Consider the following 105,345-nt stretch of genomic DNA (forward strand, 5'->3'; position numbering starts at 1 on the left):
TATGACCATCCTTTTCCTTCCCCCCTCCTGCTGATTTACAGTGATTTGTGGCCACAGGTCTGGTGGAGGCAATATTGCCCTGGCTTCTTTACGTACCGGGCAATTGATTTACCAATCATTTTCATTAAGGCCGATGGAAACAAAAACAAGAAAAGGGGAGATCGCAGTGTATGACAGCTGAGCTGCAGCCTCTGAGGCCGTGAGCCTATTTGGTTGCGCGGGGCAACAGTCAGATAATGGATGACGAGGCCTCTTGGAGCCAGCCGTTCCATTAGGTTTTGTTAATGCGGTCAGAGGAGGTTGGCGTGGCTCATCCGCCTTCATATCCACTTTCAGAGACGCTCACTCATGCTGGCCAGTGGATTCACCCTATCTTTCCCTCTTTTCTGCTCTCTCCATTGTCTTGCTTTCTACTGTTCACTTCTTCTCGTGTCTTACAGTACATCCTTGTGTTCGTCTCTCTTTCTGTCTTTCTCCCTTTTCTCCATGAATCTTGGGAGGGTTTGAGTGGATCCATTTTGTGTTGCTGCTTTAGATTAGTTGGTGGTTTTCTTACAGTATCATCACAGTTATTGCACAAGGGTGAAGGGTACATATTGTCTCTGAATTTCCCTCGCCGAGGGATTTGCGGTTGATTCACACTTTTGCAATACAGAATTTGTAGACGCTCATTTTTTAAAATGTGTGTGCTTTTCGAATGCTGCGCAAGCATGTCGCTGCAGCGTGTGTGGCAAACTGGGAACTCAAGGCTTGTGAAAGAAGTGTGTCATGACTGACTGTGAGTACTGTGTGAACTGTACATTTAGTGGGGGGAACAGAGAGAAACTCTTGAATGAAGACATGTGTGTATGTGTGTGTGCGTATATGTGGCAATCACCTTCTGCATGATGCTGGGAATGTAAGCATCATGACGGGAGAGGATCTTGTCTAATGCTTTCCTGTCTTTCTTTTTAAGGACAACGTGTTGTCTTTTACTGTTGGCTACATACCAGCTAGGCAAATAAAATGTTCTTTTACCTTTTATATGCAGTAAATTATAGACGCAACGTTTGTTTTGTTTTTTTTGTTTTTTGGCCATTTGGGGGCAGCAGAACAAGCTGTAAACACAACACTAACATATTATGACCATATACAGTTATTATGGCAAATGTGTTAGCAAACAACTGCCTATTGACATATCTAGCAGACACAGAGCAACATTAGCATTCATTTGGCCACTTGACACATGTTAGTCCAATATTCACTCTCCTTTAGCTCTGTTTTTGGTCTCAATCAAATTCTGTGTGAAATATCTGACACTTTAGCTGCTAAAAGTTTCAGTTCAAAGATGCTAAAGTCCTCAGTGCAGCGAAAGGGGAATTGCAGAGTTGAGGGATAACTCTCTGGTTCATCACTATGAGCCAACCCATTAACTTTACATATACTGTAGTCATTTGATCAGTTGATAATATAGAAATATTGACTAGTGCAGCTTTAAGTCTATATCAGGCAGGTAAAACATGCAAAGGCACCAAATAATGACGTTGTTTTGAAACATATTAAGGCTGCTGTCTGTTTATATTGAAGGTGTTTGTTGATTCATATTGGTGATAATTTATTCTAAAAGTTTCCCCCATCCCTACAAAAGTGATGTTTCCACTTTGAGCCTATGTTGCCTGACCTTCCCCTCATCGTTCCTTCACAGTCTCGTGTCTTTGCATCCCCACCAGAGCGACCCTGATTTCTCCTAGACCGAGTAGGGCCTTGCGTTCCTCGCCTATACCTCCCTGTCATGTTTTCATCCGCCCGGCTGGTGCATCACAATGGACGCCTGTGCCTGCCGAGCTCCCTCTGACCTTCTCCCTCACCCAGCCGCTCCCTCTCTCCCTCTCTCTGTCCTCCAGCTGAGCGGGAAGCTGCCTCTCTGCCAGCCTAATAAATACAAAAACAAATTGCAGCAGGTTAGAAGTATGCAGCGTGGGCCGGAGCTGTTAATGTAATGAACTTGGCTTCATGGAAATACGAGGCAATTAAACTCCCACGGTGCCTCCCTCTGGCCCAGACAGGCAGACTGGAGGGGGGGTGTTAGGACACCCTGGGTGGAGAGAGAGAGACAGAGAGAGAGAGCAGGGAGCTAAGAGAGAGAGGGAGAAAGAGGAATGGGGGGTTGACGGAGAGAATAGAGCCATTTAGCAGGCCCACAGGAGAAGGAAGTGTGCTGACTGTGATTGAGCTTAAACACCAATTAGTCATGAGGCCGCCTAGTCCGGAGGTCAGGTCGGGCCTACGGGAGCACTGTCCGACCATCGCTCACCCTCCTGTTGTTTGTTTTGGTTGTTTGCCGGCCTGATTGCTGACTGATTGCCAGCCAGGTTTAAGTTGTTCAGATGGCGAGAGAGAAACAAGAATCAAGACAGGGATCCGTGTCGTGTATGTTCACATAGTTAGAACTCAATGTCTGATCATGTGTTATTATTACAGTAGGATGTTTCTCCTCCGAGCAAACAGACTTAATTGTTATCATTTGTCTTCTTCCGTCTTTACCATGCTACTTCCATTACTATCCTTCTTGCTGTCTCGACCTGTATATAAAAAAGAGTTGGGCAAGAAATATTTAGCATTTTACAGTGAAAACTAACAACATTTGCAGTGTTTTTCATCCTAATGTCATCATTTTAAGGAATAGTTTGAAATTATAGCTGAAATTTGCTTTCCTGCTTCATATTGATAGATGGTATTGATAATTATGAAGCTGGAGCCAGCAGCTAGTTAGCTTAGCTTAGCATAAAAGCTAGAAACAGGGGGAAACAGCTAGCCTGGCTCTGTCCAAGGCAATAAAATACACTTACCATTTTACAAGAGGTTATGAGGTGCAGTGACTTCTTGGAGTCTTAATGTCAAACGTGCACTAGTCTGGTACATAGCTCCCTGTAAAGCCACAAATTGCTGTCTTTACTCCTCACTTTTTGCACGGATTAAACAAATGAGACTTTTCCACTCTTAGTGTTGAGCTAAGCTAACCAGTTGCTAGTTCCAGCTTCATATTGATCAATACCATCGACCAATATGAAGCAAGACAGCAAATGAGCGTATTTTCCCAAAATATCAAACTATTGGTTCAGAGCTAATCGGGAGTGACTTTTAAAGAAAGCAGTCATTATTCAGATTCACAGATACTTATGAACTAATCATTACCTAATGATTCACCATTCCATTCAGAGTTATTCAGGAACTACTCGACGATTCATTAATTATCAGGTTGTTCCTGATTCGTTCCCCTCTCGTTCCTTAGTAACTACTCACATTTTTGCGTTTTACCAACTATTGTAACATGTTTTTGACTAACAAACCTACAAACTCAGGACAGGATGACAGAGTTACTCCTCAGATCCACTCAACAGAACTCAGATCAAGAGCCACAATCAAACGTGAGATGTTGATCTGCTTCAATCAGGGCGACCTGATCCCCGGATTTTTACCACATCTGGTTTGTAATTGGCCGTGCTGCCGTAAGGATGATACAGACGGTTGAGCCGACTGTTGGAGGCTTTCTTCCATCCAGCCAGCTGGAGGAGGTTTATGAGGAAATATCTGCCAGGAAACCCATCACAGCATGGCTGTTACAGCATTGTATCTACCTCCTGAGCCACACTGCCTTAGTTATTCTATATCATTCTTTCTTTTCCTCGTGGATTCATTGTTTGTTATGAATAGAAATATTGGCGGGCGTTTGCCAGATGCACAAGATTGAGGGAGGAAGGAGGAGGGGGGACATAATTGAAATTCTAGTGAACCTTCAGGAAGTAATCTGGACCACGGCGCACAGAAGAGCGGGAATGGTTTCCGTCTGCTTCTGTTTGGACTTGGACGCTGAGATTTGTGTGAAATGAGACTTTCTTGCCCACATGGCTCACACTCTTTCTCTTTCTCTCTCTGTGGATATCTCAGTACTGACCCGCAGCTTATCGATCTAGCTGCATACACGATATCAGCATGGGGCGTTAACCTGATCTCTCCACACAAACACAAAACATCTGTGCTGCTGATTCTCATAAAGCCAACTGACCACCTGCATTCACGATAGCAAAGAGGCTCTTTGGTTTGAAGGAGCTCAAAATCTGCTGGCTTTGAAGCTACCAGGAAGCCCCTTCTCTCACTCAGCACAGATAACGCTCGGGCCTTAACCCAAACTCACATCCATCTGCTTGCTGCACACAGGAAATGAAGAAAACGTGATGAAATGAGTGAGGAAAGCAAAGAGTGTGAAGTTCAAACAGTAAAACCAGAGCTGATCTGGTGTGTGCATGAAGTTTGTGCCAGCTGTGGACTGAATGATGAGTTATTTTCTATATAACGCCACAATATATCTGCAGTATATGAACATTTTCTGAAGTGTTAATGCTATGACTGAACAGACAAAACTGAAAATGTTGCTTCTATTCAGGGATACAAGGATAAAAGTAACTGGTGCGTTTTGCTGAAATCAACTCAAAACCCCTCTGTCTTTTAAGTTAAGTTCCTTCTTTTTTTATTTTTGAAAACGTCACCACACATTAAGAAGTTGAGTTGTGATACGAAGAACCCTCTGTACACTTTTAGGTTCAATGCAAGTATTCAATGATAATGACAAAGCTTTCAGTAACTAGACATTCATCAGGAGAAATGTTTCTTAATATTTCTATTTCAAAACTTAATGACATCCAAAAGATCATACATGTGCTTTGTCATGTAGGTACATGTGGGAAATGCCGTCCACAACTGTAGTTCCCAAGGTTCAAATACATAGGAAACTCCACAAATATTGTACAACACATCACAAAAACTAAAGGATAAATCAATACAGAAAGTAATCAGGAAATCAAATTAATTAAAAATACATGTAGAGGAATAAAGTGGAGGAAATAATACACAAACGTAAAGCTGTCATAAAGTGCAACCCTCAAACACATCAATAAACTCCATCTTTTCTTTCTGTCTTCTATTTAAAGGGGTCATATTATGTTGTTAACCTCATTTTTAACATTGCATGTATCGCGGGGTGCATGAAGAACATTGGACTCTCACTGCGGTGAACTCTTTGTTTTAACATATTGATGCCATTATGTTACAGAAGTGAATTGGCACGCCTTCAGACAACACGGCCATGAAATGAAGAGCCAGACCAGTCGGAGCAGTGAGGAAGCGTTTGGAGATTATTTTTTTCAATTTTGGTTTCCCAAAAGATGAAAGCACTGGACAACAGTGGGAGAACTGCTTTCTCAACCAAGACTAATTTATTATTATCAATTTAACAGTTGCAACCTTTCAACCTAAATGTAACTATACATTGCTGAAATGTTTATCTGTAATAAATGAATTGTGATGCATTTTAATTCGTTTTTTTTTTTTTTGCTTTAAAATTGTCTCATAAGCCCACATTTTTATTTTCTACTATCTTTATAAAGACGGCCGTGCAGTCCTTCAGTTTTAATTCAAATATTTAAAATCTACTGACATCACAAACAACTATAATCGCACATTAACATTCTTCCTCTACTAGATTATTACTACACAATATGTCATGATAGGAGCTACTATGTAATCTCATCCAAATCATAATGTGTGATGATAATCATCTTGCCTTTGGGAAAGCTGTGAGCTGTGTTTTAAAGTACAATGCAGGGCGATGGTGATGCTCCTCTCTCCTTATGGCTGAATCCCAGATGAGGATGTGTTGAGGACCTGACAGGAGCCGATTCATCATCCCTCACAGGTCATCCATCACCAGCAGCAGGCAGAGGCTGGGTGACAGCCCAGGAGCGTATGGGGAGCACTCTGCTCCAAGTGCCCCACTGGGTGCTCAGCCCAACATGTGCTCCAGAGAGCTTCCTCTAGTGCAGTGCAGTGATTAGTTCAGCCTGGGCAATGTCCACGTGTTGAAGTGATAGATTAAGAAAAACAGAAAATAGGCAGGGGTTACAGGATATCTATTAATGTCATCACACCAGCACAAAGTCTGAATCCAGAGTGAGAGAAATGAATCATACAGTTAGGTTTTATATGATTCGGTTTCAGTTTGTGCTTTGATTGTCTAACTTTACAAACTTTTGATCTCACAAGATGAGAAGAAAATATGTTTGAAGTGTTGGAAAAGGCCTCAGGTGAGGAGCAAGAGTTCTGGTTTATGTTTCAGTGGCAGGAAGCAGCTTGCTTTGCAAATATATCAGGCCACCACTGGAATTCAATTAAGTATTAGTATTAGTCACATGGTCTTCCTCTGATATTATTCATCATCATATTTTTTGCCTATTAAATATTCAATAATGTTTTCCAGTCGTGGATTTCTTCTTAGAAGCTACGCTCTCAAAGAGTCTACAGCCATGCAAGCAGCTCAGTGAGGCTCTAGTTAAGCACAGTGGTGCTTTGAGCTAAATGCTAATGTCATAATGACAATGTTAACAAGCTGATGTTTAGCAGGTATAATGTTTACCCGGTTCACCATCTGAGTTTGGCATGTTAGCATGCCACTGATGGGAATGCCATTAGTTTAGCAGGTATTTGGTCATAAGCCAAAGTATTGGAAGAATTTTGACCTGAAGATGGTGCAAAATTTCATGGCAATCCATCAAATACTGGTTGAGTATTTCAGACCAAAGTGGTGGACCGACTGACTGACAGATTCATGCTGCTGCCATGGCTAAAAAAGTCTGGTAATGAATACAAGTACACAAGCCCTTTACGTTTTTAGGAGCAGTATCTGTGTAACATGTATATGTACATGTATACATCTGTGCATGTGTTTTACATCTTGTTTGTGTATATATATACTGTATGTGTGTGTCCCTGTCGTCCTGCCCTGCCACCTGTCTGGCCGGCTGCTGCGTCCCTTCCTTTGATACAGCACGGTGGTGTGTCATCCAGATGTGGAGGCAGAGGAGCGAAGAGTTCAGTTAGTCCCTGAGGATTTTCCCACTGAGCCCCTTGCACAGGCAGGGCCGCTGGGAAGAGCCATACAGCCGACATGTGTGTGTCTTTTCTTGCCTGCCACTCCTCATCCTCTCCACCATTGTCGTACGACTCTCTGTTTTTTAACTCCACTTCAACTTTCTAGCTACTCCTTCATCTTACCAGCTGCTTCTTTCCTTCTTCTCTTCCGTCCTTCTTCGTCTCCCTTTGGCCTTTGTCCTCTTTAATTCCCAACTGCAACATCCTCAGTGGGATGTAGTTATCACATAAAGATCTACTGTACTGGATTAAGGGCATTAAAACCTCTGGGATTCTCTCCTGTGGTTAATTTGCTTCACCTCACTGTCTCTGTGTGTGTTTCTTTGTTTGTGTCCTGATTTGAAGTTTAATTTTATATTTTTATGCCCCTTTTTCAATCGCTACTTTTTACTGTTGTAGCAGGAAAAGCTCAGGTTTAATTAATAACATTCATATTGCCCAGGGCCCTGGTATTGTGCATGCTGGCTCACTGTCATGACTCACTGAGTCACTAAAATGTAACTGAGCCATTGTTTGTGTTATTAGTTTCACCTGTGATTCTCCTGCTATGAAAAATCAAAATGTCTGTTGTGGAAAAAAGCCGATTGAATGAAGAAAATGGTCTCATAAAATAATTTAAAAGAGGGTGTGTAATCCATCACATTAGACGGAGTGAAGTGAGTGCATTGAAAAGGAACACATGTGGCTGTGCAGTTTGTCATAAGCCGAGCTACAGACGACCTTCTGCTTGAGAAGTATGGGAAAGAGAAGAGTGAGAACTCTAACAGAGCGCCCTCCAGGCAGCATGCATCACACACAATCCCTCTCTTTAACAGCTTACAGCAAGAAGTCCATGAGCTTTAGGGAACATATGTGTCTATTTTGACTCCAAAAAGTCGTTTAGCATGCCTGTGTGAGTGTGCATATGTGTGTGTTGACTTGTTTTTGAGTTGCTTTTTCTCACTATGTCTGGCTAACAATTGAGGGCAGCTGCAGGGAGGGTGCTTGAACTGAAGGGTCACTGACGTTACTGATACAACGAAAAGGTGCAGTGCTGTACAAACTGGACCTACTGTACAACATAACGCTATAGCTATATGATCTTCAAGCTCTGTCTCTGCCAGGCTTGAAGTGCCCTTGAGCAGCAAACTGAATCAAGCATTCGCCTCTGCTGGATGAAAAAATATATCTTTAAGGCTGTACAACCGCACTCACACGGAGGCTGAGACGCAGATGTAGAGATGAGCGCATGAATTACAAAGAATTGGGTGTGATCTAAATTTTGTTGTTGCTAAACATCCGAAAACTCTCTTTCATCAGTTTATGTTTTTTCATGTGCGGCCATGCTGCTGCGCTGTGTGAAGAGGCGAGCTCTGGTTCGGTCTGGAAACAGGATGTGGGCAGGAGAACTGGGCATCTGCCACATGCCATGGAGCCTCTAGAGCTCATTTGCATAGGTTATGTGTGTGTGTGTGTGTGTGTGTGTGTGTGTTTGTACAAGTGTTTGGTTTGTAGCTGGGTGTCCAATGAAATCCTTGTGTCTGTATGTGTGTCTGCATGGTTGTCTATTGTCAGTCTGTGCGTGCGTATACTTGCAAATGTTGGGTTCATGTCCCCTGTTTAGTGAAATGCTTGTATATAAGTGTGTGTGTGTGTGTGTGTGTGTGTGTGTCTGTGTTTGTTCCCTCCCCCATTTCTTGCGTAGGCTTCTTTTCCCGGCACAGCACCATGCATGGCATCCCCGCTGGCACTGTCTTCAGCCCACCCTGGAAAAGTCAAAGACAGCCAGCCAGGCTGTCTGTCTCTGTCTGTCTGTCATCGGCCTCACCTCTCGATCTTTCCGCTCTGGCAGTGTGTGGTTCAATATCAAAACATGAAGATGGTCAGGACAGGCGCTAGATGCAAAAAAAATATTTACCTTAACAAGTGAATAAATCTTGCTGTATTGCTAGCGTCATATTTATTTTAACAAAAACAACTGTTTAGCAGTGCCTCTAAAATAAATACTTGATTACAGAACTGTAATTTGACTTGAGACTTGGTTTGACACGACTTAAGACTTGGCCCTGTCCCAAAAGACATAACAACAGCTCTGCTTCAATGTCATTCCAACAATTTTCCTAAAGCAAAATTACCTTTAAAAAGGCAGAACCCTCCTCCAGTATAAGGATGATGACGCCACTTAATTCAAGTCACACTGGAAACAAGAAAATTAAATTGTTTGGCACAATGTCTCTTGTGTCCTGATATACAGAAGTATTGTATTGTATATAGAAGTATCATCGCATGCAGTGAAATCCCTCTGCTCTGTGTTTTGTTGAATGTTTAGTTTTAGTCACTGAAAATGAGGGTATGATCCCAGTCGGTCACCCTGTCTCTCTGCTTTATTCTGGCTCAGTCTGCTGGAAAGTCTGAATGCTTCAGGCTAGTTTAAACAAACAAATAAGCCCAGAGGGAAAATATGAGAAACTCAGGCAAACATCAGCACCTTGGCCTGAGCAACGAGCACCAATCGCTGCCTTGAAAGATGGCTTGTTTTGTGTTGAGATGGCATTGCCTATATGATCCATGATTAATGTTGTCGTGCCACGTCTGTTTTCTTCCTGTGAAGCTTTTCTCTCATAAGTGCTGATTAATTTTCTCAGTTTGCAGTCAGGTTTTATTTGCTCGGGGTTTGAGATATCCACCTCTGAGATTCCTGCATCCACACAAATACAATGCATTTTTATTTGTGGTGCTCAAAACACTGAGAATTACATTTACATCTCTTTTCAGCAATAGTGTTCCCTTTGCTCTGGATATTTGCAGAACGAACTGACAGTTTTCATAGTGACCATTTCTTTCAGCGTGGCTCCTGATCTCTGAATCACTGCCCAACAGATTTGTTCAGCAATTTAAATAGTTCAGATGTTTTTAAATAATTCTGATGTTTTAAGTCGTTCAGGTGTTTTTAAATAGTTCTGGTGTTTTTAAGTCGTTCAGGTGTTTTTAAATAGTTCTGGTGTTTTTAAGTCGTTCAGGTGTTTTTAAATAGTTCTGGTGTTTTTAAGTCGTTCAGGTGTTTTTAAATAGTTCTGGTGTTGCACATTGAAGCCTGTTTCCCTGGTTGGAAAAACAACTGAGCCAATAAGAGATTTGTTGGCAGGATTAAGAATCTGACAGAAATACAATAATAAGAAATATCTTACTCTTAAACTGGCATATTTCTTCATTTCACATTAAAAGTTTAGTTAGCTGCTCTTAGCAAACACCACAGAGGCTTCCATGTCCTCTGAAAATGAAATTCAGTGGGATAAATATGTCACTTAATTGTTTAGAGAAAAATAACAACCCTCAACATAAAGAAAAAAGAAAATAAACATCTTGTCAGACAGATTAGTGAAATGAAATGGCAATTCAGTCTGATCAAACTACATTTTTGGTATAACATAATTTCAGTGAAAACTGTTCACAGTGAGATGTGTGGGCCATCCAAGCTGTCCAGGATTTTGTTTCTGGAAAGATGCTTTTGAATTGTTAAATGTAATTGTGTGGAAAACAAGCCCAACCTCAATCATCACCCATGAAGTTGTCACAGAGAAGTTTTCAGCAAACAGTTGCTTATTTACACATCCAGCAGGCAGGGAGCAACATTAACATTCATTAGGAGTTGTGATCGTGTCCACCACATGAATATAAGTTCAATAATCACTTTCCTTTTAGCTCTGCTTTTGGTCTCCACCAACTCCTGAGAAAATGATCTGGCTCTTTAGCTGCTAAATGCTCCACTATGTTCACCAGCTAGTTGCTAACTTTGCCTGTCTGCTTGCTAACTTTGCCTGGACAGGTAGCGTACGGTGGGTTTTTAGAGCTTTTTTTTTGCTAAAAACAGCTGCCTGCTGCTGCTGGAAATGGGATTGATGAGAGCAGTGAGAGTGAACCAACACAGTTAAGACTGTAAAACAAAAACAATGAGCTGAAAGACGCTGAAACACTGACAGTAACTGCACATTGTCATTTGATCCATTGTTACTGTAATATAAAAAATATGAATTAATGCAGCTCTAAACACCAAATTCCATTCATCCCATTGCATTGAGCAGAAATCTCAGACGGATATCTTAAAACCTGTGCAAATTAAACCTACACTATCTGCATGGCTAGGTCCCTTTACAGGTAAGTGAGAAAATGCTGTATGTGTTTTTGTGATGTGGGGTGCCTGTCACACCCAGGCCATTTGTTCTGGAGAGACTCCATGCATCAGTAGCCTCGATTCTCTGCTGTTAGCTCAGAAACGTAGAAAACCCAGCCTGTAAAAAGACACCAATGTCTAATTTTGTGCAGTGCAATGATAGATCGCACTGATAAAGTAGCTGTGAGTTATGAGACGGACAGACGGCTCCAAGAACATTGCAGGGGCTGCAGTTCTCGTCCCCTAAACTGCTTTTGTAAGATATTATCTAACTTCAAAGAGAATACAAGAGTTTAATGAATGAATGTTATTTCTGGACATGTAATACTCTTTGAAATACAGTCTAATCTTAGCTGCTGCCCTCTAATCATCTTAGATTTACAGCAGGGAGCAGTTGGAGCCACTGGCGGCCATGTCTCTACCTCGGAGGGACATCATTAGGACGTCCCTGCTGCTGCAAGTGTGTTTTTTAACTTGTTGTTCACATAATCTGCTGCGCATTAATGACATTAACATCTACTTTTTGACATAGTGGTGTCATTTCACCCAGGCTGACTTTTTGAACAGCTTGTATGAGGGTTCAGCATAGTTTTTACAGACACTTCAGCAGGACTGCTTTGGACTCACTGTTGTGGGGATAAAATCCGTGACTTTGTACTTACTCTCTCCGCTGGGCCTCCTGTCACTCTCCAGTGTCAGACTTAAAAGGCCAAGTCCAAAACTGCTGCATCGTGCCTGCTGAAGAAACACTGTCACCCCTCCACTGGCTTTGTTGACAGAGTGATTTACTGGGTTGAACATATTGATGTCTGTGCTTTTGAGACTTGAGTGGATGTGACTTGTAACTTCCTAACATTGATTTTTATATATTTCTGTGCTTTTAACCTTGCTGTAAGATACATATGACTGCTTATTTTTGGTTTCATAAAATTGACTTTGGCTTACATTTGACTATTTGCTAAAACACTAAAACACCTCCCATGAACACAGATTGTCCAATCAAAGCTTAGCAACTGTAACTAGGTGCGGCAGACCTGACAAGCTTTGGATTTCTCCACAGGTGTGCATGAAGCTGTAGGCACAGCGATATACAGTATTTGGTTTGTGTGTTTTTTAGGCTTTCCAAAACCAAAAACACAAGAGCAAAAGTATAAAGAATTAATTAATCTGTGTGTTTATCTGCTGTAACATAAACTGAAATCATTAGCGTGTCTGGCTAACTAGCTTACAGTAGTAATCAAGCGTTACCTCCGAGGCCAAAGACCTCATCATTGACTAACCACATTAGTCTGTGAGGTCACAGGTTACATTAAATTAAAAAGTCCCATTCAAGATCAGCACATCCAGTGTAGAAGCAGATCCTGGATGCTACTATATCAGAGTGTAGGCTAACGTTAGCAGCTCTGTCCTGAGCTTACAAGTTTACAATCCAGCAACCCCACTCAGTGTTACAGAGATTGTGTTATGTTTGCCAAACACATTAGTTCTCACTCAATAAGCCTTTTCTCTGGTTACTTTTTCATTTTAAAAATGAAAGCATACTGTTTGAAAATACGCACAACATGTAGACCTATGTTACGCATCGAAACAGGGTTATGTTAGAGCATAAAAATAGTCTGATCTTACGTATTTCTAGCTTGTTCTACACAGCAATACAAGAAAACAATCTTTATTTTCAGGTCTTCTACATGGATCTTCAACTGATGAGGATGCTGAATATTTGCTCAGGGCCTGTTAGCTTTAGCCTCAGTGTTTTAACATGATATCATGTGTGTAGCACATAAAGCACATTTATGACCCCTTTTACAGAGTTCTCGTTTTATGAGTCAGGGTGAAACAGTACGAAGTCAGCCAGAGATGACGTTTTCAACCAACTCATGGAGGCATCCGTAGCTTAATTAATGATTAATTAAGTCATTTCACCAGACAAAACTGACGTTCACTGGCCAGAAATGAGAAGCCTGCTTTTGTCTGCCTCTGTCTTACATCAGGGATCCACTGTTTCAAAAATAACTGAGAATTTCGAATCTGCCACCGTTGTTATTGTAAACTGCATATCTGCCGAGCAAGAACAGAAGACTTGACAGGTGTAGCAAAAGCAATGAAGGAAGGCCAATTTCTATCATGATATATTGTGATAATATGCTTCTGGGTATGTTATTATGGTCATCAACTAAATGGTTAAATGTGTTTTCTGCACATTGTTGTTTCATTGATTCCAAGTACATATCTCCTGCAGGGGCACAGTAGACCATTAGTCCTGTAATGGCGGGTAAACATTTGAGACAATCACAAGGCAAACACAGAAATACAATCGATGCCTCTCAGCCTCCAGTAATATGATCCTGCACCTGGACTCCTTCAAAGTACCTCAGCACCTCCGTGAAAGAGCAAAAACAGAGACAGTGTCCCTTTAAGGGATAACTCACAGAGGAAGAAGAAAAGCTGCAAAGAAGGAAGGTGTGTATGTGTACGTGTACATGTCAAACTGATAGACACATGGGAGAGAGACAGAGAAAGAGAGAGAGAGAAGGGGGAAAGAGAGATAAGGAGAAAGAGAGACAAAGACAGAGAGACACAACATTGCATTAGGCACTAAGAGCCATTCCTCGCTCGCTAAAGGCTAATGCAATTGCCACAATAAGAGTGTCTCAGCGGAGGCTGTAAAAAAAACTAGAGAGGGGAATGAAAGAGGAGAGGAAGGGAGGGAGGGAGGGAAGGAGGGAAGAAAGGAGGGAGGGATAGAGAGGAGGGAGGAGGGAGGGAAGAAGGAGAACTGGCAGCTCTGCCTCTAGACTCTCATATGGACAGTGGATCTCTTGGGACAACTGGTTGAAAGTCTCTCTCTGTCTCTACTGTTAGTCCTGGCTGTGTGTGAGTGGCTGAGTGGGCTGTTGCTCTGCTGTGTCTCCAGAGTGATTTATCAGGTTTGCAGGGAGGAGACAGAGGGGGAGAGGGGGGGAGACAACTCTGGTAGCAGGGCAGGCGCAGTTACCAGCCTGCTGGCTGGGTGTGTTAACTCCACATCTGACCTCTATGGGAACAGAGCAGCCTCCGCTCCTCTCCTCCCCTCCTGGCAGACTGTGGGAACAAGGGGGACAGATCTTCATTTTTACCCCCCTCTCTCCTTCTTGCTGGGCTGTCGAGCTCTGGGAAGCGGCCCTGTACTGAGCAGGACATGACAAGACAGGACAGTTTTGGCAGACCTCGGCGGGAGACCTGGGCTCTGAGGATTGCACTGCAGACTGATTCTTGGATCTGAAATGGCACAGTTGGCAAAGTCACGCTGTCAGTCGGGCAGCCATGCAGTTGTGTCGTCAGTCATTAGCCGGTCAGATGGTTAGTTAGTCAGCCAGTAAATTGGTCAGTGGGGTCCTCCCTACGGGGTCAACTCTTCCACTTGTGCATATCCTCGTCTGAACTCTGAGGTGACTCAGACTTCCCGAGTAGCAAAAACGGACCTGTGGGCATGGTGAGTGGCAAACACCCCTCTCTGTCTCTCACATGCTTTTTCACACACATTTTTTTCCTTTGACTCTTTTCCTTCTGAGGGTGTCGTGTTCCTTTTCCAAATTGTATTAGTTTTGCTCTGTTGTGTGCCTCTGTTTATTCTTTCATCCTTTTTTCCCCCTTTGGCAGCTGACTTGTCACCAACACAACACAAGACAACAGATATGATCAAAGCTTCGGTCTGATGTTATGGAGTTGTCATAGTCTAGCTTTGATCATTTGGTGATGGCACTCGGGAAGACAGCGCGCGTGTTTGTATGACAAACAAGTACTTGATTTTACAGCCGTCATGGGCTCAGCAAAGATATTTCACATGAGGGGGTTTAATCTTGTTTATGGGGTTCGAATGAAAAATAAATTCTTTATTTACTCAAGGCTACTTTGGAGCGTAACTAACATAGTGGATTTTGTTCTGCCAAATCAATAAAAACTTTATAAAAGTTGAATAAACCTGTATTTGATTTTGATCTCTGTGAAAAGGAAAACAGATAATATAATAACACACACACACACACCTGCATGACTCTTGGCTGCTGTACCAGCACTTTTTCTCAGCAAACTCATGACTGTGGGGGGTTTTGCAGAACGCCATAATCTCAACAGTGTTTGGAAAAGGAGTTTGATTTGATAAACTAACCCTAAAGTCAAGTGCACAGAACATTTTTGGACAAATAGTTTAAATATTTGAGCGCGCTCCAAGGCTTTATCTGGGTCTACTAAATCAGCGGAGTTGTTCCCATGTGTAAGAGACATGTTACACAAGGGCAAGGCTAATGCTTTTAGAGAGGTTTTATTCTTGTGGATGTACAGAGTTTATATCAAATGCAGCAGTATAGATGAGAAAATAATGTCACTGTAAAGGACTCCTGCTTAGAGTTGCATTTAGTTGGTTTGGTATTAACACAAATAATGATAATTGTTTAATGTAACTCGTAATGCTAAACAGACCAGCGACAATTAAAACACAACTCTGCAGCTGTATTCATATTTTTGCTGCATTAGATCTTAACTAAAAGACAGGCTGTCGAAAAGGGTGAACTTTTATCAAGAGAAGGACCCAAATGATTCTCCTGCTTGAGTTGGTCAACCAAAGCTAACATGCACACAATGAATACTGCGAATGAATAATGGACTTGTATGTGTCGGGTGGGCAGAAATAAGGCATGTTGCTTTGTGTCTGCTAGAAGAAGGTAATTAATGCAAACAAGTCAGTCATAACTTAATAATAATGTTATGTTAACGCTGTATTTCTGTTCGTTTTTTCGGGAGTCTTTCTGCCCCCTTGTGGTCAAATATCAGGTAATTCAGCTTTAAATCTAAACTCAGCTTCAGAATAGGCCAAACGCTCCATGCTCACTGTCTGCGGCAGATGTTGACATGGGCGTTGTCTCGAGAACAATGAACAGATGTTTGTTATTTGGATTTGGCTGCTAATTTTGCTGTCATCGATAAGAGTTAATGTGTCTCTGTGTGAGTGGATGTCTGTGTATGTGTGTGTGTGTGTGTGTGTGTGTGTTCTCCCGCATGAGGTGCACCTGTGTGTCTCTACAGCAGTTTAATGAGTGTGTCGGCGTTCTGTGTGCAGCCACATGGCCTTCTCCTCTCTCATGGTTTCCCTGCACTTTGTGTGTTCGCTGGTTCCTCTCAGATCAACTGTGGAGTGTTTAAGTGCACAGGACAGCATGGTTTCCCTCAGCTCTTTCAGCCCGGCCATGCGTCCACCACAGAGAATTTCTGTCTGAGCCGAGGCAATTACAGCACACATCCAAAGCCATCTTAGCCAGGAACCAAATGAAGGAGCCTTTGATAGGCCCCGACTGATGCATATTTACTTTTTACGACCCACCAAGTAGTAAACAGCTTGCCTTGTTGGCGCTGGAGCAAGACTTTAAATACAGGCCTGTTCACACACAAACACACACATAAACACACACGCACATGCATGTACACAAATAGACAAAAACTTTTCAAGAAATCAAGAGAAGTCTTCAGCCAGTGAACCTCCACAGAAATATCCACGACTAAGTGACACCGCCAGCTCGATTTGTTTGCCAGTCACTGATTTCATAATCAGGTTTGTCGAGCTATGCCTGGCTGTTTTTTTTGTTTTTTAATTCGGAGCTGCAGACAAAGCAGCAGCAGCAGTAGCCTCCAATTGAAGCCATGTGTGGTGGAAAAACAGGCCTCAGTTTGTGGAGAGTTTGCATGCTTGGAGTGGGAGGGAGCCTGCCGGTTACAGAGGTCACAATCCGAACACGCCAACTCCTCTTGGCCTTCTCACACGCCATGCTGACGGAGGCATCTCAACAGTCAGTCAGGAATCCCTCCCAAGCTTCCTTCACTGCCTCCTTACCTTTATCTGAAGTTAAAAAAGGATGTATCGCCAGATTCTGCTGCAGCTTTCACCTGCTGTTTCTGAATTTTTAGTTTGCAACTTTTAAGGGACAACATTCAGAATAATGCAGATCAAATAAAGGCAAGAAGGAAGGGACTCCCAGTGAGCTTTTGTTCTTATAGGTGGCGTGAAACTGCTAGAACGCTGTGTTCAGGGTGTGCCACAAATAAAAGAAAGCGGTTGGTTTAGTTGAGTTTGGTATGAGACTGTATAATAGTTAGCTCTACTAATAGCATCACTGATGCATCCCAGTGTCCTCAGATAAACCCAGAAGTCCGATGCTGTTCTGTCTGAGTTTATTTCCTCCACCACTCACACACTCTCACACACTCATACTGCATGTGTCATCTCTGTTATCTTTCATATTTGTACCTTCTTTTGTGCGTCACTTTCTTTGTCCTTCTCACTCTGTACTACACCTCCCTGTGTTCTCAGGTTCCTTCTGAGAGTCTTTCCCTTCTAGTCCAAATGTTATCAGCGTAGCCACACAGCTATTAGCTAATAGCTGAGATAGCTACTGCTATCAGATTCAGAGGTAGCCTATGCCAGGTTTTAATGCAGCTGTGCCATTTCCCCTCATGCAATATAATGGATCATGTTCCTGTCAGCGCAGAGGCACAGATCATTATTTAATTTCTCCATTGTTCTCCATTGTTCTCCAAGAGGTGAGTCAGCGCCTCTATAAAGATAACGTTCAAATGATTTAGTATCAAGTACTTTTTGACATAAAATCTGTTTAGTCTCATATGTCTCATTGTTATGGTTTTCATTTCTAAGAAAAGGTTGGTAATGATTGATTTTGCATGAAATTACATCCCCACCAAATTGCATTAATGCTATGCAAAGTGGATTATTGTTAATGGGACATGAGAAAAAGCTCCCGCTTGATGCCTTTTCCCTTCATCAGTCACATGTGAGGGCTGGTTTATCGGGACTGAGTGATCTAATGAGCTAAATAATGAAGCTCAGACCCAACAAGCACTGGTAATGCCTTTTTAATGCTCATGGGGTCTTTAGTTACCTACAATGGTGTGATTGGTTGAGACAGGGGCCTCATGTTTTATCTCTGATCAATTCTTCCACTATGTATGTATAATATCTCTGTATGCTCGAAATGAACAGGTTCATATGATGCATCTGCAACCGTATCAATTCATGCTGCCCCGGGGTGAATTTGCACCCACTCTCTGTCTTTTTGTTAGCTTTATATGCAATCGTGCCACCTCTAAAATTCACTTCATGTTTTGTCTGAACACACGATAAGAGAGAGGTTGAAATTCTGCCTGCTTTCTCTATAGTTGTCTAAGAATAAATCACCTGTCTAGCAATTGTTAAGTGGACATGAATATTGGATTGTCAGTTTCAGATGCTGTTCGATGATCCTTCAAGCACTTCACTTGAAGCATACTGACCCCTTTACAGTTTTGCTTTGAAGGGTTAAATCTTTGAGCCCGCTCCCTAAAAGCAGCTTCACATTTCAGAAGAGCTTTGCACACTTTACAGACTAAAACAGCACGACTAAACAAGGCTTTTCTAATGCAGTTAGACTCTCTTTCTCACACATTCTCACATACTTATATTTCTCTCCGTCTCTTGTTTCTCCTTCTCCCTCTCAACACTTTGTCTGTGTTTTGTGAGAGCAGTGTGACAAATCACAGTGGCACTGATGTGTGAGATGCAGGGTGACGTCAGCGCTGCACGGCTGGGTTCAGATGTGCATGTTACGCCTGCGGTCACCGCCACATATATCACGACATCTTCTGTGTAAACACTGCCAAGAGCATGAATTACATGAGAAACTGCTTTTCAACAAATGGCGTCTCTTTGTCACCTTTAAAAGAAAAGGTAGGGAGTCATTGCAACACAAAGAAAGTTAGATATTGGTGTATGTTCATGTGTACATAAGTGTTGCCATTGTTTTTGTGAAGTTGAACAGGCTGCCTCTTCGCGTTTTTAGGTAACCAAATGCCACTTGAGCTCAGTATTATTTCCACTCTCCTTCGGCCTTTTGCCCAACAAGCAGTTCCTCCAGGCTGCGTGAATGAGGTCATTTTGTTCGGCTGAAAGTGCAAACTTCGCACTTTCTAAATGTGGTGACTTGTTCACACCTTCAGCCTTGTGTACAATAATAAGTTCCATCAGGCTATGAATCATGTTCATATGGACTCACGCAAACTGGAGACATTATGCTTTCACAAACCACAAACAAATGACAACGAGAGTCAAGTTCAGTTGCTATGGACGTATGGAAATCATGTACAGCTGAACACTTATAGTTGCGGTTCACTTTTTTACATTATTCTTCAAGCTGCCGTGGATTATTTATCTCCTGTAGGGCTGAAACAATGACAGGAAATGAATCTGCAACTATTTTCATAATCAGTTGATGAATGTCATGGTAACAACATCAACTACGATTAATGAATATCTTTGTGTTTTGGACTGTTGGTCGGTTAAAAAATACATTTGAATACGTCATGTTTGGCTCTGTGAAATTATAATGGGCATTTTTTAAACTATTTTCTTCGTCAAGATTAATTTATGATCAAAATAATTATTAGTTAAACATTTAAATTTTCATCATTACCACATGTACCTCTGTATGCCACCCTGTAATTCACCCTGCTCGCCAAAAATATGTCAAATCATCTCACCATTCATTTAAACCTGACAATAATGTCACCGATCAATTATTACCCATATCGAGCTTTCACACCCAGCAAACAAACAGTGACTCACAGACATGTCAGAGGGCAGGACCACTCCCTTTAATTCATTCACACTCTCGCCATTTTCTTCTTTTCTTTCACACTCAACACACTACAACTCATGCATGCAAACGACACACACACACAAACACACACACACACACACAGAGGCAATCCCTCATTCCATTTTCCTACAACTGTTCAGTGAAGCACAACTTTACGTTCCACATCTCACAACCTAGACGAACATATTTATTCATGATTCCTGTGCAGGGAGGGGCGGCCTGTTAATGCTGCTTGACAGGACAGACGTTTCTCTGTCTGGAAGGATTCTTCACGCCTTCGTTAGGTTGTACAACATGTACTGTGGCTCTGCACATAAACACCAGGGCACTTTATAAAATGATGCACAGATGCCATTGAGATCCTGTCAGCGGATATTGTAATGTTTTTTATGTACCTGCAAGTGCAGACAAGAGCAGAGCTTTGACTTCTAAAGACAGGTCTTGTGAATTTTCTTTGTAATTATCAGGATTTCAAAATGCACTGATGATAGTGCTTTCAGATGGGAGCTGTACTCCTGCAGCGTTGATTATAGACAGATCTCTTAAGTCTGTCTGGACCTCACTGGAATTGGCACACAAGTTGTTACTGTGATGTGTTTGTCAATCGTTGGCATGTACACTATAATAAATAATAAATTAGACAAAAAAGCACAACTAGTTTATCATTTTGGGAAATACACTACATTTGCTTTCTGGCAGACAGATGAGAGGATCGCTACTGGTTGTCTGTTAAATATACAGTAAGGCTACATCCAGCTGCCAGTTAGCTTAGCTTAGCACAAAGACTGGAAACCAGGGTGAAAAGCTAGCCTGGGTCTGTCAAGGTAACAAGATCTACTACGTTATATCTTGTTTTTTAAATTTTACAAAACCCAAAGAGCAAAATGACAATTCACTGTTTTACAAGTTTTTTAAATTGTAGTTCTTGGCTCTTAGCAGTTCTCAGTCAACCAGAGGAGACTGGCCTCAAGTCCCAAAATGAAAGAAAACAGTCTCAAGTTGCATGAGAACAGATCTCAATACTCAGCAATTTTGACAGATTTTAATATTTCCTAAAAAAATTCTTGTTGTGATAGAAGAAACTCCAGATATGGAGTCATTTTGACTCTCAAGTCAAGAGACGCCGATGAAAAACAATCAAGGAGAGAGAATCAAGGTTGAGACTCGGCCCTAACCTCCTCCTCACCGCTCAACAATCCTGTCATTATTCCTTCCCCACCAGGGTGGGCTGGGAATTTTCCCTGCAAAACAGCACAAACAACAATAACAAAAGATAATAATACACGGTGAAGTCCCAATTTTTCAAGAAGGAAGTTGTAAAAAAAAGAGATCGAGTTTGTTTTTTCTATGTCTCCCTTTATGGACCCACCCAGGAACATCAAGCCGTCTACAATAGGAAAACAAATCAAACACACCGCTTTGACCTGAATCCAACTTGTTTAACAGGAAACAAAGACAAAACAGAACCCCGTCCATTTATCATAGTTTGCTTATTATTTCCAAAACGAGACACAGATCTCCTTATGGTACACGTTCTGCTTGGCTGACATTTTATAGTGAGAGTATTGATATCCACCAGGCAGTTTGCGTTGCCCTCGCCATTTCAAACAAACACTGTTTTCCTTTTTGCTCCTGAGTTGCTTTAAACAAACTGACCAGGTAGCTGGCTCTGCATGTTCCAACTAGACTCCACATCTGCTGCATCCTGCTGATCTGTGCAGCGAGAGAAGTCTGCAGAGTCATTCTTCACGTCCCACAAATTTAATATATTTAGTTACAGAGATAAACGGTATCATCTTTCATCCGAGTGGGTTTGAAGTGCATCGTAGATTATCATCAGATCAGTTTGAGTTCTAATGTAAAGGTTTTGTCCCGATCTCTCTGGCGAGTAATGTACCCCGCATCTCTCTTTTCCCCTTTCTTTCAGGTCGCAGGTGCTCCACAGCTGCTGTGGACGAGGCATCTGGAGCCCAGGAGGATGCTGGAGACGATACAGAGGGCAGAGAAGGGCAGAGAGGTGCAGAGTGGATTCACTCTCTGCCCCCCGGCTGTGGTGGGGAGGGTTCCTGGCACCGTGATTTGATGCACAAAGAGAAACAAAAATCACATTGCCAGGGATTTCCACTCTTTCACAGCTCAGCAGGTGACCGCGTTATATTTCCACAGTGGGATGCTTTTGTGTGGTCTTATTGACTGGATGTTGCTATGGAGTCAAAGGAATAAATATTGGAGAGGTTAGACGGATATTGTCTTCTACTCTCTCAATGGACTTCAAGAGGTTAACTTGTGGAGTCAGTTTCTCACAAACAAAAAACTGCAAAAGAACACGCGTAAATACTGTCTGAATGCATTTAAGGCTGCAGTTAAATGTGCAGCTGTCTGAAATTTGAACTGTCTTCACTATACTCCCCTTTCAGCCAGGAAGTCGATGTAAACGCATATGAGAGCCATACAGCTCTACATGATAGAACAAAGTTTTGGAGGCAGATCACGTTTTGGCTCTCGGAACAAGGAGACGATTTTGATGCTTAAAATGAATGCTAAGATCCTCCACTGGCAGCACACTCTGAAACACAATCCGAATGTTGAAGGCGAAGCAAACCTCAACGCCATCAGCATTGCAAGCTTTGAAACCCGCCAAACTTTACCACTGAGCAGTCACGTAAAGGTCTGCGTGAGTCTCTGTTCCCTCAAAAGCCAGCCACCCACTTGCTAAAGGCACAGAGCTTAGCTAATTGGTGAGCATTGATCCCTGCTATGTGTTGTTCACAGTGGCTAAGTTCAGTGCCTGAGGTGAAATAGTTGATTCGACGGAGGGGATTTGTTCCAGTGAATGGAAAGAACTTGATGATCTCGGATATGAAGAAAGGAGGAGGGAGGAGGAGAGGAGTGACGAGAGATTAGGTGAAGAGGGAGGGAGGAGAAGACAGAAAAGGTCCCACGTAGGAGCTGTTTAGGGTTAAATGTGCTGCTGCAGACCAAATGCAGGTCTTGATTGTGCAATACGGTCCAGAGGTGAGACAAGATATACCGTTTTATTTTTACAATGTTTGCCTGAAGCAACAACTGTCTTACTTTTACCTTTTGCATCTGGCAAGGATCATGCATACCAAATACATTTGAAAGTGCTTCAGTGAGACAGATTGACCCAGGTTTAATGTGGACTTAAAAATGTTGTATTGCGATTTTAGGAATGTGTTGCTAAATGTCAGGCCCGTCTGGGCATGCCCAGTTCAGGTCCAACTGAGTTTGCTCAGGACTGGTGTGCCAGTATTTTGGTGCCACACCGCAGCCTGGACTCATGTGTTGGAGAAGAAATCTGCGTACACCTCATTTGCCATTTGATTGTCAAATCATAGTTTAGCAGCCATAACCAGGCACAGCAGGCCTGTAAAAAATTGAATTTCTCCACAAGTGGTGTGCATGGGCCTGCAGTCAGAGAGATACTCACAATTTAAAGAGTTTGGAGATTTGTGTCTTTTTATAGCTTTTTTAAAACCAAAAACACAAGAGCAAAAGTGTTTGGAACGGATTAAACAGTGCGTTTATCTGCTCTAATACAAGTGACGGTTGTTAGTATGTCTGGCTAACTAGCATATTATGTCCAACCAAGGAGTACATCATTAACGAAAAACATTAGTCTGTAGAGTTGTTATCATGTGACATGATAATGTGACATGTAACAACAGAAAGCTTGAATGGTATATTCACTTTAACACTTCAGTAGAGATTGTCTATTTGTTATCACTGTTCTTACGGTGCATGTTGGATATTTTATAAGCCCTTTTGTTGGATTTAAAAAAAACACCTCTGTATTAGCATGCAGATTGCACACTGCATTGTCAAACGGAGCCATATCCGGGCTGTGCCCTCCCGTGCCTACTGAACTGGTATCAGTGTTTTATGTGAAAACTGGCTCAGTTCAGCAGGAACAGGAGTGGAGCCTACTAACTAGCAGGATCAATGCTCCATGTTACCTCCCCAACTGCCTCTGAGCATGCAGCAAGACAGCCCAGCCCAGATTCAACGTTTCTTTTGCAGTGCTCTGGTATGTAGTTGACCACACCCACCACAGAGCGGTGTGGAGTGTTAGCCTTGAGTCATTGGCCCTGCTGAAAATCAAACCCAAGCCCTCCAACCTGTCAGACGACGGCACTGAACCCTGAAGTCTATTCAAGGCGGTGCAGATGACTGTCCCTTTCTTTGCTAAAATATGAATGTTTCATAAGCAGATTTACCATTTTTTGCTTGATAGGTAAGCTCTGGTGGCCTGAGCCGCTGTTACATACTGATGCAGTCGATCTTGTTGTTCTGCTCAGCCTTCATGTTTAAATTCAGCATTCTTCCCTTGAAAAGGCTGCAAACACGTCTCTCACTATTCGCCTGTGTCTCTCTCTTTTTTTCTGTCTTTCTGTGCTGTCAAAGGACAGGCTGAGACTGGAGTTCATTGTCAGGTAATCCCAGTGAAATGTCTGCTATGCCTGTATAATTGATGTCACCCAGCAGTCCACATTATCAATGATTGGGAATGTGTGCAATGCTGCTTCCTCCCCACTCGCCAGCCACCAAAGGAAAAGTGCTTCATCTTGAAGATTTCATACCCATGGAATAATGAAAGCTCATTAGCGAGCATGATGAATCTGCTCTTATCCAGCGACTCCACTGATCGTGGTTGGCACCATAAAATTATATTTCTGTTACTTTGAGTTTCTGCGGATAAATGTTCCATTCAAACCTTGAGGAGATCACGCAGAGAAATGTTAGAAAGTTGTTTTTTCATCGTGGCAGCGGTGTGATATTGACTTCAGGGCATTGTTTCAGCCAAGTCGTACCACTGACAAGTTAGCTATGATTTGTGTAAGCATTAAATTTAACTGAATATGGAAGACAATGGTGCATGAAGTGCATTATTCTAAATGTCAGTAAGTTTCTAATTACTTTCAACCATTTGGAGCATGATTTATTTTGATGTTACAGGTGCAACCAATGTTTCATTCCATTACTAATCCAGCCACAATTTAATGTAATAAAGTTTCAATGAGCCTGAGAAAGAATTCTAGCATTGTTTTTTATTCAAGATGATATCATTTATCCCGAGGAGGGAAACATGTTGCAGCAGGAAAGAACGAAAGAAAGAAGTTGGAGAGAAAGAATAAAAAAGGTAATCAAAAAGGCATGACGCAACGAAAGATTGAAATGAGGATAAATGATAATAAATGTGTGATTATCTCTGTGGTGTTGACAAATTATGGAGTTGCCATGACTTTACTGGTCAGGGTCAAAGCCACCATTGAGGAGGTCATGAGGTCAATTTGGGGGTTTTAGGAACCAGGGGGGAGTTTATATTTGTCATTGGGGGATATTTTACAGGATTATTACAGTATTTTTCAGACTAAATACACTCAATCTTGACTGCTTTTAGGTCTATGAATAAAGGATTCATTATTTCTATTTGGAGAGTCACTGCCCAGCAAAAAATAGATTTTTATTTTGAATTTTTAGGTAAACCTAACATTGTCTCCTCATATAATTTTGTCAGACTCATAATTAATTGTCTTTTCCGCTCCACACATTGTTCTTCCTTGTCAAAACCTGGCGCCTACATTACCCACAATGCACCTTGATGGCTGGCAGTTCGGTGGGACTTTGTGTGTGTTATGCTAGTAGCGACTCATGTAGCCTCCAGCCCCTAGCCTCAAGCAGAGATGAGGAGCGAACTCCACACCCCAAGATTTTGTTCATTTTCAAACTGAAGTGACACTTCATCATCAATTTATCAGTCTTTGCCACAAAAGGCTTTATACAGCTTTTTTGTCTTGTGCAGAAGTTCTCCCATAGACCTGTAAACAGACTTTGATGTGTGAAATCAGTGCTGTTCCCCTTGAATGATTAAATGTTTGGTTATGGGTTGAGGTAATTATTCTACTTCTCAGGCTAAATAAACCATTGAAAAACTCACTGGATTGTCTGAAAAATGCATCGTCAAAGAGGCTGAAAACAGGACTTTTTGGCTCATGTTGAAGCAGACGATTTCCAGTAAAATGCAAAAGGTCACAGGTTCAACTTTCTATTTGAGTTACACCTGTTACACCCAGTTGCAGGCTGCCGGTTTCATACATCGTAATCAAAAGCATGACAATACACATTCTCGATTTCACATTGACACAGCCAGAGACGGGTACTTTTTTGCTATGTCAATTTCCCTTTCATCTTCAGGCCTCAAAGCCTGACCAGATTTCATGATGTGGCTGCTTTATTGAGCCTGATCTGCTTTTGTTGCCCCCGCCGCCATTCAATCAGCATCCGTGTGGTTCTGGCCCATGGCTGTGAGCTTGGCTGAGTAATTTGGTTTAGAGCTGAGCGGGAACATCTGTTCTACAAAGCTTCAGCTCCTTCCATTCCTCAGGCCTCATGGAAAAAAACAAGGCCAGCGGTGGGGCCGCTGCTGCAGCACAGGACCTCCAAACCTGCGAGTCACAAATTCGAGGCCAAATCCTCTCAAGCATAATCTCAGCAATGACAGAAGAAGAGTGACGGGCCTTCAAAATGCAAGGTTCAAATGTGCAAAGTGGTGTAGGATTTATAGTTGGGCTGACAGTGATAGAGAATGTGCTTTATTGATTTCATATGTACAGTAGGAGGTTTTAAACTTCGAGACAAAGTGTTTCATTCAGTCAGATGACTCATGGAATAGATTTATTATGTGAATACAGACTATGTACAGTTGAGACATTCATCTTTTCAGTGTTATTAGTATTATTTAGTCAGTCAAGAAATGTCCAAATCCAATTCAAGCTGGGATTTATTAAATACTGCATGGAGCTGGAGCTTAGCTTAGCACAGAACTGCTAAGCTAAGCTAAACAAGGGGAAATCTTGCTTGTTTAATCTGTACAAAAACATGAATGTAAAAATGACTTGTGGTTTTACGGTGAGTTATGTGCTGGACTATATCTTGGTTGGGTGCAGTGATTTACTGTGAGGTTGCACAGCCTGCTCTGTAACTGACATTTCTGTAACATAATAATAAGTAAATAGATACAAAATATGTTTGTTCATGCTAGCAGCATGGATCTGGGGATGGTAATGTCACTCTGTTGCTAAAGATTGAAATATGTCACTACTGGATGTATGTAAGAGGTTTTGATACCATGAACCGTGATCTCCCCAGTGCAAATCTCTGTTGCATCTTTCCCCCGTCATTTCCTGTCATCTCTTCACTATCATTCTCTAATAAAGGCAGAAAATGCCCAAAGAATAATTGAAAAAAAATAACAACTATTGGGTATATTGGCATGAAATTTTGCACAGACATTCATAGTCTCCTGAGGATGGAGCCTACTGACTTCATGTTCAATCAACCTCAGCTTTACCTTGTGTTCAGTGCTAATGTTAGCATGCTAACTAAGATGGTGAACATAGTAAAGCATGTTAGCATATTGATGTAAGCATTCAGCTCAAAGCACCGCTGTTCTTAAATACAATCTCACAGAGAGCCACTAGCCTTGGCTGTAGAGTCTTAGCCTTGTTTCTAAATGAGTCCCCTGCTGAGCCCCTCTCTAAGAAAACCTGCATCCGCACTTAAGAAACTTTTGGAAACTGAAGCCGAATCATCACCCTTGGAACATCTTTCACAACACAATTAGTTAAGTGGTCACGGTGCTCAGCCAAAGCACAGCAAGAATGAGAGAGGGGATTAAGAAAAGAGAGAAAACATGCTCACATACAGTCCCAAGGTTGAGTGCAAAGTCACTGCAGATGGCCGACATCCAGCCCCTCAAGAGAAAACTTGTTGTCTTTGATGTCTTCTAAACTAACAATTAAAGAGGAATGAAAAAGAAAGCACTTTTGGTAATGTTTCATCTTGTTGGAAGTTATTTATTTATTTATTTATTCTTAACTGTGTTAAAAAACAGTTAATAACAGAATTAGTGTTGACAGTGTGTCTGCCTCCATCATTTTATAACTCATAACTTCTGGCCTGGTCTCATTGTATCTGCTGTCCCACTATCTAGAATCTGATAAAAAGGAAACAGCTGCGCCCATTGATGGTGTTTTAAGAGCCTTTGCTCCTCCACATGTGCCCACACACCATCAGAGTAAATCTCTCCAGAACAGGCTCTTCTGTGTACGTCTGAGCTACGATGCTAAGATGCAGAGAAAAAACAATGCAGAGCGAAGACAGCGTGGCAGTGCATTCCCCTTTAATTAAAAAACAACTAAACAGAACTCGTCTTGCCCTGTTCTCTCATCCTTCCTCATTCCTCTTGAGCTGTTCTCTTGCAACTGTGTATCTTCAGTTTAGAGACCCACTGTGTTCATGTGGAATAACATAGACATGTTTGGTATGTGCTTATGCACAACTACAGAGACATGCATTCATTTGAATTATAAACAAACAGTACAGAAATCCTAAATCAGGTCCACCAGCACCAGAGAAGAAGCGAACGTTGTTCTCCGGCCTTCTCTGACAAGATTCCTCAGCCAGGTGCAGTCGACAGAAACAGACACGTGAAGAAGAAAAGGGTCTCGTATGCAAATGTTTGATTGGTTCGTGTGGACATTCAGCGAGTACGCCCTTCCTGGTCTTTTGTTCTCCTTGTTGCAAGAGCATGATGTCAGCTGCCCAAAGGAAAATGGCAAACACATTGATTGATTGGGTATAATTGCAACCACAACATCGGATATTTGCACAGCCATTATTGATGTCTGCATGTTCAATGGGACGCTGTAAGGTAGCCAAATAAAATGGATGTTTTCTTGGGGAGTTTTACTCAGGGAGCAGGTCCGCTGGGTTAAATAAAGACAGGGTTTCCTGATGCTGCCAGTTTATGAAATCATCCTGTGTGTGAATGAGAAAGACCAGATAACGACTGCCTGACCCAGCGGACACCTGGCTGTTACTGTCTGCTTCATATCACTGTGGGAACACATTTACGGTAGTACACACATGCACAAGCACATGCACACAGCAACACACATGCTGACATGTGGTTAGGTATACACACATAAAACATAAACACCTGCACTTTGCATACATGTTCGCTTAAACACACTCAAACAAAGCTCTATTGTGTTTTCTCCTGCCCTGTAAAATGTAAGAAAACAGCTGCTGTGTGCCAAATTATGAAAAATTAATGGTCATAAAAGATATGAGGTCCATTACTGTGCAGTCGTTTTTAAGAAACTTGCAACATCCCCATTATATTATCCATTAAACAGAAACAATGCAAGTCATTATTTTTCAGCTCCATATACAAACTGCTGTTGAAAAAGACAGCATGGTTACAGATCAAGCAAATGTTTTTATGTAACAAAAACAATCTGACAGTTAAATCGTCTCCCACTGGGTTATCTCTAATATTCTCACATGTTTTTGCTCCACTTTTCTGTGAGCTTTAAGTACAGAAGAAATCAGACCAAAATATCACAGGCTCTCTCTCTTTTACAGTTTTCCATTCCCATGTGACCTGCATGTATGTGTGACAACATGGCAGCAACACAGGAATGATAATCTATCCCCCATCATCTATGATAATACATTCCTGTAATTTCAGACATTTATTACATTGTGGGAGTGTTTTTTCTTTCCACCGCCCCATACATTTTCTGTCATTTGTGTCAGTGTAGTGAGCTGCGTGTCTAAACTCTGATTTCTTGTTAGTATGGTGTCACTCACAGTTACAGTGCTTATATACTGTGCATTTTGTTCATACCTTCTTTTTGGCTACTGTCTGGATTGAAGAGTTACAGAGTGTCCTTCCATTTCTGGCCTCTAAGGATAATTTTTTTCTGCAACTTCGGCTGTGCTGTTGCAGCAAGGTTTTCTCATAATAGATTCAAGTGGTTTGTGATCACTCTTTCCACAATTACTTCACAGCCATAGACACAATGCTGGAAACATTTGTGTCCAAACAAAATACCTTATAGTTTCTTCAATCTGAGTGTAGTTGATTTTACAGTGAGTGACTGTGCTTATTCCATATTTGAATGCATCCTGTAGTCTGAGCTGAGGTGAAAGTGAGCTAAGACTGGACCTGGTTCTCATGAGATCACTTCTTTCATTTTTTTCTGAATGCATCATCATGTTGTAAATCCCCAAACAAACTCAGTAGACTCTTTCAAGAGCTGATGTAAGAGGCTTTTATGATGAGAGGCTGGGAGAATTTTAAACCTTTGTGGTTGTTGTCCTGTGTGGCTGCTTGGGATCCATCTTCCTCAACCGTGAATATTGAGACAAAGAAGTTCACCTTTGTTGTGCTGTATGTTGCTTTTTTTCAGGTAGAAGGAGCAAAACCGAGGTGGACGTGGGTTAAAGGATTTTTGGGGCCCAAAGACGGACAAAAGGGCCCTTGAATATCCCACAGATTAAGAAATGCATGATGTCAAAGCCTATTGTGTAGCCCTAGACATCGACACATCCACATGTGTGTAAAACAACACATACACTTACTTGAGAGGATTGTGCACGATTATTAAAAGTGGTGCATTTAGCCATATTTGGGCAAAAAAGTAAGTAAATGATATGTATGTTTGTAAGAAACTTTATAACTGCTGTAAAAACATGTTTGTGTCCACCCTGAAAGAGCTGCACAAAAAGCTACAAACCACCCCTTCAAGTTTTCATGGGTTGTGTTTGATACTCAGAAGAGGTTTTGAGTGGCGTATCCCTTAAATTAATAGCTGTGATTGTCAGCGATGCCACGTGGCGACTATGGTAAAGCTGTCAGTCCTGTATCTCAGCAATTGAAACTAGAATAATCTTGCTATGGGGAAGCCCTGGTAGCTCACCGTCTAGAGCGCGTACCATAGAGGCCGTGTCCTTACCGCAGCGGCCTGGATTCGATTCCAGCCCAGACCCTTTGCTGCACGTCATCCACCCTCTCTCTCTCCAAGCTGTCACTCTCAAATAAAGGCAATATCTTTAAAAGAATAATCTTATTATAACTCAGGGGAATGAAAAAAAAAATTGACCCAGGATATAAAAAAGTTTTTAACACTTTTTCCAGGCTGTAATGTTACATAGAGTCTTTGTGCAGCACACGTGCCATCGAGTTGTCGCAGTGCTGATGGCAACGTATCACACTCTCCCCCGTGCAGTTTCTCTGTGCCTCACCCGCTGCCTTCCCCTCTCCTCAGACAGTACATCGTTAGCTGTCTGCTGAACACCTGGAGGCAAAGCCAGCGAGGTAATTATTGAGGGCATAGCCACGTCTGCACGCAACCATCATTAACCCATTGTACCTCATTTAGAGCAGAGAAAAGGCCTTGTTGTTGTAAGGGGAGAAGGAGAGAGAGAGAGAGCAGCGTGGATTGGTGATCAGCCCCTGACATGTCAAATATGATACAACAAATGTCTCTGAGCTGAGAGCTAATAAAGCCTGGAATTTGCCGTTGCTTTTTCATCAGGCACAGGACCTGGAGCTGTGCCAGGACCTAGGATGAGGGAGGCTTATCCCCTACTTTTAACCATAAAGATGCAGGAATTCATGAGAGGGGAACTCACACAAATACACACACACACACACACACACACACGCACACAACCAGCAATGACTTGTTTGCTTCCCCAGCCACAAAAAACAGGAAAAGATTTTGAGGAGAGCCGGCCTCAGAAATCCTTACTTCTAAGAAAAACCTCATAAATGACTGCAGAGAGCGGATTTAGAGTGTGTGTGTTTATGGGTATGTTTCTTCATGAGTTTGTGCACATGTACCTACACAATGTATGTGTGGGCCTGTAGGTTATGCATGTACATTTGCAATTGAGTGTGTATTAATACATGCTGAATTTCAAGTTGCTTCACTGTCACATGCACATGATGAATAATAAATGTGTGTGTCTGTATATTTGAATGTATGCTTTTCCTGCTGTTATGCCACTGCACCTCAGCTGCTGTGTGGGCAGCCGTTTCAGGTAAAAGGATGTAAGCAAACTTTCTTCTTTTCTCACCTCAACGCCTCATTTCCTTCTTTCAGTCGTCACTGACGAGCCTGTGCAGCTCACACACGTCATGAACAGGAATCCCTGCGTGGCAGGCTGCCAGGATAGTGGAACATCTCATTATTGATAAGCAAGTGAACAGTTTTTAAAGTTAAGATGACTTGCCATTATATTTTGTTTGCTATTTCAGTTGTTGATTTGTTTGCACAAAACGGGATCAAGCTGAATATTGTTAGTAACTGCTGCAGTGTAAATTCTTCTTTTATTGTTCTTTCTGAAAGTCCTGTATGTTATGTCTTATGTATGAGAGATTGAGAGCATGTTTGTTATGTTGTTTAATGAGATATTTAGCTGTTTTATATTTGTTAAAATGACAAAGTGCTGATTACAGTATACTAGCTAGAACAGTAGTAGGTACAGAAAAGTCCAGCATCATGTTTGAGCTTTTAAAAAATCCCTCTATGAGAAATACACTTCCTGGGGAGGCGAATGGAACAAAGGTTAACTTTAATGGGATGGGGCTTCAGCACTGTGGTCTACAGGGACACTTTAAGGCATTTAGAACAATATTCTGCAAATTCTGGCTGAGAAAAAAGGATTCGGGATATTTTCACCATCTTGCCATCTTGCTTTATCTCTTTTATTGTCAGCATGGGTGTGTGAACATGACTCATACACTCACACACATACACGTACACAACAACCACACAGACTCTTATCAGCAGATTGATCTGTCAGCTGTAATTGGTAAAAGTCAACCATTTCAGCCACAACGTGTTACAGTGTAATGCATCAATCATTTACAGAATGTCCGCTGACATGTGATTATTTTAACGGTTTTCAAATGGGTTTGACTTTTACACTAAAATAAAATGTATGTAATGTATGTAATAAAATGCATGAGAGATTTGGTGCTACATGAACATCTTCAACCTTTAAACAGCATACAGTATTGACTCGACTCACGGCTAGTGAGACTGCACCTTCTTCTTCCGATCTATTGCAGTGACTGTTTCATGAAATAAGAGTGAAACTGCACACTTTGCATACTCTTGGTGTTTGTTTTGTGAAAGTACTTTTACACAATCGCACATCAAGACAAAACAAGTTGTTCCAGTTTGCTGTAGCAGAAGTAAGGTACGGTAGCCTGTATAACTTACAGGTGCATATTATCCGCTAAACCTTCTCTATCTACCCTGCCAGACTGTCATAATGAATTTATCAATTAGCCCTGGCTGTGTGTGCCCTTGGGGCTGCAATCCCAGCCCTCACCTCCTCTGTACTGAACTCCAATCAGTCATCCTGTCAGAAAAGCATGGAGGGGAGAGCAGCCAGGAAAAGGCCTTTTGAGGAGTCTGTTAGGTCTTACAAAGAAGACAAGCCTTTAAAACTAAACTTTAAGTTTTTACAGTCACATGAGTGTTTTGCAAAGCCTGCATTAAACTGATGAGTGAACAACGATCTTGTTTATGGCAGAGATTAAATTATGTCATCATCTGGTAAGATATGTAAACATTTAGAAAAACTATTAAGCATTTGTGCTGAGGTTACTGTAACGTATATATTTTCAGGCTGGGAGAATCTAAAGCACCTTGAATCATCTGATCCATCCGCAGGAGCCGGTAAAGGTGTCGATCATGTGTCTCCCTCTAGAGGAAAGCAGAGGTAATATACTTACTGAAAACAGCATGCACTCATATATAAAGCAAAATAAACTTTATTCATATTTTCATCAGTTGTCTGTATACAGTAAAACATGGCTTACACAAAATGTTACAATACAATGCAATACATGTATATACATATTTCTCCACTGTGCACTTGGTGCATTTCCATGTGAACTATTATGCAGGTAATACTTCTTGTAAATAATCTGTCTTAATATACATAAACATTTTTGACTGGGTAATAGCAACAAGTAGGCTACAGTGCAACAACAGATCAAGTGAATGTCTTGTAATGCAAAAAAAACTCCTGGCTTTTGTGATATTATTGCAAACTCAAGGATAACTTCATATTTTTAACAGGTTTTCTGACAGTGCATAATCATCAGTGCAAATACCTGCAGGCAAAGCATTCAACATTCAAACCAAAACTCAGAGGAAACGGTTAGATGTGTATCAGTGCACACAGGTCTTGTTTGCTTGGGAGGGGAGTGCATTGTGGTTTAACCACTTGAAACTGACAGGCAGCTGGTGGTGGAGCTCAGCCTATATTTTTTGGGTGCCCTGCGAGGCTTGTTAGGAGTTGATGGTGGGGAAGCCACGCTCAGATTCCTGATCTTATTAAAACTGTTCCTCAGACTGTCCCTCCTACTCTCGGAGGTGCTGCTGGTCTCCTTGGATGTGAATGTGTCTGGGTGACAGAGGCCAGACCTCAGGCAGCAGCAGCACAGCAGCTCAGCGATAGCCTTCCTCATCTCACTGCTGCCCAGGGCGTAGATGATGGGGTTCAGGCCGGAGTTGAGGACAGCCAGGGAGATGCAAAAGTCAGCGCTGAACAGCAGTGCACACTGGCGGGAGACACAAAAGAAATCCACCAGTAACAGCAAGAACAGTGGCCCCCAGCAGATCATAAAGACCCCAACAATGGTGATCACAGTTTTAAGCAGAGCCAAGGAGCGCTTGCGACTGCGCTGGGGGCCCAGCTGTGTACTCTTGTGTACGTGGCAGTAGATGGCACCATAGATCACGCCAATAGCCAGGAGGATGAGGAAGAAGATGATGAGGGAGAAAAAGATGTATGTCTTGGAGTAGAGAGGGAGGAGGGTGGAGCATCCATCCAGGCTGCACACACAGTTCCAGCCCAGCAAGGGGAGGAAGCCAATCACCAGCGCCAAAACCCAGCAGAGTGCAACCAAGCCATAGATCCTGTAGGTCTTCCCGGCTGACTTCTGAGGCAGTGGCTTCATCATAGTGGTGTAACGCTCCACAGCAATCAGCAACAAACTGAATATGGATGCCGCCAGGGCCACAAACAGCATTCCTTCCCTGAAGAGCCACAGAGCAGGGGTGAGGCGAAACGTCTGGCTGCCTGACAAACAGATGTTGACCACATAGGCAGCACCGGTGAGAAGGTCACTGAGTGTGATGTTGGCAATGCAGACGTAAACCCAACGACGGCTGTGGCGAATGCGGGAGATGACGGCCACCAGCACCAGGAGATTCTCCAGGATGATGAAAATGCTGAAGAAGAGGAAGAGGGCCACGGAGACACTGATGTGGCTCTGGGTGTTTGAGATGGTCCTGTTCTGCAGGCGGCCGGTGTGGTTATAATGCCGCAGGATCACATGGCTGATCCCAGAGGCTGTAGGGGTGTCGTTTAATATGGCGGTGTTGCTGGGGTAACTGGGTAAGTGGTACAAGTCGGGGCATGAGGAGGAGGAAGTGAGGGAGGCGAAGACAGTCATAGTGACGGCTGGACTGGTCAAGATCAAGGCTGTGGGTGGGAACAGGCTGAACCGAGCTGGTACGAGCTGCACGGGAATTAGTGTGAAACTCCTGTGATCAAACAGGCTATCGTCACACTCTAACCACTGGAGCTCTGCCTATGCACAACACACACCTGAGAAGACGAAAGAAGAAGAAATAAGAACAATTTCAATACTGCATCTATGCAAAAATAAACAAAAACTCTCAGCTCTCATGAGTTCCTCAATATGGTGCTTCAATCAATTTAAAGGCATAATTTAAATGCCTCCCTCATGTGCCACAACACTCCACCTAGCTGTGGTTAACACAGGATGACTGAGCAACGGCACAGGGCATTTAAATCACCAAGCGAAGGAAACACACACATTGTTTCTTACAAGAATGCTGGAAAATTCTTTCTTGCATAAAAAATTATAATAATAAAATAATAAATTACTGCATAAAAATAAATGATTGCAAAAGCATCAGTTAAGTTTTTTCTTTTGTTCTCCTGCAACTCTCTTCAGTGACATCAATCAAAATCAATTAATCAAAAATGACTAAAATAATATTAAACTTTTTTTTTCCAATGTTCATATTGTTTTAAATAAAAACTGAGCAAAGACTTTAAAAAGACATACATTTTTTCACATCAAGTACTGCATGCTGCACCCCAAGAGTTAAGTGGAAATTCTGAAATCTGTTTAAAAATGTAAATATTTTGCATTGCATTCTTGTAGCCTTATATTTCCATTACAGGTAATTATCATAGCTGTAGAGTGAAGTGAATGCTGTGCAGTGGAGAGTACTTACTCTGGCTGTTGGAAGTTGGAAGTGATGCTGAATGTGTGAGTAGACAGCGCAGTTGCAGCTGACTACAGATTTTTTTTGCAGCAAATTTTTTATGGGGAAGTAAGTCAAAGAAGGTTAGGTAGAAACGCACCACACCCAAACCCAAAACACACACACACGCGCACTCACACTTGATATGCAACAGAGAGATTGCAGTCACTTTTGTTCCATCACTTTGTAAGGAGACAAAGCAACAGTGAGAATTTCACAGTTGCGTACAATTATAAAATTTTACAGTCAAAGGAGTCAAAATTGTCAAAAAGTATCTTCCGTCTATTTCACAAAATCTATTTTATTCCAACTGGTATTTAACAATTTTCCACCACTTTTCTGGTGCATCAAGAGCATCAGGTTGCAGATGCAGATGCAGATTTTACTACAACATGGCATCAAATCCTGTTGCTCAAGCTGTCCTATGATAACTCAGATACGGGAAAGACTCTTTCAAAACACGTGCTGCACTAAGCCAGTTGTAAATGTTTTGTAAAGTAACATGACTCAATATTTTTAAGGATATGTGGCAAGAATCTCACTTGCACTTACAAGACCATGGCACCCAGCCATAGTATTACTACAAAAGCCTGAAATTAGAATATATTTTTCTCAATATTTCTCAGAAAGTACGAGAAAAACAGGAACCCCCAATCAGATGGAAATGTGCCCCTCCCTGCAGATAGAGGGTTTCATACGTCTCATCGCACAGCTGTGGTTGTTGGTTTGGGTAGACAGGTCACAGTCACACTGTTCACTTAATGCTGGCACAGCATGCATGGCACACTTGACAAACCTCCAACCATGCACCAGCAGACCATAACCACATGCCAAAGAACAGGCAGTGGCATTGATGCCATGACCGCTTTCAAATCAACCATAAACACACAATATACTGAGAACCAGCATACAAGGCATCTTGCAAGCTCCAGAAAGTGATGCCAGACCCCAAAATCTAGAAACCACTTTGCAAATATGAGCAAAGCCAGAACTCGTGGCTGAACACTTTTGCCCTTCATAGTTGAGTTTTCAAAGAGCTATGATTATATATTTCAAGCTTTCAACAAAGTGGGCTCTAGTTGTATCAGTGCACTGTAATTATAATTCATCAAATGCTTCAAAAGCATGCTAAAAAAGGTCAAATTAAGCCTTTGAGAAACTATAACTATAATCATACAAATGGGCCAAATGATTCTCTAAGAAAATATTATTTTTGTTGTTTTATGTTGTTATTTTAGTAATAATAAAAATTGCAAGTGGCTATTATTTGTCATCTTCCATCTATTTCCATCACAAATATGTGGTTTTACTCGACAGTTCTCCAGTTTGAATGGTTTCTCCATTCAAGAGCAAGAAAGGAGGAGAGAGGGCGTGTAAAGACAGAAACAATACAAATGTGATATAACTTGGAGAGACTTGACCTACATTGTGGGTCAAGTGTAACAGTAATGAGGCATAAAATTCATGGGCCTTCCCCGTGAAATCAAAGTAGCTAATTTCTAACACAACTTCTCTTTTTCAGTCCTGAGACATAAAAAAAGAAAAACCCCATACATGCATCAATAAATATATATAATATAGTAAAATAATGAACACAGGATAGATGTTCTTTTGTTGATACTGTGGCGAGCCTGTAATTGTAAATGAAATGAGGAAAAAGAAAAACACATACACAACAAGCTATCGTAACCTGAGGTGTTAACAACACCCACGACTGTTGAAAACGCCCTTACTCTGAAAATATAACTTCAAACAGCACTGTAACCACAAAGTGCGTATTCTAAACCACAAGTGTGTGTGTGTGTGTGTGTGTGTGTGTGTGTGTGTGTGTGTGTGTGTGTGTGTGTGCTTGCGCGTGCGTGTTTTTTTAACTGATGAACAGAAGCAGACCTGTAGAGTTTACTGTAGTGGCTCTAAACAAGACTGGCTGAAGCCTATGGGCTGGAGCCATTCTCAGCTGACATTGACGGAGAGGAAGGGTACACCCTGGACAGGTTATCGCAGGGCTGACACATAGAGACAGACAAACCATTCACGCAAACTCACACCTACGGACAATATAGAATCATCAATTAGGGGGGAGGCCGGAGTACCCAGAGAAAACCCACACATGCACGGGGAGAACATGCAAACTCCACACAGAAGAGCCCCAGCCCCCACAACACTATATGACCAGTAATGTTTGATCAATCATGAAAATCATTGAAAAATACATTTCAATCCTGTCATAGGGTAAAGATTTCTTTATCTTTGCTAAATTACTTCCCCTGTTTTTAACATCAGACTATTATGAATTGTGGGTATTGTATTACCTCAAACAAATTCTGTAGCATCGCATACTTACAGAAAATAGCATAAAGCAATCACAAAATCTGTGAGGGCCTTGCTAATGTCACTGTGAGCCCTCACAGACCAGTCATGAACACATGTAGAGTTTTCTTGGTGTCAGCATTTAGTGAGTATTACAGAGACTTCATCTTTAGGCACTCCCATATTTGCCTTTGTGTTCAGCTTTGATAGTTGCTGCTTAGGTCCAAGCACATGGAGGACCTGACCTGAAATTGAGCTACAGCAAAATAAGCTCGAGTCATCATTACGACAAAGTTTCTGATCTCATAGTTGAACATTTTTTCAGCTTTGAAAAGCTGTCAATTTGATACTCAACATATGCAAAATGCAAATGTGGTGTGATGTACTTTGGCGTCTTTTTTTAAATAGACGCAAAAGAGGGAAGTTTCTATTGTCTAACATTAAAAGATAAAACAAGACAACAGAAAGTTGCCACTGTACTGCTGTCTGTGGGTTGTGCTTTTTGCCACACAATAATATCACAACAACAGGAACCTTTGACGAGTGACTGAAAACAACTTATGCTTACTTCACTGATTATGGTGTGATCAGACATGCAGCATTTCACTTCTATAACATCGTTGGACCAATGATGGACAGTAAAAAACCCATCAAAATCAATGCAGCAGAATGAATTCAGAATTGTATTACACGCATTCTTCTTCACTCACTCACTTGAGGTAATTCCTCAAGACCTGTAAACAGACTTTGATGTGTAAAATTAGTGGAGTTCCCTTTTAAAGTTTGCAGCATGTTTCTGTTCAATGTAATCCAAAGTTCTTTAGTCATTTAATGCTGCATTTAGTCATTCTTTTACCTCTTGGGGGCAGAATAAGTCCACAACAAGCTGAGAGACACAGTCCTGACATGTAAGCCCAGGGGTGGACCAACATTTTGCACAGAGAGCCAACAGTCTGCAGGTTTTCATTGCAACCATAGTTTCCACCAACTCATTAGCACTCTTTTAAGTAGGGGAAGATCTAATGCTGAGGGTACCAGTTGCAGACTGTTGGTTCTTGTGAAGTTGTTATGGTTTACATACAAGCAAACAATTGCCTGCTTATACATCCACTGCACCACCAACCCTTTCACATTACACACAGCCACTTGATTCATTGTTGATATGAAAAAATATTGATTGGTGGAGTGTTAAACACTTATGGAAACCACCTCCCTTCCTGTTGTGGGTCTTTGACGTCAACTTACATTGTGTGTTGTGGTCAAACAACTACAAATAACAGAACTCTGTGATGCAACGATGATGGAAACAGTTAAAACTGGTTGTGTAAAAAATCTGATGGCAATTATGTACAATTTGTTGGAGAAATGGCTTGATGGTGGAACTAGACCCAAAGAGCCTGAGAGAAGAAAAATATTAATTCAAAATCTCATGGCTGTGAGTTTAGTGGTCACAACATCAGAGTTTTTTATTGTGGTGACACCATCTGGCCAATTGGTGCAATTTATGAAGCAATCTATATCAAACAAATGTGTTTGCTTGACTTGCATACTGACTTGCATGGTGTCGAGCAGTCAACATCTGGTGGCCACAAAGCAGTATCGCAGTCATTTTCCTGTCAAGAATAAAACATGCAGCATCACTGTGAGACTGCTGGATGATGCTCACTGAAATCATTAAATGATGTTTGCCTTTTTAGAATTGTACTTGTACATGGATGACAGTCAGAACTTGTAACAGATTGGAACAAATCACAGATTACAATTTTTTGTCAATTGAATTGTAAATCCCAATTTCACCTCTGTATTTTAAACTGTTGGTTTTGCATTTAACACACTGAATTCCATTATAACAAGTCACTCCATGATTGCATTTTGATGAAGGTCCTCTACACTTTTAAAAACACATCTATGCAGTGAGCTAAACATTTCCAAGACAGGCTGAAGGCAGTGGTTGGTGTTTGAACTTTCCACTGGAAGCAATTAGATGGCACTAACCATACCATGAAATTTTTTTTACAGATAAATTAGTACAGTAATTAAGAAACTGGATTTACATAAGTATACACTATCTGACAAAGTAGGTCCATTGTCTCTCATGCCAGGAAGAAACAAAATATCACTGGTGAAAAATCAACATTAAGTCCCCATAGAGCGTACAAAATACTAATTAATGTAGTAAAAATGCACATAGAGTCCAAAAGAGTAAAATACATAGGCCATATAGTTGGCCAAGCACTAATGTAACGGTCACTGTAGTTGTAGTAGCAACACATTAGCCTCAGACAACTAGTGTTAGTGGCAGTAAAATGATCACAGAAAAACTAAATGAATATGTCACAAATCAACAATCATAAAACAGCTATAATTAAAAAAAAACCTACATATAATGCTGCAATTAGGGCTTAAGATAAGATAAAAGATAACCTGCTTGGTCACAGATTTGACACAATGGTGGATGTAACAATGTCCGTTTAATTGCAATAGAACCCTACCTGTGGTTGTTGCTATAGCAACAGAATGTTCAACTGAAACTAACTGCTGGTGAGATGAGATTCTTCACCTTAAATAATAAAAACACATGACTGTGTGCATCACCTGAGTTGGTAACGTTAGTGTAGAACTCTGACGCCAAAGCCTTTGTGCCGCCGTGTAGTACCACCGCCGTAATCCTGCAGAGGGCGCTGTTCTTTAATAAATGTCCCTGAGCAACAGGGTGCCTTCATTGTATAGAATCTGGCTTGTGCCTTTTTCCTCAACTTTTTTTTCACCGCTCAGACTGCTGCTGTTATTTAGGCAAGAGAAAGGAAGTAGCGACAGGCTAGCTGGTTAGCCGGTCTGAAACCACACAGTCTGTCAGGAAAGGCTGGACTTTTGAGCCTATTTTATTTCAGAGACTGCTCTTCTTTATTTAACAAAACGTTAAGCGTGTAAGAGGGCTACGGTTATTTGTCGGTGCGTTGTATTTTTTCTCCACCCCGGATTCAAACCTTCAAACTGACTCAACTGGGAGCTTTGTCTGTCTGGGACTCCTCCGTTGTTAGCCTGGCTGGTAACGCACAAGTCAGTCTTGGTTTAATCAAAGGAGAAAGCAAACCACAAACCGAAAAGCTGCGACTGGGTTATCATTTATTTTCTCACCAGTTGGTCGAGTTACGAGGAATGCAATTAAGGATTACACCCAGACAATGAGAAAAACAGCCGGGAAAGGTACGTTAAATAACGTTACTGTTTGCTTGTACACTTCGCTTTATACGACCGTGTTCTTTAAAGCAAAAGCTTAAATGGGAAAGTGATGAGTTAATCGAAATATTTTGATTTATTATAGTCGAGGAATATGTGTTTAATTTGTATGGCTGCCAGGCACTGCATTGACAGAGCTGTTATAGGAAGTTATTGTGAAGTAGCTCAGTGAATATCCCCGCCTCGTAACGTTAACCCTTTTAACCGTTCTCCACTGAAGGTAGTTTTTAACGTCCCGTTTCAATACAAAATGGAGCTAGCTTACTTGCTAACTTTCACAGCCCTCCTGGCTGACTGTAATGATAATAGTTGATAACAGCTTGTCGCCTGTTTGGTCAGTGCCACAGTAGTGTGTGAATGAGCTGAGAATGCAGGCTGACTTGTTGCAGTGCAATGTCCCCAGGCCTGGTTGATAATGTGACTAACCTACATGTCAGTGGGTTGTTGTTTTGTTGGAGTCAACATGGCTCACTTGGATTTCAGAAAAAGCTCCAGTGTTGAGGTTTTCGTTTGCAGACTCTTGAGTGAGTCTTTTGACATAAATCCAACCAGAATAGTCTAGAAGGGGGCAACTACAATTTATCCAAATCACCCGTGTATCCTAACTGTTATTATGTGCCCTCCATGGGGCACAGTTTACACAGACTACAGCCATGATTGCCAGTGATAGGTGTAGTCGTATAATACAACAATATTGAAGGTACATATCTATTTAGAGCTGGGAGATATATTGATACAATATTGTTATTGTGATATGGGATAAGTGTGTGTATATATCTATATCTATATCTATATATATATAGATATAGATATATACAACTTCATTGCAGCTAACAACTTTCTAAATTTAATTGAATGTATGGCTGAGTAATATCAGCAGTTACTTACTTTTCCTATCATTGCACACTAATATTAATATCACCCACCCCTGGTTTACATTTGTAATCATGTGAAACTACAGTCACCTTATCAATTTAGAGCTCAACAATTAGGACCGGAGATATTGTTGAAATCATGATATTGATATGGATGTTTTCCAATGTTGATTAATATTACGTCATGGCACATTTATTCTGAAACAAATATAAAATAATCACACTGGTGTGATCATTCTCTAGCTGGTTCTTCCATACAGTAGCACATTGGCCAAACCCTAACAAAATCTTCCACACAAGCTACAGGTCCAAGCACTCGCTACGTGACTAACGTCTGGGTGGTGGAAAAAAGTAATCATACATAGGAACACTAAAATTAGGTACATATGCACTTCACTTGGATGTTCCTCTCCCTCTCTGTTTCCCTCTTTCCATTTCTCTGATTTACTTTGTTCTGAACACTTGTGCTCTTCCAGTGGCCTAACTAGCATGTCATTTCCTCATGGTGAAATAATGTATTTAGACTTCCCTCTGTCACAGGAGCAGCTTAACAAGCCACATGTTGGCCCAGGCCTTCATGAAATAATGTGTCAGACGAGAGTGGAAAATTATAAATATTTACCTGTTGGAGGGTTTGGTCATGTACAGCAAATATACTTTGACCCTGCAAAACAAGTAGGTGGGGGATCAACCTGTAGTGGGTGGAATTAACCTATCCTATTTCACTTTATTTTAAGTTCAGTTTGAGTGTAGTTTTCTGAGCAAATGACTGTGTTAAACTATAAGTATTTATTTTATTTATTATTATTATTATATGCTTTTAGTTTAATTTCTCTTCTGATTATAATCGATAAGAACATTGACATTGTCATTTCTTTACCACAAATGGATAAATAATTATACAAATAACCACAACAAAACAGTCATCAGATGTTTTTGGATTCAAAAAAAGTACACCACAGTTTATCGTTGAACTACAAAGCTTCTGCATGGGATATAAATGCAAGTGACATCTCATTAAAAAGACATCTCATTAAAGAGTGCAACCAGACAGCCTTTAAATGAAGTCTTCAAGACCAAAGTCTGGAAGTGACATTGAACAGACTGTATATTTTATTTGTAGATTTAATTTATACAACATATTTGACCTTGCATGTCTATTATTTATACTGAAATTTTCATAGTCAATAATAGAGCTCTTGCGTATAACCTTTATGAGCATCATGGAATCATTCTGTTGAAACACTGTATGTAACGTAATCAATGACAGTAAAGATCATTTGACTAAAAAATTGACCACCTTCTACAGGAGGTGTGTGAATGTGTGGTGGGTGTGTGTGAAGCACCACTGGTGTTGTAGGGCCTGCCAACTACACTGTGCTGTGGATCAAGCGTCAGCATATTCAATCCAATCAAGGTCCCCATCTGTCAAATTCAAAATCTAATTAACATCCCAATCCCTTAGAGAAAGCTTAAGAGTCAAATCTCCATTTATTAAAATGCTTCCTGTCTCTCAATTTCAATTCTAGTAACTATTTAGAAATCTAAAAGGGAAGAGATGTGAATTTAGATATTATTCAGATATGAACACATAATGCTTTCTAAACATGTACGAATGGTATCTGAACTGGAGCTGTAATATAAAGCTAATTTTTTCCACTTAATAAACCTGTCCCAATATCTTCAAATTATTGCAAACCAATTTTATTCCATACCTCCTTACAGTGCTTCTAAAAACTCAGGCAATCCACAGAACAGCTCTCTGCCATCTTTGAAAGAAAAGGGCCATGTGGCCCCCCTGCTAATGGTGGGTACTCTGCAAACCCCACTGCAGAGCTGACAGTGGTTGAGGGCAAGAAGGGGGTGGGGGAAGGAAGACCAATTACATCTCCTGCTCAGCCTTGAGTTGTAATTGGTCTACACATCCTGGCGGATGCAATTGTGTGAAACTGCGGATGAAAAGATAATTGCCTCAATCATAGCTGTGCCAACATTTCTCAGAGGAGAGATTCAAGGGTTTCCTCAGACTCAGCTTTCATATTCAGCCTTTTATTAAATTTTTTTCAACCACTAAATCTTACCTTGTGTGTTATTAAATATTAATTTCCTCGCAGATAACACTATAAGTCAGTCTTATCTCAGCCAAGCTTTGTGTGTTTTAACAGTCTACAGAGCGGTTGGTTTTATCTGTAGAGGGAGTGTCCTGCTTATTGTCCTATGCCAGTGTTTTTAGTAAATGTAGGTCTGTAGCTGGTTTGGATCATCAACCTGAACCACATTAGGGGAACTTAAGCTGTTTCCTAATACGACGCTTATCAAGCAAGCTGCTCTTTGCTGTCACACCACAACCGCAGCCAGCAAGATAGTTTATAAAATGTACAATGTTTTTAAAGGCAACAATGATGAAGTGGTGGGCGAAGAATGGTGATGAAATTGCATTGGCTTATTTTTGCACAGATGTTGCGTTTTAGTAAAATGTAACTTCGTGGAGGTTTCAATAGATCTGTCAACGCGTCTGTCTAGTGTCTATCTTATCTCGTGTGTTTTCAGGGTCAAATGTGTTGGTGGTTTCTAGAATTAACCTACTTGGAAGCTATTTTGTTTCTCACAACTGTTTGATGAATCATGATCAGTGTGGGAAATAAGGTGAAATTGGTGGCTGTAGAAAAAGCTGTATGTCGTCTATGCCGACCACACTGGCATTTTAGTCTGGTTTCAGCCTACTGTTGATGTATATGTGTAAAACTTGCAGATTGTGCAAGGTTGGCTGACTTTCTCCTATTTCAAATGATTATGAAAACACAAAATATAGGTGCCTCATTGTGTTTTTGTCTGTTTGCCTAGTTTGTGTACTGTAACCCTGCTCATATCAGTTAAGTATTAGGCTGTTCTTGGGTTCCTCTTTTTATGTTTTGCCTCAGAATCTGACTAATTTAGGTCTCTGACAGAACGAGGACAGAAGAACAGGTCGAGCTATGGTTTGCTGTCGCAGCAGAGTTATTTCTAATGGGTCCCTTAGCAGCATGCGTCTTCTCTATGTGCAGCTGATGTACTGGGCCAAGGTGATGTAGGCTACCTGTGGAATGACGCAGACACCTGCAGTCCCATGGTTCTGCAGAACAGCCTCAGTAGGTTGGATAGACCAGATAGCTCAACTATCTTCATGTGCAACACACTTTGTATCACCGGATCAATGGTATATATTCTTATATAAGTGAATTGATCCAACAGATTATTGTTTAAAGTAATATTTTTTTGTGTGGACTAAAGGAGAAAGAAGCATAGTGGAATGAACACACATGACATGTTGAGAAGTGAGTGTTGACTAAGTGTCAATTTGTTTGCTACTACATGAGATATACTGAAGGGCGTATTGCCGAAGGGGCTGGCAAGAAGGTCAGACATGTAGAGGCTTGTGTTTCTATTACCTGTGTGCTCATCAGGAAGGTGTCTCTGTCAGTCTGTTTCTTACACTGCTGCTCAAGAACACTAGGACAGGCTGGGTTAGGTGTCATTCTGTCTTTTGTAAACCCGTTGGCTGGTTCAGCTGCTAGTATTATAACTTCAGGGGAGCAGAATCTTATGTCACTCAGCCGTTGAAAGAGCTTCATCTCCATATCTTCTCATCTCAGACGAAGACAGCTGATTTGAATAGGCTGTGATGGGTAAAACCTGGATGATTCCCATCAGTGTGACCTGTTCACTCAGTAAAGCAAGTTGGGTAGGTGTATGAAGACAGAGAAAGGGAGGAGTGGAAAGAAGGAGGTCAGAAAGGAGAAGTGGGACACCCATATGTATGCACATGTATGCATATCTATGCATATGTGTGTGTTTTTGTGTGCATACAGTGTGTCAGTGCTTAGTGCAATAATGTGACAGGAATGCTCCAGGGTCCGGCTTTCTGTGGCGAAAGACAGGAGAAAAAAATAGCCTTGCGTTTTGCAGAAGGCTGCTAACCGAACTGCAGTGTGGATTTGCAGTGACCTGTATTTTTGTACAGACTGGACCAGATGGAGAGTGTAAGCAAAAGAAAGTTAGTGAGTGAGCATGGCAGTTTGTGTGAGTGGAGAAGGGGAGGTAAAAGGGAGGGAGAGTGGTGAGGTTTTAAAGTCATCAATTCCTCAAACTCCTTGGTAACTTGGCCCTTTCAATGTGGCAAGTTGAATTTATGGGCTTTATAAATAGACCCAGCTGTAATGATAGGGTATAAGTGAGGAAAAGGCAGACCAACTGTTTAGGGATGGCCTACTTACAGTGCATTTATTTGTTGTGCCTTAGTCTTCACTCAGCCATCATTGCAGGGTCCAAACACATCAAGTCAAGATGATTGGGATCAAAGCTTGATTATGATTATACCGAATCTGTCTGTTTAGATTCTGATTATAAGCACAGATATAAGCCAAGCAAAGGTTTTAATCAAAATATACAACTCAAGAAGTTTCCACAGTGAAGTGAAAAATGGTCTGTCATCGTCATGGAAGACATATTTTAACCACTTTCAGGCAGCCTGAGCACTCTGATTTCATATGCCATTTAGGTTAAAATCTACATGTGACATCATTATTGTTATTCTTTTCTGTTTAGTAACCATCCATAATGTTTACATTACCTGGCTTTCATCACTTTCAAATGTATGGATGTAGAGTTAGAGATACCAATAATAACCCAGTTTTATCAGTTATGCTACACGTAGCTCAGCAGCCCTGCTTTTTTGACTCTTTAACTGTTCATGTTGAAGGGATAGTCATACTTTTATGACAGGAGGTGGTATGGTTTACTCTTTGTTAGTGATTTTGATGCATGGGCTTTAGCTCCGGCAGTGACTCCTGTGGTTGGAGATCTCCCAGTGAGAGCCTGTAACTTGTCAGCCAAAACTGAGCAGCAGCCACACAGGGCCACCAAACAAAAACATTACAGCTACAAAAACAGACAAAACAGTTCATCTGTCCACAATAGATTATGACATCTTTTGAGTCCACCGTTTGTTTCTCAACATACTGCTTTGTTTGTTGAAGTGTAGCATGTTCCACTCATCAGTGTCACTACTGGCCAACGCATGCAACCTTTTGCCAAAAAATTAAATCCAATCTGTGCTTGTATCTCAGATTTCAAGTTTTATATATCGAGTTGAAGCCTTTCTGTCACTCACTCCCTGCCCCCTCAGCTGCAGTGGTCACCCTCAGGAAGGAGACTGTTGTATGTGTGTGTGTGTGTGTGTGTGTGTGGATACTGATTGACTGACTAGTTGATGGCTGTGGTGAGTGCTGTAACCTCCCCCTCCATCCTCTCTGCGGTCACTGATCCTGTCCCTTGGCTCTGGATTATGGGCAGAGAGAGGGCACACCCCGAGGCTCCATTTGCTGTTACTGTGCACCGTTGTCCACCTCTGAGTGTGTCAAAATTGGATCATTAGCCATAGCTAATGAGGGCCAGGCAGATAAACTGTCTTGACTATATGTATCATTATTATTTACCTAAATGTCTAACTTAATGACATCAGTTTTTCCTACAGTTGTCAGAAACTGACAGAAACTAGCCATAACTATAGAAGAAGTTGACAGTAACAAGCCATAAGAGCATTTTCCTCCAACAAGTCAAAACAACCATCATCAGCCTTATCTCACCTGCTTTATCTTTCATTATAGTCAAAACCACAGAAGTCACACGATTGCCATGTATAACTGACTGTGAATTCCTGAATTTGTATAAGTAGTTTGGTTTGTTTTAGTACACATAAAGCATTACAGTATAGTTTTGTACATTCTGAACAACATGAGCTCCTGCTTATATGATGGCGATAAACATGCACATTGCGTGATGACTATGTAATTATCAGGGAAATCAAAGTTCAAGCTATATTTATCACTCTATTTGTATGTATTTATAAAAACAACCTGCATTTGCATCTCCCACACACATTGTGGAGATGGAAACAGAGGAGGAAAGATATTTAAGAATGAACTTGAACTCCTAAGATTCTATAAAGGGAATGAAACAGTACATAACCTAATACTAAGGCCATCAAAATCCTCTTTTAAAGGCGTAAGTATATTGGCACAAATTGGGTTGGGCTTTACATCTTGGTTTAAGAGTTATGGAGTCGAAGGAAATAGACTCTAACGTCATTCCTTACTCACTCCTTTTGAAATGAATTGAGGAAAAAATGAATAATCTCAGCCAGGCAAGGCGGTAGAGTTGACAAACCATTCCCATTATATGCCAGGGCAGAAGCAAACCAGTGTGTTACAGAGGACAGTGATGGAGGTGGCACAGTGTTGAACTAGAAAGTCCACATAGCACCACATGGAGCGCATGATGTTTATCATTGTAATTAGTTCTATGTGTGTAACTAAGTTAGTTTAAGTGTGAACATATCCATTGACATAACCTAGAAATTATTAGATTTGGATTACTATGTGGCTTGATCTTTGGAAAACAAAGCAATGTATGTGAACTACCGTACAGTAACATGTTAATACAAGGCATGTATTTTAAGACATTTTTAGCACTTTGTGTTCAGCATTAGGGTTGAACTCTGTTCCAGTCTCCTAACTACAGCTCAGTTTTACCACTGGATGCCTTAAGGGCTGTGGAGAGTGACAAGAGAAGAAGTGAAAGAGAAAAAGCAAAGCACAGAAGTGTCCGGACAAGGGAGGCACAGATGGGGGGAAAGAGATGGAAATAAAGAGACAAGCTGAGGGTAGAAGGAGAGAGAGATGGAGCAGGAACAGTAGACCTTGGCTGTGTTCTCTGCATTGGCTTCGCTCTGCTCTGTTCTGTTTGTTTTTGCTCTATTTTTACTGTGCAGTCTGACTCTGGTCACTGATGAATGACTCCATATGTAAATTACATTTCATCTGACAGAAATCCTTCAGGATGTCTGGCCCAGGTGGAAAGGCAGGGGGGGGGGGGGGGGGGGGGGACTTTCTGTCCAGTCCACTTCTGCTAAAACAATGTAGATGGATAGATTTAGAAAAAGGTCGCCCCAGGCCCGAATAATAGAACCACATTACCCTTTCTAAGATGCTTATCATCCACACGTTGGTTTGTGAATCTGCCAGGCCACCCAAACATCATCAGGACACACCACAGGGAAGATGTTTTCAATAGATTATACTAGCTGCACCACATATAATCTACTGTATGCTAGAATGTCTGAGATTATGCTTTTTTCCCCGTTTGTTACTCCCCTCCATGACACATCCTTCATTACAAGCTCTTTCTTTTTAACCCTCTTGCAGCTTTTTGACCCACTTTCAAGTTCAAACTGAGGTCAAGGCATGTATAAAATGTAAAATGAGTAATCTTACTAACATTGAGGTGTTTCCCAATTGGTAGAGCATGAATTTGGTACTGCTTTGAGCCACCCACACTAGCAGAAAGAGAAGAGGCTTTAGTGTGTGTTAGCTAGGTTAAATCTCAGTTTCTTCCTGCTACCTGTGATGCATGCTTACAAACGGAAGGGGTTTTGAGATCAAGATTTTGGCATTTTACCCTGTCTGAACTTTCTTTTCTAAGGAATAAAGAAAAGTGTTTGTGTGTGTGTGTGTGTGTGGCATGTATAACCAGGGGCAGGGGTAAGGGATTTTAAATGAGTACGAACTTGGTGCAGTGCAGTGACTATTCTGGTACTACAATGGAGTCATGTGTTTGGGAAGTGTTTTTAGAGCAGGGTAGCCCCCATGAGTGAGCGTGTACAATAATCCCGTCTGTCTGCCTCCTTCCCTTCGCTTCCTTTTCTCCTCTTCCTGATTTCTGCCTGCAGCTGCCCCACATCTCCAGACGACATAATGTATGTTTGTGCGTGTGGTTTGTCCCGCTGAACGGGAAGGAAGTGTTTCCGTAACTGGAGACCATCCTGAGCAGCCGCTGTTTACCTAATATCAAGTGCACCTGAATCAAATAAACACGTTGTGCAAATATTAGCATTTATTTAGATAAATGATCTTCTTGATGCTTCATGCTGAAACATTTTTAGAGTAATTGCATATACAGTATGGGGGGACAATAACATGAAGATCTGCTCAATGCGACCCAGCCTATTAATCATTCTTATGAGCTCAGGCAAAAATGAAAAATCAACCCTTGGCCACATGATAACAACTTCTTTGCAAATGTCAGCACTCCACCAATTAAATCCTTTCCAACTTTAAAAGCCAGTTCATCTCAACTAGTAACTAAAACTATATTTCGTTATTTTTGTTGGAAGTAGTACTTTTTACTCCTTCCAACACCTTACTATCTGTTGGAAAGGTTTAACCTGACAACAGGCTTCATTTTGCTAGAGCTGTAAATAACGCTGATTTTTTGTAAACGATTAAGTTAATCATTTGGCTTATAAAACAACAGGAAATTGTGAAGAAATCCCATTACAATCTCCCGAAACCCCAAGGTGATACCCCAAAGATATTTAATTTACTGCCACAGAACACTAATGACAACAGCAAATATTCCCATTTGAGAAAGTGGAACCAGTGGAGTTTTTGTATTTTTTCTTTAGAATGACATAAATGATTAATTGAATATCAAAAATCATTTCAGCTCTAAATTTGGGGGAAAAAAGTTCCCTAAGGTCATTCAGTTTCCTGACGAACTATCTGCACAGACTACTTTTTGCTGGCTATTACAGAAATTGTTGAAGATTATATTATTGCCACCAACATTGACAAAGGAGTTAGACCAACAGCTCTGACACATTCTGAATTGAAGAGTTTTACAAAAATAGAATTTATTGGAGGGTTACATTGTATTGTACTGGTGTTTATATTATTTTGACCACCTCCTGGATGTATAACACACCAGTGCCCTGCTACATGTCATCATTGTACTGTAGTTGTCCACCGCTGCTCAAAACTAGTCTATTAGTCCAACATGGCTGAGATGACTGGTCCGGAAAGCTCTCCGGAATCTCCTGTCACCACCAACCAGTGTGGAACCCCGAAACAGCCAATCAGACTCAGCAGAGCCTTCTGGGTTGCATTAAGTCAGACATACTATGGCCTCGCTGGTCTGGTGTATTTCATGTGGACGCTGCTGCTTTGGATCTAGAGTTTCAGCTCATCACACTGATTGAAAACATAAATGTATCTACACATCTTGGTTGCTATGCATCATCTCATACCAGTATTATCCTCTAGATGAAAGAACCTTGGGATGTCTGTGCAAGGCAGATGTTCAAGGCTGGGATATTATTTGGGAAGGATTTGCATTTATATTTGCATGTGAGCCTCACTGTGCTCTGTTGTTCCACTCTGCAACACGTTTTGAGTGGTTTGATTAAATACAAAGCATTTATAATATTTTGTGCTTCATTCAAGTCTGACAAATCCTTTCTACTCACTGGGGCTTGCTCTCAGGTCTGATTGACTGGACTAGTAGAGGGGCATTATGTGTAAAACAAAAACACTAGGACATGTTTTTTTTTTTTATAGCAAGCAGAGTTCCCTCAACACTGAGCTTCTCCTCCGCTCTCCTCTACTCAGTGTGGCTTGGCATGTGGACTGAGTTAAAGCAGCAGTGCCAAATGTTAGGCGCTGGGGAGCAGAAGGCGGTGACCAGTGGGGGTTGAAGGGAGGGTATTGAAGGGTAGCGCTGGGGGAGACAGTGGTATGACAAGGGGGGGGGGGGTTAGTTAAGGAAGCAGTTGAAAACGCAGCAGTACAGCTGAGGCAGCCGGGTAGCAAGACACAGGGGAGGGGTGTAAGGCTGTACCCAGGCCTCTTGGATTACTGACCTGCTGTGAAATGTACATAAAGTAAGAGTTCATAAAGCTGTGGCTAAAACTAATGTCAGATTGCCTCAAGCAACAGCAGAACAGTCCAACATGTGGAGCCCTGGGAGGAGTAATAGAGCCATGATTTCAGGTTGTTTTAAAGTAGGTTATCCAGTGTGTTTGCAGCCAGCCCCAGCTGTTGATGTTTACCCCTCTCGCTTGACTTGGAATGATCTGTGTGAGGGTCATACCTACCTCCGAGGGATGTCACATGAACAGCAGCCCGCTTCAGTTTGTCAATACATGACTCAGACACATGATATTGGGAGTGTCAGATCAATGGAGTGCACTCAGACGACCGTGTTATAATTGATCAGCATTGTCCATCACAGTGGTAAGTTACTGTGACAGAGAGTTGGCTAGCTTGAGTTCAGTTATGGCTTGACAAAAACATGCGACCATTGTGATGGGGGAGATATCAAATGGTGTTGTTTATCACTCTCAAAGACTTTTGGCAGTTTGGCTTAAATGTATCATCTGTGATGTCTTTCTCTGCGCTCCATACTACTTTTCTAGCAGCTAGCTTACTTGTGGCAGAGAAGAGGATTTTGACCATGAGCTTGGGCTCCATACTGAATGAGAAGGGCAATATCAACAAGTCAAAGACTGGATCCCTGCGGCTCCTCTCTCCTTTATCCTCTTCTTTAGACGGAGGCAGCAGATGCTGCTCAGCTCTGGTTTTATTGTTCATGGTCGGCCGGGCTGGGAACTGACTTAAAGACGGGGGGAGGAGATGAGCTTTTAGTGTCCTTTTTCTTCCTTTTCCTTCACTCGCCTAGTTCTCTCCTTATTTGCGTATGTCTTAGTGAGCCCAGTTGGTGTATGCTGGATGAGTTAATTCCCTGATTGAGGTTTTGGTCCCATTTTAAACAAAAGGCTGCATCTTTGAATCGACCACATGGCTCTAGTGGGAGGGCTCTGAACCATTCACAGCCATTCTGGGAGCATCTGCACTTCTTATAGAGCTTGATTTACCACCACTCAGCAGCAACAGGAGCAATCTCTCTCTCTCTCTCCCTCTCTGTGTCACACATTTCTTGAGTGCATTTATGAATCCCCGAGAGAACACACACACACACACACACACACACACACACACACACACACACACACACACAAGCCAAAAGCCATGGGGAGCACACGCAAACAGACACACACACAGAGTGAATCTGTACTTCCCTTGCTTCTGTCTCTCATTGTGCCCAGAGGACAATGCAGCCTGCTTTGGCAAAGAGCCAGCTCCTCTCATCTCCATTAGGTCATGCAGACAGAGTTGTAGTGGTGATGGATACTTCAGTGACCCTAGCTCCACTTTCCCTGGGGAGAGGAAAGGATCCTGGTCTACAGAGTTACAGCCAGCCACACAGACGAACCCTGGGAGGGATGTACTTGGACCTGGGGATTTTGAAATGTTTGAAATTCAGTGTAAAACAAAATGATTACATTTAACTTTAGCACAGATGTTCAATTGGTTAACCTGCTCAACCCCACAAAGCCTTCGGCGGGACCATCATTACAAGCACATGTTTTTGGAACATGCACAGTTTAAATCCACAGAGCTTTATTTAAATTCTAGTCAAGGTCTCAAGATTTCCAAAGATATCAGGATTATAAAAACGTTAGCGAATGGATTTGAACAGTTCATTAATTAAAAAGAAATGGCTTCAACAAAGCCTTGGAACAAGTTATATAGGACACAATATGATTGTGATATTGTCCAAAAGTGTGGAAAAAATGTATCTTATGTTGAAACTACCTGAGAAGGAGGAATATTGATTACAGCATTGAGGTGGTTAGTGTCTTTTCTGTCCGTCCATCATCTTGTCAGGCATGTCGTTTTTTTTGAGTGAAAATGTGATTTCCCTGACGCATCCCTTATTACTACATAGTCACATTCACTCGTCTCTACAATTACACCTAACTTGCTCGTCCTTTTTGAATCAGATCCAGAAATGTCTCATTTACAGCACTCATGATGGGGAATGTTAGCTTTGCATTTACTCATCAGGGCTGGGTCCTGCAGAACAAGGTTGAAGGGATTCCTGTTGCTTTTTTTTTCTATAGTTATATTTCCATGGTAATATTTTCAATTAAATTAAAAGTGTTGTTGATGTTGGAATAGCTCTTCCAAAGACTCTTCATAGCTCTGAGCTCTGAATGACCCCTCTTCATCCCCTTGCTTTTTTTTGCCTTATGTTGTAGTATGTTGTTTGTGTTACCCTATGACTTGGTAACACGAAATATTTTTTACAATACAGGGAGCCTCCTGACTCTGGCTCTATTGGCACAATTTATTCTTGATACCTTTGACATGTTTTTATTGAAAATATTTGCATTAATTGATCTGTGAAGGATTTCTCATTAATCGTTAGCATTAATCACAGGGTGGTTCAATCCCCCGGCTCCCCTTGTCTTGTCCTTGAGTAAGACGCTGTAGTAGTATATGTACTATTTATAATATATATATATATATTAAGATTGGATGGATTTAATCTGCTGATTATTTTCTCCAATAAATAATGAATCACTTGTTAGTTTTACAAGTAGGTAAATATATCATCATTATCATCATCATCTAATCATTTAAGGGTATTTGTTAAGTATTTTTTAAATACATTTTCAGGCCAAATAGAATAATTACATGTCAAGATCTAAAGATGGTGTACTTCACTATTTGTGGAAATCAATCACTCAAACTTCTAGTTTGCTTTACAGTTTTTGAAAAGATCATAATGTCTGACCCTTAAGTTCAAATACAAGTCTTCTGGGTCCCCTAACTGCTGTCATTGTCAGTTACGTCCATGATAGGAGCTGCTCATAGCCCTGACTCATGGGATTTATAGGATGTCCTCCTGTGACGCTGAAGAGGAATGTTGGGAGTCACCATATCTTTGGTCTTCCTTGAGCTTCCTTTTCGTTCACCTTTTTGTGTATGTGTGAGTGTGAGGCATACAGCCAGGGAGAGACGGGAGGAGTGAGAACGAGAGTTAACATGGAGAAATACAGTCTTAATACAGTATTCCAGCGGAAGTTCATCGACCCTCTATGTGTCACTGGGTTATTCACTTCCTGCCACATCATAGAGTCAGCTGGTGGTGTCTCAGCACTGACTGGCTGCTCTGTTTATACAGTCTCAGTCTCTCTCTCTCTCTCTCTCTCTATTTAATTATTTATATATATATATATATATATATATATATATATATATTATATATATATATATACGTGTGTGTGTGTGTGTGTGCATATACACACACACACACACACACACACACACCCTCACACATCTCTAAGTGACATCATAAACACTACAACAAACGGGCCATATAAAGGCAAAATATTTCTCTTTTCTCTCTCTCCACTAATTGGCACTCAAGACTTACTACTGCTCCTCCTCTTCTTTCTTCTTTGAGTAGAGCTTTTCACGGTTTCTTTGAAGGTGGGTGAAGAAGACAGCAGGAGTAGGAGTTGGGGGAAAGTGACTAAGACCCGGTTGGCTTATTTCACTTCTGCCATTGACAGTCAAACGACTCCCGCTCTTTCTGCCAACTTCAGTTGTAATGAAGTTGGAAGAGTGCTTGTTTTATGCAGCAGTTTGTTTTTCCCTTTCCATTTTGGCAGAGTAGATTATTTACAGTTCCTCATTCTTCATGTGTGCATGCATGCAACACACTTTTGTTCAGTGATTTTGTACAGCCTTTCTCTTTTAAAATTGTGCTTGTCACAATTATAGCATATAAAACAGACCATAACTTTCAGTGTTAACAGCACAGCTCAGTGAAATATTTACCCCCAGTTGACTGTCTCTAATGGTTCCCCTGTGACAGAGGATTGAAAATCAGTGCAGCAGTCCAGACATGAACATGTGTACTCTAAGAAAATTAAATTTAATAAGAGCTTAATCTGTAAATTTAATAAAAAAAACAAAAAAAACAACTAAAAAGTCTTATTTTTCATTAAGTGGTGTTACTGGCTGTTAAATTGATTGTAAGTAACATTTCTTTGTGTAGGCCAATCTTTATTTATCTTCTTATCTTGATGTAATATACAGTGGAATTCATTTACTGCAAGCCTGTTCTCCTTGACTGTATAATGAGGGGTTAGGTGGGATGAGGTTAGTGAGTCCATTGGGGACGAATGGTACCGCCTTTGAAAAAGAAAAAAAAAAAGTCTGGTTTAAGGAGCTTGTTAGTTGTTAATGCCTCGTCCTGCCCACCGTAAGCAGTTAAAGAGCCCCTCTCTACTCTCAGCTGTAGTCCTGTGCTCTAGCATCTTCCCATCAACCCTCAGTAAGCAGCTAAAGTGCCAGGCTAAGCCCACGCAAAGCAGACAACCCCAGGTCTTATCTAAGGAATGCTGGGCATCCTTGCAGAGGATCTCCTCCACAGGGAGGAAGCTGTTTTATCTCAAAGCCTCTGTCTCCTTTGATTGTCCCCAGGGACCTCTCTCTTTTCTGTCTCACTTTTAGATGTTTTCCTTTCTCTCTCTCTTTGCTCAATTTTCTCTCTGTCACTACCTCTTTTTTTTTTTTTTTTCTTTGAAGGATTTTTTTTCTCTGCACAAACTGAGATTAAATGGTTTACGTCTTACACACAGATACTGCCGCTCTATGTTTGCTCTTTTGAAACTAGTTGAGAGAGCAGCTCAGGAGTTAAAGTGACAGATTTAAACCAGACAGAGCCCATGATGGAGGATAATGATGATGCTGTCTTTTGTGGTCTCTGTAGTTTTGCATGCCTTGGCATTTTACAGGCTTGCATGTTTTTGGGACTGTGGTCAGCGAGCCTGGCAAAGGCACAAGCTCATGAGTCTCATGTTGCTCTATTTTTCCTTTAATTCTCCACTGTGACCTAAATGATTCCAGAGTTGGCTCTGGTAAGATATCTTTGTCGTTGCAGTTTTTTACATTATCGTATGTAGTAATCTTTGTTAAACAACAGATTCCTATTATTGCTTTTTATTATTATGTACAAAGAGAAACGTAAACAGATAATGTTCATGCTTCATAGAGGCAAAAACAAAATGGTATCTGAAACTTGAACAATGCAAAAGGATCAATTTAAGTAACTCCAGATATATTGGTTAAATATACCCAACCAGTTACTAGCGGCACAGTGGGGTTTGGTTTGGTTTGGTTTGGTATCTCTTGTTGGTTAAGCAGAGATGTTAATTCCTTCTTAAGTTACAGACTGTTGGATGAGATTGTGATTATTCTTTTATCGACAAAAGTTCACATGGTCAAACATTAGAGGAGGAGACAAAACATTGTTATTATCATTGCCACCATTATGCAACTAGATATATTGGCACATGGCTGAAATGAGTCATCCTCCTATCTGAGCTAAACAGCTAATTTGTTAAATGGCTACTAGTAGATTGTCTGTGTGTATTATTCAAGATAACTCCACAGAACTTATGAGCACAATTGGTTATATCCGTCATCGGAAGATTTCAGTGAAAACAAACCTTATAATGGAGGAATGGAGAACTTGATTTCATAATGCATGCAAACATCTGTGAGAGCCTATTTTCCCTTTTTTGGGGCATATCATATAACTCTAACATTTCTTATTTTTCAGGTTTAGAAAATAAACTGTCTCTGTTTGAATGATAAAAGTGATAAACTGTAGGACTCAGTGCTTATAGGACTCGACCCAGGATCAGGTTACCAAAGCAGTGCAGTCTGCCTGCCATACAGTGATTTAAACCAGGTTCCTGTTTCCCTAAGGGGGACTTACAGTTTACATAGCACGCATTACTGATGCAAAGCCACGCTACATGATCCATCATTAGACCAAACTTTACCCAGCTGCTGTCTGTGTGATTCACACTCATACATCACTATTATACATACATTTTTGTTACAGAAAACTTTAACCTGGATCATATTCCTTTGGCTGAATGCTAGACTACTTTAAAGTGTTGCCTTTAAATGAATCAGTAATGTTGGCCAGGCTTTTTGTTCAACGCTGATGATGTAAAGCTGATATAAAGCTGTCAACATGTTAGTCTGGTAAAGTAACCACAGCATCTGACGCTGTCAGTAATTTGGGGTAACATGGACTTGCAGTTGTGTGGAGAAATATGATTGTACTATGATTTCAGTGCTAATTACAGAGAAGCTTTAGCCCTACTGATTTTACACTGACACTAACTACTGTACAGTAGATGGTGGTGAAGAAAACTGCTACTCATACATGGATGAACCCAACTGTTGTCTTTCTCCTCCTATGCTCAGGTTGCAGATAACCATGTGTCTATGGAAAAGTTATGTATTGGTATTTAAGGTTTAGTTTTCTTTGCAAGAAACAAGAACACAAGACCATTTCTCCCAAATGTGAGATGTTGCTAGAAGCCAGTCATGTGATTCATCAGTAAGAAATTTGAATTTATTGTGGTTCAGTTCATAAAGACCCTGATACATCTTCAAGGCAGCTTCATCTCGTTCAGGAAATCAGTGATATCCGTTAGGACTGCACAAACCTCTACTTTGTTCTCAGTTAATGGTATGCTAAGGGCTCTATGATGTTGTAAGACCTTTGGTGTTGAGACCTTGCCAGACAGAGAAAATTGAGTTATCTGTGAATGGGGAGTTGAGTTGAGTTGCTGTCTCCAAGTTCTATGTCATACATCACTGTAGGTGTCTTGTCTATGAGAGTGAATAATATGCAGTCATTATACCATTTGTGGTTTACCCCAAATGTTTTCTGTTGTTGTGTCTTGGTTCCTATCAGTGAGCGGAAGGATTCAATTTCTGTGCAGCATCTGCAGCTGCAACTTACGGTTAAGTTTCAGGGGCAAAGCTATTTACATGTGATGTGATAACAATAAACTACAGTGGTATTAAATTTTAGTCACCGCCACCACTGATGCACATATCTGAGCCCTGTACCCAGGCTCATGTGCTTTGTAGAGTAGTAGAAATATTCTTGTCTTTGTTTTGTTGAAATGGAAGTACAGTTCAGTTTTGTTTGACCTACTCTGATGACTGAAGTGTATTTTGAAAAACCACAAACTGGAAACTAGTTCCACTCACTGTATTTATCAATTAGCTTTCTCTCTGTCTAATATAATCAAAATATCTTGAAGTTTGCCTTAATCGTTCATCACATATTGTGTTGCTACCTTTTCCAGAATAGTTTTGCTTCATATGTTGATTTTTACTCACTTTTCTCCTCTGGGCACTTTTTTTTGCATCTGCTGAAAAAAGAGCTATTTTAGAAGTTTAAAGTTCCCTCTTTACTTAACTGAAGATTGAAATGTTCACTTGGGAAAGACAATGTCTGTTCTGACTCTTATGTTCTTCAACCAACATATTGGTATATACTGTAAGTAGCCCTTGCAGCCATTTGATAGTTTATGAAGAAATAATATTTGGCCTACAAGCCTATTTTGTGTAGGTAATCAGTCAGCCTGTTCTGCAGCCAAAGTGGGCCTGTGGGCAGACATCCCTTGATGAAGTTTTTCAAGAGTGAATTGACTGATTGTGACTAACCTGTATCCTTCTACATAAAAATAATACAGCCGTTTGAGCATGTAGAGTTGTTTACTGGTGACAGTCATGTGATTATGGCCTAGCATAGTAAAACTTTTTAGTGTAGCTGTTAGCACTTAACACTTATCTTGGCTGTTAAACACACTTTTACTGTCTACAGGATTTCTCACCTGATTTTCTTTTCTGATATTTCATTGAACATTTCAGTGGTGGTGATTGATAAACATTTGGTATAAGGGAATAGAATTTTTTTCAAAAACAAACTAACAACAACTCAGTACCATATACAGAATATTTGCATAATTGGTCTAGGAAACCACACACAGCATTCATCTAGTCACCAGAGCATAGAAGTAGGCCTATTTAACAATGGTGTTGTACGTGAAGAAAACAATCCCCCCAGGTCAATTATCTTCATGCCAAACTGCACTTAATTCCTAAAACATTCTGTGGTTTCTCCCATTTTCTTACAAAAAGATGAGTTCTCCCACCAATACAGTATCTCAATCTCTCTAAAGTGATAACATTAGATACCAAAGATTTCCACAATTGAACAGAGACAAAGAACTTTGTCATTATAGCCTTTCTAGCCAACATTAAGAGAAACTGAACTGTTTCTTTGAGTGGGAATAGCATTTTTCATGTTTGGGGTACTTTGCTTACTGTAGTCTACTGAGTTTTAACATATTTTTATGATAAACCAGTGATTACAAAGAAACTTGATAGGACACAGGCCTCACAAATGATCTGTTGCTAATTTATAAGGCCTGTATCCTATCAAACTGTTACGGTTACTTGTATGGGCCTCTTTTCTAATCTAAGACACACCACTGTAGCAGAGTTGCATTATTTCCACAGTGTAAGATTCACAGGGTCAAATACCAAGGATGAGCTTCCCATGTGGTTTGACACTTTGGTGGAAGTTTGCATTTTGCTCAGAGCTGTAATGACACATTGTTTAGGCTGTTAGAAAGCTGAAATGGTTTATATTGGAAACAAAAGCTCACTATCTAGGCTATCTTACTCTGTTTCTACTGGCATTACACAAGTGCTGAGTGTTTATAAGATAGCTAATTGTTGGCTTGAGAATCAATCTTCTCTCTTTCATCCCAAATGTTGTAACTACAAAGGTTTCTGCCGTTGCCTCGGAAAGCCTCCTTTTGTTGTGGTCCAATGTTAGTATGGAAAATTATCAGGCACCGTTATCAGTGTGGATGAAAATAATTGTCACTGATCAATCAACCTGTCATTTTCAGGTGCTGTGTGGTGAGAGGGAAGCAGTGGGTGCGGCATGCTGAGGCCACTCCCCCTGGCTCAGGATGAGTGTCAGAGATGGCGCTGCCACCATGGCAACGAATGCAGGTGGAGGAGAAGGGGGAGGTGGGCTAGCTAGCCCTAACGATCATGACGGCCGCTCATACCTGCTCCAGATCTACCCACGGTTGGCTGCCCAGTCCACCACCTGCTGCAACCTTAGGTGAGTGTGCCACTGTATTACAGCTAGAAAATGTATAGGTAGCATAAAATGTTGTTAGTAGTTAGGTTTTTTTGTATTTAACAAGTAGAGGATCGACCATAACCCAACATGGATTAAACTTAGTAATTACTTTTATCTACTCATCAGGGTGCAGAAGGATGCAACAGCAGCCTCAGTGATCTCAGACGCTGCCACGGCACTGGGGCTGGACCCTGGCCGCAAGTATGTGCTGGCAGAGGTGAAGGAATGTGGCGGGGAAGAGTGGGTGCTAGAGGCCGGAGACCTACCAGCACAGAGGTTTCTGCTGTGGCCTCGGAAAGCCCAGGAGCAACACCCTCAGAGCCTTGGCTTTTACTTCTTACTACAGGTAGAGTTGACAGCACACAGTTCACTGTGCAGTCAGACTGAATGTGGATGTGGACCACTGAGTCCTCCCTCTGTCTGACTTTTGCATTGTGCTTCCTTCTGCTCTCTCTTCCTCTTTGTTGACAAGTAGTCAACCTAGATAACAAATTACACACTAATGATGGAAAAATATAACAAAAAAGCAGGTAAATTAGAAAAAATGTTTCCTAATATCTGTTCACCCCTCTCAGCACAATATAATAAGAACAGGAGCACCTGTGAGCTCGATGCCAATTTTTTCAGTTTCAGGACTAAACTGTTAAGGTAATTCATTTTTAATATTTCTTTTTATTTTCCTTTCCCCTATCCAGGAGAGGAACCATGATGGCTCTATCCATTATGTCCACCTCCCTGCTTTGTCTAAGGAGCAGGAGGCACAGCGGCTTGCTGCCAGGGGCTTCCTTCCCCCTCCACAGGACGACTTTGCAGACCTCTGCAACCTCCCCGTCCTCAATGAGGACAGCATATTAAACAACCTGCGCACACGCTTTTACAAGAAAAAGATCTACACCTATGCAGGCAGCATCCTCATCGCCATCAACCCCTTCAAGTTTCTGCCCATCTACAACCCTAAGTATGTCAAGATGTACGAGAACCACCAGCTGGGCAAACTGGAGCCTCATATTTTTGCTATCGCAGATGTGGCCTACTATGCTATGCTCAGGAAGAGGGTCAACCAGTGCATCGTCATCTCTGGGGAAAGTGGCTCAGGCAAGACCCAGAGTACCAACTTCCTGATCCACTGTCTGACTGCACTCAGTCAGAAGGGCTATGCCAGCGGGGTGGAGAGGACCATACTGGGAGCTGGACCGGTGCTGGAGGTAAGAAGTAGAAGGATTGGATTTTTTTTGTCTGCTCCACCATTCTCTTTGGTTGACAAACAGCTCATGTTGAGTTTTTTTCCTTTTAAAAAAAATAGAGATAACTCGTAAACTATTATAATGTCTTTCCTAGACAAAGCTTAGTGACCTGCTCTGGTTTTGGAAGAGGGTTAATGCTTCTGAAGAGATGAGAGATGGGATAAAGTCTGTGTATTCTGTCTATGACAAAAGAAAGATTGAAAGACTCTCAATTGTGTTAGTGAAACAGGTGAGTCTGTTAGTTCCCCATTCACTCTCGTCTGTCTGTCTCATCAGTCACATGGAAGTCATTTCATATCACAAATGATATGCTATAGCAATTCACACATTTGTTTTCTGCACTGGCTTCAGTCAGGTGTGAAGTACATTGCTCTTTTCATTAAGTCATATCCAACAATGACTGAGCTTCCTCAAAAGTGACTCATCATGTTGCTATGGCATGCAAAAGTACACACACACACACACACACACACACATAGACAGAAGATGCAAAATACACTGAGTTATATTTTAAGATTATTTTATGGGACAATGATTATCTCTAGTTCGGTGTTTTTTAATGATAAAACATCCCATGAAAGTATCAGATCCCATGCAGCACTGAGCAAATGCATTTTCAGGCTGCAACTCAATTGAACTTTTGTGCGTGGGCTGCGTTAATGACACATATGTTAGTCTGTGTGCAGTGTAAAAGACTTTAACATAAAGACTATGGTCTACCCAGAAAGAAGAAATGAAAAATAGAATGGGAAGTTGCTTTATTAACCCTTCATGTGGCCCCTTATCTTTTGAAAATGCTGTGGGAATCTAGACAAGATAGGGCTGTTTGTTGGTTTCTTGTTGTTGATTCTTAGTTTTGAGCAAACACTGATGTTTCTGATCATGTTTGAAATGCAAGTGCTAATCTAGTCTCTTTTGGTTACTGATTGTGTAGCATCATGGGTTCTATTTTTGACTATAAGAATATGAACAACTGGTATTTCTGTGTTGCCGTTTTGGTCAGGTGACTGAGCTTCCTGCTTTCTGCTCTCTGAGAAACTAGATGCTTGTACTGACTTGCTCTCTCCAACTACTGACATGACAGAATAATCTGAAACTACAGCCAAACTGATACAAACAGCTTTATGTTACTGATTTTGATAGCTAGAGGGAGAATATCTATTAATAAATCATGAAAACTTGATAAATGATTTTTACATGATACTATTTCTTATCACTGCAGTGTTTAATATTTGGCCAGCTGGTTGATAATAATGGTGCACAGTGTTCAGGCCTGACTCTGTCTCTATGTCCATATGACTCAGTTGAACAGACTGTTGGTCAGTCTGTCTGTCCAGTGGGAGAGTGTCTCTCTTGCTAAGTTGTCTGATTTACTAGAGTGAGCACCAGAATACACATATTTCCTCACTCATGCATTCATATTGAAAATGCATATTTTCAGATTGTTGGTGAACTAAATCAAGATATACTTATTTATTGACTTTTATATGCTCTGTTCTGTCAGCAGTTTTAACTTGAGCGTGTGTGTTTTTTCAGTCATCTATTAAAAGGAACTTTGTATGCTAACAGGGATTTAGAAACTGATACTGTATGGGGTGTCACCAGTGAGGGAAGGCTTCTGTCTGTAAGGCCACTCAGGGTATCTTTAACTGCAGACAGTTAAATAACCAGGGCTCATTGCAAACTACAGCTCTCTGTGCTTGGCACATACACATACAAATACATGCTGACAAGCAGACATCTGTTAGCTTTTACATTGTTTAACAAAAAAAATGGTTGCATCATGAAAGGTAAGTTATTACACAGAATTGTTTTTGCTTGAGTTCAATCCCTGCGCTACGTGGCAAAGAACAGAGTTGACTTCATTTTGTTTATTTTTCATCCATGTAATGAGAAACGGGGTCTCCTCCACTTTCACATATGGAAGAATTTACCTCTGGTTAGACCTCAAGCAGGGTTATTATTGAGAAGTAATTTTCAGCATTCACATCACTCCCACTCTCATGCTCTTATAAGCACTGGTTCATTGTGACTGTCATCTCACACTGTACTCTGCAGTATAGGCCTCCATCACTGGAAGTTAACTCCACTTCTAATGTATATTTGCAACACTGTGGACTGTTGGACTGCCCTGCTGTGCTGGCTCTGCTGAAATAACCATAATGTTGTGTACGTGTGTGAGTGTGTGTGGTGCACTGAGTGGCATGAAAGTGTGTGACCCCAGGTCATATTATGGTTGAGAGTGCTTCCTGTCAGCGATGTAATCTGGATGTATGTTTGTGATTTGAGATATATTGAAGCACTAGAGATGAAAAAATATAAAATTAAGTGCTGCCTGGGGCTGCAGAGTAAATATCAGACTGGGAAGCCCCCTATCTCTGCACAATCACCTGAATACCATGTAGACAAAAAGCAGAACTCCCAGTACTTCAGTTTCAGTTTAATAGCCCTCCTTGGTGTGGGGAACTAATTACTCTCAGTCCTGATCTAGAAGTAAATCTTGTCTACATATTTTTCTGTTTTATTTCGCAGTTTCTGTTTTGGGCTAAAAATAGACCTTTTAGCCAGAAAAACTATATGTGGAATGTGGTTTCAAAGTACAAAACGCTGAAAAGTGAAAACCGCCTGATCTGTGAAAATAAGTTCATTGGAACTCACAATGCTGAAGTATGGAACAGAGAGAATTGGCCACAAGCTATTGGCTTGAGCCTTACTAGCAATAATAGAGGGTGGGCAGCCACAGTAACTTGCAGACACAGTGTATCCATCCATCACCTGTCAAGTCTTTGCCGTCTCCAGACCCTCTGACTCAGTACCAGAGCCTTCACTCACAGAACTGCTGCTGCTTTCAGATGCATTTGAATAACTGCAGTGTTGGTCCCTTGATGTGTGTCAGTCTGTCAGAGCCTTTGGTTCCGGACGGCTGATTGAGGGAAGGGGGGGGGGGGGGTGCAGTGATTTTCCCCTCCATCAGCAGAGTTCTGGTCCCTTTGGCAGACACATTGCCACTCTGCTGTTCGCTCCCAGAATGCAGTGTGTTAGTGTGTGTGTGTGTGTGTGTGTGTGTGTGTGTGTGTGTGTGTGTGTGTGTGTGTGTGTGTGTGTGTGTTAGACCAGTTCAGAGCTGTGGTTGCAGGGGCAGACAGAGAGACGGGTTCGGTCGTAGCTGGCCTGGTCAGTAGAGGAAGTGGAGGTTGGATTCCATCTGCTATTGAACAGCTGTACATTTTCCCCTGGCAACATTATTGCATCTAAATTTGCATTTTACCCAGAAAAGTTAAAGTATAAGCGGAGGCAGTTGCTTTTAATGTTTTTCCACACTATAACACAAACCCTCTTAGTTTATGTGAGGAGATTCTGTTTTGACAACACCCGGCAGCTTTTGCAGCACGGTCATAAGATGGCTGACATGAAACAAAAGTCACTTTACAGAGGAAGCAATAACTCCTCCTGAAATTACGTTCCCTGCAGTTTCTCTCCACACAAATAGGCTACCTCCTTCCTGACAAGTTCCAGTCAAGCCATTACATATGGAGTGTAGAATGCTATTTTTAGATACGTTTACCAAAATGGAGGAATTTTTTCTTTGACAAAGGGATTTTATTTGTTTCTTTTTTTTTGTCCTGGAAGCTGATCAGGTTACAGGGGTGGAAAATGTGTGTGTGTGCATTCTGTGCATTTGTGTGTGTGTATCCTCAAGCTATAGGGAAGGGCTCCAGGCCCGGGTCACACATTTTGAAGAGATGAGATCATCGTTTGTGGTGCTGGACTCACTGTGCTGTGTTGCTGGCAGATGGATAGGCCCCAACCTGAAACCATGTGGGAAAGCTGCTGTTCTACTTTACTTCATTGTACCACTTCTTTCTATTCTTTATTCTATTCTTTCAATTTCCTTCCTTTGTCTTGAAGATAATGCAGGTAAAGAAGAGATTGTCCTTAATACTTTCTGCCGTTTGAACAAATAAGGCCTCTACCTGCAGAACAGCTCACCAGCTCTAAATTAGTATTTCACTTGTGAACTGGTCCAACTGGTTGATCCTCTGCTACGTGGTTCTTTTGGTGTCTCTGTTTTCTTTTGCCCGGGCTCTGAAGCCTATTTATTCTTAATGTCAACAGGGCCCTCCTCTGTTGCAGAGAGTTGGCTGACACATGGCAGGCAATATATTGTTTTGTGTTAATTGTAGGGAAGTACGGATTAAGTTTTTCTTGTCCCAGTGTATTTATCAGAAGACTGTTAAACTGATATTCCTTTATGTTTAAAAAAAATGGTTTTAAATATACTAGATTTAATAATCTACATGGAGCTCCATCCATGCTCTTAAAAGGTAAGATTCGGCAAGTTGACATCTCTGTAATTGCTGAGGTTAAGAAAATCTTAGGACCTAATAATGGAGTTACAGGCCTGAAAAGGTTGAACAATGCTGCTCTAGCACTCTGAATAGTATTCATTTCATCATCATCAAAGTAGTGTATTATCGGTCAAATAGTTTGTCCAAAGATCAAAATGGACTCTCAATAATACCTATTTCTAATGTGAAAAAAATCTGTTTTGATCAGAAGTCTCCTGACAACACCGGGGTTTCTTGCTCATACATAAACATAAAAAGCTTTTGAGCTTTTGATGTAGCTTTTGATGTAAAATATGATGTAAGTCGTAACCTTTTTGATTCTCCCATTCAGTCAGTGACATTATTGATACAGTTGGTGAGGGGAAAATCATCTCCAGACCAGTCCTAGTTGTTAAGTAAGTCCTCAGCCTCCTCCATGCCACTCTGTCTCGCAACTTCAGACAGGAAGTTCCTATCATCCGGAACCCTTTTTAACAGGAAGCAGCTACGACACGGGAAGTAACTGCAGTAGTTCTCTCTGCCATTAGCTCAGGGCCTTGAGGGGTGTGGATATACCAAAGTATTGTATTGTTGTTCAGGAAGTGTAGAGGAGTAGCTGGCCACTCTGTCTGCTGATCCATTGTTTATCTCTTAGTTATGGGTTGCACCTCTTTATTCCTCAGCTATATTTGGTCCAGCTGGGTGGCATAGTGTATGAGTCTGGGAAAAGCTGGCATTACTGAGTTTAAGTCACTGCGTCATGCTTACGTGTCATTCATTTCATACACACACATATACAGTGTACAAGGCCTTACTGTAATCATACCATTACACCAGAATCGTATTGAACAGTAGAATATGCTGTTCCTTACAGGCCAAATACAGCTTACATGTAGCAGCATGCTGCAGGCCACTTCAGGGTCTATTCATGGTACTCTGACCACACCACAAGCTAAGGTTTGATGTGGTAGCCATTTAGACTTGGGTGGAGCTGCTTGAAATTGCTCCAATCTGGTAAAACACCAGACCACAAGCGGAGCAAAACTGGTGCTTGAAAACTATTCCAACCTCTTACCTCTTACATCTTCATTACTTGACCCTCTATTGTGTACGCATACAGGGGGTGGACCAAACCATTTAGACATTTCATGAAAACACTGAAATATCTAAATCAGCTTTGCAAACCTCCTATACTGTCATGAGGGGCAGCTAAACTATGCTCTGGATGGCGGGTGGTGACATTGTAAAAAGGTGTTTTGACAGCATTGATCTCTGCACATTGTACTGTACACCGTGACCTTGGCACTCTGTATGTTACCCCACGACTCAGTCACATAGACTTCTCAGCACAAATTTCAGTGGGGATATACAAACAATAGTTTTTTTTACCAGTTATCCGCCAGCGGTTTGCTTCTTCAAAGGTATTTTCAGGAACATCTCTCCCCGGGGCAAAACCAACGTTTAAATCTAGGCTTGGACAGCAGATGCAGCGTCCAGCAAAGAAGAGTACAGCAGGGCGGTGAATGTAGTGCTATTGCTGAAAAGCTGGTCACAGTCTGTGGAAATACTGGATTTAAATGTTATTTTTGCCCCATGCAAAGATATTCTCATCCCAGGGAGACGGCAAACACCTCACAAATCACAAAAATACCCTTTGAAGATGCAAACTGTTTGTATTCCCCTCCCCAAGGTTTGTACTGAGAAGTCTATGTGACATAGTTGCAGAGTAACATACGGATTGCTGAGGTCACAAATAGGGCTAATTGTACTGTGAAATTGGAAATGCATCTGACATATGTCAAATACAAATATGGATCAACTTATTCCAGGAAAGATAACCATCAAAAGCCATACACACACTGTACAAATAACTATAATTTTGCAAGTAGTAAATAGTATGAGATACAGAAAATGAGAGGTTTAGTTTCTCAGTTACGAGTAAAGGGTATGGATCTAGTAGGACTTTGTTAACAACCCCACCTTTTTTATGAGAAAGGGTGAATTTTGTCAATTGCACTAAATTCTAATGCAGAAAAGTTATAGTTTGACTGACTGTATTGGTGCGAATTGCAGCATTATGTTCAGAAGTGGAGTCAGTTATCAGTTGTGACACCACTCATGATGTATACTCTTGATGTTGAAATTCCTGTGTGGTCTGTGATGTTCGTACTAAACGAGCCATAAAGATGAGAATTCTTCCACTAGATATACAAAGAAAAAGCTGCGAGCTTCAGCGTACTACTGAGCTCAACATGGATTGTGCTCTGGACTGTACAGAATGACTCCTTCATAACCTTGTTGGTTTGTTCTGTTTGTAGCAACTGTTCTTGTTTGGCAATTCAGTTACTATTTTCTTCTGTGAATGTATCAGTATTTTTAGATGTTGTCCCTAATATAGACATTTGCGCAGTTTATTATGAAACAAAAATTTGGGCACAGATGATTTCCTTCTGTGGAGTTTTGGTATTTGTCTTTTGTTGCTCATGTAATTGTGATGACGTTAATATACTTCAGAGTTAGCCCTTTTCATGTGGTGTTTATATTATTCTGTTGATCCCCTGTACAACTGAGCAAAGCATTTACCTTAAAGTTGGTGCTAATAATAACGATGATCTATTACAATCAACCACTGCATACTGAAGCAATTACAGTTTTTTTCTCCCAACCACCACTAGTACCACCACTTTATTTCCACTATGCTGTCATCCCACACAAGTTAGTGTGTTTTCCACTGTAGTTGATTTAATGCTATGTAGCTGTCATGTGATAAATGGCCTAATACTTTTCATACAAGCTTTATTGTGTCAGAATTCATGGCTTTTATATGTAAATCTTTGTATCGTTTTGGGCTTGTTTTGTCCAACCAACAGTCCAAAACCAAAAGATGTTCAATTTAACATGATAAACAACGGAGAAAAAGCAGCAAATCCCACATGAGAAAATATTTGACATTTTTGCTTGATATATTCCTTCAGTAATCAATTGTTGTTTGATTGATTTTCTGTCAATCAACTCCTAATCAATTAAACACTAAAATCCTTATATGTAAAGAATCTGCAGTGTGAAAGTGTTATCCAGCACATCTGCACTATTTTAGTGAATTGCATTTCCCCTAAAATGGAGAGTACTGCCATGTCATTCTTATTTGTTTCTGACCTTCATGCAGTAAATTCACGAAGCGGCTCAGTATAACTGCATTCATTGGAACATTAAATCAAAGCACCAGACCCTCTGAGCACTGTTGACGCCGTTATTGTACCTCAAAGAAACAATTCTTTGTTAAGAATTCAGTTGAGTTAAGCTTGAGGGGTTTAAGTGTAGTTGGTGGGATATAGTGGCGGCTTGAAGCCAGGCCAAGCATAGAGGAAGAACTGTGTAGAGACGTGGTTGCATTCAATCACTGCCAACATCATGTGATCTCACCGAAGCATTTTTCACATTCAACAACAGTGATTATTTTGTCACTAAGTACCATTGGTGTTTTGCCTCAACATTGCAACTACTAGTGATTATATAGTTCATTACCTTGCTGCTTCGTTCTCCAGTTTAACCTGTAATTGAAGAGTATATGAACTTGAGGTGGGCTTAGAGAACATGATTGTCATAGTTGTGGGTGTAAAGTGTCTGCAACTCAATGAGTGAACATGTCCATCTAGAGGTTTGATGAATTTTTCCACGAGTGCCTGCCCTTGCCCTCTGAGAATGTGGGAACTGTCTTTGTGGCGGTTGGACTATTTAGAGTCCTTTTGTGAGTGTATCCATGCTGTAGTGAGGTGTCAGTGTCAGGGCCTTGGCAGCGCCTGTGGAAACGTTTAACAGAAGCTCTTTTGAGCATCTAGACTTTAAAGGATGCAGCAATGCCTCAGTGTCATAGCAATAAGGCCTAGTACCCAAACACCAGCTGAAAGGTTTTACTAATTACAAAATTGTTTTTTTCTCTCCTCTTTCAGTTTTGCTATCTGTTGGCATGTTGAAATTATGCCAAAAATGCTAAAAACTATACATTTCTCAGAACATCACAGAAATGACTATAGAAGCTACAACGCAAACCTCCAGGGAAATATGACAACTCTCAGGAATTTGCTTTTGACTCCTCAGAAGGTTATCTCTGAAATTGAATTTTTTGTTTCCGTTAGCATCTAATCTTGTATACAACATCAGACCATGTCCTTACAAAACTGTTTTAGTTTGTTCATGTTAGTGCAAGTTTATACTAGATCTAACATTTAATGCCCTTTTAAAGTATATAATTTATACTTTCTCGTCTCTGCCCCACTTGCTTGTTGAGACAAACGGGTCATAAACTTCACTGTTTTAGAGACACTCCCCTAGTTTGGTTTGTAGAGAGAAGAAACTTGTGTGTTTGTCTGTGTGTGTGTTTGTGAGGAGGCTGAATGGGGATGTGAGACTTCATTTGGATAGGTCTGGTTCTGTTGGAAGTGTAAACGTAGAGGGGAGCAGGCTTCCAGAGAAGCCGGCTCACCACAGAGAGGAATCAGTTAAGACAACATTGTACGTCATGAAATGATCACTTGATCTGCACACCCACAACATGCAGATACTGTATGTACACACTGCAGATGGCTGAGCCCACCGTTCTGTCTCTACTTCTCACTCTCCCTTCCTTCTTTTTCTTCTGTAAACTCCTTGAGAGCAATCCCTATTTCGTAAGAATGCAGATAAGACCTTTCCATGGACACCGTTTGACAAGCCGTCAGTCCGCTTCCCCATACCTGCAGAGCCCTCCAGCCAATCAGATTGTCTGCTCATGGGCAGGTTCAAATACGAATGGTGCTGTGACATGTTTAGCATTCCCTCCATGGTGCAGCGGCCTGGGCTTTGCAGATATTTCCCAGGCTTTTGTGCTCTTGGCTGCAGGGTTTGTGGAGTGGGGGTGATCAGAACAGTTCTGGGCACAGTGTACAGCAGTGAGCAGTGAGACACTTTAGAGTATCAGCGCCAAAACACACTTACTGACCCTCAAACCTGGAACAGAAATGATGGCATTGTACTCTGTAAACACAGGCAACACCTGAATAAATAGTTGTACAGTTTTACACATTATATATTGGCATACTTAACATTCAACTGAACACGCACATAGAATAATATGTGTGGTATACACACACATGCATAAAAACAGAGAGAGAGAAAGCCCAGTGAGCGGGTGGGTACAAGCCTTGTCTGAGCAAGTCCAGGTTAAGCTGAAGATGAATCATTTCAGTCACGGATAAGAGACTATTGACAACTGCATCTCTTTCGTCATCAACAGGCAACTCTTGCATCATACTTCTCTGTTTTAAAATCACATTTTGGTTTGATGGTTTTAGTGCACAGGATTTGAGCCCCACCACCTCCTTTTCACCATAGAGACCTGGGCAGAGGACCGGCCACACAAACACACACAGAGGACAACAGCATTCACACAGAGAGGAGAAATAAACAGAGGAGAGAGAGAGCCATTATAACATGCAAAACTAGGGAGAGAGGGAGAGAAGGGGGACAAAGATCCAGATCAACGACTGGATGAGGCACTGACAGCCAGGAGGGTTCAAGAAATACAGTCAGGATAAACATGGACTAAAAGTACTAAGTATAGTAAGTATAAGTACTGACCCGCCGGAAGTAAAGTTGTAACAGATACAAGGCCAGATGTATGGAAGCATAAGTACTCATTGAAAGTTAAAGCAAAACAAAAAACTGCAGCTGAAATGAAAATGGGTCAACTGTTCATTCCAAGGAATCTCAATCAGAGTGTGTGTGTGTGTGTGTGTGTGTGTGTGTGTGTGTGTGTGTGTGTGTGTGTGTGTTATTGCCCCCTAACTCTAATCAGCCCCAACACCACTATATCGAATTCACCCTGCAACTGTTTTAAAAGATACAATGTGGCCCCTATTTAACATGCACTGAGTCAACTTCCCCTGCGGTGGCCTTTTGTTGAGTGTGTGTGTGTATCTGTCTATCTGTAACCATGTGAGCATCATGAAGAAAAAAAGAGTGCTATTCTGTGACCGTATCAATGCAATAAACGGGGGCCCTCAGCAAGGCCTGGTGGCTGGGCTCCCCTGGCTGGGTTAACATCAGCCTGAAGCCTGGAGAGAAACCCTGGTCCTCCCTCTGTCTGCTTCTGGTCTGACACTGCTATACAGAACGGCTGTCCCAACCTCATTTATCATCACTGACCTATGCTCGCTCTCTCTTTTTTTACTCTCGCATACATACACACACACACACACACGTAGTGAACAAGAGAATGAGGGAAAAGGTCTTGAAGGAGGAAAGAAAAGAAAGAGATGGATGGGAAGAGAGTGAGAGGAGGGCAAGAGGGGACAACGAGCTGCAGATGCTCGCCCCCCTCCTAAGACCCCCCAACATACACAAACACACAAGCATGCACACACACATACAAATAGTCCCACTCCCTTCTGCGGTCTCAGCTGCTGTTTAAAAACAAGATTTAATCACTTGACTATCTAGTTTCTATGTTTCATGGTGATTTGTTGTTGACTTCAGGGTGCTGACAGATGAGCTGGCTTGAAGGTGCACTGTGTTGCAGGACCTCCCTATAAGGTTTGAAGGTCTCAGTTAAATGGTCTTCACTTACATAGCACTTTTCAACCTTAACTGTTCCTAAAGCGCTTTACAGATCAGGTCTCATTCACCCATTCACACACACATTCACACACTGATGGCGACCAAGTTGCCATGCAAGGTGTTTGCCTCCATCAGGAGCAACTTAGGGTTCAGTGTCTTGCATAAGGACACTTCGACATGACCCCCAACCAGCTCTACCCTGCTCTACCTCAAATCGAGAAGAAGCACGACCATAGCGATATTGCATTATTCTTGAGAAGTTGTTGGTTGATTTGGTAATGCACTGCATGTTTTTGACTTCTTACCCTTAAACTTACCATGTGTTTCTGTTTTCTTCTGTTTTCTCTGTCAGGCCTTTGGGAACGCCAAGACAGCCCACAACAACAACTCCAGCCGCTTTGGTAAATTCATCCAGGTTAATTACCTGGAGAGTGGAGTGGTCAGAGGGTGAGTAACAGCGGGTGCATGTGTGTGTGTTTTTGTGTGTGTGTCTGTGTGACGAACCACTCTCGACAAGGTATCGCACAAAGTCAAGTCAAGCTACGTTGCCTTAATCTGCAGCACAACACCATACAGGGATTGTTTTTGTGTTCTGTATCCTCTTACTACAGCTTGTCATCAGCGTTTCTTACCTCTCTATAGCCTAATATCTTCCTCTTCGCTCTTTTTTTTTTATCACCGGTCATGTGGATCCTCCTCTGTTCAGTGTGTATGTACACTGAAACTTTCAACCACTAGCATGTCCTTCCTTTTTCTCAGCAGTCAGACTCTGGTTAGGAGCTGCATAAAAGTCAGCTGTGTCACTTCCTCATTTCCTCATTAGGAGAGGGGAACAGCTGCTCAATACAGTGTCTTAAAAAAGACAACATGTTATGCTATAATTGTGGAGTCGAAAGCTGAAGGGCTGCAGAGAATATTTCGTACAATGTTCAGACTAAAGGCTGACAGGATGATATTTCTAATGCTGGTGTGTATGCAACATTTCGTACTAGAAATAAAATTAGATTTGAAACATGTAAATGCCTGTGGCGACAGCTGCTCAGCTGCACAGTAAGTGGACATCCCCAACCTGATTATCCCCTAATGGCAGCAGGTTTCATCATGCTCTATTGAATTGCTTACCCCGAGAAGGGTCTGTAATCCAATCAGAAGAGTTGATTTTAGTTGGCTGTGCTGCAAAGGGAACCCACTTAGATGGGGAAATGCTGACTATGAATGTAGTCAAACTCTTTACATAGTTTACCATCACTGTATGTGCTAGTGTAGCCTTCTACTTCACATCAGTAAAGTGTTAGACTCAGAGCACCACCACAGCTCTGCTCTGTAGACTTAACAAAGGCTGCCTGTCTATCTCTCCATCTCCTGTGGCAGCCATTCAGACAGTCAATAGAGGAGATTAACAAAGAGAAGGCTGCTGTTCCGCTCTGCTCTGCTTTCTGAGTGGACCGACTAACTGACAGACGGGATATTTTTATGCTCTCTTTCTCTCTGAGGGTCTCTGTCTGGCTAATCCTTCCTCACTGGGATCTGAGCGACATGGAGCAGAATGATGAAAAAGAACACACACTTTAGAGGAGGTGTAAAAAGGAGGTGGTGTGTCAGTGAAACATGTCTGAGCACAAACATGTACTGCATGTATGTTTCTGTATGTATGTGTTATGACACTTCTCTTACCCCTCTGGTACATGCTGACAGATATACTGTATAGCCAGTATGTCGGTCGACTCCTCTGTACTTTTCTGAAAAGAGGCTCCTGCCAACATTCCTGCAGACGTGTTCTCCATTAGATCAGCTCACATGAACAGACAAGAACTCAGTCTTGGGGAGCTTTCACATTCACATATTGTCACCCGTGATGACTCTTAATGCTCAGAACCACCTGAAAATACATTTACACACATAGCATGTATATAACATGATGTAAATATGAGAGACATTGTCAAACTCATCCTGGAATTGATTTAGGTGTGAAACAGGTTCACTGAAACAAGTTACCTCCACATGTACAAAAATATTTAAAATGCTGGACACATGTACAAGGAGTTCAGGGGACTTCTGCTTAAGTTTTTCAAGAAGCAGTATTATTCAGAAGAAGCTCACATTGCCTGTGTTTCTGTATGTATTCATAGATATTTCAAAAGCCTTTGACACAGTTGACACCTGTACAAGATACCTGTAACTGGTTGGAACTGGTTCAAGGGACAGCCTAATCTGAATTCCTGTCAGTTACTCAGGGCTCATCACAAGCCTCTGTAATGTCAAAAACATCTCATACATCTTTACACATATACATCTTGAACTTGCATTGTACACTGTGGCAACAAATCACACCCCAACATTTTTACATGTAGAAGTTGCAGCGCTGACTAAAGTCTGAGAAAAGGGAAAGGGGAACTCAAACTAGCGGATCTATACAGCAGATGTATGAACTTGGTCTCAGTTAATCTGTCTATAGTTGTGGCTTCAGTTTTAGTAGATGGACACAAGTGTGTTTCTCTCAGCACAGCTCTATTCTTAGTGTTTCATGACGACTGGCGTCAGTGTTGTTTTTGCCTGGCTATAGAAAAAACAACTCTGACTTATAAAATCTGATTTAGACAACTTTATAGCCTTGGCCTGGTGTAGTGGGTAAATACCACTGCTTTTACAATTGCACATCTCATGACTGCAGTGGTCTGAAAGCATACCTCTACCCCTGCAGTAGCCTGCCAGTCTCCTTTGTCCGACTGTGTCATACAATAAAATAAAATAAATGAATGCCATAGTTGTCTGGTTGTTGTTGTGTGTGTGTGTGTGTGTTGTTATGTGCCACAATCCATCCAACCGTATCTGAACACTTTTGATTGTCACTCTTTGATTGTTCCGACCATCTGCCCTCACTTCCCCTCCTGCTCCTCCCCTCATTTTTTATTACCAGCCCACTTTCACATATGACCTGAAAACACACACACACACACACACACACACACACAGACAGACAGAGACAGAGCTGAGTGACCTTTCGTGTTAAGTGATTCATCCTCATTGTTTTTCCTCTTCCCCTTTTTTCTTGTCTTTTTCTACCCTCTCCCCCTCTTTCTTTCTCTGTCTTTTAGGGCTGTGGTGGAGAAGTATCTCCTGGAGAAATCTCGTCTGGTCTCCAGAGAGAAGAATGAGAGGTGAGGAGGGACAGGAGGGGTCTTGACCTTTCACCCCCACTGACCTTCATGGGGCCCTCTGTACAAACATGGGTAGCCTCTGATGGCTGGATATGAAGTTCAGTTGAAGACTTCAGTCTTTGACTTTACATCTGCAAAAATACTTACACACCCACATACATGTACTCACATATTCAGACACTCTAGATTGAGATATAAGTCACTTAAATGCTTGATTATTTACATATGTTAATTCTAGCATTAGCTGTGTGTCTACAATGAAATGAATAATGCCACTGACATCAAAGTGGACGTATACTATACAGTGTCCACACTCTGGAGGACTTACACTTGTAGCAGTGATGGATCATAGTTTGGTTTTGCCTAATTTCAATCTGACTCTGGTTCGTGTGAGTTAAAAATTAACTGTTGCTATACAAACAAATGAGAAAGAAATAATCACTTTCCTGTCTGTCAGTGAGAGACAGCCTCACTCATGTTGTCCATCACTCTTACTTCACATCATGCAAGCCTTTGTTACTCACTGTGACATTCACTACCGACTAGACTACTGGTCTGTTGCTACTTGTGTGACTAATATGCAGACAAATATCTGGGCTTTTATAATTGAGAAATGCGTTCAGAGTGTTAGGGGAGTGAGTAAACTGTTGTTTCATTTGCAGTAATATATGTTACTGACGAATGAGTCAAGAGAAGAGAAGAGACTGACACATTTTATTACCCCCAGTTTAAACTGTTATGTCAGTAAAACTGATGAAAAACAACCTGATTTTAATGTGAATACTTTACCTATTGACTGTAGATACAGAAAAGCTTTAGTTTTGAAGTGGTAATTATTGTTGTTGAACTGTTATTGACATAGGAAGGCTTTTTCTAACTACACAAGTTGTGTGTTATACTTTCCATTTTAGATTTGTACAGATAAAGACACACGTAAGCTCTCATGGGGGTGATCTGTAAAACCACAATCTACCACTGAGCAGCTCAGCTGAAGTTGGTGCGTTGTATAAAAACATACTGGAGCTGGTTGAGTGGGAAGAGCATTACTCATTCATGTTTCCTGTCCAGATTTTCCCACCTAGTTTTGGAAAATGTAGTCACCTTCTTTTGACTAGCCAGCCTTCGTAACCTTCAGGCTACTAGCAGCCTGCACAGTGTACTGTTAATCACCTAGCCTACACTTGTACACATTACACTGTTGACGGTGCATCTTGCCTGTCTAGTCAGGGAGTGACTCTACTGTATGATGTCATTGTTTCGTACTGATAAGTGTGGAAACTCATTACCCCGTGTGCTTTTTCAACAAAGCTTTACCTACCTGCCCGCTGATAGCATGAGTGGAAAACTGATACCAACATCATTGAGTTCCAGACATTGTCTTCTTTCTATTAGCTTTTTACAATATGTTGACTCTTGGTTTATCGTCAAAACTTCCCCATATTTGTGACCATAAACATGAAGCTCATATCCACTGATAACTGCTCACCAGATAATAAAACAAACAAATCATGGATACACATGAGAATTAGTTAATCGTTCAGAGAATTAGTTCATTGTTTTCAACAGACGATGTGTGTTGTTTTTCCAGGAACTACCATGTGTTTTATTACCTGTTGTTGGGAGCTTCAGAGGAGGAGAGGAAGGAGTTCAAATTGCTGCCGCCTGAAGACTACTTCTACCTCAAGCAGGTATAGTACTCCCCTGTCCCATCACATCCAGCAGTTAATAGTCTATCCATTTGATATAAACAGCAAAAATCTTGACTCTTCACTTAATTCACTGGCATTCTACTCTGTTCGGTCTGCTCAACCCACTGAACAACCTTCCAATCATATTAATGAACTATAACCCTTTTTTGTGTGTGGTTTGACCTTTAAAGTGACACTGTTATTCACTGTGAGTGGACCCTGCATTCATGAAGACTGTCAAGCTTCTGAATAAGCTGCTGTATACACTGCGCACATGTGTCCTGCATGTTAATGAAGCAGCCTTTGTTCTCTCACTCGTTTTTATTCCCGTCTTTCCTCACCCTCCTTTTTCCGTTCTTCACCTGTTTGTGTGTCCATTTTGTGCTTATGCTGTCTTTTTCTCATCTTTATACATCCCTGCTCACCATCTGTCTTTCCTTGTAGCAAAACTTTAAGATAGAAGATGAGGAAGACCTGCGTCACGACTTTGAAAGGCTGCAGCAGGCAATGGAGATGGTTGGCTTCCTTTCCGCCACCAAGAAGCAGTGAGTGAATTAGTGAACATGGTCTGTAGTATTGTGTGTGTAATGCAGGAAAGAGCCATGGTTTTCTTCCAGAAATGTTGAAGGGGTTTTGTTGAAAATCGATCCTTAAGCAGTTTTCCACTCAGTCCTGGAAACAGAGATTATTTTGGTCTTAGCAATGAGTCACTTTTAGAGCACCAGCAGAAAAACAATAGCTAATGGGCTAATGTAGCAATTGCAGTAGATTGCACTAGAAACAGTGTGTTTTGCAGCTCCATACAATGCTTCTATGCAGTTTACTAGTTATTGAACCTAAATGGATGATGTGACTGAAGAGACAGCATGTGTAGCATTGTTCCTACATTTGTAGAAGACTGTATTGTTTCCTTCAGTTTATGTAATTTTCATTATTGTGTTGCAGGATCTTTTCTGTACTTTCGGCCATCTTGTATCTGGGCAATGTGACCTACAGGAGGAAGTCGACAGGCCGAGACGAGGGGTTGGATGTGGGACCGCCAGAGGTCCTGGCTACACTCTCTGACCTGCTAAAGGTAACGTGTTTGTTTCTGTGGGACTCCATACTTCACTGTGCCTGGTGAGTTGTCTGTGATACTCAGCATTAACCTGTGTGGGTTTCCTCTCAGGTTAAAGAGGAGCTGCTGGTTGAGGCGCTGACGAAGAGGAAAACGGTGACGGTCAACGACAAGCTGATCCTCCCCTACAGCCACTCTGAGGTAGGCACCAGCCATGAAGACATCTCTGCAACCTGTCATTACTATAATGGTGTCCAACTGCACACTGCTTGGTGACCTTGTCTGTCTGTTTCATTGTTATGCTTTTCTACTTCTTTGTTGTTTTTCTTCTTCTTCCTGTCAATGTGTAATGTCCTCCTTTTCTCAGTTTTTTCCTTTCCATCTGTTAATCCCTCATTTCCCTCCATCAGATTTTGTTCATAATACAGTCTGATTCCAAAGCACATTAAGAAATGGCATCTTTGCTTCTTTTCTGTTACGTTTATTAAAGTTTTTGTCACAATATGCATCATCCCCTCTTTCTCCCATCAGGCTATCACAGCCAGAGACTCCATGGCCAAATCTCTGTACAGCGCCTTGTTTGACTGGATCGTCCTACGCATCAATCATGCACTGCTTAACAAGAAAGATATGGAGGAATCTGTCCCAGTGAGAAAAAAACACTCACACACAAACATCAGATAAAAATCAGATTTCTTCCGCCGACATACCTGAAGGAACTTAATTTTGATGTGACAGAAGAACATATCAATAAATGCTCTAAATATTGTTGTTTTTGGCATGATGATTGTTATATATGATACATTCCCCTCCCTGCTCTTCATTAGTGTTGGGTTGGTGTTCATGTTCCTATTTTCCAGTGCTTGTCCATTGGTGTCCTGGACATTTTTGGCTTTGAGGACTTTGAGACCAACAGCTTTGAGCAGTTCTGCATCAACTATGCAAACGAGCAGCTGCAGTATTATTTCAACCATCACATCTTCAATCTGGAGCAGGTGAGTGGTCTCATTTCTATTGCCTTCCCCCCAAAACTGTTTACATGACTCTCTGAACAACACACCATCGAAAGATTTGTTCCCCTGTGATTCAAACTTACAACTTTCTTCTCTGCTGTGTGTTTATAATAATGACTACTTAAATGGTGACTCATCCAAACATTTACCTCATCTCTAAAGGGAGAGAAGGTTGCCTGCTACGTCATGATAGCCTATCTTACCCTTCAGACTTCTGGGTGATGGCAGGAATACAAATCAAAGTTAGATTTATTGTTAGAATATTTAGTTATTTGGCAATAAAAAAATTATTACATCTGTTGTGGATGTTTTTGAGAATTATGTTTTGTATTTGAGACCAATAGGTTAAATGGTCCTGTTAAAAAGATAAAATGCATGACTTTATTTCACCAATGAACTTATTCACCAAAGTATTCTGTCTTGCTTCATCCAGGAGGAGTACCAAGCAGAGGGAATCACCTGGCACAACATCGACTACACAGACAATGTGGGCTGTATCCACCTCATCAGCAAGAAACCCACTGGCCTGCTCTACCTGCTGGATGAGGAGAGCAAGTAAGATTCACACTGTTTAATTCAGAACTTATGGCTGTGAGTAGGATGAGATGTTTGTTCTGACATATATTTTGTTTTCCTCTCCTCTTTCTCTTCTCTCTGTGCCTGTATTCCAGCTTTTCCCATGCCACATATGAGACATTATTAGCCAAATTCAAGCAGCAGCACCAGGGGAACAAATACTTTGTCCCCACACCAGTCATGGAGCCTGCCTTCGTCATTCGACACTTTGCTGGGAAAGTCAAATATCAAATCAAGGTAAGGATGACAGACAGAGAAGACATGAAGTAACACAAGCAAAAGGTTTAGAAATATAATTGAATATGACCTGATGATGCAGTTTTTATTGTTCTCGATATATTCAACCTCACCAGGATTTCCGGGAGAAGAACACAGACCACATGCGTCCAGACATTGTGGCGTTGTTGCGGAGTAGCGACCGCGCATATGTGCGGCAGCTCATCGGCATGGACCCGGTGGCCATGTTTCGATGGGGCATCCTGCGCGCCACCATCAGAGGCATTGCTGCTTTTAATGAAGCTGGCCGCTCCTGGGCCGCCAAAACTTCAGGTACTTTGTCAGTGTGACAGCATCCAGGTGAAATAATCTTGAAGGTTCAAAGTCTTTTTCAGTGTACGTTTTTGTAGTTTTGTAGGTGATAGCTGAATTATGCTCATGCTAAACAAACATTAATATTCTTGTTTCTAGTCTATATCAGTCAGAATTATTAGAAAGGTAGTATTGATGGAACACAATTATAGGTAGAGAAATTATAGTAGATTTACAAAAAGTGTCATGAACTAGCTGCCTTCGCTCCACTTGTACAGCTTACACCACAATTTCAGAGTGCTACAGTTTCTCTGCTCTGTAATTAGCCTTCCAGGTCAGCACATAGAGGAATATGGAGAAACGTGAGGCTTTAGGAGATTTTGACATTTTCCGTGCAATTCAAATCCTTCAGACTATTTTCGTGCCTCAGACGTAGCCCATTGACGTAGGAGCCTTTTTATGTGGATTAACAAGATTAAATAAAGTTAAGACAAAAACCGAAACAACAAAACCTGCTGCTGTCATGTGACTCTGATCAACCTTTATTCTACTTGAAAGCCTTCTTATAATAAATACATTGTTTTATTTTTTTAATAATGCGTATTGATTGTGTGGTTATGTTGTTTTAGGTGTTGTCCGTCCAATCTCCAGAACTCCTTTGGGAGAGCTTCAGCGATCCAATGCCCCAGTCGACAGAATGTACAAGTAAGTAATGTATATGATTTAATATAAAACTATGAAACTTGTCTTTTTTGTTTTTTGTTGTGTTTGGACTGGTTTTCTAACTGTCAGGTCTGTTTCTTCCGGAGGAATCTGTCTGCCATAGTAGCTGTGGGTGTGGAGGCAGACTGTCGGTTTACTTTGTGGTCAATAACTCTTTTACTTTCCTTTCATGAAACACAGACTGATTAGCTGAAAGCTGCAATATTTTCTCACTTATAAACTTTACAGCAACATATTTCCTGTTTGATGCTCCTTGTTGAAGGTGAACGAAGTGTTTAAAATGGTTGGTGAACTGTGGACCTCCACATTTATCCTGTGGTGCTGGATGAGATGAGGAAGGACAATGTCAGACACCTAAACTCTGTTCAGCTGAGTTACTATAACTTATCCAAACTGAATCCATAAACACTGACAAAAACACAGCTTTTGACATCATCCTGACAGATGAATCCTCCTTCAACTCATCTCAGTCCCCCATATCCTCTCCACCTTTTGGTGACCCTGGTGTGTACGGTTCTCTCCTCTCCCCTCCACAGACGAGCTTCTATGCTCGATTTCTACTTTGATCACTCAGAGGAGCGCCCTCTAGAGGCCTTTGAAGACATCTTTGCTAGCTATGAGAGTAAGAAGTAAGTGAATTTGGTGGACAGGAGAAAGGAATGAAGACATGAGGCTAAGCAGGAAGGAAATGTGTTTTGTTTTGGGTAATAGATGCTGGTTTGCTCCATTTTCTGAGTTTGCTCCCATCTAAAAATGTTTTAGCTATTTAATATAGTTGCATCCAACCCAATATCAAATAAGATCCGACTTGTCAAATGTTGCAATGTGTGCTTCTTTAAATATGAAAGTAGAGGAGGAAGTTCAGTACACAGACATAACACAGTACAACAAAGCTGCCCTTTCCCGTGCAATCCCTCTCTTCCCTAATGGTAATCCCCGTCTTTTTCTGTTGCTGTGATAATCTCTCTCCTTCCTCACATTTATTATTCTTGCTATAGAGCACAGGAAGGTGTTTGTACTGGCCTACTCTGATTAGCCACCCGGATTACTTACATCAACTGTGCAGCTTTGGAATCACACATGTATTCATACACTTACAGAGGCCCCAAGTCAAATAGACAGATAGAGTTGGGAGAGCTTTCTCAGAATGGAAACAAACCCTGAAGAATATTTTTGGATTGTTGGGCCCTCTGAATCTTGACCTTATACCTCCGTCTTTCAGATCTAAAATCACTGGGTTGGTTTTTTTTACAGATCAGTACCTGAACTGAGTTGAACCTCCCAGCACATTAGTAAATCTGCAAACACTGTGGTGTAGAGGTCAGATTCACTGACTCATTTACTGTTGCCCATTCCTTCACTGCCTGACCTCTGTTTTCATGGTCAGTCATGGTAAGTATAGAAAAACATTGCATGGACTAGCTCTGGGACACAGACCACTTTCCATATTAACCTCACCAGACCCAGTGTCCAGTGTAACACCAGTCCCAAGGACCATAAATCCAACAGCCTCACCAGTAACGACTTACAGTCACACAGCCAGTAACAGCCCCAGCATGGAAACAGACGGCCAACCACACTGAACGTCAGCTCAGCTCTGCATGTTAACTACCACAGTGGCAGGGATACGGGTGTGACTACAACCCCTACATGTCCCAATCTCTCTTTGTGTGTTTGTGTTTTTCTGTTCTTAAAAGGGATATGGCAGCATGGTTGGGTGGTCTCGTGTGTCTTGTGGTTTTCATGTACATAAACATGAACAGTGGGAGAATACATTTTGTGGCTTGTTCTTCGTGGATGAGCAGAGCATGAAGTTCCTCTTGATATCAGACCCCCAGCCATACTGCAGTGTGTGTTCTAGTCTTGGTTAACTGCGGTGGTGTGTTTTCTTCTAAGATGCCCTAACATTGGCGTTCTATCATGCCCTGCTTTATGTTTTTTTTTCCTTTCCTTCCTCCTTTTGTCGGTTTTTCCCCTCCCTTCTCCTGCTCCCCGTACTCCCCCTCTATTTCCCTCTCTACACTGTGTGTGTGTGTGTGTGTGTGTGTGTGTGTGTGTGTGTGTGTGTGTGTGTGTGTGTGTGTGTGTGTGTGTGTGTGTGTGTGTGTGTGTGTGTGTGTGTGTGTGTGTGTGTGTGTGTGTTCGGTGTGATTAGAGACATGCATGCAGAGATCATCAGCTCCATTAAGAACTTGCAGTTGGATGGTGAGGACCCTCGCAAGCTGCTGCAGTCCTGGGGTCGCCTCCGCTTCCCTCGACACGTCCTCCAGTGAGTCGGCAAACAGATATAGGGGCGGCTGTGGTCAGGAGGTAGAGGGGGTCGTCCGTTAATTCCAGGGTTCGATCCTTGGCGCCTCCTGTCCATGTGTCGATGTGTCCTTGAGCAAGACACTGAACCCTGAGGTGCTCCTGAGGTCGTGTGTGTGTGTGTGTGTGTGTGTGTGTGTGTGTAAATGGGTGAGGCAACATTGTAGGAAGGTAGAAAAGTACTATATATATGCAGTCCATTTACTTGGCCACTTTACTTTACTTTACTTTTTTTGGCCAGCCATGTTCAGCTCAAAATCCAATTTAACATAACCAGCCATAGTTAGTTATAGCTGTCACATTTATAGCCACTGTTCTCAATCGATCATTAACGTCTTGTGATCTAATCTAATAAAAACATCAAACACACTTCTGCTTCATCAACAGACATTATTAGCTCTGTTTGTAGATACTATCTAGTTCTCTTGAAGGCTAAAGCTGAAATGCCTTGAATACCTTTAACTGCTGCATGAACATCATCAGAAGACTATGCTGGCATGTGAGACCTTTTGGAGCAATCTTGTTAATATGTCCAAGCGGCATGTTAGCATGTTAGAATTTCTGTTGTGTGACTGACACATAGCAACACATGAGAGAACTTGAACATACATTTATGGTCCTTTTATGTAGTGAGTAGCAAAAGAGCATGTCTGTCTGAGTATGGTGAGTCTCTGCTGGGCTGATTGTTTAGAGTAACATCCCATCTCCTGCAGCAAACTCCCTCCTCTCTGTCATTCTTACCCTCTCACTCATTCATGCCTTGTCTCTGCCCGTCATCCATCCCATCTTCCAGGTACAACGCTTGATTTCATCACTGACTGACAGAGCATGAGGAAGTCACCCGTCTGTACTAACCCGGCTTCACACACTTCTTCCATCCTCCTGCCTCATGGCTTTAACACCTCAGTCCCTCTAACTCACCCTGCATCTTTTTCTCTCTCTTTTTCACAGGAAAAACAAGAACACCAAACAGAGGCAGGTCATCCCCAAGGTAAACCTGAGTAAAGACCTAAGACCCCGAGTTTAGGGGCAGATAAAGAGAATATTTTAAACTATATGAACCAAATCAATTGATGTGATTTTATTAGTTTGCCATCATGTCATTAGATTCACAATGATTGAGTGCAAGTAGGAAATTAATTCACTGTATTACTGCTGTGCAGAGTTTGCTGGATTCTCGCTCTCTGAAGTTCATAGTGAGCCTGACACTGCACGATCGCACTACCAAGTCTCTTCTCCACCTGCACAAGAAGAAGAAGCCCCCCAGCATCAGTGCCCAGTTCCAGGTAAAACCACCTTCAACAGTACTGCACGATTACCCAGAAACAAGCCAAGCACACCCTCCAGCAGTAATCCTGAACATTCAACAAACCCCTTTCATCGTTTCCTCAGACCTCTCTGACCAAACTCTTGGAGACTCTGAACAGAGCAGAGCCTTTCTTCATTCGTTGTATCCGCTCCAATGCTGAGAAGGTAAGACTCTGTTATTGTTAGTCATTTGTAATTTGTTCTTTAATATCTTCTGTTGAAATCCTGCAGTTTTTTTTCCAGCTTAAAGACATTATAAGAGTACATTGATGCAGTGTAATCACCTCTGTTAAACAATCGTCTTTGCTCTGTTGCATTACGAAATTACTTTTTATGAAATGGGAATCAAAACCATATGATTTTTAAAATCAATATAAAATCTGAAGCATGACAGTTGTTACAAAATATGCATCCCTAATCAATTCTGTATGTTGCTGATGTAATTCTCAGTTATGCTGATGATGAGCATTGTTGGTAAATATTGAAATGGTGAGAGTGTAACTGACTGTGTCCTTGTATATGAGCAGAAGGAGATGTATTTGGATGAGGCCTTGGTGGTTCAGCAGCTGCGATACACAGGAATGCTGGAAACTGTTCGCATCAGGAGGTCAGGCTACGGAGCCAAGTACACATTCCAGGTACTGTTAAAGTTCCTGTTTTTTAAAGATCCATGTGATAATCACTCACCAATATAATGTCACTCTACAGGCACTGAAGAAAGAATATAACTCCTCTCTTGAATAATCCATTCATTTCTCATATCTATTTTCTTTGTTGTCCTGTCCCTGCAGGAGTTCATAGAGCAGTTCAGGGTTTTGCTGCCAAAGAACGCCACTGCCTTTAAAGAGGACATCTCAACTCTGCTTGAGAAGAAGATGGGCCTGGACCCCACCACGTACCAGATAGGCAAAACTAAGGTACCCCACTAAACTCTTGTCATTTCTCCTCTTTTGAACTGAAAGAGTTTTCTTCTTTCAGTACACCTTATAAACCCCCATTCTTGTTGGCTTTTGCTCCTGTTCCCTTCTGTGCATGTTAATTCAGGTGTGTTTTGTCTATTCAGGTGTTCTTGAAGGAGCTGGAGCGACAGCAGCTGCAGGACACTCTGCACAAGGATGTAATGCGTAAGATCATCTTCCTTCAGCGCTGGTTCAGAGCTCGCCTGCAGCGGAAAGAGTTTCTGGACATGAGACAGGCAGCCATCTTGATTCAGGTAAACACAGACACAACAATTCTTTTTGGGACCGTCATGTCAGTTTATTCCTTTTTGTTTGTTATGTTCTCATTTTGATATTTAGGAGAGAATTGAAGTGTAATACTGATGTGTCCTGTCCTGTCCTCCTGCTTAGCGTTCATGGCGCAGGTACTGCAAAGAGGAGCAAAGGCGACAGGCAGCAACTCTGATCCAGGCTGTGTGGAGAGGGTACAGACAGAGATCAGAGAACCACCGCCAAAGACAGGGGGCTACCAAGATACAAGCCCTAGTCAGAGGACACTCGGCACGCAGAAGGTAACAGCACAGAGACACTCACAGAGAGTGTGTCACTGTGGACAACATGTTATTAAAAGTCCAGTTCAGAACAAGTCAGCTGGACCACAGTTGGGCATGCAGTGCCAATAAAAAATGTATGTGGGCTGTCATATTCATGTTTTGTGTGTTACAGGTGCCAGTCCATGCGTGAGGAGAAACGGAGAAAGGAAGAGGAGGAAAAAGAAGCTCGAAAGAGGGCTGAAGAAGAGGAAAGAAGGAGGAGGGAAGAAGAGGAGGAGGCAAGGAGAAGAGCAGAGGAGGAGGAGGAAGAAAGGAGGAGGATTGAAGAAGAAGAAGAATCAAGGAGAAAGGCAGAAGAGGAGGAAGCAAGGAGGAGAGCAGAGGAAGAAGAGGCAGACAGGAAAGCACAGGAAAAGAGAGAGGAAGCGGAGAACAGAAGCGAGCCTCAAACAAGAGAGGATCCGGATATAGAGCTGGTCACAGAGGAGATGCTGGATGACGTCCTCCCTGCCCAGGAGACAAAGTGGGAGACAGGAGAGGAGGAGGACGGAGAGGTTAATACAAGCTCACATACAGAGGAGGGCGAGGGTGAGGAATTGGATGTGGAGACCAACGGTACCCTGGCTGAGGCTGGACCCCAGCTGGATGAGAAAGAAGAAGATAAGGATTTGGAGAACCAAACATTAGGACAGTCGGATCCAAAACCTGTTCTGCCCTCTGACACACTTACACCCACTTCTCCAGGTGAGGGGATGGATGAACAGGCTCCCAGCAATACCCCTACACCTTCCAATGCTGAACAAAAGAGAGTACGAGCTCCAGCTATTAACAGGGGCCAGTCATCCAGGAGCCAGGAGAAGAGAGAGCAGAGGAGACGAAGAGGGCTGGAGCACAACCAGAGAGAGACTGAACGAGCCTCCTCCTCTGCCATCAGCAAGGAGGAAACATCCCCGCCAAAGAGCAAAAGCCAGGAGGCCTCTAAGCTAAAAGAGCGGGCAGACAGCAAGGAGCTGGACCAGTACACCTTTGTGGCCTGGAAAATGAAGGAAGACAAAGGAGGGAAGAAGGAGGCCAAAACTTCTCCTTCTGCCGGTCCTGTTCGTCCGTCAACATTATCCCTGCAGCCTGCTGACCCTGTGCCCGAGAGAAACGGTTTAGGTGAGGGTACCGGAGCGGTAAACCTGCATCGCCGTCCTGGGGCAATTAAGGAGAAGCCAGAGAAGTGGAGAGGGAGGAGGAGTGATGGAGAACTTTCTGAGAACACCAGCCCTCCTCCACCACACAACAGGGATGAAAGGAGGAAGAAAACACTGTACGTCTTCTCTTCTGGTCGTATTCTCAGATCTACCCTCATGTTGGCAATTTTCAAGTCTTTTGTTCTTTTTAACATAATACCTTTTGATATGAGAAGTGACAGTAGATCTTTTCCAACATAATGTGTATGTGGTTAGGAAACCTCTCAGTTGTCTGTGCTAAAACACTAGTATCCTTTCATAAACTGAAAACAAATTTTGTATCTCATTTATATTTTTCTGTCTTCTCACCTGCAGGACTGAAACAGCCTCCTCATCAATCGACAGTTTGTCTCCAGGTTCTGAAGGGGCTGGTGCTTTTTCAGCCAGAGAGGTATTTTAAATTGTCATCTGTTGTAACCGAAAATTGCTTTTGTGTTTTAAAAGTTCAAATATAAACTTTTCAGAATCCGTCCTAACTAGCAAGCCAGTTATTCCTGCACATGCTTCATCACTTGTACATTATTTTCTGTTCTGCAGTTGATTTCCCCCTCAGAGAGCTATGTTGATGGCTCAAAGGGAAGCTCCTTCAGAAGGAAACACCAGGATGGTTCTGGTCACCAAGATTCGGCTCACTCCATCCCATCCACACCAGACAGGTACTGCACTGCACTGGTCTATAGAGGAGTGGCCTGGTGATGGGATGCAGCAGGGTGGCTGTACATTTGAAAAGGAAGTTATTGAGATGGGTGAAGTACAGAACAATGTGTCCAATAGGCGACTGTGTCCATATTATCAGTAAAGATACGTTCTGTAGTATGATACACTGCTGAGACCCATCACAATGTCTGCTTGAGTCAGAGTGTTCATGGGAAAACTATTTGCCTTGTGTAATCAAACTATCCTCAGCTCCTTGTGTGGTGCTGCACGTTTACAGCCGGAAATTCCTGATAACTGAATTTCCCCTGAATGGATCTATGTGCCAGAAATGCATGCTTAAGGCTCAGTCACTGGGCCAGAGTTTTATCAGACAGAGGCATCGGATGAATTTCTTTGTTTTTAATTTGTATTGTTGCTATGGTGACACTGCTGGAGCGGTGCTTGAATATGTGGAACTTTAAAAACTTTTGATGTTATTTTTAATATAAAAATGGACATCTTAGTTATTTACTTAAATGATCTGTTTTGCTTGTTGCCAAGAACAATCCATGGAGTCACAAACAGGAATGTTATTATACAGAACACATCAGAAACGCACAAAAAAAAATACTCTGCTGTTAGAAATGAATGAAATCCGCACTGAAAGGGTCACTCACTCTCTTTTGCTTAACAAGGTTTGTGAATATTCTTTAGAGCTTCATGTGTTTCTGTGCCCTACAGGTCAGGTGGTTTCTTCAGCAAGATTTTGAAAAAACGGCCGCACAAGGAGGCTCAGACTCCAGACAACGGAGAGTTGACACTTGCTCAGATTCTCAACGAGAGGCCAACAGGAGGGGAAGGTAAATAATACAAACACGGGACTGTTCAGTCTGTCCATGTCAAGTTTCACACCAATTACAGGATTTACTGGAGCAGGGAGATTAACTTAAACCTTTTTAATTTGATTTGATTTGAGTTTTTTGGTCAATACTTAACCAAAAAATGACCCGCCTGATTTTATTTCATCATCAGTAAAAAAGATTTAGTGGTTATTTTGAGATCAAATACAACAACAATATCAATTGATCAATAACATTTTATCGCCCAACACAAACTGCACTACAACAGCCGGACTGCTGCATTCCACTTCCATCACACCTCATGAAATGAAAAGAAAACACAGGTGTATTATCACTATTATTCTCAGGCCTTAACTGATCCCACTGTTTGCTGTCTGAGAAAATACTGACCCGTGCAGGATCACACTTAGTGTTAACATAGTAACTTTACTCTGGGTTTCGTTTCCTCCCTGGTACTCATGTGCACTGTTCATTCTGTATTAGAGGTTTGAGTTCAGTTTGAGAAAGGAGGTAGAAAAGTAGTCTACGTATCATTCATCAGATTCATCTTTTCCTCTATTCATTACTTTTGTGATGATAAGTATGAAAACATTCTCCCTTCCCTTTCAGCCCCAACGTCCGGACATCCATCTCGGCCTCTCTCCCAGCCACATGGGGAACGTGCTGGTAAAGGTTTAGGCCGCAACCCCACCATAAAGATCAGTCGTGCCACGCGGGTCTCTGAGCAGTGGAACGCCTCCCTGGATCGGGAAATCACCAACGCCAATGAGCTGCGGCACCTTGATGAGTTTCTGGGCAACCAGGTGAGTGAAAGGCGATCAGATGTTTACTTATTGGAAATATAGAAAAAATCTTTAACCACAAAAATATTTTTGTGTTCCCTTATAGGTCAATGATTTCCGCTCCAGGGGGAAGTCTCTGTCAGCCACAGAGGCCATCTTTGTAACAGCCACCATGCAGTTCAGAGAGACTATCAAAGCCATGTATTCTCTCCCAGTGAGTCTGTGTGCAGGCACTTAACACACACATAATACATACTGATCACAGTTCTTCCTCACCATCCTCTCCTGTCCTCTGAACTTTACCAGAAACCCACCATTGGCTACAAAGGTCTGATGACAGGCTACCAGAACAAAGTGATCCACCTGGCGGGCGACAAGCAGAAAGGAGAAGTCCAACTTGTGGTCAACCTCTTCCAGTCGGTGCTGGATGGCTTCATCAGAGGAGAGATGAAGAAGGAGGAGGCTGAGCCTGCCAAGGTGGAACACTGAGATTCATTATCATTCAGTCTATTCTGTCCATATATATGTATTTGTATCCATGCTCATGCTCTCTGCGTGTTTTTCAGCCCGCTAAAGCGAGGAAGAAGAGGAGGAAAAAAGATAAAAGTGTAAGTATGCAAAGTTGAAATTTACCAAATTTTTTTAGCTATTCACATTATAATGATTTGTTATTTGATATAGATTATGATTTCTAATTGAGTGACTGTCTGTCTTGTTAGATGGAGAGCCCCCTGGATCATGTGTTCGTCAACTATCAGGTCAACATTATGCAGTCATGTGACCAGTGTTGTTCTTACATCTGGGGCATGGAGAAGGCCTACATGTGCAGCTGTGAGTTAACACACAAAAAACGCTTTTTCTTCTTTTATGTTTTATTGATTTTATTTGTTTTCAGATGTCAAGAATAAATCTCGCAGTATAACAGAAATGAGTTCCTGCACTAATACGTTTTCTTTCTTTTTTTTATCTTGTCTTACAGATTGTAAAATGGTGTGCCACAAGAAGTGCCTCTGCAAAATAGTCACTGATTGCTCCACCTTCAGTGCCAAAAAGGTAGGTTTTTATTTTTAGAAATCACAGGCCTGTACCAATGATGTACTTATGATATATAAGGGTTGGAGTGAGTCTGGGCTTTATACAGTATAGAGAGTCGATGTCCTACTTTAAGCTGGCCTCTGTTGCATCACACTCTGAAACGTGGCAGTTGTAGTTTTCTGTTTTTATTGATTTATGAGATAAATTACTTGCTATTACAGTACTGGCTGATAAACATCTATGCACCTCATTTTAACAAAGATTAAATTATTTTTTAGGACTCAGTATGACTTTTTGCATTCAACAGCTACAGCTCCCATCAGGCTTAAACTTTATTGTAGTGAAGAATGTGTGATTTCCACGGATGTTGTATCTGGATTGTGGTGAGTGACTGGATAAGTAGGCTTCTTACTGTCTGTCTGAATCCACAGAGTGACGAGGACTCTGGTGGTCTGCACTTCGGGGTGCGTGTGAGTCACCTGGTCAGTGATAAGAACCCTGTGCCGATGGTGCTGGAGATGATGCTGGAGCATGTGGAGATGCACGGCCTCTACACCGAGGGCATCTACCGCAAGTCTGGCTCTGCCAACCGCATGAAAGAGCTGCACCAGCGACTAGAGACCGGTTAGACTCTTCTATTTAACATTTACAGCTACCAGATGATGAACTAGGGAACTGTACTGTATTTATTTATCAACATCAATTATCCAACACATCCAATTTCTGGCTGTTTATGTTAGTTAAACATACATAAAATGTTACATTGTTGATGTGTTTAGACCCCCACCTGGTCTGCCTCGAGGACTACCCCATCCACACAGTGACGGGCCTGGTGAAACAGTGGTTGAGGGAGCTGCCAGATCCACTCATGACCTTCACACATTACAATGACTTCCTGCATGCAGTGGGTGAGGAGGACACCCCCCACCAGGGGGCAGAATTTTACAATAGGCAACCTTTTCTTTTCAGTGTTTTCCTCATCTGCTGCTGGGTCGTAGACTGTTTAAGTTGTTTGACTGTTTTTTTAAATGGCAATTTGTCAGGTGAAACGACATGTAAGGTGGAAAACATTCATTAGTCATGATTAAAAATGAAATAGAGGCATTTTCAAAAATATGATGGACTATTAGTGTTCATGCTTAGTTATGGGGTTTCATTCATTATGTGTTTTCTCTTCTTGGTAGAACTGCCAGAGAAGCAGGAGCAGCTTCATGCTATATACAAAGAGCTGGAGGAGCTTCCTACAGCAAACTTCAACACATTGGAAAGACTCGTCTTCCACCTCGTCAGGTAGGAATTCTCCCTGTCCTTCGTGGTATATTTTTATGACATAAATCTATCAAGGCCACTCATTCTCAGAATGTACAGTGCATCCGGAAAGTATTCACAGCGCTTCACTTTTTCCACATTTTGTTATGTTGCAGCCTTATACCAAAATGGATTAAATTCATTTTTTTCCTCAAAATTCTACACACAACACCCCATAATGACAACGTGAAAAAAGTTTATTTGAGATTTTTGCAAATTTATTAAAAATAAAAAACCTGAGAAATCACATGTACATAAGTATTCACAGCCTTTGCTCAATACTTTGTTGATGCACCTTTGGCAGCAATTACAGCCTCAAGTCTTTTTGAATATGATGCCACAAGCTTGGCACACCTATCTTTGGGCAGTTTCACCCATTCCTCTTTGCAGCACCTCTCAAGCTCCATCAGGTTGGATGGGAAGCGTCGGTGCACAGCCATTTTCAGATCTCTCCAGAGATGTTCAATCGGATTCAAGTCTGGGCTCTGGCTGGGCCACTCAAGGACATTCACAGAGTTGTCCTGAAGCCACTCCTTTGATATCTTGGCTGTGTGCTTAGGGTCGTTGTCCTGCTGAAAGATAAACCGTCGCCCCAGTCTGAGGTCAAGAGCGCTCTGGAGCAGGTTTTCATCCAGGATGTCTCTGTACTTTGCTGCATTCATCTTTCCCTCTATCCTGACTAGTCTCCCAGTTCCTGCCGCTGAAAAACATCCCCACAGCATGATGCTGCCACCACCATGCTTCACTGTAGGGATGGTATTGGCCTGGTGATGAGCGGTGCCTGGTTTCCTCCAAACGTGACGCCTGGCATTCACACCAAAGAGTTCAATCTTTGTCTCATCAGACCAGAGAATTTTGTTTCTCATGGTCTGAGAGTCCTTCAGGTGCCTTTTGGCAAACTCCAGGCGGGCTGCTATGTGCCTTTTACTAAGGAGTGGCTTCCGTCTGGCCACTCTACCATACAGGCCTGATTGGTGGATTGCTGCAGAGATGGTTGTCCTTCTGGAAGGTTCTCCTCTCTCCACAGAGAAACTCTGGAGCTCTGACAGAGTGACCATCGGGTTCTTGGTCACCTCCCTGACTAAGGCCCTTCTCCCCCGATTACTCAGTTTAGATGGCCGGCCAGCTCTAGGAAGAGTCCTGGTGGTTCCGAACTTCTTCCACTTACGGATGATGGAGGCCACTGTGCTCATTGGGACCTTCAAAGCAGCAGAAATATTTCTGTAACCTTCCCCAGATTTGTGCCTCGAGACAATCCTGTCTCGGAGGTCTACAGACAATTCCTTTGACTTCATGCTTGGTTTGTGCTCTGACATGCACTGTCAACTGTGGGACCTTATATAGACAGGTGTGTGCCTTTCCAAATCATGTCCAATCAACTGAATTTACCACAGGTGGACTCCAATTAAGCTGCAGAAACATCTCAAGGATGATCAGTGGAAACAGGATGCACCTGAGCTCAATTTTGAGCTTCATGGCAAAGGCTGTGAATACTTATGTACATGTGATTTCTTAGTTTTTTATTTTTAATAAATTTGCAAAAATTTCAAAAAAACTTTTTTCACATTGTCATTATGGGGTGTTGTGTGTAGAATTTTGAGGAAAAAAATTAATTTAATCCATTTTGGAATAAGGGTGTAACATAACAAAATGTGGAAAAAGTGAAGCGCCGTGAATACTTTCCGGATGCACTGTATGTACTCCCCATATTAAACTACGTGTTAATATCTCATGAACTCTCTTGCAGGGTGTGTAAAGAGGAGGCTCACAACCGCATGTCTCCTAACTCGTTGGCCATAGTTTTTGCCCCGTGTGTCCTGCGCTGCCCTGACAGCGCTGACCCGCTGCTCAGCATGAAGGATGTTGCCAAGACGACCACGTAAGAATATCATGGAAGCAAAAAAAAACAAAATCTGCTTTTTCCTTTATTCTGTAGTTCATTGTTAATATCACATATATGACATGAGCATAACAAGTGAGCAGCTGTAAATCTGCGCACACGCTGTTTGACGTCCCGCTCCCTCGTCCTTCTGTAGGTGTATAGAGATGCTCATCAATGAGCAGATCAGACGCTACAACGAGAAGATGGAGGAGATCGAGCAGCTGGAGTACGCAGAGGCACTGGCTGTTAACCAGCTCAAACTCAAAAGACAGAACACGGTGAGAACCAAAACGCTGCCTCGCTCTGGATCACCTTTGTTCGATTTAGTGTGATCTCATTACCATGGCAACAACATAAAGTTTTAGTTTGTTGTTCAGCCTCATGCCTGGATGTAAAGGAAAGAAACTGAGTTGTTACTTACCAATAATGTCTTATTATATCATACACTCAACTCGGCTTTACTAGTTAGTAACATTTTCCTGCTTCATTAAAATCGTACAATAGCCCGAGTGTCAGATACAGTTGTTCTCAGGTTACATGGGTAACATGGCCAATGTTCCTTGTCTCTCTGTAGCACTACTGGCATTTACCTCTCAGGTTCTCAGCTCCTTACAAAGGAGTGGTGGTATGTATCATTGAGTTCTCTTAGTACAGTAGGTCTAGTAGTCTTGTAGTGTGTAGTGTCGTGTTGCCATGTAGAAGCGCCTGTGCATGGCATGTTAGATGTGGGTGACGCTCTGGCTGTTTTGTTTTTTGTCTACCTGTAATCCTTTTTACTCCTCCTTACTAACTGGTAGTAGTTTGCATGTTGCTGTTTGCCATTATTCTTGTTCTCTTTAGAGGACAAGATGGTTCTGGGTTGGTGTTGTAATAATACTTTTGTTGTTGTCTTAGAAAACAAGACAACGGCCTGACAATAGTGTGACTTGCAAAGCTTGATGGTTATCATTCTTTCTTCTTTTTTTTTCTTTGTGCTATTCCACTGTCTTCCTATCTTATTTTTCATTCATAATTTTTTTATTGAAAGAAGACCACAAAGCTCTGAAAGTCATGTCATATTGGTTGTTGAGTTGTTGGACGTTTCTTGATTGTGGTGATTTAACTTTTATCACTGCTCAACATGAAGTGTTTGCATGTGTAAACCCCTTAGGCCTGCGCTGTATTGAAGGGTGGATGTTAATGTGTTTACAAGCTCCTTTTTCTATCACAGGACTTTTTGTACTACCTATAAGATATTTTTTCACAGAAGTGCTGCAGGAATGATGTGCAGATGCATGAATGCCACAGGCACCGTCCAGCCTCTTCTCTTTTCCTCACTAACAAAATCTGAAATCAGTTTCAGATTTGTGTCAAAGCTGTGTGTGTTTTTTGTGTTTGTTGTGTGATTATTATATGAATAATTACATAATGGACGTGTTTAAGTTGAGTTGGTTGAGGGATCAGTGATGTTGTGTCTTCCGCAGGTGCACGAGAAAGTCAGTTCTGATCTCAGCGCCGTCCCCGAGAATGAGCCTCTGGACTCAGACGCAGAGGCTGAGAAGAACTTGGTGGAACGCATCAAGTCCATCAAACAGGAGAAGTAAGGATGCTTCCTGTATCATTTCTCTATTCACCACAGTGTAGCGTCCTCCTCCAGTCTCTAATGTCTCTGATGTCCTTGTAATCTCTTTCTCTGTAGAGAGGATCTGGCGTGCCGACTGCCAGAGATGGAGCAGCCTGGTTCAGACCAGGAGAACTTGGACTCCGAAGCCTCGCTGAGCTCCGAGAGTCTTCTGGACGAGCAGCAGCGCTCCTCCGTTCACGGCTCAGAGCCTGAAGGTCAGTATTAAGGTACAGTCTGGCCTTTCCTGCCTTCTACCTGTTTCTCTCACTCACCTGTGGGTTTCTGACCAGACCACGGGGCCGCTGGGTTGGGCCCTTCCTGTCTTTTGTGGTGCAGGTCTGGACCAGTGATGGTGATGGGCGGTGACGTCTGCTCTGTAACAAAGCAGGTTGGACGAACAGCAACCGTGTTTGTGTGTTTGTGTGTGTGTGTTTGTGTGCATACGTCTGCACACCCATGTATGCATGTAAATGCATGTGTGGCACAGAAGCATGCTCAAACTTTATCCAAATTAATTAATTGAACATTTGGCACAACGTGTCCAATCCAATGTTTGCCTAATTGTGCCTCGCTGAACATATTGTTTGGTATATAACATGGTTGCATGATCTTCCATTGGTCTTCACCCTCTCAGGATTGTTGTGTGAATTTAACAAGTAGCTTTCAGGAAAACATGATTGTCTTCCTCAACTTCCTCTGTCCTCCTTCTCTCAAGGACGAGGTGGCTCCCAGCTGAGGAGATACAGGCCAGTTTGTCCACCCAAACCATCAGACCTGGCCCAGCGACTTAAAGTCCCTGGTGGACGCGTCTCTCTGCCAAACCTCACCCCTGCTAGCTCCTCCTCCTCTGTGTTCAGCTGCGCTTCTTCAACCTCTGAATTCTCCAACGCCTCCTTCAGGCATCTGCTGCAACGCCGCAACCCTGTCATCCCAGACACAGTTAAACTGCCCCCAGGCATCCTCTCCCAGTCTGCAGCTTCGAGTCCAGCTCAGATTTCTACCCCTTCTGGACATCGAGAGTTAAAGTACTTGGTCAGGAGAAGAGAGCAGCCCGGCCGTCGCAAAGACAGCACCCAGTCCCTGTACATCGACAGTGCGGAGTGTGACCTGTTGTTGCATTTTTCCTCCTGCCCTCCCTCCACGTCGTCGTTGTCCTCCTCCATCTCCATGGTAACACCCTCTCCTCAGCACCAGCACCATGACACACAGGCCTCGAAGAGCCAGAGACGTTTTTCTGACCCAGACATACCTTATATGGACGATGACGTCTGACCAGGGCAGAACAGAAAAGATAGAGAGGTGAAGAGGATCAACAACCTCCGAGCAGACAGATATGAATAGAAACGAAGAGTTGCCACAGATGACGATGATGGATTGTTGCCTGGAATCAAGAATCACAGTAGAGGAACATATCCTGTACATGTGAATGAAAATGTGCTGTATCCATAGTGGATTGAAGTTGAACAGGAGTAACACAAAATGGAGGCTTTTCCAGTTGCTGTCATCAGTGGGAACCAATCAAGGAACTGCAAACATGTCTAAAGTCTTGTTGTCCTCTACGACAGTAAAAATAACTGGACACGATGTTGCCAAGCACCTTTTCTACCATTTTAATATATATTGTGGTTACTGTTGATGAACTCAGTTGGGACAGAGGCGTGTTTTTCTCTAGCCTTATAATGATGGACCAGCAATTTTTGTTTTCTTTTTCCTGTTTTTTGTTTTTTTTAAAACACATTTGTGCTAATTCAAGGAGATATTACAGGTTCCAGCCGCAATCTTCATTTCTTAGTTCCCCTAATGAGCAAAAACATGCTCTCTGAAATGTTAGCGAGTGCCTTGGTGATGTACAGTGTGAGTTGACAAAGTTCATGTCGTGTGGTAGACAGTGCTCGCAGAGGGAGGGAGGGTTATTGGTATAAAGAGAGGGTACCTTAGCCTCAGACTTTTGTGTTTATTGTACTGAACCGACACAAGACATTTTTGAAACCAGGACCTAAACATGCACATTGCAACTGTTGTATAGGTGCCTCGTCCCAACAGCTGCAATGGACAACAGTGTCTTTTCACTTTTACCTTCTACCAATCCGCACAACAAACCCCAGACAAGAAGTCATTGCTTCTCATAGCAAAGGCAAACAGCAGCAGCACACGCCACTTTTTCCTTTGAAACCACAAAAACACAAGCCCAGCCTTGATGCAACAGCCGTGCCAAGATGTCTTTAAAGCCCCAAGTCCTTGAACTCACCTTACCCCTTTTTCTGAAATGAACTTGGCTTCACTCAGCTGCACCGTACCTGCCATTCAAAATAAACAGTCCCACAATTAGCAGGTCCTGCTGAAGCACAGCTTTGGCCAACTTTGTATGAAATGTAATACTAATGTTCTTCTATGACTGCTGTTGAATGATGTCTGTTAGTTTGTCTGGATTACGAGGAAGATGTTCTGATGTGTAATGTGTAACAGAGAGTGTATGGTTGGGACTGAATGACGTGAACTGTAATGGTGATTAGTATTAACATGACAATACAGAACGTGATGCTTGTAACGTCTGCTGCTGTGTGTTTTGATCAGGTACAGTCAAGTTTCTCAGTGTTGATTTGGGCTACATAACACCTTTTTATATACAGTAGATGATGGGAAGAATATGCGGGTTATGTACTTTTTTGATGTAAACTATGAACCATCCATAAATTGGTCTCTTCCAAAAAAGCTTAACAGATGCACTTAGCCCATCAACAGCAATATTTTGATGAGAAATATGAATGTAGTCAGTAACACAGTAACAAATTAATTAAAAATGAATTAATGTGCCTTGATTTTTATATTTTGGCCTAAATGTTAAGTCTTGCCGTTTTTGCAACTTCAAACAGCTGCGTCTCCGTCTTGTGGGGGAAGTTCGATACTTCCGATGCTCTGTCTCACAGGAAATCCTTTGCAAATTGTAGTATCACAAATGGTGTTATTGAAAGTTTAACAGTTATGTTGAATCAAAAGAAATAACCACGGGATGAAAGTCTTTGCTGTCTGCCATCAAACTTTTATAGGTATAAAAGGATATTGTTATATTAACTGTTCCCAGTGAGGCTGCAGCAGTGACTTGACAAACCTGAGGTCGTCTCAAAGAGAAATCTGTTCCAGATAAAAACCATCTTGTAGTCGACATAGAATTACAACCATCAAGCCTAAGTGTACTAAGTGATGCTCAGCTTTTACAAAATCACATTACTGTTCCACGTTGTCTGTGGCGGGTGAACTGTGACAATCTACTGCCATTTGAAATTGAGGGCCCACTCTTCAGGATCAACAGGTATGTCCCAGTACAAGAAATAGTTGTTGATGTCACATGACTAATTTCAGACTTAATAAAGCTCCTTCAGAGCCACAGATGATATACACCTGTTAACACACTGTGCTGTACTCCCCATGAACAGTCAATTGACACTGATGTAAAATATGTTGAGAGACCCTTTAAATCTTTGGTTGAATTTTAGTTGCCTGACCTGCAGACCATATTCTACTTCCTTTAGACTTTACTGCTATCCAAGTGACTCTCAGCCAAGTTTGTCAAGTTTATATTATTTCAATTCTTTCCTAGCATTTGGGTCACTGTACATTATGCTATGCTGATATGCCACACACTGTATTCATTTGAACTCAACTCACATTTAAAGCAGTGGAGCTATGTTGGGAATGATGTGAAGTCTCTGGACTCCACGCACTGATAACAATGAGAAAGGTGTCATTTGTCCCCAAAAGGTGCAACAAAGCTCATACACGCATGAGACAGCTGTCAATCAAAAACAGTCCTGATAAGAGGTTTCATTAGGGAAAATGATTGAAATGACTTGAGCAGAGTTTAAAGTTATTGTTCACTACAACAATTACATCCAAAGGAAATAAAGAAATAAAAGAAATACCTACTTAAAATAGATAAGTAATGAATAAAGCAAGATGCATACAGTATATGATTAAATATTGATAAATCTAAGATCAAGATATCACTTAATGATACAACTTGCAATGTGGTGGTGAATAAAAGCAGGAAAATATGACCTCAGGTCGTCATCATTAAGCGCTACAGTCAGTGATTTCAACAAAAATGCATTTTGTTTTTTAGTATTGTTCCATACTGCATTTGCTGAGGAAGACTGTGAGATGTGGTTGAAACCTCTGTGCTAGCAGTGGACTTTTGAGCACACATTATTTTGCCATATTTATTTTCTGTATTATTCATGCTCTTCCCCACTTCCTGTTAGTGGGAATTATTTAGGACATTCCCTTTCTCTACCAGATGAAGGATAGAGGCAACATGCGCAAAAAATAACATTTATTTGGCATTTAAAAAGGCTTATACACTCATGAAACGTTTTTTTTTTTTATTTGATTTCATATTAACATAAACCTTAGCCTAAAAGTTTTGGTGGATTCTGCAAATAAAAATTAGTCTAGATTAAATGTTGTTGGGATAACATTCATTTAAATTCGTACAAATATTGTGAATCTGATCAAAGGTTAAAATATAGGCTAAAATCGTTGGATAAAATAAGAATTCACTGTTATAATGTATAAATTGTTGTGAGTGTAAACTAATGCTAATTGGACAGCGCTGCCGTGATGCTCCGCCCACGTCCGCTCCTGTCTGATTGTCGTCATAACTGCTGCGACGCTGTGTCAGCTTCAGACATGGCGTCGAGATTAGAAATAAATTTTATCAGATTATTGTCTCGCTGTGAATCGATAGCGTCGGAGAAACGAGGAGAAACTGAATGGAGATTAGAAAAGGTAAGATAATGTAAATACAGAGCGAATCTTGTCGTTGAGTGCTGTTTTTCTCTGACCTTCATTAGCTAAAATTAGCATAACTGTTGTTGTTGTTAGCTGCAGCTGTGAGCCGCTCAGTCTGTTAGCCACGTCGTCACTGAAACCAGTGACTAGTGATTTTCTTAGATGGTACCTTTCAGTGGTATTTTCCTCTCCGACACATTGAAAACATGTAACTAGTTACAGTTAAGTTGTAGGTTGTTTGCTAACCTTGCTACGTTAGCTTACTATACGAATGACAGAATAAGAGGAAGCACTATTATTCAGTGCATTTGACCTGCAAACTACATTATAATCACCCAGAAAATCGCACATAATTAAATATATACCATTATATACCAGTCCAAACAACATAAAAGTACTTAACACGGTCAAATAATTTGCTTATTAACACATTTGAAGTGGTTGACAGCTAACACCTGGATGGGTTTTTTAACAAGTTTAGGTCTTCAGTGCTGGTTTGTCTATGCGTTTTAATACAAAAACACACAGCAGAGTGTACACAGCTTGGCATCACTCAAGTTCATGTCGTCCAAAGTATATAATCATCCAAAAAAATATCAGCCAACGTAAACAATCACTGTTTTTTCTCCTCTAGTATGTTGGTGCCCTGGAGGAGATGTTGGTGGCTCTGAGGAAAAGCCAGAGGTAATACCTCTCTTAACTCTCATGTCTCTTAGTGGTTTTTATTATTGCTAATACGAATATGAATATGTTTTTAATAATACTGTTGTTCAATAACAACTTGCGTCTGTTGCAGTAAACCCACACCAGAAGTTCTGACTGAATACACAAGAAAAGTAGATTTTCTGAAAGGACTTCTGGAGGCAGAGAAACTGGTCAGTGGCAATATTTTCAAATCACTTTAAAGATTATTAAGATTATTGCCATTTTGTGTATGGTGTACTGGATGTTTTATTGTCACTTTAATATTCATAGCAGTTTTTAAAACAGTAGTATATCCTCTGTATTTCTTATTTCTTTGAAACAGTCAGTTCTTGTTTAGACTTTCTTTTATTGGTCTCTTGAGTGTTTTTCCTGTTCAGACAGTTTTCTCATCTCATGTCTCTCCTGTTCTCGTCCAGTCTTCACCAACAGAAAAAGCTTTAGCTAATCAGTTCCTCGCCCCGGGACGAACACCTACAATAGCCAATGAGAGGATGCCTGCCTCTAAAACTGTCCATATGCAGACAAAGGCCCGGTGTACAGGAGAGATGAGGAACGAGCTGCTCGGCACGGTAGGATGAGACCTACGCTGTTGAGCTAAAGTGCAGAGTAGTCAAGATGTAAGGTTGACTGTTCACCCCTGAGCTTTACCTCACTGTAGAAACAAAATCTGCTGGAGGACGTCTGCATTGTTTTGCTCACAGCTGTTGCACCACTGATTCCACCTCCAGCAAGTAGTGCATTTACATGTGTTAACCATTTAAAGAGTGGACATTTTAGTCCCTAGGCTAGACTGTATTTTAGCTTTCAACTGATGTTATCAGTTTTAAGGTTAGTTATACTACAAAAGTTGGGCTCTCCAGATGTAGAAAATAAATACTAAAGGCCACATTCTGTCCAGCTCACACATTTTCTTCTTTTGTGTCATTACAGGGCTCATCAGGCAAAGGTAAGAAATATTTTGGGAAATTCAAAGGCATCTTGAATTCAGTATCTCGACTGAAGAGCGATAATATTTAAACAAGCTAGTCTTCTGATTGAGAGTGATGTTTTACGAAGGTGATGTTCTCCTTTCCTCTCTATAGGCGCATCAGAAACAGACTTGCGAAACAGAAGGTAAAGCTGTACATATTATTTCTTATGTCCATAATAACTTATGTCCATTATACTGCATGTATTTACTTATAAGACTGTAAAAAACAGTGATTGCTTCAGGCTCGTTCCCAGCTCTGTTAAATTATGTCTCACAGCATCTCTTAGTTTATCACACTTCATCTGTGTATCATCGTTATCATGATCATTCAGGTGCTGCTGGAATATTCCTTAGACGTATCGTCAGAACATTGCTAAATGCCAACATAGGAACTTTTATCACTGTTTGTTGCGACTGTGGATAAGAGCCTCGGCTACATGCCTGCAGTTAGATAAAAATGTCAACCGGGCTGTCCCTCCTTGTGCAGAGGTCTTCCTCTGGATGAGCGTCAGTCTGCTGCAGAGCTGGAGGCCGTCCTGCAGCACCACCACAACCTGCAGGAGAAACTCGTCGAGGACATGCTGCACCTGACCCGAAATTTGAAGAACAACACTCTGGCAGCACAGAACATCATCAAACAGGACAATCAGGTAACCGGATGGCAGAAGTACCACAGTATTCATAATACTGTGATACTTCTACTATACTGTATTTACAACATTTGAAACATTACTGAAATATGAAATATTCACCTGCCAAGGATACATTTCACCAGCCAAAATAATGACAAAACACAATTAATTTGTTGTTTCATTTATAGATTCAGGTTCAGCAGATACAAGGATAAATAGTCAGAGTTTACCATTAACAGACCAAGCAATGTTGAATTCTTTTCATTTGCATTTTGGAAGTTTATTAGGTTTTATTTTATGTTTCTGTTCCCCAAACATTTTCTCCTCATGGTGCCACAGGTCTCAGCTGATTCTGGCCACAAGTGGGCAGTATAAGACAAATAAAATTCACAACCAACATAAAAACGGGTCCAGTAGTCTCTGATATTTATCCCTTGTGGGTTCCTTTCCCTCCCAGACTCTGAGCCAGTCGATGCGTCAGGCAGACATGAACTTTGAGAAGCTGAAGACGGAGTCAGAGCGACTGGAGCAGCACACTAAGAAGTCTGTCAACTGGCTGCTGTGGCTGATGCTCATCCTGGTCTCCTTCTCCTTCATCAGCATGATCCTCTTCATCAGAATCTTCCCCAGACTCCGATGATGACTGATCTTCAACCCTGAACTCTTTAGTCCTGCAGCCTCCTGTGTTTACAGAGCAGTAACTTCGTAGGCCTCGTAGATCTATACAGCATGTCTGTATGTGTGATACAGATCAGTAGCGGTCACAACCAAAACAACTGAACTGAAACATTTGCACTTTTGAAACTGAAATTCTTCCTCTAAACGGGAAAGTTTAAAAATGTGGTTTGAAGCATCCGTATTCCTTTTTTTTAAACAGAACATGAATCGAGGTGAAGAGCTTCCTGTTAGAGGGCCTTAGGGAGCAGCAACATAGTCTTAATACCCCAACAGCAGAGCCTTAATTATTTCCATCCCTGATCAGGTCGGCTACTAGCCACTCAACACATGTATGTACTTTCTCACTTAGTGGGACTCGAGTCAGAATCATCTTTTCTTGAGCCTTTTTTTCACCGTGCATTCATCTGAAAGAGTTCATGAACCGTCCACCATCGACTGTATGTTAGCCACAGCTGCAACACTATATTGAATTAATTGAATACTGAGATGTATAAATAGCTGTGGATGAGCTAAACTTTAACTGCACATATTTAGCATTTATAAGCACTGTATAAATGGTTTATAACACACTTTAATGTAGTCGTACGCAGCTTTAAGGACATTTTACAGTGTTTATTAACGTACAGTATTTGTGCACACTTATAACTTCTCCTATGAAGACATATTTTATATTATTACAACTATGTTTTACTATATAACAATCATTATCTGTACAATACATTAATAAACACTTAAATGTGTTTACGACTACATTATTGTGACTTTTAAACCATTTATTAAATGTTCATGATATAAATTCTAAATAAGGGAGATAAAATTAAATAAAAGTGTTACCAATTGTTTCACTAAAACTAAACATTATTACAAAACAGATTTCAAGCTTCAGTTTAATTTTTCATCTTCCGGTTGTTTTTTGTTTTGAGAACTTTGTGCTGTTAGACTCCTCATATGTCCGATATCCTCAGTCCTGTTCGTCGTTTATGAGTCTGTATGTTTTGGTGGTTGATGTTTGTAATGTTGTTGATGGCTGCTGATGTT

The 105,345-nt window shown here is 41.5% G+C and overlaps 3 protein-coding genes across 3 annotated transcripts; 2 read left to right on the forward strand and 1 right to left on the reverse strand.

Moving 5' to 3' along the window:
• Positions 1 to 33,435: 33,435 nt before the first annotated feature.
• Positions 33,436 to 35,143, reverse strand: s1pr4 (sphingosine-1-phosphate receptor 4). The gene has a single exon (XM_070909042.1). The coding sequence runs from the start codon at positions 35,141 to 35,143 to the stop codon at positions 33,902 to 33,904; it is 1,242 nt and encodes a 413-aa protein (XP_070765143.1). The 3' UTR covers positions 33,436 to 33,901.
• A 6,236-nt stretch (positions 35,144 to 41,379) lies between these two features.
• LOC139287258 (myosin IXB) lies at positions 41,380 to 99,348 on the forward strand. The gene is made up of 44 exons (XM_070908224.1): positions 41,380 to 41,504; positions 60,936 to 61,156; positions 61,304 to 61,523; positions 61,873 to 62,382; positions 73,696 to 73,790; positions 76,439 to 76,501; positions 78,090 to 78,189; positions 78,634 to 78,734; positions 79,135 to 79,264; positions 79,358 to 79,447; positions 79,778 to 79,894; positions 80,107 to 80,241; positions 80,693 to 80,814; positions 80,931 to 81,072; positions 81,189 to 81,384; positions 81,993 to 82,068; positions 82,623 to 82,715; positions 84,242 to 84,355; positions 85,345 to 85,384; positions 85,557 to 85,679; positions 85,786 to 85,866; positions 86,229 to 86,339; positions 86,493 to 86,618; positions 86,765 to 86,914; positions 87,051 to 87,211; positions 87,366 to 88,505; positions 88,744 to 88,819; positions 88,966 to 89,084; positions 89,806 to 89,924; positions 90,534 to 90,727; positions 90,813 to 90,920; positions 91,013 to 91,183; positions 91,273 to 91,314; positions 91,426 to 91,537; positions 91,686 to 91,759; positions 92,173 to 92,365; positions 92,521 to 92,649; positions 92,926 to 93,031; positions 94,797 to 94,928; positions 95,086 to 95,209; positions 95,506 to 95,556; positions 96,395 to 96,510; positions 96,610 to 96,749; positions 97,250 to 99,348. Exons 2-44 carry the CDS (start codon positions 60,999 to 61,001, stop codon positions 97,804 to 97,806), a joined length of 6,957 nt encoding a protein of 2,318 aa, XP_070764325.1. The 5' UTR covers positions 41,380 to 41,504; positions 60,936 to 60,998; the 3' UTR covers positions 97,807 to 99,348.
• Positions 99,349 to 101,199: 1,851 nt separating this feature from the next.
• On the forward strand, positions 101,200 to 104,903 carry use1 (unconventional SNARE in the ER 1 homolog (S. cerevisiae)). The gene is made up of 8 exons (XM_070909455.1): positions 101,200 to 101,319; positions 101,957 to 102,006; positions 102,119 to 102,197; positions 102,444 to 102,596; positions 102,958 to 102,973; positions 103,110 to 103,140; positions 103,485 to 103,647; positions 104,087 to 104,903. The coding sequence occupies exons 1-8, from the start codon at positions 101,221 to 101,223 to the stop codon at positions 104,267 to 104,269; spliced, it is 774 nt and encodes a 257-aa protein (XP_070765556.1). The 5' UTR covers positions 101,200 to 101,220; the 3' UTR covers positions 104,270 to 104,903.
• Positions 104,904 to 105,345: the final 442 nt, after the last annotated feature.

This window comes from Enoplosus armatus, chromosome 7 (assembly GCF_043641665.1).
Source record: "Enoplosus armatus isolate fEnoArm2 chromosome 7, fEnoArm2.hap1, whole genome shotgun sequence".
In the NCBI taxonomy this organism is placed as follows: Eukaryota; Metazoa; Chordata; class Actinopteri; order Centrarchiformes; family Enoplosidae; genus Enoplosus; species Enoplosus armatus.

Excerpts from the sequence above, each read along its gene's own strand:
- s1pr4 (XM_070909042.1), bottom strand. The coding sequence starts at position 35,143 with ATGACTGTCTTCGCCTCCCTCACTTCCTCCTCCTCATGCCCCGACTTG.
- LOC139287258 (XM_070908224.1), top strand. The coding sequence starts at position 60,999 with ATGAGTGTCAGAGATGGCGCTGCCACCATGGCAACGAATGCAGGTGGA. Across the intron at positions 78,735-79,134 it reads CTTTCCGCCACCAAGAAGCA|GATCTTTTCTGTACTTTCGG; the intron begins GTGAGTGAATTA and ends ATTGTGTTGCAG. Across the intron at positions 92,366-92,520 it reads GCACCAGCGACTAGAGACCG|ACCCCCACCTGGTCTGCCTC; the intron begins GTTAGACTCTTC and ends TGATGTGTTTAG.
- use1 (XM_070909455.1), top strand. The coding sequence starts at position 101,221 with ATGGCGTCGAGATTAGAAATAAATTTTATCAGATTATTGTCTCGCTGT. Across the intron at positions 102,198-102,443 it reads TTCTGGAGGCAGAGAAACTG|TCTTCACCAACAGAAAAAGC; the intron begins GTCAGTGGCAAT and ends GTTCTCGTCCAG. Across the intron at positions 103,141-103,484 it reads ACAGACTTGCGAAACAGAAG|AGGTCTTCCTCTGGATGAGC; the intron begins GTAAAGCTGTAC and ends CTCCTTGTGCAG.